The 143,854-nt window shown below is 42.2% G+C and overlaps 6 protein-coding genes and 1 non-coding gene across 13 annotated transcripts; 4 read left to right on the top strand and 3 right to left on the bottom strand.

Annotated features, from left to right (window-relative positions):
- Window positions 1-22,261: 22,261 nt before the first annotated feature.
- On the bottom strand, window positions 22,262-26,549 carry LOC139329179 (keratin, type II cytoskeletal 8-like). Its single transcript, XM_070959363.1, has 9 exons — window positions 26,083-26,549; window positions 24,571-24,779; window positions 24,420-24,480; window positions 24,231-24,326; window positions 23,952-24,116; window positions 23,723-23,848; window positions 23,379-23,599; window positions 23,231-23,283; window positions 22,262-23,113 (listed from the first exon to the last, which is right to left on the bottom strand). The coding sequence occupies exons 1-9, from the start codon at window positions 26,467-26,469 to the stop codon at window positions 22,953-22,955; spliced, it is 1,479 nt and encodes a 492-aa protein (XP_070815464.1). The 5' UTR covers window positions 26,470-26,549; the 3' UTR covers window positions 22,262-22,952.
- A 16,709-nt stretch (window positions 26,550-43,258) lies between these two features.
- LOC139329178 (keratin, type II cytoskeletal 8-like) lies at window positions 43,259-49,573 on the bottom strand. Its single transcript, XM_070959362.1, has 9 exons — window positions 49,063-49,573; window positions 47,326-47,534; window positions 46,473-46,533; window positions 46,246-46,341; window positions 45,964-46,128; window positions 45,470-45,595; window positions 45,156-45,376; window positions 44,980-45,020; window positions 43,259-43,866 (listed from the first exon to the last, which is right to left on the bottom strand). The coding sequence occupies exons 1-9, from the start codon at window positions 49,513-49,515 to the stop codon at window positions 43,577-43,579; spliced, it is 1,662 nt and encodes a 553-aa protein (XP_070815463.1). The 5' UTR covers window positions 49,516-49,573; the 3' UTR covers window positions 43,259-43,576.
- Window positions 49,574-55,154: 5,581 nt separating this feature from the next.
- LOC139329182 (keratin, type I cytoskeletal 18-like) lies at window positions 55,155-59,375 on the top strand. Of its 2 annotated transcripts, none has more exons than XM_070959366.1 (7): window positions 55,155-55,819; window positions 57,285-57,367; window positions 57,727-57,883; window positions 58,003-58,167; window positions 58,263-58,388; window positions 58,647-58,867; window positions 59,072-59,375. In XM_070959366.1, the coding sequence occupies exons 1-7, from the start codon at window positions 55,364-55,366 to the stop codon at window positions 59,109-59,111; spliced, it is 1,248 nt and encodes a 415-aa protein (XP_070815467.1). In that variant the 5' UTR covers window positions 55,155-55,363; the 3' UTR covers window positions 59,112-59,375. The 2 variants fall into 2 exon arrangements, 1 of the variants encoding a protein (XP_070815467.1); XR_011602054.1 differs by having other exon boundaries at window positions 55,290-55,819; window positions 58,647-58,931.
- A 1,045-nt stretch (window positions 59,376-60,420) lies between these two features.
- On the top strand, window positions 60,421-72,369 carry eif4ba (eukaryotic translation initiation factor 4Ba). Of its 4 annotated transcripts, XM_070958431.1 has the most exons (15): window positions 60,451-60,485; window positions 62,525-62,665; window positions 64,074-64,279; window positions 65,079-65,195; window positions 65,369-65,423; window positions 65,545-65,691; window positions 65,942-66,073; window positions 66,211-66,375; window positions 66,564-66,825; window positions 66,915-67,000; window positions 67,318-67,579; window positions 67,760-67,788; window positions 70,228-70,357; window positions 70,830-70,902; window positions 71,201-72,369. In XM_070958431.1, the coding sequence occupies exons 1-15, from the start codon at window positions 60,473-60,475 to the stop codon at window positions 71,276-71,278; spliced, it is 1,896 nt and encodes a 631-aa protein (XP_070814532.1). In that variant the 5' UTR covers window positions 60,451-60,472; the 3' UTR covers window positions 71,279-72,369. The 4 variants fall into 4 exon arrangements, with proteins under 4 accessions (XP_070814534.1, XP_070814532.1, XP_070814533.1 ...); XM_070958433.1 differs by lacking the exon at window positions 70,228-70,357 and having other exon boundaries at window positions 60,421-60,485; XM_070958432.1 differs by lacking the exon at window positions 70,830-70,902.
- Window positions 72,370-74,353: 1,984 nt separating this feature from the next.
- LOC139329173 (tensin-2-like) lies at window positions 74,354-102,950 on the top strand. Of its 2 annotated transcripts, XM_070959351.1 has the most exons (27): window positions 74,354-74,881; window positions 81,579-81,684; window positions 81,858-81,895; window positions 91,781-91,813; window positions 91,913-91,962; window positions 92,132-92,315; window positions 92,595-92,645; window positions 92,737-92,859; window positions 92,950-93,014; window positions 93,463-93,546; window positions 93,639-93,751; window positions 93,868-93,928; window positions 94,217-94,292; window positions 94,800-94,929; window positions 95,545-95,610; window positions 95,724-95,840; window positions 95,924-97,288; window positions 97,422-97,572; window positions 97,668-98,530; window positions 98,714-98,845; window positions 99,806-99,898; window positions 100,099-100,176; window positions 100,366-100,443; window positions 100,635-100,803; window positions 100,925-100,993; window positions 101,295-101,324; window positions 101,517-102,950. In XM_070959351.1, exons 1-27 carry the CDS (start codon window positions 74,759-74,761, stop codon window positions 101,659-101,661), a joined length of 4,593 nt encoding a protein of 1,530 aa, XP_070815452.1. In that variant the 5' UTR covers window positions 74,354-74,758; the 3' UTR covers window positions 101,662-102,950. The 2 variants fall into 2 exon arrangements, with proteins under 2 accessions (XP_070815452.1, XP_070815451.1); XM_070959350.1 differs by lacking the exons at window positions 74,354-74,881; window positions 81,579-81,684; window positions 81,858-81,895; ... (3 more) ...; window positions 92,595-92,645; window positions 101,295-101,324 and having other exon boundaries at window positions 92,743-92,859; window positions 101,517-102,250.
- A 764-nt stretch (window positions 102,951-103,714) lies between these two features.
- On the bottom strand, window positions 103,715-103,786 carry trnaq-uug (transfer RNA glutamine (anticodon UUG)). Its single transcript has one exon. It is a non-coding gene; the product is annotated as a tRNA-Gln (tRNA).
- A 6,824-nt stretch (window positions 103,787-110,610) lies between these two features.
- Window positions 110,611-135,769, top strand: LOC139329180 (vitamin D3 receptor B). Of its 2 annotated transcripts, none has more exons than XM_070959365.1 (10): window positions 110,611-110,657; window positions 111,370-111,443; window positions 122,530-122,677; window positions 123,685-123,815; window positions 125,065-125,261; window positions 125,611-125,710; window positions 126,451-126,631; window positions 128,085-128,236; window positions 129,255-129,371; window positions 129,962-135,769. In XM_070959365.1, exons 3-10 carry the CDS (start codon window positions 122,532-122,534, stop codon window positions 130,213-130,215), a joined length of 1,278 nt encoding a protein of 425 aa, XP_070815466.1. In that variant the 5' UTR covers window positions 110,611-110,657; window positions 111,370-111,443; window positions 122,530-122,531; the 3' UTR covers window positions 130,216-135,769. The 2 variants fall into 2 exon arrangements, with proteins under 2 accessions (XP_070815466.1, XP_070815465.1); XM_070959364.1 differs by lacking the exon at window positions 110,611-110,657 and adding an exon at window positions 110,670-111,076.
- Window positions 135,770-143,854: the final 8,085 nt, after the last annotated feature.

The following is a 143,854-nucleotide window of genomic DNA, read 5'->3' as shown; positions in this document are numbered from 1 at the left end:
GCTCTGTTGCTTCCCCAGCAAGGTTGCTTCATTTGAATATTTCCTTTTGCTAATGCTGGCCGGATCCATGGTAAAAGATATCAAATTAACCTTGCATTTCACTCTCATCCCCCACTGCTCAAGGCTCCATCCCTTTACTAAAATTACAATATTCTGGTTCCAACAATTAACGAGGTGGCAAAGAGCAGCGAAGTCTGTGAGCTCTCCATCTTATTTTAACTTGGCAGCATGGTGACAGCCTTCTTTCTTATTCGCAGGTGCACTGTGGGCAACTGGTGCTGTCAGACAGGCAAATCGGCCCTTTTTTCAAGCATGTCTAATGTTTATGAGTCCGCTACCTGCTGTGGTTGTCACTCACCGTCAGCCATGCAACATTTCTGGTGCGCTTAACCTTGAAAGGAAACAAAGACACATCAAAGGAGCGAGAAACCAAGCGACTTTAGAAATTAAACTGATGCGAAGCAGAAGATGCCTCAGCAGCATATCATTTCTTAAATTACTTTGTGATAATTCATTGCACATATGACAGATTCCAGCCTAATGTCCTCTTCAGATGAGTCTCTAAACAAAGTCAAACTTTGTGATATGTGTTCACTTTATTTTGTCTATTTCACACTAAATATCATCATACAGTGCTGACTTTGAATCCACTCAGCTCAGTCACTTGCAATGCTGCTCTGTGTAAGGTCTGGCACATTTGTACTGGACTGTAGGAGTGTATAATGAATTTATGTCATGTAATTGATCAATTATCCCCTAACCTTTACTTAAATCAATATTGCTAATATTGCCTTCCACTTGCTTGTCCGTTGCTTTTCCATTCTTCTTCTGTGCTAATTATTACATCCCTTATGTGAATCTCTTGCACACATTGAAGATTGCAATATTTTAATGTATTTGAAACTTCTGATCCATCCCTGACAGCTGGTAGTACTGCTGTAGGTATAACACTTTATTTTTAATTCAGCCCACTACGCTCACAGGATGTATTTCTCCTCTCAGCTGTAAGCAATTCAGGAAGCTGCAAATCTACAAATACTCCACGGAATAACCAACCAATAAAGGGACAGTTGGAGGAAATTTATTTTCATGTAGTCCTGCTCTCCAGTCCATCTCATTTCCTATCCAAATAAAACATCCTTGCAGGGTCTCATGTCCAGTATTGTTTGAGAGGGTTTTTTTTTGGCAGTGACAACAAACTCACGTCTACTTTTTGAACAGGGAAAGGATTTAAACTTTGATGCTCAAGCTGCACTGCAATGTCAATTTGGAAAGCAACATGAGTCTACAGGTGGCTACGTCGGTCTGTCAGTTGGATGGATTGTCTTGAAATCAGGATTGTCAGAGGATGAATACCACAGACCTGAATCATCTGACATTTGTGGCTTTCAGATGTCAACATCATCGAACTGAATGGATAGCTACAGTATGAAATGTTTAACAGACCTTCGTGTTCCACTCAAGATGAGTTTCAATACGTTTGGTAATCTGCTGACTTCAGTGCCATCTTCAGGTCAAACATACCTGGTGATTGGAGTGAGTCATATGAGTAAGGGTAGTTCAGTTTTTAATTGCAGATGTAGTTTAATACCAATTTTAATTATGTAATATCAACTATCCACCAAAGCAACCATGTCTCTGTCCCCAGAGCAAAAGCAATCTACTCTTGTGTTTTCAGATGAACCTCCAGCTTAAGAGGTTCAAGGTGTTCAGTCAAATTATATCTAATTGTCAGGCCGGTCAACTCCCTGGTTAAAATCCAATACCAAATCTCATTCAGCCGCATTCTTGAACATCTCCATTTCAATCAGCCAATGAAGCTGCCTCAGTAAGATGTGATAAAACTCATACATTTTAACAAGTGCACCCGGGCTACCTCTCTCCTCAGCTGGCCTGTTCTCAGAACATCGCCTGTCCAGCCCCATCAAGCGGTGAACAGCCAGACAAGGCGGGGTTAATCAGTGTCACTAATGGAGGCTAGGCTGCCTGGAGACATGGCCATTACCACTGGAAGAAGGGATCATGGGGTATGGGATTGTACAGTCAGAAGGAATTTAAATCGGGTATCCTTCATGCTTGAAGGAAGTGCGAACTCTAAGAGAATGAAATGAACAACTTTCACCGGAAAGGCTGTTTGAAGAGAGGTGATTAAACATTTAGCTTGTGTTGGTTGAAAAATTATTTGATATATATTCATATATATATATCTAAAACCCCAGTTTGTAGTCTGAGTGAGTGAAAGTTGTTTTGTTTCTCTGTTTGAAAAATAAATATTTAAAAATCCAAAAGTCATGATGTGATTTTTTTTGTAATCATCTTGCAATAGGCAGCACCATAGCTCAGTGGTTAGCAGCGCAGGGAGCTAACGTGTACAAAGTAATTGTAATTCCAGTACTTTTGATGGTAACTAAAAACATGTCGAAACATACATACATACATACATACATATAAAACACACTTTTTCAAATTAAATAACGCAATTACAACAACTGACATGTAAAATCCTTCTTTTGTCTTGCATGAAACTAGTGAACAACTGCAGCCGATAGCAGACAAAAAGCAGCCGATTTTCTAGATTTATGATCTAATTTCAGCCGACCTTACAGTGCAGGCAATGTTAGCTTGCTCTTCATCATAGTGATTGTAATGTTTCTAATATAAAGAAACTTGGATTATTTATTACATACTGTAACAAAGCTTGCTTAACATATGAATCAATCATCTTAACTTCTTCTATTAAATCCTACTGTGTAACCAAACAAGTGTAGCTTACAGGTAGGTCGTTGCTGCCCTCTGGTGGTTGGGAGTATTAATAACTCTTAATTACTTTGGCGATAACCGGTACAGTAGATAAAGTATGACAATGGAGCCAGAGGGTGATTAGGTTGACTTATCATACGGACTGCTTGACTCCCTCTAAAGTTCAAAAATTGCGACTGCTTCCAGTCTTTTTGCTAAACTAAGCTAATCGCCTCCTGGCTCAGGTTCCACAGTCATGTAACTCGGCGAGAGAGCGAAAAAGCATTAGACCAAAATGTCAAACTGTTCATTTAAGTTACATTTGGATAGGTACTATTAATATTAAGATAAACAGAGGATCACCTTTCCTTCAATGAATCCAGTAATAGTTTATTCTGATTAAAATGTTGCTTCAGTTGAAAAGCTTCAAAATCACAGCGGTACGCTAATAACAGTGAAAAGTGTGAATGATTGTGTAAGGCACTACATTACACTTAAATTCAAGAGCAGACCTGTCAGTAAGGACACACATCCTCCAGCAATTAAAATGTTTTCTTTTTCTCTCAATTATAACACATACTGCTATATTTTGGGTGCCCTTTGTTGCACCTATTAATAAGCCACAGAGATGAATCCCCATGAGCTGTAACGGCCGTAGCGCCATCTGTTGAATATCTGAGCAATATCTCTGGTTGTCATTAATATGCAAAGTGGCAGCGAGTGGACCCAGCAAACCAGTGGTCCACAGCATGCTGCTGCTGTGCAGAAAGTGCAGCATTATCAGCAAATCTAAACCTGTCAGGGCCAAATTACCTTTACCATTGCATGCTGATGTTAGGCAGGGCACAATGATCTGGAACAAAAAAGTGAACCTACACTGGGTCCATAATACTGTCCATATATACATTGGGTGGGTGTAGTTCCTATTATCACATCCACTGAAAGAGTTAATATGATATGATTGATGTTCCTAATTGTGTTAATTTTATATTCAGCCAGCTAAAGGCTGATCTGAGCCCTGTACTGTATCTTGTCAAACTTGGCCTGAGAAAGTGCGAGTAAGCTCGAGTTCAATTACTCCAACCTGTCAGATGCAACTCCTGCCTGTGATATTGACACAAGGGCTGATTAAAATGAATTGACCCATGAAACAGGGACGTCTTCATCTGTCTCCGGCAAGACAGGTTGTGTGGAGAGTGCTGGGACTGTAATTCTACTACTTTTGGCAGTAATTAGAAAGGTAAAGAGTTACTGTTTCAAATTAGATAGCACAATTGCAAGTAATTAAATTCAAATGGCCTTGTTACAGTACTTTCATTGTAATAGCAGACAAACACAGCCAGCTACACTGGAATGTAATGACACTCACAGGGGAGAAGAATTCCAAGACACAGTAGTGACAGCTGGGGTAAACAAATGTCACTAATGGTTAAACTTTCAGCCAGCACAAAAAATGACATTTACCAACATAAACAACCATGTTATGAACAGAGGCATTCCCAACACTGACAAAAAGTAACATCTGCAATCAGGACATAAAACAACAAACTTCACAAACCAGAGACTTACACAAGACTTTAGATACAATAGTGCTATGAATTCATTAGGTTTTTTTTTCACAGGAATTGTTAATAATAAAAGATGAATACACGATGATTAAAACTCAAGACTGAAGTGTTTGAGAGCAGAGCAGCATCACAGGGAAGATTTAATAAGAACAAATGTGAAGTCTCATAGCTGTGAGCTTCTTTCTCACTGCCAGCATTACATTGGGCAACAGTACACCCAGCTGCTACTTTTCAGCTGAGGTTAATTTTGTTGCTGCACATCATTTTCGTTTTTCGATTTTCCAACACTACTTATGGCTAAAGTCAAGTGCACCCACACACACAGTCACAGAACAAGTGCAATTATTTTTACACCTTTTATGAAGTAGAGACCTCAGTGAAAGTTGGCCAGGGGCTGGTGAACTCCTGCTGGACTGGGACAGCCTGTATGACTGATGTTCAGTGGTTGGAGGAGAACAAATGAATTTTCTATATTTGTAGCTGATCACAAAGCAGCATTCAGCCCCCTTAGACACAGTACTTCAGTGCAGCTCAGAGGACCTGTGCACATCGTGTAGGAGAGAGGAACAGTGTGTCAACAGAGAGGCGGTTTGTCTGATCTTTAAATCTGACAATTCTTTTATTATATAATGCTTTGGAGCTGAATAATTATCAGGAAAAAATCTCATTGACATTATTTTGACAGACATGATGTGATGTAAGTGACATTGTGGTGGGAATTATATTTGCTTTTAAAGGCCCAGTGTGTAAGATTTAGGTGGATCTACAGTATGAGCAGAAGTAAAAGATTTGTGAGCATGTTTTCATTAGTGTGTAATCACGTGAAAATAAGAATTGTTGCATTTCTGTCACCTTAAGATGAGCTCTTTATATCTATATAGAGCACAGGTCCTCTTCCAGAGTCTGCCATGTTTCTACAGTAGCCCAAAAAGGACAAACCAGTGACTACAGAGAGCGCCTTTCACACTTTTTACTTTTTTAGTGCCACCATAGGGGAGGGTGAGGTTAGGGGTATTCAGTTGGTTGCAATCTCACCACTAGATGCCACTAAATCCTACACACTGGTCCTTTAATTTTCACTGGAAAAATACAAAAAGTAATGATGATGTGATTTTTGGGGCATCTCTGTAGCAACACTTCATGACATTTTAGCTTCATCAAAAAACTGCAGGATAGCTTAGATTTCTTCTTCTTAGATGAGCGGAAAGCAATGATCTGCTCTCACTATGGGTTTGTTTCAGAGAAAGGGTCAGTTTCACAGACAGCTTGACATAAATTAAATATGAACAATGGTAACTATGCAGCCTTCTATGGACATTACACCATGTCATCTGTACCTACAGAACAATGAAAGTGCTGCAGTGATGGCTGCTGCTGCTGTCATCAGCAGCCGACTTTGCTTCAGATGACGAGGGGAAGAGATTTCTCATTTTACTGAATCTGTGTTCGCTGAGTTCCTACTTCGTTGAATCTCTTCCTTGTGTCTGAAGTTGGATGAACTAAGATGTAATGAAGTGATGCCAGTAAAGGAAGTGAGGAGACTATTAGGGGATTGAGATGTAACCTGCTGTGCCCCAGTTCCATAATTCTATGCAGGTTTTGCATAGTAATGTGTTTTCAGTGATCAAGCAACAAATGAAGTATACAGAGAAAGTAAAGCTGAAAACTAAAAATATCCTTTAAATCCTTGGAGAAACATTTTTGCTCTGTTTGTGAAGTTTCGTATGGCAGTGTTGTGCTCGAGACACAGTTACTATGACCACAGTATGACCACACGAGTGTCTACAGTTTTTATGTTGCATGGAATTAGGACATGAGTCTCCAGGCTTGGTTGTATCACACCTGTCCACTAGGTGTCCTCAGTGTTTTCTCTGACTGTAGATCACCTGACTGTCCTTGTGGTCCTCCTGCTGCACAGCTGCAGAAATGGAAATGAGTGGCTTCACTTTGATTCACTTAGTTGTCTCTGTTTACAACTACAACTTATGGCTGCATCAGAGGTCAAGCTATATCCATCCCCTTACCTGTAAATGTATTCGCCCTGTCCAATAATGATAATGATCCTCCTTCCTGCTGATTTTATTGACCCTCACCCTGACCAGTGATCAAAAAGCAACCCTTTGGCCTATGTGATCTATCTGTTTTTGGGTTGTTCCTTACTGTTGTGTTACATCTGTTGTACGCTGCTGAACTTAATTTTACACTTCGTAACTGGGCCTATAGTTTATCTGAAAAGGTGGATCAGCATGAATAGTCAAGATTTAAGATGCATGTGTGTTAATCTCTCCTCCCCTTCCCCTGTTTTCCCCTATCCATAGTAATCATTCCGCCCTGATAGGTGCCAACACGGCGGCCTGTCGCTGCCTCTTCACGGTCCCCTCCACCGTTGGCACCTCGCTGCCTGTGACACACTATCATTTTCCCCTCCAGCAGTTTTCAATTTAGATTGCTTAAACCAGCATGTTCTTTATAGACAGCAGGGAAGTAAATCTTAAAAACTGCTGTGAAAGCACAGTGACAGTGTTTCCTGTAAAGCTTTTTCGTTTGACCCAGGGTCATGAGCCAGGCTGATCTGATAGAAGTTGACATCCTATTAGTCTTGCATAACCTCACTAACATCACACAGTGTGATTTGGTTTTCTCTCTAGATTTGTCCTCTGCTACAAGATTGTATTTTTTTATTTTTTTTTTAAGAAAAATGTACAGTGCTAACAGTGCAAAGTTTTGGTAGTTTTTTTTTAGGAGCATACATGCATTTGAATAGCATAAAAAGAAGATGATCAGATACCCAGTGCTGGAACACTACAAGCACAATCTAGCAGGGATTTTGGAGGGGAAGTCAAGATCAGATGAAGGCCCAGTTTATCAGGGGAATTATACTATATTTAAAGGTCATGGATCAGCCAGGGATTGAACTCTGCCATGTTGGTGGGAAGCTGTTGAGGGATCACGTTTCTGTCAGAGCAATAAAAGTCTTCAGTTCCAACTTATGAGAATAAAAAAAGGTTGCAGTCATTCTAAAGAATGCATTTTATCCCTCGGGTTGCTTAATTGTGTTTTAGAAGGTGCAAATGAGAGAAGTACAAAAATTGACTTTAAACAACAAAGCATGTAGTTTGCCCATGCCGTCCAGATCACAGAAGCTCCTCTACGGTAAGGCTAGGGAAAGATTGTGGTCATGCTTAAAAACAAAATAACATTAACTCATGGTCTTCAGTGTCAAAGTCCAAACTTTTCTTGACCCATCCATCCACCATGACCTCGTCCCACCTGACATGCTCCTTTGAGCCGTCATAATTACATCTGCCACCAGAGGCTGCTGTCACTTCGATATAAACATGTTGTTTTGGGGCACACGCTGAAAAGACCGATGTCGCCATTCTTCTTAGGACAGTGTTGTGTCTCATGCTGTACCACTGTCTGTCTCAACATGGCCTGAGGTTGTTTTTTCCACTCCAAAAGTAACTGCTTCCAACAGAGCCAATTTCACCAGGCTTTTTTGTGATGCCACACATACAATCTATAGGACTCAAGTTTATCTCCTTCAAATGAGAGAGAGAATCGGTGAAATTCCCTCCTTGCCAGTCGTGTGGAGCGTGTATGAAGTGATGACCAGGGAAGAGATATCTCCCCTCTGTTGCCATAAAAAAAATCTCTACAGGAAAAAAATGAAAACCCAGAACAATTACCCATTCTTCCACTATAGGATATCTATTACCTGATAAGGTCAGCGCTCATTTGTCTCCTTAAACACCCCGTCAGCTGTTGGCGAGCATGGAGGTTGTGCTGTGATCAGACACAGGGAGGAACTGGACAGAGTGCGATCACCAGGGTGCCTTATTGAAGAGTGGGGCTGTTTTCATCAGCGCATGGCAGGAGAAATCCTCCATCACCACGACACACTGGACTCACCTGGGGCTTGACTGTGAAATGGTTTCTTCCAATGACAGCCATCAAGCACACTGAGGAATCTCCTCATATTTTATTGTTCAGTCTTGTTTTGGGGTCATTATACGAGGAAGTAGAATTCCTTCTTTAAATTTAGGCCAAAGCTGTGAAGTTCATCTCTGCTGACAGATCTGTGTGTCACATAAGGAAAACTATCCAGACAATACGGCTGCAAACTTGACGGTGAATGTTGGACTCTACAGAATCCCTAAAAGTTCCCCACTTGGATCGCTCAGAAATAAGAACTGGTGGTGTTTTACAGTTTTTAAAAATTGTAGAATCAGAATTGAGGCTTGCTGTCATGTTTATTCTCAAACTGTCTTGTCTCTCTTTTATTTTTTTTTTTAGTTTATTATTATTATTATTATTTTCTTTTATGTTGACTTTATTTTAAAATATAACCCATCATTAACTGCAGCATAAGGCCTCAAACTGTTGGGGAGATTGACGCAATCGCCAAATTCTACTTTGGCAACAGCACAAAAGCTGTAAGCAAAGAGACACTTAAATTTCTGCACTAAAAAAGTTTTCACACGGTGAATACATCAATAGGGATTTGATGCATGTCTGAATTCTGTAGCTCTTAAAAAAGTAAGATCTCATTAAAAGTTAACAATGCAGTTTTCCTTTACTATTATTTTCTACCCACTCAGTTTCTCATGCATGGTCTGTTACCACTGTTGCTCTAGGTGTCAATAGAGACTTTCATGCAATAGATTGCAAAGTCAAAGACACCAATCAACATCAGCAGCCACCATTGATTTGTCTGATAATGAGCCCAGATAGCCACTTTCCACAGGATCCCAAGGCATAACATATCAATACAAACTGCTTTTAAAAACTTTTCGTTACACAAACTTATATTAGGGAAGTCCTTGATGGTAGTCAAATCTAATGACGGTAAAAATAAAACCTACTGAAAGGCTCAAATTTGATCAGATCTTGAATTGCTGTAGCTATGAATTAATTATAGCTTTATTATGTGCTTGCAAGCCTCGATACAATACATGATATAATATAAGTTAAGAAATGTTTTAGACTTAAAGTTTCACATTTAAAGCTAGAGTAGGTACGACATTTTAGAAAATCGTTTGTTATAATTGTTGGAATTCTCTTTACATCCCAACAGCAATCAGTAATTCAAATGCTCTGATTAAAAAAATAAGAAAAAAAATCCAATATGTGTGGCTGTTTCAGGCCTGTAATAAGCTCATCCAAACATTTCATTCAGCTGAAATGATACAGCTGGATGGTCTACCCGCCTGTCTAACCACATACCTGCCTACCCATGCACTCATTCCACATGACAGGAGTCTTCCACAAGGCTAGCCACATACATAGCAGCTACCTGCATAAAATTTTCCAATGCTAACATGCTAGCTTGACAGCTGTGAGTACTAATAATAGCCATGCTTGTTGTTTGCATTCATTATGATAATGTTAAGTGATGATCAAGGCTAGTGATGCTTTGAGGGATACATGCTGAGACATAATGAACTTCATGATTAAAATTAAACAATCACAGCTGTATGCCTCCATTAAAATCCCTTCTTAAGATCATAACAGATGAAGGAGCTTGAAAAGTCAATGCCAAGTAACATTACAATGATTAAAACAAAAACAATGTAGAATATTACTTACAGTTAATTCTTTTACACCAGAAAAAGGGTAGATGATACAGTGCAGCATCATTAGTAAAAAGATAAGGCATAATTGTGTAAGCTACAGCCAAATACAGTGTCAGGACTATAAAATGCATTTGGCTCATGTCCACCTTAGTGGCAGCAGTGGGGGAGCTTTATCGTTCCCATACAGTTTTGCTTGTGTGCGACCCAATTAAGTGAATTTGTCTTGTTAGTTGGTCCTTGAGCCCACAGAACTGTTGTAGTGCAGTGTGCTGAGGTATCACACTGGGTCTCTGCAGCGCAGTGAGTAAAAGGCTGGACTGTAGCACCACTAAGTCTCAGATAACATTATGGTTAAGAGTCACATTCACAAACTTAGAAGCTGCACTTCACAAGAATAATATGTTAAAATTCAACCATCTTATCAGTTTGTTTGAACAGTTGAGATAGAGTTAGTCCCTCTGATGAAAGTCATTATATTTGCCCTGTTTGCTCATAAGAAATTTTGGATATGTGCCTCTGTAACAGGTCTGACCAGGTCATGTTGTGTACAGTGGTGTGGCAAGCTATACAGCAGCCCTGTTATTTAACGACACAATATGTCCTGAAGTAACTTCACTTCACATTTTCAACAAAACCAGGCAGAATGCAGACCTTCCCCTGAAAAGTCCTAACACAAATAAAAGAAAATTGCAAAATTTTAGTTGATTAATCCTCATACAAATAATCGCAATGAATGTTTTTTTTTCCTGTCCTTTTATGCCACCAGAAAAGAAAAAAAAAAAAACTGTCTCACATGAGCTGAAACAAAAGAAACCTGTCTCTTTTAGACCTTTTTTTTGTTTATTTGCCTCATCCAGCTGACAGAAACACACCTAATTCTCAACATTGCTGACATTAGCCAGGCTTCCATCTATGTGTAGTGCAAATTTAATCAATTACAATGACAAGCAATCTCTTGTGTCACTTATATGGTGAAAGGAGAGGACTTTCTGCTAAACAGTGCAAAACTGAAAGTGCTCCTGAATTATATTGAAGTTGTGATATTTTTTCCACTATTTATCAAAATCCAATTTCCGTACAGTACTGAAGTCAAAAGCTTGCTTGTTTGGATGCTAACATTTGACAATTAATGATAAACACGATGATAATGATAAAGTACAACTGAGACTGCTTGGAATACCAGTACCAGAAGTTTATTTATCCACAAAAACCAAAGCATTGGAAAATTTTGACCTGACAGTGGTGCTGGATAAGAATTAAGAGATGTCCAAAGTACTTATAATTTATCTTGAGGTTTATCATGACTGTTTGCAAGAAATTTCACATCAAGTACCTTTAACTCCATCCACAGAGCCACACGCTAGCACTACTAGCATGGCTAAAAAGCAGGAAGGACCTCAACTGGACACACATTTATTTGGCTCTTTTCTTTCTTTGGTTGCCTTTAGTCTGGTGAGGTAACCACAAAAGCTTTCTGTGTGTGAAGCTGCTCAGTGCAGCGTTCAGTTAACATTATTTGTTCTATCCAGCTGCTGGACATAACATCTGACCAGCCTCACTGACATCTGTACCACCACCCAACTGCAACATCACAAGCACCTTTCCCCCAACAACTCTTCACTCAACCCAATCAATCATTAGCACCCCATCATTATTAAACATTTTGCAGTGTGTGTAAGTTGAAAGGGCATGGGAGGCGTGGAGACACAGGTGAGTGCAGGTCTTATCTAAAGCCTCCAGCTGTGGCCCAGTTACCCATCACTGCCTCTGGTAACAGGAATTTAGTTCACAGAGTTTAAAATTAGCCCGGGCATCTATCATTTCCCACTGGCTGAATAGGTTGGTGTCGGAGCCCTGGCATAGGTAATCTGTCTCCTCACGTCTGTCTGTCCAGCCTATATGCACCATCACTCAAATACAGCGACTTGTCACTGACGACATAGCCAGCGCTCGAGGAGCAGAGAAATATTGCTGTAGGACACATAAGCAAAAACTCGTTTAACGCATACTCTGCTTGAGCGTCAACAATGGCAAAAGAAGCATCACTCTGCATGCACCAAACTGAACCGAAAAGGCAAGAAGAGTGCTTATGCTGTCACTTTTTAAGATGCTGACAAGAAAGAAATGCCCCCAAAAAAACTATATGTTAATACTTAATTTACATTTCTTTTAAAATGCATATGTGAAAATATAATTCCACTGAGTGCAGAAACCATCTGGTGAAGATCATACAAAAATTTCTCTCCACTCTGGTCAACCAGCAATAGCACAGCTGACATCGCTATAAATCTCCCCGTTTAAAAGCTGGAGTGTCTGAACGTTGGACAAGAGCTACAACACATCAGCTGGAGGGCATGGACCAGCAGCGCTAACACGAATCACTCAGCTGTGGTTGACAATGTGGGTTAATATACTGTGATATTACATGCGTACTTCATTTCACAGTACCAATAGACAATGGGAAACACACCTGAGCTCCAAGATTTGTAGATGTGGCCCAAAAGCAATTTCCTTTGAAATCACATCTTTGTCAAAGTGGCTTTTGTTAGATGAAAGCTTTTCTCAATTTCCACTTGATAGCTATAAAATTGTATTCTTCGTCTTCTTTTTTTTTTCCCCCTGATTAACGCAGATGTTTTTTATTCATTTATTTCAGGATGCAGTATAGGAAACCTTGCAGAGTATAATACCAAAAGATTACTGGCAAGGTCAGTATAGGCTGTTATGATGCTGGACTAGTTAACAGTGACCATAATACTGAAGATTGAATGTATTGTGCAAAGACACACGGACACAAACAGCCACCTCAACATAAACAATGAGGAATATAAATCTCTGTCTGGAATGTATTTGTTTTTAATATGACACTAGATATCAAGCTATGAGCACAGACAGTGAATAAAAACAAACACACTATGATTGCTAAAGTCTAAAGTTGAAAAGGGCCAGATGATGAAATCATGTCTGTGATCCATCCACCAAATTATGGAAAGACCCTGCACACCTACGCAGGCTTTTTACCAAACTCTATGTACCAATAAGAATGATACCAATGTGAGAACTGGTCACACCAGAGTTTGTAACAGCAAGATTTTAGACTGAAATCAATGTAATTCAAAAGAAACACTTCAACTCAACTTCAACTGAGTTTTGTCAGACTGAAGAGAACCCAAGAGTCCAAAGTGGAAGGTTTTGCTGTTAGCTGAATGTTGTTGTGTCACTTTGTGGCTGAGCATTAAGGTGTTTCACTTACTGAGAGAGTGAGGCCTTGGCAATATGTGAACAGATATTTTTTAAAACTAATCTTTCCCCCCTTTAAAAAGAAATAAATAAGAAAAAGCACTTTTCTGGTACGTGGCCTACCACTGCTAACCAAACTTCAACTAGCCAGCAGTTGTTTCCGACTCATGCATGTATTGCATTCATGTTTCATGTTGAAAAAAGGAGTTCCCAAGTAGGAAAAATCAGGTGAATGTCAGCTAGAACAACAACAAGCAAAAATTTTGGTAGCTCGAAAAGCAATGTACTGTATCTGCATGTGAATGTAGTAACCTTACAGAAAGCAAGAATGGACACATGTCAAATGAGGTGATGATGTCATTGTTTCTCAAATGCTCTGTATGGACAAAAAACCAAGCTTGAAAAGTCTGCCCTTCAGTGTTTTAAAAGCTGTGTTTTAGTGATCTAAAGTTTGTTTTGCTAATTATTTGTATATGTGAGGTTAGTAAGTAAGTGAAAACATCCACATGAGATTATTTTCCCATTTACAGTTGCTAAATCTATTTAATCTAAATCTCTGTATATCACGATCAATGTTTGTAAATTTTGGTAATCTATATTCATATTTAAGGTATCTGTATTTTGGCTATATATCTTAAGATTGAAGACATTTACTACATTTATTGCTTCAAATTGTGTGGAATATTGATATTGGCACTGAAATCCTTAATTTGAGGTGAGTGGAACTGTAAGTAACCCACTGAAATGTCACATCAGCGTATTCAGAATTTCATTGGCTATTTGAAACATCGATCACCTGCAAAATCGGTTTTGATTGGCTTTGATTGACTCAAATTGTTATTGGCTTCTTTGGTTGTTAGGTTTTATGTGAGAGATCTTGATTGATCAAGTGAGGTGTCATTTGAAAGATGAGACTCCAGAGAGTAACTGGAGACAAGATAATGCCCTTCTGTATACATTTCCGGGAGTTGTGATGGGGAAAACACAGAAGACAAGCGGAAGACGAACTCATCGCCTGCAAATTTGAAATGAGAAAATATCTTTGTGTGGATTATTATCATGTTTTGCGCTTATATTAATAATATATTTCTTAATATTTCTGCTGCAGTGGATTTTTGTCGATGTTACCAGACCATTTTCATGAGAGTGTGTATCACTGTGAGATGTCATTGGTGAGTTGCCTCAAAGTTGCATCATTTTTAAAGACGATTGTTTGTCTGCTGTTGCTGTTTATTGTGCCTCCTGTTGTGATGAAATGTTTGCATCAATTGATTCACAAGAATCTTAGCTCTCTAACGGTGTATAACATGAGTATAAATGTGAACATAGTATTTGTGTCAATAGACGGGAGTCTCCGATGGCCCGTGAGTGGGCTAGCGAACCAGCAATCTATATTAGTCTAGTCACCTCACCACCTGACAGCTACTAAGTGTTAAGTGCTAAGAGTGACACCTGCGGATTCACAAACTTGAGACTAGTGTTGTTTTTGGCGGCCTGTTTTAATTTTAGTCTTAGTCTAGTCTTTGTGTCAAGCTGTCATTTTAGTTTTTATTAGTTTTAGTCACGTTCATACTCTTTTTAGTCTAGTCAAGTTTCAGTCGGCTAAAAGCTGAGCATTTTAGTCTTATTTTAGTCAGGATTATCCGTGACTATTTTCGTCTAGTTTTAGTGGACGAAAACTGATTATATTTTAGTCTAGTTTTAGTCAATGAAAATAGAAGTCTCTTTTTAGTAATGCAATTCTTTTTAACCCAGTCAATATAGTATCTAGTAATATAGACAAAACCAAAATTTTCTTTTAGTCAAACCCATTTCACAATTCAAACAAGGGTGTCTTATTATATTATTGTTACCTTATAGACTCAAGAATACATCCATTCCAGACACGAAGACGCTCTGATTTGAGTTTACAACATATTTATTTTACCAACCAAAGCCGGCTGGCCGGCCATCGGTCCCGTTCTCTGCGTCAGCTGTCGTTAACGTTAACCTACCGCAGCTGCAGCTTCTAAATAATGCCGCGAGTGGGAACTAATGCTGTTACGTCGCCTGCAACTGCGCAGTGCGACCTGATGCAGCCGCTGAAGTGAAACATGGGAAACAGAAATACTGCAGAATAATAATAACAATGTGACTAAACGAGACAAAATAACGAACATTTCGTCTCATCTCGTTTTAGTCAACGAGAATGAAGAGACGTTTTAGTAGAGTTTTTATTTTGTAAACCACATTTACACATGTTTTTATTCGTCAACGATATTGCATTATATATTTAATTATAGTTATCGTCACATGACCTGCATTTACGTTGCATCTCGTCTCGTTTTCGTCACATGATAAAGGTTCGTTGATGACAATATTTAGTCATAATTTTCATTGACGAAAGCAACTATACTTGAGACATCAGTCAGAGAAATCATCAGCTGATGCCAATGATCCTGAACCACTTTCTGTGGCTGTCTGCTGAGGTTGACTCCTCACGAAAAATTTCCTTTGGTCCATTCCTGTTTGTCCATAAAATGGTTAGGTAACTGGCTAGCAACCTCGCTCACTGACTGTGACATGACCTGACCCCTCATGACAATGTTAGGGTGGACCCATAGATGGCAACATTTTCCCAGTAATAGAACTTTGCTCCATTGATTTGCCTGTTCAGTCAGAGAGACGGAAGGTAATTCTGTCATGTTAACCTGGAAATCCATTGTGAAGAAGGGGAATCTTCAACAAATTCAACAATCTCTCTCTAGAATGACTCACACCACCTTCAGCGCCTGCAAACATTTGTTTTCTTTGCCGACAGTTTGCTCATGGTGGAGTGCTGGAACAGTAATCACACACACACAAAAAAGTCATGTTTACTAACTTGAAAGCATATAACACAGCCCCATCATGTGAACGCATGAGTTATCATCACAGTGGATACTTATCAACTCTTACTATAAATATATTAAGAGTCACATATTACTCACTTACTATGTCTTTGTTCTGGAGGTTATCCTAACACACACATACACATGCACGCATGCACGCACAGACACACACACAGACACACACACACACACGCACACACACACACACACACACACACACACACACACACACACACACACACACACACACACACACACACATTACTTTTCTGGAGACTAACCCTAACCTTAATCCAGGTCTTCATCCTAAAATTTAATGATTTACATGATGGGGAGGTTTTGTCCCCACAATGTGGCTGTGTAAATAGGTTTACTATATGTCCCCATAATATGAGTATCATCATAAACACACACACCTCGTCACAACCTGACAAAGACACTAAGTGATTTGACCTGTAACCACTCCACACGCAGCACACTACTCATCAGTGTTCCAAGTCGCGGCTGCTGATATTCACCAGTATCGATCGAGGTGTCGGGGTTTGTGGAAGGTGTAATGTTTATTGATTGCAGTGCTGGGCTCAGGTTAAGGGTAAGGTCAGTCTTTTCAATCGCTGCTGAGGATTTCTTCAGGTCCTGTGGAAGAGTCCCCCCCAATCAATAGCTCATTATTGTGCTTCTTCACGTAGCAGTAAGGGCAAAGAAAACAAAGGTCATTTTCTATGGAACGATCAGCCTCCTAATGAACTTTTCTCCACTGTGTAGTGATTGATATGCTCGTGCTGAGAGGTGTGTTCCCTCAAAACCTGATTATTGAGAAAGCTGACGAATGCTCGGTCAAGTGCCAGGATAATTAGATTTTACACTGATTTTATATTAACATAATCTAAATCTTCAGCTTAGACAGCCTAAAATAAGTAGGATAAATAAGGATAGATAGATCTCACTGAACAAGAGCAAAAGGCACAAAGTTTAAAACGAAATATGGTGACTGAATCATTTTAGCTTGCCGTAAATAGTTGTTTTCAATCTTTTTAACTAATCCTTAAATACTTTGATTAGCTTGTTGCTTGTGCTGCATTCTAACAAACAAACTGCTGTGTTTCTGGCCTGTCTTTTTTATAGATTATTATAAATTACATACATCATAGATATAATAGATATTGTAAAGATTATTATGATATGGTTAAAAGTTTAGGTTCTTGTTGTTTTATCTCGACTTTTGTGTTTGTCCTGGGTTCAGTGAAGGCATGCGCCAGTGAGTGAGCCAGGCAAGACAGATAAACTGGCAAGGGAAGACTGAGCAAGCAGTGCCGATCCAAAGAGGGTTCCTAGTAGTTCAAGAGTGGGTAAGAGGCAGGAGTTGGACCAGGGAGGGTAAAAGCAGAGAAAGAGAAACAAGAGAAACACAAATTAGCTAGAGGTTAATCAAACAAAGCTATTCAGAAGGCCATAACAAGACTGAGTAGCTGAATCTATGATTTGGCATCATGGTGGGGTTGAAGCCTGGTATTTAAAGCAGAGAAGATTAGAGATGATTGGCAGCTGGCTGTCCAACACCTGCACACCTGATCCCACGGCTGCAGTCAGAGCACCGCACCACACACACACACACACACACACACACACACACACACACACACACACACACACACACACACACACACACACACACAGAGGCAGGTTTTCATCACTTGTGGGGGCATTACAAAGACTTAAATTCATTTCCTGGAGACTTACCCTAACCCTAACCCTAAGGCCAGTCGGGTCCACCTGAGGAAGGCCTAAACAAGGCCGAAACGTTGCGGCAAGGACTGATTTGTGTCCAATTTTTTGAAACCCCAACACCTTCCGTTGGAGGACCATAATTTTTAGCGCCCAGGGTTGAGCATGCACTTTATGCCCCCTACTTTGGTGGGGGGCAGACTTCTTTTCTAAACCTAACCCATGACCACTATTTGCCTATTCCTAACCCTAAACCTAACCTAACCTAACCATACCTAACCCGTAACCCTATCCTCAGTCTTCACCCTAAAATGTAATGATTTAAATTGAGGGGACCTGTATTTTGTCTTTTGTCCCCACAATGTGAGTAATGGGGATCATGGGCACACACACACACAGACAGAGAGAGAGAGAGAGAGAGAACTCGTGTTTCGGATAAGACAGAGGGTGTGACAGCATGACTGCAGAAAGTAGCTGTCTTCTGTCCTCATGCAATGTAATGTTCACACACACACACTAATTTGTGCAAGCTATAATTATATGTAATTACTGACATTACACACCATTATTCCTTTTTCTTGAATGCGTATTATGTCTTCTTTTGAAACTGACGACTAGTATTTATGTTTGCTTTTTAATATTTTGTCCTATGGATTTTAGAGAGGTTTTGCTGCAACAGCTGGATGGATACATTCTTTACATTCTAACAATTTGAAGAATTTTGCCTCCAGTCCATACGTGAGGTCAATTTGCAATAAACAGAATCCACTCAGCTGCCTCAGTGCTCTTCTTAATGTCAAATTAACAGTCCAGTGCAATCATTGTGACCCAGAGACAGCAGGTAGCCTCTCTGCTTAGAAAAACACACTGATCCCCAAATAATTAAATCAACCACTTGCTTGCGCTGGATATAATACAAAGATCTTGCATTGTACATAGCAAGCATGGGACAAGATGACTTGCAATAAAAATCAAACACTGGACAGAAAGGTTACCGCAGCTTTGAAGAGGAACAACCTTGCCAGTGTTCACACAATGACATAATTAATCGTTATGTTTTATGAGTGTTCAGCTGACTGGAATTAATGTCAGATAAAATGTTCTGACCTGTAATTGCAGTCTTAAACAGATCAGCATTAGGATTTTAATACAATTACAAATATATTATCTTGTTACATGTTGTTACATGTGTTTTTTGTTAAAAGTGGTTTATATTCCCCACAAAAAGTTATGTTTATGTGTTCTTTATTCTTCAGTGGTTTATTTGTTGTGTGCTTGACAGTTTACACATATCAAGACATTGTTTATGAGGGGTCATATACTTTAATACGTGTTTTTGCTCTACCCGTGGTATTGCTGGTACTTTGCACAGACCATTTCCTTACTTCCCCACTATTTCTTTTAGATCATCCTTTAAATCAGAGAGAGCAGTTTTATGTCCGGCTACAACATGTTGGAGGCTGACTTTTAAGGGGCCAGCACCAAATGTGCTTTTAGTCACTTGACTGTGCGTCTTTCTAGTTCCTTTTGTGCGTGTGTCTTTGTATTAAGAATCTTAATATTGTTGATGATCAGGAAACCGACAGGAAGTCACCAAGGTGAAACAGAATAATTCGGTCTATCAGCTGACTGTTGAAGCTTCAGCTGCTTACTTGTCTTCTGAGTAATTTTGTGTGCTGATACATAGAAACAGTAAGACCAGCGATCCTGTTAAAGGACAAACTGCCTATAAGCCATACTATCAGCTTCTCCTGTATATGTAATGGCCAATGCTTTTCCATGCTCCCTCCTTTGTGCTGTCAAGCACAACATTACAGATATAACTATCCTCAATGACATGTTAATTGCAGCCTCTTCTTCTGCATCAAGGGCTTTTTAATTGTCCAGATCATCATGAGCATCAACAGTTCCTGATAGCTGTTGTACAGAAGAGAACAACAGGTCTGCACCCCTTGAACAAGTGATAATGGATTCAAGTTTGAGCTGAGACTCCTGATTTGTCAGTGAGGATTAATGAGGATTAATGCAGGATTTGTAGCAATAGGAAGAGTAATTTCCTTGTGTCTGTGTGAGGAAGAAAAGATGCATCACCTGTAATCCTTCTAATGATGACGTTACTGGTCTTGAGGGAAAATGAATGGTTACAACTTCAGAGTTTGGAATGTGCCTTGAATGAACATTACAAGTCAACTTTAGTTCCTGTGGGACCAAATTCAACGATTCGTTGCCAGTACTCTCTGCCTCAGGTGAAGATGATGAAAGGATTTTTCTTGTTAATCTGCCAAAAAACATTTTGAGTGCACAAGACGCATTTAAAAATACACCACTGAGCGTGCAGAAAGTATGGCAGTTCAGTCAACTCAATTTTGACCCAGTTGATGCACGTGATAGACGTCTAAGCACAAACGCATGCAGTTCATGAGTTCAATCTGCAAGTGTCATTTGAAAGAACCTCTGCCAATGGTTACTCTATATTTTGGCTGATAGAACGTGGAATAGTGCTTACTCTATGTGTTTTCCCGGCTGTGTTTGTCCACCTCTGTGAGGGGCAGTATCCTGGCACCTCATGGTAACAGTACAATACACTTGGCCTGGCTCTAGATGTACAGGTAAGCCACTGATTTTGTAGTATAATTTTTCTATTTGATATGTGAAGAATTAATATGTGAAGAATCGATATGTGAAGAATCAAGTGTAACACTGTAAGCTAATGGTAAACAATAGTAGTAGCTCTATGAAGTTTGATAAGAGTAGCTCTGTGCAAGCCTGATATGATAGTAGAAATTAATTGCTGTTTGCTTAAGTGAAGGAAGAGAACATGAAAGGTCAAGATGACAGTGCAAAGATAAGAAGGGAGGTTGCTGTGCAGTGATGATAATGAGCTGCAATGACACCATGCAGCCAACATTGTGAGGGCAGGACACCTGGACCATAAATCTTTGGTGCTTTCCATGGCCTTGCAGGTGTTTTAGCCGGTTCTGACCAGTTTCAGACCAGGATGATTGTGACCTAATATAACCCTGCGTGTCCTTACATAACCTTACTGTATTTAATCCATGTTTAACATTTGTTATAATCATGAAAGAACTAAATGGTCTTATAATCACAACTATGATTTACTGTGTGTTAACGAATAATGGTTTGGGATGATTTAATATACTTTGCTATATTTTTAAAGCATTTTCTATGTGATGTGTCCTTATGCTTACATGCAATCATGATAATGAAATGTAATTTGATGATTATTTTTAAAAAACAGAGCCCATGACAATCAAAAACTAATGGTGTATAATTAGAGGAATAGAGAGGAGAAAAGAGGAGATAGCAGCCAAAAAGTACCTAATGGTGTAAAAAAAATAGAAGAGCCTAGAAAAAAAGAAAAGATGCCCCAAGGTCGGGGAATACCTTCAGCAGAACTGTATAAAAGATAGAGCACTGACCATTGCAGGTCAGAGACTTCTTCAGATGTACACCCTGTGTGTTTCTGGATTTCTCTCCCTTTGCTGCCGCGGCAATAAAGTGTTTGCATCTCGGACCCTGACTCCTGCAGATCCTTTTGAGCACTTTTTCTCAGACAGCTGAATTTGACTATTTCTGGACTGTTGTGGATTGCACATCTGGCCTTCAAATTCCACAACAATTTCTCCTACTGGTTTAATACAGTCAGGTGTCTTTGTTTGTTTTTGCAGTTGAACTTTCATTTTTGCTTTATTTTTTTTTTACGTCCGAGCTGACATCTTTGCAAATGTAATTGTCATACCTCACCTGCCCACCAGGGGCTCATTTCTGAAGAATTTGCTATTGATCTTGATCACCAGCTACATGTCCATGCCATCATGCATGTAAGGAAACCCAGCCCACGCTGCTGGATGATGAATGTAAGAGGAGTTTAAAGGGGGTCAGTTGCATTGCAGACATTGGGGCCACTCAGTTTTTTTTCTTCTCTTATGATAAAAGGCACAACAGTAGATTAGAAAGTGATGGAGTGAACTGCTGTAAAGCCCTTCTGGGACTTTAAGGAGTTGCTTGTCAAAATTTGAGCAAGTGAACACAGAGCAGCTGGGTTTTTTTTGTTTTTAACAGAGAATCCTTCATGTAGGCAGAGCCAGAACCTCTTCAGAATTGCAGTAATGTACAACTGAATCTCATCTCTTCGCAGGTTATTGAGGATTTGCATTATTGTGCAACATACTACAGCCACTGCGAGATTTAGACGTTCCCTGTTTTTGTGAGATCTCACTGTGAGTGATAAGATAATGAGTAATAAGTAATTTAAAACCTTAATGAATCATTATTTTGATTTTTTTTTCTAGAAATGGCAAGGTATAGTTGACTCGGAACTGTTGATGCATATCTGGAGCACCGCAAAGCCAAGCAGGAAGTGAGTAGGGGAAACATGGCACAGCACTGCCCCCATGTGAAATCTCAGTAGAAAATTCACCTTTGTTGCTCCAATAAAACCCCAGTAAGCTCCAAGAAAGCTGTGCTGTGTTCTCCTTTTTCACTTTCATTAACACACATCAATAATGAGAGTGGGAAGGAATTTTAGGTCTCAGATTTATTTTATTCAGATGTATTTGATATCATTTGTTGCAACATCAATCACTCATGTTGCTAAGAAGGCTTTTACAAAATAAATCTGGTTTCAGCATAGTTTTATCTTGAATATGAGGAAAGGAAAAACTAAGCAGGAAATCATTTGGCAGAATAGTAAAAATAACAAACCAGTAACCAGTCAGTTTAAAGATGAACTAAAAAAACATTTTCAAGTTTGTAAAATAAATTTCACAAATTCTGATCACTCAGTTGATGGTCAGTGACTTGCTCCCCTTACTAATATCAGCACTCAGTTGTAGGAATGAATCAGCTGAAAGCATCCTGCCCAGTAACAAGATCTCATTTCAGAACACTTTATCTGTGGACTACACTACAAAGAGTGTCTGAGCTGACAAGATAGACTACAGATTTTTAAATGCTTTCCTTGCTTAGTTTTAACACTCCATCATTTATTTTTTTTTTTACCTTTTTTTCTTATGTCTTGGATGTCAGTGCAGAAAGAAAACAAACTTTGCCTTGCTAATTGATCTTGCCCTTGTGTGTTTAAGACCATGTTTACCTTCAGAAATTCAGCTCTCTTGTTGAACATGCTTGGCATATTGCATAGCACCATGACAGGGTACAGGTTCAGATCAAAATCAAGAGTTTCTGAAGGGGAAGAGGGATGGCTCTCCTTTTTAAATGGCTCTCCTGGAACTGATTGCCGATACTGTGGACTTGGAGACAGCTGAAGCTCCATAACCACCATAACCACTGCTTCCACTGAAGCTACTGCTTCCACCGTAGCTACTGCTTCCACCGTAGCTGAATCCCCCGCTGGAGCTGGACTGGAGTGATCCTAAAACAGAAAACAAAAAAACAGGTACGTGTTGTCATTTATCCATCTGTCAGTGTGAGCTGTTGGTTCCGGTATCATTTATAGTGATAATGTTTAAAATCTGAAACTTAATTCTACCTCCAGAGCTCTGCTGCACAATGATTGTTGCGTTGCTTCCTCCACTGGAAATTCTAATGGTGGAATAATGAAGAGTTAATGCTTAATTCAGACTTGAGGCTAATGCTGCGGCCATGAAAACCACATAAAATATTCAAATTTATCCCACCTGGTCTCCTCTCCCTCCAGCAGTTTCCTGTAGGTGGCGATTTCAATGTCCAGGGCAAGCTTGACGTTCATCAGCTCCTGGTATTCGCGCACCTGGCGGGCCATGTCCTGCTTGGCTCTCTGGAGGGCCTCCTCCAGTTCCCTGATGCGGAGCTTGGCATCCTTCACTGCCAGCTCACCGCGCTCCTCAGCCTCTGCGATCTGGGCCTCAAGGCTGACCCTCTGTTGAAAATGATATGCTTGTTATGTACTCAAAATTATGTACACAGATTGTTTAAAAATTCTCTGATACGATAAAGTGTGTCAGGAATAATGCATCGTTCACGAGAAGCTGTTGAAATATACCTGTGCCTTGACAGCCTCAATCTCATTCTGAAGACGTGCGATCATGCGGTTCAGCTCAGCAATCTCAGCCTTGGTTGAGCGCAGGTCCTCCCCGTACTGTCCTGCAGTGCTCTGCATCTCCTCAAACTAATATGAAAAATACAACAAGGTGCATCAAGAACATGATCCAGAAGGTTGGAAGAGGTGTTGCAAGTGTATATAAAACCTTTTTTTTTTGCTTCACACTCACCTTCTGTTTGTACCAGGCCTCTGCTTCAGCCCTGCTGCGGTTGGCGATGTCCTCGTACTGAGCACGCACTTCAGCCACAACAGAGTCCATGTCCAGGCTACGTCTGTTGTCCATTTCCACGATGACAGAGGTGTCCTTGATCTGGCTCTGCAGCTCACGAAGTTCCTACAGGACCAATTATTGTCATACAACAGTTAACTCTTTGTCTTTTTAGCTGATTTACAGATGATTATCAAATTTAACTCTAACTAAATTTAATTAAAGATTACAGATACATACAGCCTCATAGACGGCCCTGAGGAAGTTGATCTCATCCTGAAGAGCATCAGCCCTGGCTTCCAGCTCCACCTTGTGCATGTAGGCAGCATCGACATCCTGGAAAGAAAATAATGTACAAGCAGGAAATTATATAACTGACAACATTCTATTAAACCTCATGATTGAAAAAAAAAGAATCTTCATCTTCACCTTCTTCAGGAGAACAAACTCGTTCTCTGCAGCTGCACGTTTGTTGATTTCATCTTCGTACCTGAACGCAAGGCAATGCTTTAGTCCATTTGCTCCATTTTGAACATCAGGTGTATGCTATAATTAGTGACCATGTGATGCAAAAACTCACTTCTTCTTGAAGTCTTCAACCAAGCCCTGCATGTTCTTCAGCTCTCCCTCCAGCTTGATCTTCTCATTGCCCATGCCATCGAGCTGCCTGCGCAGGTTGGCGATGTAGGCCTCAAACATGGCGTCGATGTTGGAGCGGGTGGTGGTCTGCTCCTGCAGGAGGCTCCATTTGGTCTCCAGCATCTTGTTCTGCTGCTCCAGGAAACGGACCTGTGGAGAAACAAAGTCAGGGAGGATTGTCAGGTGTTGTTTTAAAGAGCATTTTCAATATACAATAGCATCTAAATGTCGCCAGGCTGATTGCTTTTAAGTCCAAGTATGAATCAAAAAATTCTTAGAATATTTAAAGGGAAGGATCAGTGCAAAAGGGATTTGAAGGGTGTGTCACTTTTGTGTCAGGCTTTTAAATGCCGCACCTTTACTACAGGACTGATTAGATAGCTGCATACTGTATCTGAATTGCCCCACCCATGTCACAACAACTGTAACTCATGGCGGTTTATATTTGCTTGCTGTTCCAGCAGTTTTAACACTGAAGGATGAAAAAGGGAACTTCTGAGCAATTCATTTCTTACAACAAATAATATGGTATGTTCCATTCAAATGTTTCACCAACATGTGTAAGTGTTTCTTATGTCTCTACTTTGGCTATGACTCATCCTGCAGGCTCTGTTGAGCTATGAAGGCCACACAGTCAGTCCAGCCATAAAAAAAAAACTAGGTGTGGCAGATAAGCCGCAGAAGACAAAGCAGTGAAGTAACACAGGATGAGTGCTTTGTTTGGGGAGTTTTTATATGGGTGGAAACTTATAATGCATGCAGATGTGTGACTGTGTTATAAAAAAACAAGTGAAAGTTGATGTAGTGCTCTGCACTTAGCATTCTTGTTGCCTATAACAACCAGGTGATAAGAGCAATGTGCCACAGTGACAAACTTTGGACTCCATGGGCATGGCACAGATAGAGCACATCCCTATCTTCTCTGCTAGTGTCCCATGCAAGGTATGGGCATGTCACTGGAATATAATCCCCACCTATGTTTACATAGTGGGCAGAGAGGCTGCCACTGACTCAGGCAGGGCTACAGGCCAGGTGTTAGGTTAGGTAGATTTTGGATGGAAGAATGTGTCATGATCAATGGCTGACCTTAGGTTTTTAGAAGCTTTCCTATTCCCAGAGGCTACAACTCATTGATGGATCGTACATCACAGAGATAAGGTTCATAGCTCTCTTGCTTTGTCTGTTTTGTCATTTTAAAGAACCCGTTATTGTCTAGTGAGCATCTAAAAGTAGATTGCTTTTACTGTACTAGAAGCTTAAGCTTTAACTCTCTAGGCATTTCTTTTAAATGACAGGTTGAAGAACAAAATAAGATGATTCACTTTTGACAGCTGTTAGCAGTAAATGTTGCTCAGGTAGAACATGCAGGTAGTCAATACTACGATTATGAGGCCTACAGTAAATTGCACATAAGAAGAACACCACATAGACTACATAGAGCTCAGGAACCAACCTTGTCGATGAAGGAAGCGAAGCGGTTGTTGAGGGTCTTGATCTGCTCCTTCTCCTGGGTGCGGACAGCCTGGATGGTGGGGTCAATTTCCAGGTTCAGGGGGGCCAGCAGGCTCTTGTTGACTTGGACAGCTGTGATCGGTGCAATGAACTGGCCGGCTGACTGGCCAGAAGACATGCCATAGGCAAGAGAACCACCACTGAGTGAAGATGCACCAAAACCAAAACCAGCACTGCTAGCACTGGAGCTATAGCCAGCGCCATAGCCAGCGCCATAGCCAGCGCCGTAGCCACCAATGCTGGTTCTTGTTACGGTGGTGCTGCTGCTTGGTCCAGCAAAGGACCTCCTGGTGCTGTAGTTTGAGACTGACTGTGCCTTCCTGATCATGTTTGCAGTTGTTGAGGTTGTAAAGCCTGAGCAGAGGAGAACTGAAGATGTGCAGGTATCAAAAGGAGAGCCAAGTCCCTCTGAGTGTCTGACTGTAGACAGTGCCTGCTTTTATGGCTGTGCTGAGCGAGGGGGAGGGTCCTCCTGAGCCACAACCTGTCCTTTCACTTCTGCTGTCCAGCCTCGCCTCCGCCTCAGCCTACACGCCTCCGGCTCAGAATGCAGGAGTGACTGATCCTGTAAAACAGGTAGGGAGAGATTGCCTGATGATAAGTGGTGACACACCCTGCACTCGGCCAGGTGGCGGGGGGGGCTATTTGCTGCACTCAAATAGTTTCACAGAAAGCTCGGACATAAATCATGCTCATACACAATATTTCAGTATTTAGACCATTTGTATGATCCATATGAAATATGCAAAACTTAGACCACTTAGACAACTTCTTAATGAACAGTTTTCAGTGTCTGTAATTCCTTTTGAAGGAGGTGTTCCTGAAGCGTGACAAAGTTTAGTCCTTCTTTGGTACATTCAAGTTTTCCTGTTCTTAGTTTAAGTCAGTAAGTTGCAGTTGCAGTTACACATGTTGAACTGTCAGTGTCAGTGCATAGATTTTAACACCATTCAAAGAAATCAGCCACAATTTCATATGTTTGAAATTCTCATTCACTCCACACTCTTTTCTCCTTACACTCGTGATTTATCCTACTATGGGGATGCGTAATTAACTTAACTTAATTCCTCCAACAGCAACAGATCAAATGTAAACAAAATAAGTTTACATCACACAGATGAGTTTCCTTATTCTCCTTTTTTATGTAACAACAGAAAATAATACTAAAATGAACTAATGCTGTACACTGTGATACAAGAGCAAATTAGAATGACTTAAAAACTATATTAAAAATACAAAATCACTTAAGACGTATACAATGCCAACACTGAAGTAACGTGTAATTTCTCAAGAGGCAAAAATAAACTCCATCTCCAAAGTCGACACGTCTCCTAAGTATAAGGTGTATAACTTAATTAAGCAGTGTTCAGTCTGCACAGACATTTATACACAGCAGTCCTTACTAGAGGCTAATGTGTGGGTACAGCTATGCAGACAAACACATGATCAATGGTGAGAAGTTAGGAAACACTTTGACTCAAATCATCCACGCTGATATCAGTGCAGATATCTGTATCGGCCTTGTCCACAACTGTCAAGTGTCAGTCAGGTTGTGTATTCATTAAACTTCCTAATAGCTTACAAAGTAATTAAAGTTGGTTACACCTCAGCCCAACTACAACATTAAAATGATGCTTACATGTCACATGGTATGCAACATAATAATCCAGGAATATAATAATTAGAGTAAGCTACTGTAAGAGGCCATTCTGTATAAAGAGTACTTTTGATACCTACATGTTGCTGCTAATGATGCTTATGTACTTTTTTCTTTTTGAATGACGGTGTCTTTTACTCATATAGCGATTATTTTGTTATGTTTGACATATTTAAGAGATGCTGAAGACCAGCGCTGCAGGGAGAAACCAAATCATCTGTGTATGTTCAGTGATTATTATTATTGTTATTAAGGTGACCAGAAACACCAGTCTGTTCTACAAGTATCTAGCTGCCTGAACAAGTCATGCGCATGCAAGTTGAATCATAATGGACACAGTAACCCACCCTGCTGAACCCCTTTAATGACATGAAAGAGTGAGACAGAGTATCACCCCATCTAACCTGTCTCATGGGCAGAACAATAGACACGAATCTTGAGATCCTGAGTAGATAATAATGCTTGCTTCAAGCCAACTATATTATGCTGTAGCAATACTACAGTTCAGTGCACTCAGAGGTTTTCTGCTACAGCCTTACATGGTCGGATGTGATCGGTAGATTGTGAATAAGTTTTGCTAACATTAGAAAACTTTAGTTAAATTGCTATTTAATACCAAGTGAGCTGTCTTTGTGGTTCTGCTTAGCTTGACATTTTATCAAAAAGCTGAACAGAAGTTTTGCTTTCACCATTATCCCATAATTGTCCTTTGTAGCTGCAGCAGTCATTGTTGAGCAAAAGCTCCAAACCAGGACCAGCACACTGCTCAACTGGCTAGCTCACTGATCAAGCCAATTTAAAGTCAAATATAATGTATTATATTAATATTAACAAAATGCATGTCCACACGTGAAAGGGTGCTTCAAACAGTCCTCTACTGGCTGCAGAAATGGGTCAAAACACGATAAAATATCACAAATCAGATTGAGTGGAGCTCCCTCATGCTGATGTCAATAAAACACCAACATCACAACATGCTGAGAAAGCAAAACTACCCGGAATGAACTTACACTCACTTGACACATATATGCATTTACTACATGCCCGATCAGCTGTAAATGAAAGATCTGTTTTTTCCCTCACAATTATTTTTCAGACATGCATGTATTAGACTATTCAGCACCTGCTTGTCATTGTAGAATAAAAAATATGCATTCACTTCTATACATTTAGACTGTTTTGCTCTGTCTTGCATATTGAACTAAATTCTAGCCATTTTAAAGAACATGCATAGTAGTATTCTAGTCAACATAAGAGAATCAAGCACACAAACAAAGGGCTAAACTACAAGCTTAAAGCATTATTAAAAGTGATTCAACCAGATGCCCTAGGCAGAGTTACGCTCATTAAAGTCTTGTGACAACATAGCAAAAAAAAAAAGTATTTAATGCTGCCAGACAGTTGCCAAACAAAATTACATGCTCCAGGCTTACAGCATGCTGTGCTTTGTTTTGTTTTACTGGAGCATCCTTATTCCGGTGAAAACAATCTTACACCTCAGCGCTGCGCTTTACAGATTACAGGTGGTTGTTGTCTCACTTGATATGTTTCACCACACCCAGTTGTTCCATATTCAAACACTACCGCACTTGTTTCTTCCCTTTGCACCTTTGGTGTAGGTGAGGCCTGCATTCTTTTTCATTCTTCCCCAACTTTTCACATGCACATGCCTTTAATTTCTACCATGGTGTGGAACTTTACTCTAAAGCTCAAATCTCTGCTGTCCTGCAGCTATTTGGAGATAATTTATGTACTAGTTGTGCTTCTTACTAACTTTGAACCCATGCACAGGACTCAGAATTGAGAACTGTGTGGCATTTTGCTTAATAATAACCACTCATCCACACACACACACACACACACACACACACACACACACACACACACACACACACACACCCAACACCTGTATTTCTCTGCTTTCTCATGCAGATTTTGGCATCAACACTCTTTGCACACATTTGAGTGTCACGTGATGCCAGTAAATCACAACTTCGTGGTAGCAATGGGTCCGAGCACTTTCACTATTGAGAAGTTTGATAAAAAATCTGGTACAGCATGAGAGCATTAAAGTTTCATTTGAGCACCAAAGATGGGAATCCAGAGAAAAATTAGTGGCTGACATAACCTGAAGAAAAGGTATTCATCGGTCAGAGTTGTTAAGAGCTTTGTCTGTGCTTGTCTTCAACGTCAATGGCTGTCATAAATAAACTCAAGCCTGGTCAAGTCTGGAAGCAACTCAACGTGCAAAGCCTCCTTCACTAAGTTAAAGATTGTGTTACCAGACTTGTGAGGTGAAGGTGTGTGTGTTTTTGCATGGGTTTATGAATCTTGAGTAATAATTTTAAATGTGGCCTTGTGTCAGGGTCAGTAAGGGCAGTGTGAGGGTCATTAGTTCATGCACTGTGGAACAATGCTGCAGCCATCTGTTAATGTGTTTGCATTATTTCTAATGGGAATGTGAATAGTCAAGACACTCGTCTCAGTCATTTGCCTCACACACACACACACACACACACACACACACACACACACACACACACACACACACACACACACACACAGAAATAAAGGAAAGCATTATCTTCTGTGAATCAAATAAAAAAAGCCAGTCAAGAACTTGAAAATAATTTATTATTGTGCTGATTAAGTTAGCTTGTTGAAAGTGAAGACAAGCTGCAGAGCAATCTTTTATGCATGGTGCAAAGATCAGTAGTCCAGCACAGCATAAACCTTTGTTTAAATCCACATTTGCTTGCCTCTATATTTCTGTTTTCACTTGATTCTTCAAGCTGATGTACTGATACTAGTGAGAAGTAAAGCACTAGCAGCCTTCAAGAACTCCAAGAATGCCTTTAAAAGGAAAGTCAGAGAAAGTGTCACCACCCCCAGCCCCACCTCACCCACCTCTTACATTCCCCAGTCTTTGCTCTCCTGCTGCTCACTCTGATTGGCTTTGTATGGCCTGAGTAACAAAATCATATCAGAACATAGTTTCAGTAACTATTCTCACAGAGTATTAATTAAAGGTGTCAGTAGAGCTGAAAGCCTGATAGCTTGATCAAGTGCAGGGTGAATGTGTGATGCCTGCACCAACACTTTGTACCAAACAAACAGAAGAATTGGTTTGTTTCATTAAAATGTTTCACCAGAGGCATCAAGCAGCGTCAGTGAAAGCCATGTTGAACCTGTGAATGGATCAGCAATGTCTGCTGTGTATATTTTAGGACTAGTATGCATTATGTAATTTAAAGCAACACTTAGCATTCCTTTGATCTTAGTGTCAAAGTATAGAAACAAATCAAAGGAGCCTTGAGGAGTTCATTTTAAAAGTCATGTCAGGTCAACAGTCGCAGCACTTTTTAGCACCTCCATGTTATATTCATGTGACATTAGCTGTTACAAACAAAAAGTGTTGCAGCAGTCAAGTTTCATGCCATTTACAGCAAAACACATTTTTAAGATGTAAAGGTGAATTGACTGACATACGTAAATCTGCCATCCAAGTCTTTCCACACCTACAGTACTGATAGTACACACTGTCACTGTTGTCATCCACCTCTACTGACTGCAAATCATGCACATCACTATAAATCCACTTAATTGTAGGATGCTGGAAATACACGACTGTCCAGTAAGGAATGTGTGCTGCAAAATATGTCTCTAAACTTCCTGGATAGTTTTTAGGAATGCAGTGCACTTGAGGGATTTTGTATCAGCACAAATTATTCTTTGTATTTTCTTAAAAAATGAAACGTTGGCTTCTCTCCAGTCTTTGGAAGCAGTCATTGTAGTAAAAGTGGAGAATGAAGAGAATGAAGGCGTTGTTTTATGGTTGTCTATTCACACCCAAAGGCCGCTGGTAGAGATTTCACTTACAAAACAGGCATATCCACTTGTCAAGTGTTAAAAGGGTTCCTGTCTCTGGCAATGGGCACTGTGGTCATAACTTTCCTTTGCTATTTTAACAGCTTTGCCTTTGGACACTGAAACATGTTGAGCAGCTCCAGCCTGCCGTGTGTTTTTTTAAATGCAATTACTCAGTGAACACACTTAACATAACTTCCTCTTTAGATGTTAATGCAGCAATTGATAACTCAGGACTGGCCACTGATCATTATCCACGGCTATTTCTATTATGTACAGTACTACATATCTGCCCGCCATTGTACATTTCCTGAGAACACGGGTTTTGCAAATGCTCTTAGATTGTTGATCCAGTCACTGTCATATCTGATGTGCATTGCCTCCGGGTGGAGCACATTCTTGCCAGAATGAGCCACAGGTTGTGAAAGTCTGACTGTCATGAACCTTGGCAAACAACATGAGACTCTCACTTACTCATTAAAACCAGAGAGAAACGTGGGAAGCCTGTAAATAATATGACTGATCTTAGTATAACTTGATGTCATGCCAAAAAGGTCACACCAGAGTCTTTTACACTATGTTTACTGACAGAGAAATTAAGGCCTTCACCAACCAGTTGAATTTCGATGTGCTCTTTAGCCCAACTCCCTTCATGCTTTCATGGTCACTGAACTTTACAGTGACATATTTTACATTTCAGCATGTAGCTCTTCAACCATCAGGTGTAAAAACATCCTTTTGAAAATTCCCACAGAAACATAAAATTAACTCAAGTGCATAACCATGTGTATTAGTATAGTTAGCATTGAGGTGAATGAAAAACTACTTCCTACTTCCTGTAATTATAAGAAAAGTTTAATTAAAAGCACATGATCCCTTGATTACTAACGGAATGTAAAGACTTCAGTGGAGCAAGAGTGCAGAGTGACTGGTTAGACTGGTATCTGTGGGGCTTTGCCAGTGAGGAGAGACATTTATTGTGTGACTGTGGTTCAATAGTTCACATATGTACTAAATTATCTATGGCATTCTTCCACTGAAAGCATAATTTGAGGATAGAGAGTATCATGTCTCAGTTGCATGAACACTTTAACTCATGGTGACAGTGGGACTCGGATCTGGACAACCCGTTCTCACTCCACACTTATCACATACTGATGCTCGGTCATGAACCCTCGGCGTCACTTCTTAAGGCACTGGGTACCCCTAAAGTGTCATTTTTCAATGTGCTGGGGATTCAGATAACCAGTCAGTCAGTTCTCACTCCCAACATGTAAAATGGCCGAGTATTAACAGCAAGAAAAGGGGTGGCTGAATGAGTCAAGCACAGGACTTTTACCCAAGAGACAGGGATTTGTGTCCCATGAGAAACCACAAGTTAAGTCACATTTCCTTTGTAAGAGAAGTAAAGTAATATATGCAAATAACATACATAACTAATGCACTTATTTTAAGCGAAACCGTTTCTTGTCTTTTCTGAAACTTAACCAACTAGTTTTGGTGCCTAAAGCTAACCAAAGTGTGACCATTTCTCAACATTGCCATGTTTTTTAGTGTTCTCAGCAAGCTTTATTTTGAAAGTCTGACTTTGCACTGCAACAAAGTTCAGAGGCTCAGAAGGCCTGTCAGATCTGAATGCATAATCAAACTATTCATTGACCATATGAAGAATAATGAACAAACACAATAGAGAAAAATCTGAAGCCTTTGGACACACAACCACACCTCACCGTGCTTGTCTTGGCGGCCTCATAAAGTTTTGGGTGTGTTCATCATGAGGGAGTGTCGTTGGATTGGATTTTAATCTGGGCCTCAGTCTCAGTCACCACCTGCTGAAGGTACACACCTTTACAACAGAGCAGCCGCCAGTCATGCGTGGAACTGTCTTCTGGAGGCCAAGCAAAGGGAATGTGGTTAACCTGCAATGAATGTGTAGAATAAAAAGCTTAGTGAACACAACAATGAGCATGGCATGAACGCCTCTCAGCAAATGTCTCCCTAACAAGCTCAGCAGCATTGTCGAGTTGCCAGCATTTACTGTTTTAACACAGAGTTGCAAAGTCAACAACTTGTTGGCAAGCTAACATGTTTCCAAGCACATTCACACTGTTTACATAAAAAGTCAGCGTAAGATATTACTTTCCAAATCTGGACTTTAACACCTTGCTTAAAGCACACACACACACACACACACACACACACACACACACACACACACACACACACACACACACACACACTGCCTTACTATGATTATGGGAGTAAGTCATTCATGGGAGCTCTGGCACAAACTGCAGTCTGACTGGATGATTCACTCTCAGATGGGGAAGTGTGTGTAAATTGTCTAGCCAAGTAAAAACTTAGCAACAGAAGTAAACATTTGCTTTCGTGAGCGGCGTATGACAACATCTGCTATTGCATGAGGTCACACACAGTATCTGCGTGTTTTTGCCTAAACAGTTGTGCTACATTAATCATCGTTTTGCCTATGATGTGATGACGCATGAAAGATTAAAAAATAATCAAGGTCAGTTCCACAGATCTGCTAAAAAATGCCAGCAAGCAGCTTTGTTTGCATCAATAACACCAGACTATTTGCTTGTCAGTTTTTAGCCATGATAGCAGTGTGGCACTTGCCCAGAGAGAAAGCGCTCATAAACTATTGGATGGATTGCCATGATGTGTTTAGCGATATTCAAGGTGAAGACTGGCACAACAACTCCCTCAAAACACAGTATTCATTTAGCATTTTGATTTTTATAGATCAGTCTAATTTCCATTCTTTCAGCCTGTTAACCAGCCTGACATCAGCGTCTTACACTGGACAGTTCATGAGCTGTAGTGCTGGGCCTGACACACAGGTAACCTGTCTAAGCAGGTCTGTTCTGCCTGCAGTTTACACATTCTTAGGAAGACTGCGACCCACCCAGTCAGTCAGAGGCTCAGTGCTATCACTGCCCTCATAGTGACTCAATGCAACTTACTTTTTTGTTATGCACTTCCGAGCAGTTACTGCCATACGCTCTTTTCTTACACTGACACTTAGAGAATCTTCCCAAAAATCCAGTCATAAAGGGTGTTGTTACTCAGTAGATGTTCACTCAAAACAGTCATGGGTTGAAGGCCCCTATAGAACGTCAAACCAGTTTGGTATTGCAACTGGACCTCCCTTTTATAAGATCTCACAGAGCTATAGACACGACAAGATGATTTGTGGCTCATTATGATATGGTTTAAATTTTATTTGTGAATATTTCCACTTCACATTTTCAGTCCTTCACTGAAACAATGCTGTCTAAGGTACTTTGTAATGAGTGTTATATTACAGTATTTATGCTGATGTTTGCATTCAAGCATGCAGTTTGATGAAACAGAACTATCTGATACTCCTTAGACAGTGGGGTAACTCATCACTGTTTCCTGTTGTCATGACAAAATGCTCTTTCCACAATCCACTGTGACATATGTGTAGCCACCTCATGTTATTGTTGCTGCAGTGCCTAGCAACCTCTGTCTTATCATTACATACTCATCACCTCTATAAGGCCTTTCATTGTGTTGCCTGAGTCTGTGCGTGCGTTCATGTGAGAATCTGTGGGAAGTTGCGCAATAGAGATTGTTTGCTTTTGTAAATATGGTGTAAAAGTTGCAATAAAATCAGAAAAACATAGAAAATTGCAGCTTTTAACAAGAGACTACTTGGCACATGCTGGCATACTTACCATCTTCACTTCACACCTCCCCACCGTCTTCAACTGTTTTTCTTAAGGCCTTTGGCTTGAACATGGAGTTGTTGTGGTAGACATGGGCTGGGTTTATGCCACAATGAAAAAATGTAAACCAAGGGCAAAGTCCTGCAAGCTTCCCCTTAGAGGGAAATTCCCTTCATGATAAGAAAATTTTGGATAGATGGTAAAAATGTAATGTTTTTGGCCACCAAAGGGTGGCACCAGATGAAAGATAGTGGGTATAGGCAGAGGTGCACACAGGCACAGATGTGTGAGAAAAATTTAAAATGCATTATGTCAATTTCAGACCGTGCCTTTGCATGCCAAGCAGCAACTGACATGGGTCTGGGTTAAAGAATGGGCAATGCTGTGAATGGGGACACTTTGAGTAGGCACTGTCAATAGTTAGTCACTGGGAAGCTGTTACAATCCTGCACATGGCGGTTATGCAACACTTACGGATGACGACTGCTATAAAACTCAACAGAAGGAGAAGACAGCCGTCATTAGTCATCAATACACATATCTTGTCTACACAATTGGCCCAATGACATAACATGTTGTGAGAGATGTCCAAAAAGTAAAATATGACGTTGTGCCACCTACAAAAAAAACATGAAACTGAGCCTGAGCACGAGCAGAAGAAAAGACATTTCTCTGAAAAATGGTTCCAAAATATGCTGTAGCTTTAAGATAATGATGAGTGCACCAAAATGTGTTGCAAGATATGTCGTTTGCATCCACATCCAGTAGACAAAGTGGGTATGTTTTATACAGACTCAAAGAATTTCTGTCATCCATTATTTGATGAAAACAAAAACCGTGAAGAGGACATCACAAAAACCACCTTGCAACTTGACGGACACTCCACAGAGAGAATGGATGCACTTAAAGCAAGCAGGAAAAGGCCTGGCAGCATCCTCTGAGTATGACTTGGTCCATATTGTAAATACAGGCAAACCATATTGTTAATTAACATCAACAAGCTGGTTAAATTGTCCCTGCCGCTGCCTTTTAGCAGTGCAGCATGTGAGGGGAGATTCTCACATCTCAACATAATAAAAACCAAGTCCAGATCTCATCTGTCACTCGTCTCTCAGCCCTGATAAACATCAATGGCCACAGAGATATTTGACCCAAAGCCAGCTGTTGGCCCGTGGATGGAGACAGATAATCTGAGGCTCGATGTAGGATTGGAAAGTGCATCTAAAAACGTCTAAAAACCTTATGCGCACCCCTGTCTACAGGCAGAAATGACAACATGCTCATCCATAGAAACATCAGTTTAGGGAGCTGCCATCAACGTGGACCTTGGTTATATCACATTTTCGGAAAGATTTCTGTTCTTGGTGTTGGGAAAGTGACTCAAAATTTAACATTAAACATTCTATACTATTACTACTGCTATTATATTATTATTAAAGATCACCCTAAAATGGAAAGCCTTGCATGGAAAAACAGTCACTTTGGTTCAAACTTGAAAGCATTTAGCCATTCATGATCCGAAGAATTTAGCTTGACACACCCGTGCATTCTTTCAAGCGAGAGTTATGTGTGGGAGATGCAAATAAGTAGAGAGTGTCCACACCCACAAGCATTACCATCAGAGTTTAACATCAGTGATTAAGTTGCAGGACAGCCCCACACCTCTCATATCTCACCATGAATGTTGTGCCGACAGATCAGAAAATTAAGCAAAACCCATGCAGCCTCACGCACACCTTTCATGGCATGTTCAGCCTATAATACTCAATAATTAGACAAACAATAAACACACATTCTGCTCCATGCAGAATTCTTAACAGGCAAGTTTTAAAAGACAAAGATTAATCAACAAGAAGCATTAACTCAGCAATACAAGAAAACATGCTATCTCCATGGGAATACGCGCGGAATTAGGAGGGAAAACTTGTGATCTTTTGTTGCGAACAACAGCTTTTCTTTTATGATGAATTATTAGGACAGAACAAACAGGGTTGTGCAAGGTTGCCACTGTGCTGTTATCATGTTTGTGGAGTAGAGGGACTTTTGATCTAGCTGCTTGTGATTGGCATACTGTTTAGTTGTGATAAGTAACTCTGGTATTCAACTCTGCTTGAATGGCATCTACCATAGAGCTACACACCCAGATGCTACCTTCAGGGCAGGGCAGCTTAGTTCTGCAAGATCATAGCTTAGATACTCGGTTGAAACCAAAGTGGTCCAGCTGACAGGTCGATCCAGATGTTGGGGGCCCCAGAGTTATGCAGTAATTTACCCAAAAGTGTCTTTCCACTCCCACTGTCAAGAGATGACTGGCTGTGTTGACAACAACTTGTCAATCAGTTTCAGTATGCAGGGACAGGTGATAGCATCCCTAAACCAGCCTGCTTCTCTGGAAACCAAACATGAAATGTTTAGAATGGCTGACAGGGGTGCAACTGTGTATGTGTGAATTACATACTCTGAGGGTTTGACGTTTATATCTTCATTGTTCAAATAACATTTACTAACCAATATGTACATGCATGGTGGAAATATGTTAGAAAGCAAGAATCTAATGGTGCCGCTGCCGACCTCACCCTGCTACCTCCTGCCCTCCAAGCATTGCATAAGCATCCTGTCACCTGCAAGTTCCCGTAAAGCACTGGACAGACAGCCCATGGCAGTGTCATCATGATGGAGTGCATGGGCCCAGGTTTTCTGCTTGTCAGTAGGTTTTGGTTATTACAAGCAAGTTGAGGCAGCTCATTTGATGTGCCCTAAGCCAATGCACCTGAACAATGTGGCAGTCTGTTCAAGCTTTAAAAATGTTTTACATGACATGTCCCGTCTGTGTTGCAAATGCTTTCACAAATTTGCTTTGCCTTGTCTGGGTTTCAGAAGCTTGGGGCCTGTTTTGGACAATGTAATCTTACACAGAGCATTATAGGAAAAAAAAAAAAAAAAAAACAAACAAACCAATAATTAATAAGGGATACAATATATACTGATGAGAATGGCAAGTTCTTGAAATCAGCTTTTGTGATAAGTACTTTTGAAGGCAGTGATGATTAGAGTGTTTCGTATATGTGGACTTTACTGGTCACAGTGCAGATCAGTGTAAGCATGCACAATTGAGACAAGAGTGGGTGATGTAGGTATTAACAGATGGCTCCTGCTCTAGATGGAGGTTTTCATTTCACAGACTGCAGAGAGACTGTCTCAAAGGATACTTCCTCACGCCAGGGCTCCACAAGTTTGAATTTTATCTGCATTTGACCTTTGATATGATGTTTCAAACGAGTGTTACAGTTCAACAAAAACTGCTGATCACGTGAACAGAAATGTGTTCGGTGGAAATGTGCTAGGTGACGCAGCAGGTAGTGCGCATCCCTCACAGCAAGAGGGTCGCAGGTTCGATTCCCGGGTTGGGCCTTTCTGTGTGGAGTTTGCATGTTCTTCCCGTGCATGCGTGGGTTCTCTCCGGGCACTCAGGCTTCCTCCCACAGACCAAAAACATGCTCATTAGGTTGATTGGTGATTCTAAATTGCCCCTAGGTGTGAGTGTGAATGGTTGTGTGTATGTGCCCTGCGATCGGCTGGCGACCGGTCCAGGGTGTACCCCGCCTCTCGCCTGTTGACAGCTGAGATAGGCTCCAGCCCCCCCATGACCCTGAAAGGGATAAGCGGCATAGAAAATGGATGGATGGATGGAAATGTGCTATCTGAAAATAAGACCAGAGACTTCCTCTTAGACAAGGCTGCTCATGCTGAGGCCTGCAGGATCTGGCATGACGCAAGGTTAAATCTGGTATAAAGAAAATTTGAATATAAATCACTGTTTATGGTGTATTATTATTTGTGAGGTGAAAAGGTTCTTTAAATATGTAGGATTCCAGATTATTAATCATTGTAATTATTTCTCATCATCCTTTCAAGGGAAAAACTTTGGGCACCTCTGCTCTTAGGTGTGAAAGACATGATTTGAAAGATTGTTCCAATGCAATTATCCTGCAGCCCAGCCTGACTTCCTCAGAAGGCAATAGCAGCTGTTTTTAGCTGCTGTTTTGCATATTTCGTTTTACCCACGAGAAGAGTGGCACACCTCAACCTGGCATCCAGAAAGTTAGGCACTCAGATTTTGATCTTCTGTCAGTAATCTCCTCCCAGGGCCTACAGAGGAATTCAGACCTGTTAATCAAGCAGAGAGAAGAGCTTTTTCCTTTTTTTAATGGTTTAAAAACACCTGTCAGTCCTGCACTCTTTATATCAAGTCCTGTACAGACAAATCTTGGATGAAGCAAATTGACATGGTGATTAATTGTGTAGCAGATGGTGTATTGAGACTGTTAAAGCTGACAGTTTACATATCAAATCATGAGCCCCTGGAGTTCATATCAAACACTAATCATTTTTTAGTCATCATGTGTTTTTTATTGGCATCTATCAGAAGAAAATCAGTCCCTGCCTGAGAGCAGATTTCACATTTGGTACTTTGCCATTGAGCACAATATTAAGTTAAACCACCTTGCTGTTTCAAAGTTTGTGTCAGATATTTAATACATCTCTGAGGCAAAAGTTGATCTTTGATGGACCCATTGCCAACTCAGGTGCATAGTACTCATCAGGTCTTCCTGGAATTATACTCACTGTGTGGTGTTGGCTGGCTCCTGTATTACAGATGTAACATAAGCTGCCATGCAGGCCTTCACTGCCATGCTGCATGAAAAATCTAAAGCAATGTTACCAAAAGAACTATATCAAACAAATATTCTGTTTAAAAGCCTTTAAAGTTAGTATTGGCATACAGTTGGGCGATGACCGGAATGCGCTCCGATAAAGATAACCTATATCAAGGTCAAAGGATTACACAAGCATTTCTTTTTAAAGTGTAATGCTGAAACATTTGCCTGCAGGCTTTCGAATGAAGCAGTGAGAAAAGTGCTCATTTGGTTTTCTTTTCTCACTGAGGTGTCAATGTATTTGCTCCTGGTCGTAACACACAGGTGTAGACAGAGGCATATTGTATAGATTACATAACACAAAGGTAAAACTGGTACCTGTGACTACACGTCAGGCTGTTAACCCCAGGTTACGCTGAGGAATGGGAGTTGGTGTGTGCTGCACATCAATCAATCACTGTCATCCTGCCAAGTTCTTTCAAGCTTTTCATTTCACTCTTGCCACTGTGGCCTCGCCCCATTCCTCGCACTCACATATCCGGAAAATCTGTTGTGTTTTGTTGCAGTGTTTATTTGTTAGGACTTATTTTCGACTGTGGTCTTGCTACCCTGACAAAGGTTTTACTCAGGGGTGTAACTATTGAAACAGGAGACATGGAAGCATGGGAAATCCTACCTGCTACTACAAGAGCAGTACACATTAGTTCAGCAGCACAGCAGAGAAGAGGAGCTGCATGATCCTGGTTCAGTGTGTCATCTGCAGAGTTGTAGCACCATGATTGGACAACTGGTAGTAACTGAATAAATGTTTTTCAGGAATGAATGTATGAATTCATTTCAATCAATGAAATGCAGCAGCTGGTTTGCATCTACTGTAAGCAGCAGGCCTGCTGGCAGAACCAGCAGCAGCTGCAGAAGTCATCCTGTGTTAGAGTACACTAAGCTGAGGTGTAGCAGAGGCTGTCAGACCAGATTCCTCTTCAGGACAAACAATCAGGTCAGCTCCCAAAAGACACTCAGACGTTAAGCCTCAATCATTAAGATGGTTAGACAAGACCAAGTAAAAATAGAGCCTGATTAAATGAGTTGTGTTATAACAGGGAAAGGTGCATTTTACCGCAGAGCATACACCTCATGCCAAACAATGCATTCTGAAACTCAGAGCTGATGAGTTATTGTTTGTATTGAAGATGGTTAGCTGTAACAAGGCACTAATCACAGCTGTGCATTTGTAACCTTCAACCAAAACATGATTAGAGAGAAAGCATGTGCACTGTAAATCAGCTGTCCATGTGGAGTCTCTCACAGTGCAAATATGATTGTGCATATTTGCACTCAGGCAAATAGAAAAACACAAGCAAATGAAGAAAACATCTTGCAGAATCTTTTAAAAACAACACTCTACAATATGAGAAAACAAGCAAATACAGAAACACACTGTCACCAAAAACAACCCACCACAAGTACTGACATCGTCCTTCAGGGGTGTAGACAAATGAGGAAATGATGAATGAAGTTTTTTGTTATTGTTGTTGTATCATCACGAGTGCATGATTCAGATACCACTGCAGATATTTGCTTTTTAGTGATGCCCACTGCTGATAATCGAGCAACTTTTGCTGATTACTAGCTTCTTGATTCAATTAATATCTGAATTATGCAATCAGGATGTTAAAATGACACTAAATTGTTTCCATTAAGTGAATTGAACTGTTTTGTAACTCATTGCCTTTGTCTTCTGAACAACTTGCTGGTTGTTTCTGTACTTGCAGCAAGTTGTATTTTATTGTTTTCTGTTTTTGCAGTGCATTTCTGTTGTAGGTTGTTGTGCAAGTGCACATGCTGCACATGTGTGTAATTGCTGAAGATGTTTATCTAAATTTTACATTTGCTTGCATTGTGTCTATTTGCATGTTTTCTTAAGTGGCAGTGCATTGAGCTCCCAGGGCCACCACATAACAGACAGATTAGAGACTAGTATTAATCCCCTCATCTGTCAGAAAGCTATTATTTCCCACAGTGTAGAATCAATTATTATTGTCATTTCAGGTCAGCTGTTACAGCTGCTGTTGCGATAATGTTTGTGTGTACAAAGGGCATGTCTCCGCGGTGATATCATCTCTTAGTGAAGTTAAATGATCAAGCCTTCACACCTGAAAATGTCCCAGTGTATGTCAGCAGCGGTCCTTCTTTTCTGAGCCACGAACAATGGGTGGGATTGTGGGATTTGTGCAGCTTTCAGTCTTTAACTTCATGAGAAGTTGTATAGCCTTGGGCATGGCACCACCACCCGTAATTCATGTACAAACCTGTTCATCTGGCAATGAAAAGGCTTCTTAAGTAACACTTATTGAAAGAAAAACAGCCCGCTCCCCTGATAAATCACATATGTTACTCCAGCAGACTTATAGAGTTACAGACTTAGGCTAGTTTGTTTTTAACTGTGTTGTGTAAACTTTAAATGTCTGGAAGATGACATTTGCTTACATTTTGTAGGAATTCATAACCTTCAGTCCTTTTTTGTTAAAGATAATCAGCACGTATCCAGACTGAGGCAGGCTGGGACATGTCAGGGGTTCAACAGAAATGTGTGGATTGACATTTTTCTGTCATTGAAGTTTCATTTGTTCAACTCTTAAAAGTATAACTTGTTGTTGTTGTTGTTGTTGTGTTTGCGCGTGTGTGTGATGTGTGCCGATGTATTACTCACGTTACTCACATAAATCTGTCTAGACAGGCACTTTGGGATTTGCCTTACTTGTGGTGACAAAATACAGGTCACCATAATGTAAATCATTAAAATTTAGGGTGGAGTCTGAGGTTAGGGTTAGGTTAAGGTAAGAGTAAGAGTTAATTTTCCAAAATAAATGCTAAATAACTGAATGTGTAACTACATAAAAAGAAAAAAGAAAAAAAAAAAGCTTATATGGACCCTTACAAACTACCGAAAAAGAGAACACCACACAAAACACTTTTTGAAGAAGATTTATTGCCAAGCAAAGAGGTATTGCCAACAGTAGTACACCGAAAAAGATTTACTTAAGCAGAAGAAGACTGTTGCAACTGGTTGTCTTCTTACTTAACTGTTTAGGTACAGCAGGTTTGGTCTAAGAAGATCAGCATGGCAATGGCTCATTTTTCCCAAACTGCTCCTATCAGCTGTTTGCTATAGGTTGATGTGCAGTGCTTTGGTCAAACAACCAGATGGAGCAGCAGGGGAAAACACATACAATAGTGCCACCTGCTGTTGAAGTGTGGTGCAGGTATCACTGAACCACGGGCAGTGACTTTGACTGCAGTTGACAGTAAAGAACTTATTAACCTACAAGAGTTTTCAGAAAGTTGAACACAGACCCGTCCACCTCTTCATAAAGGACATCTGAAGGAAAGCTGTGCTTACACCTCTGACAGTAGAAACACAGCCATTATTAGGTGAAGGCACCTTGGTGAATGAATCATTTAAGAACTGAGTAATAGAGCAGAGAGTGTGTGCTTTTTCAAGACCAAAATCCTAAATCTGACAAAACAGGGAACGAAGCATCACTCCTCAGGAACAGCTTCAGCCTCCACCTGCTCCTGCTCCTTCTTCTCCACAGCAGCTGGCTCCTCGATTGCTGCCTGCTCTTCCACCTCCTCCTCCTTCTCCTCTTCCTCCTTCTTCTCCTCTGTCTTGATCACCACAGTTTCCGTCTTAGTGACGGTGGTGCTCTTCACCGCTGCTCCCTCTGGGGCGGCGAAAGAGCCGCTGCTGGCCTTGACTCCACCAAAGGAGCAGCTGACGTAGGATGGGGTGCGGGAGCTCTCCAGGCCATAGGCATTGTAGTTCATCGCTGTATAGTCAGAGGTAAAAGGTGCTCATTAACACAGCAGTGGAAAAAGAATTGATATGTGGACACTTTGTATCTACAAAGGCTTTGAGTGAGTTTTGTCTTTTTTGAGATCTCTTGTCTGGAACTTGAACTGATGTCCCGCCTGGACACAGTGAATGCAGGATGTCTGGACACATGTGCTTAAAATTTCCATGGATGGATCAGACATGCAGAATGATTCTTTCCCAGCAGATGTATTATAAAAGAAGACATAAGGTGTGATGTTGAAGAACTTGTGGCCAAATAAAGAAGACGGGGTTGACTAGCACTTTTCTAGTTCTATATCTGTAGCTCTTCTGTGCAAGTATGTATAGTAAATATGTATAGTTTTGTATTACTGACATTACCTTAGTTTCATTTTTTACACTTGAAATTATTGTATAGCATGTAAATATACTGTATGGGGGGGGGTCTTAAGTGGGACAACAGTTGCCAAACTTTGTTACAGTATTTTACAGTTTAGACAATGTGAGATTTCATCAGACTCTGGTGCAGCAGTTCAGTGGAGCTTCCAAGCTCAATATCAATATCTGCTGTCTCTCTTTCTTGGAGGTGAGATTTTATTTTTAATCAATGGAGAGCTGAAAAACACTAAAAGCTTTTCCAGGTTACACTTACTGAGGTGACTCTCCTCACCTGTGATGGCACCATTACCATCTTACTAACATTGGGTTTGTCACATAAACAGGTTTATCGAAGGCGTCTGACCAGAGAGAATATTTGTTTGATTTCTTTTTGACACTAGGATGCAATTTTGACATCTTTAGGGGCATGTATTTGGTGTTTTGGGCACAGTTTTAATATTTGTGTCACCTGTTCTCAAAACCAGGGCTGTGTTTCCAACCAGGCATCAAAACAGTGGAGAAAAACTACAGCTTTCCCTGACTGCAGTGTGTCTCTGTTAACAGGATGTTAATGCTGCATTCGTTGCATGTTTTGACATTTATTCTTTTGCTGCCCTGAGACGCTGAACAGGACTTATCCTGCTTTTGGAAAATTTTCGAAACTGTAACATGGTGAAAATCAGCAGTGAAATACTTTAAATGTTTGCACCAAAGTCAAACATGAACTTACAAGTCTGTTTGGATACAGTGGTCTTGATTCCAGCTGCTAACCTGTAAAGAAAAAAAGAAAAAAGACAGAAGCAAGCAGACTATGGTGAGATATACAGAACAAGATTCCTTCAGAGAAAACATTTCTCATCACTTCCACAGGGTGATGCACAAGGGCCTCTCACATTAACATCTTACCTGTCCTCCTCTCCTTCCAGCAGCTTCCTGTAGGTGGCAATCTCAATGTCCAGAGCCAGCTTCACGTTCATCAGTTCCTGGTACTGGCGGACTTGCATGGCCATATCCTGCTTGGCTCTCTGGAGAGCTTCCTCCAGGTCTCTGATGCGGAGTTTAGCGTCCTTCACCGCCAGCTCTCCTCGTTCCTCAGCCTCTGCAATTTGAGCTTCCAAGCTGTTCCGCTGAGAGTAGAGGAGGAAAAGCAGAGTGATGTGCTGTGCAAGACAAACTATTACAGTAAGACATGTCTAAATATTCAAATCTGGAACTCTCACCTGTGATTTAGCCATGTCAATTTCAGACTGGAGCCTCATTATCCTGCGGTTCATGTCAGCGATCTCAGCCTTGGTTGACTTCAGGTCGTCACCATATCTGCCTGCTGACTGCTGCATCTCTGCATACTGGTGCACATGGGGACAAGTCAGACTGACACATGGAAAGGCAACGTGGTAATCCAGGTATGTTTGTTGTCTTAAGTCTGGGGTCAGACCAGGTGTTTTTGGTACATTCTAAATTGACATGAATGGAAGCAGAAGCATTCTGGTTGCAACATACGGTGCAATCAGAAGACGGCACTTTTTAGAAAAAAGCAATTTAAGTAAAGAAGGGTATGGTAAGAGGAGTTGCATCCTACACCCTCGGCCATGTACACCTAGTCAAAATATTTACTGTTCAAGGAAGAAAACAAGGACTATTTTTCGGTTTTAAATGCACAATAAAATTAATTCACCTGGAGAGGCTGACCTCTCTGATGAAGGGGTAATCTCACCTTTGTCTGGTACCATGACTCGGCCTCAGCTCTGCTACGGTTGGCAATGTCTTCATACTGGGCGCGCACTTCCGCAACGATAGCATCCATGTCAAGGTTGCGGCTGTTGTCCATCTCCACCACAACAGATGTGTCCTTGATCTGGCCCTGCAGCTCTTGGATTTCCTATAATACATGAAAATAAGCAGAGAAGAAATGAAAAATGCCCTTTGTTTTAAGATGACATATAGCTACATCAATTATTTGTCCATGTGCCCCTGATAAGTAAAATAAAGTTATTACTGCTTCAAAGATCTGCCTCAAGAACTCAATCTCATCAGAGAGCCCGTCCAGTTTGGCTTCCAGCTCCACTTTGACCATGTAGGCTGCATCAGTGTCCTACACAGAGAAAATTCATTGTTGCATATATCCCAGACCCCGAGGTACAAATTGCCCTGGTGTGGACTCATTTTGTTCAATGGCTAATGACAGTTTCAAGCTCAGTTATATGGTAGAAAATCAAAACAGACCTTCTTTGTGAGGACAAAGTTATTCTCACACTCATTGCGCTTGTTGATCTCATCCTCATACCTGAAAAATAAAAATATGTCCTTTAAATTTGAAACCCACAATTATATTTTTTGTCACTTGGGGGCACCAGAATAAAGCTGTAAGACCAACACTACTATACTGAAGTAGTGTTCATTGTACAAACAATTGTCTATTAACATATGGAGCTACATGAGCATTAATATGGTGATGTGTTTCTGGCCATGTGGTGAACATAAATCCAAGAGTCACTCTGCTTTATCTCTGTTCTGGCCTATAGCAGCAGCCAAAACTTTTTCCCTCGGAGGGCCAAAAGTGACACTTAATGGTGGGCCATGGGCCAAAAGCAACACCTGCTGTGTTGCGTTGTAACTGTACAAGGATCCCAAGTTCCCTTAATTGACTGACTTCCTGTGCAAAGTGTCACACTGCCTGCAGTGCTGAGATATTGAAAATGATTAATACATTTACATCCACGAGCCTCCACCTTGAGCGGACCTGGTTTGTACTAACTGCTGAGGGAATTATCTGGCTCTTAAGCTGCTAAATTCTCTTCTATATTCACCAGCTAGTTGCTGGTTGCTTGTTGGGGGTTGTCATATGGTGCGAGGCAAGTGGTGTACAGTGGGTTTTTTCAGTGAAAATGACACTTCTCTATTGAGCTATTGAGCTGAGCTGAAAGACGCCAAAATGGTTTGTAGAGCTGAGGGAAACTGCAGACTCTTTGTGACTACGTTAATGTATGAATAGGAATTTGATGCATAGTTAATATGAAACAATAATTGTAGATATTTTAAGATATTACTGAAGGCTTAAATCCTGTACTTCACTCACTTGTTTTTGAAGTCCTCAACCAGGCCTGTCATGTGATGCAGGTCGGACTCTAGCTTGGCTTTTTCATGTCCCAGGTTGTCTAGCTGCTTACGCAAGTTGGCGATGTAGGCTTCGAACATGGCGTCAGTGTTGGAGCGAGACGTGGTCTGTTCCTGCAGAAGTTTCCATTTGGTCTCAAGCATTTTGTTCTGCTGTTCCAGGAAACGTACCTGCAGACAGAGAAGGAAATGGCAGTGAGTGGATTGATGGTGAAGGCTGAGTTTCAGACTTGATGCATGGATATCAGTAGGTTGATGAATAAAAGAATGAGAACATGGTGCTGCACAATCATCCAACTCATTGTTTCCTCAATCGATACATAACTCTATGATGCATGGAGAGGGTGGTCAGTGAGACATGGCAAAGAATGCATGTAAAGAGAAGGTGGGAGTGACTCAAAAAACATGAATGGATTCACTCTGTTTGCTGATGGACAAAGAAACGCACCACAATCGACTGAGAGAAAAATGACTAATTGAACTTCTCCCACCTCCAACTGACTCCAAATGTCACATCAATTACTCCTGACTCGATTCTAACCCATAGTGCCGTGTTTCGACACAAAGAGGCACTGTTTCCCGATTGGGACACAGTTTACCCATTTACAACTTTTCTATTCAGCGTCCCGACCCTGGGCGGGGTCCTGCTGCACTCAGCAAACAGGATGAGACACACAGTTCTGCGTGTGTGTGCCATATCATGATGGTATGTAGAGGAGGGGGAGAGAGCTTTGTTTTACGATCTGAAGGATTAACGTCACTATGATTGATTTACAGTTTCACTCCAGGGTGCCTCCATAAACGAGAGGGTTACAATGAGTGATAGCTAAAGAAACTGGTCGGTATCAGGTGGAGAAGAGTGCAAGCTTCTGTGTGATAAGATAGTTGTATCAGATGTTTCAGTCATAATACTGATTGTGGATGCATAACACTGATTTACACTACAGCTAAGAAAATGGCTTCCTTAATTATTATACAGCCTCATAAATGGGGTATTGTTCAGACTACTGTCTATTTTTTACTACAGTGATCTACCCATTCAGTGTTTAACGAGCTTGTCTTATGCAAACGTTTCCCCGGCCACTCCCATAATAACAAGATTTTGCAGAACAAGAATGCAAAAAGACACCTGTCATTCTGTCTACTTTCATTACCGCTAAGTCTCTGTCTTGCAGAATTGCTCACACTGGTGTGCAACCCTTCAAGCAAAATTGTTCTGCTCTTTATCCCAGCCCTGTACAGTATGTACTCTGTGTCCAGGTTGATCATCTTTATCTGAGAGCTAGGATTTCACCTGAGGGTGAAAACATGTGTGCAAGCTAAGCCATCACACAAAACAACCTGTATCCACCAAATCACAGTGCCTGGAGTTTAGCAGACTGCATATTGTTATATATACAGATTCCACAGGGATTGTCTCAACGATGACCTCTTTCACCTTGAGCTATTTTGGCTTGCAGTATACTAATTTCCTCTGAGGCTCCTGAGTTATTTGCCTACCCAGTGTGGAATTTAATAGCTTTATTCCAACAGTCATAGTAACCAACAGAACATCAGGAACAAAAACCTATAAAGCAGCGTACTGTGTGTACAGGTTGTTGCTCCTGCTGCAATTTTCCCCATGTAGCTTTTAGGGCTTAAAGGACAAAGTGTCCTGCTCAGACGATGGTGTTTGTATCTGAGTCTCAAGCTGACTGACCTTGTCAATGAAGGAAGCAAAGCGGTTGTTCAGGGTCTTGATCTGCTCCTTCTCCTGGGTGCGGACCACCTGGATGGTGGGGTCAATCTCCAGGTTCAGGGGGGCCAGCAGGCTCTTGTTCACAGTCACCGCAGTGATGGGGGTCACCACCTCATTGGCCATGCCACCTCCCATACCTCCACCGAAGCCCACATAGCCAAACTCTACTCCACCTCCTCCTCGTCCAGACCCCCCAGCAACATACCCACCGACCACCTTAAACCCCCCAGCACCCACAGCTGCACCACTGCTGCCCACTCCCCCATAAGAGCTGCGGACAGCGTAGTTCTGCCTGCCGCTACCCACACCACGGCCACCATAGCCAGAGAAGGAGCGGCTGCTGAAGCCCTGGGATGGGCCCCTGGAAGACGACACAGAAGAGAAGGTGGTGGTCTTCATGGCTCTCACAGACATGGTCACAGAGGGTGTCTGTAGCAGTGATGTGGTGCAAGAGGAGAGATTGTGTAGAGGGAAGGAGAGTCAGGCAGATAGACCCTCCCTGGTCCCCGGTGCTATTTATCAGAGCAGGGGTGGGACCCTGCTGAGGTGCTATTGGCTGGTGTCCTCAGCAGGGGAGTGAAGGATCGGGGGGAGAAGATGAGGGAATGTCAGGAAAGAAAATCGCATCGTGTTACACATTTACAGCACACAAAGTGTGCTGCTGGAGAGAGCACAGGAATTACATAATAGTCAGTGTGCCAGTTTCTATAAAACTACTGCAGAAACACTGGGAGACTCTTTGAGTCTTATCCACCTTCTAGGCTTTTTTGAAATAGCATTTTCCATTCTTGAAACATTACATTGCTTTACATCATCGTGACAAACACTCCCAGTCCATCTGCATTTAAAAATTACTACTATAAAATTCTACTACTATTCTAATTATACGCAAACATGCATGCATGCATGCACACATACACACACATACCCACACCCACAACCACACCCACACACACACACACACACACACACACACACACATGCAACACCAGAATATGAAGTCAAACCTTGGGTATAATGAACAGGCACATAATTTTATGACCTCCTTTTCTACTTTACAACAGTTCTCACGGACACGACATATTGCAAAGTAAATTGCAGTTGCTGAGTGTGAGTGTCTCATAATTGTGGGAGAACCAGATTCACCCACTGCATATGTTCCACTGTTTATATGAGTGTTATTGGATAGCGAAAGGGTTCTTGAGCAGATATGTTGCAACAAATCTTACACAAAACACTTAAAAAAGAAAAAATGGTTGAGAAAGCAAAAAAAGGTAAGTAGACTTTTACAAGTTGAACCATCTCAAACTTCAAAGTAAAAGCCTGTGTTTAAAGTCTGCACATTGCACAATTATAAGGTGCAGCATGCTGCATATGTCCATTATCAGCTACGATCAGTGGACCAAACCAGGCAATGCACACACTCACACACACACACACACACACACACACACACACACACACACACACACACACACACACACACACACAAGGATTATTGATGTTCATTCCTTCCATATCAGCCAGGTGAGGAGCAAACAAACTTTGTCTTTTTCTTTTACTCTGAACCCCACCTAAGTCTTAAATAGCTTTCCTCACCCATAAATCCACTGATAAATAAACACCCATAAAAACACTGAGACTGCACATCATAGATAGATAGATAGATAGATAGATAGATAGATAGATAGATAGATAGATAGATAGATAGATAGATAGATAGATAGATAGATAGATAGATAGATAGATAGATAGAGTATGTGGATTGATGTTTCCATGGTTGCACATCTTCAAGATGAAAACACATTTCTGGTAAAACCTTATCATTTTGTGACAGTTTTATTTAAAACACAAACCTCAAGCATCGTTTCACACTGTGGAAACCATGATTCGCTTGTCACTCTGCAGATTTATGACTCATAATCTTTTCTCGTTTCGATGACTGTTGCCTAATTTGCACCAGAATAAGCCTCTTGCTCCCCCCGCCGACATTTTCACCACACCCCTATTCTTTTGTTTGCAAGGTTTTATATGGTTATGAAAAAAAAACTTCACCTATTTACCAGCTAATGAAAAGAGCCAATTCCCAGGGTACTGTGGTGTGTGGAAACCAACTGTGAATAGGCAAAGGGGGCACGTGTTGTGGAAAGTACATGTTAACAATCTGAAAGAGACTTTCAGGCTTTACACCAATCAAAAAAAATGCATGTTTTGCTTGGCTTGTTTCAAACAGTGACGTGACTCTTCACAATGGAGCTGTTGTGCTAAACTTGGAAGCAACCATATATGTACAAGTCAAGCAGTGCTTGTTGTTTCATTAACTCAGCCTTTCCGACAAATACACCAACTGATGGACAACAGAGCTGTATTTATTTCACAATGGCTTGCCTTTCTTCTTTCTGCAGATAATTCCTCATTCCTTCTGCATGAGAAAAGAACAAAGCTAACCAGCTGACCTTACGTCTCTTAAGAGGCCGGTGATGCTTTGGTTTGTATGAGGCTGCTATATGACACATCAAGCCTGGAATGTGCTGAGAGAGACACGTACATGCTATGAGGCAGAGAGGAGGGGTGGAGAGACGATGAGCAAGTGGGGGGTATGAGAAGACAATTAGCAAAGACAAGAAACAAACCTATGTCACAATGACTGAATGGGTTGTGATCCATGATGGTCTGCATTAATCTTAAGCAGGCTGAACGGTAAAGCAACCGTGATGACATCACCCCAGCATGCATGGTTATAATGAACTTGATGCATGCAGTGCTTTATACACAGTATACACAATTCAAAAGCACACTCAAGTTAAAGCCTAAAATGAAGGGACAAGCAGAAAAAAGAATAGAACAAGGAAATGCAGAAACAACTTCTAAAGTTCAACAAGTCTGTCTGTAAGAATATACATCTACGAGGAGATGGTGTTGGATTCAGCTGTGGCGTTAAACTTGGACTTTGTGGTCTTCAGGAGGACCCTGCCAAGCCCTCAAAACTATCAGTAAAATCAGTTGTAAAACTCACTTCCTGCTTCGCCCTGTGATGCCTGTGCAAACAGCCGACAGCACAGACAGACACTGAGGCATGTTAAAGCATTAAACAATGGTAACGCACATGAACTCACGGGCACAAGTCGGGGAGAAACGTACAGAATGTGCAGTGAAGACCCCCACACTCATCTCTCGCTGCCATATGTGTTTGCTGTGAGGCTCATGCCACCTAGTGACCGAAGGGTGGAAGTATGTTTTCAGCCAGGAAACTGCACAGGAGGAGCGGCATGGCATGATGTGGCCAAATGGTTTCATCACTGTTCCTCACTGATCACGAGGTGGTCTGCTTCATGAAACTTGATCCATATGAGAGGATGCTGCTGATGATTCACATTAGCAACATGCCTCTAGGGATGGCAGTGCTAGTTTGTCCGTCCACCACTTCAGTCCAGATGAAAATATCTAATATCTAATAGTCCCCATGGATGAAACTTGCTGATTTTGGTGATGTTACCTCTATTGCCACCATGAATGCGACAGTTGTGATTCAGAGTGAAATATCATGTCACAAGTCGGCTGCATTTCTGCGGAATTTGCTACTGATATTCCCAGATGATCAATCAGGCTCACTTGTAGTTTGCTAATTAGCAAATGTTGGCATGCTAACAGGCTAAACTAAGATGGTGACCATGGTAAGCATATCTAGTAAACATTAACATGTTAGCATCGCCACTGTGAGCCTGTTGTTAGCATTCAGTCTATCATGTAGTGATAGAAACAGTTTTACTTCCTCAGATGAAACTAATCATTTATGTGCACATGAGAAATGGCAGTAGGTGACTCTGCAACAGTTCTAACTCACTGCTCCTTTAATGTCTTCCTGTGAAATGTCTCTGTGCTAGAAATGGACATGACATCCCACAGAGAAAATGTCTCTTAGTCGACACATTTCACTGATGTCTGATGTGTGACCCCTACATTTTGCCAATGGTCCTGGCCTTCAAACTGGAATATACCATCGATATACATTAGATAAATAGAGAAAAGTCTCTTTTGGTGCTTTTTGAGCATGTTGAGTGAGTCATTGGGGGAGTGATCATGAGAGGAAGGGAGGATGTAAGGGACTGAGTGTGCAAGACTATCAGAGTCACATGCATGTCGGCATTCCTTCTTGCATCTGTCAGGGTCTGCACAATCATATGCATATGCATATATGCAAATACATGTGTTGGACTTTGTATATAAGCATGTGAGAGTGTTCCTTCTGCACACAAGCTGGGAGATGGGAAACTGAAGAGAAAGAGGGAGGGAAGTGAAGTTCATTCAAGGCCACGCTAGGCTGAGAGTGGTAATAAGCTGACAGTCGTCCAAGATTTGTGAAGCACATGAACTGCTGTGGTAGTTTCCAGATTCCTGATGTGCGTTACTATGACTCACACACTCCAGCTTCTCCAGCTTTTCATTTTCCTGTCTTATCTGGGAAAGAGGTGTGCAAATCAGGTCCAGATTATACTGAATGAGGAGAGCTAAAATCTGTGGAGTTATCATTCACCAAAAAATAAACTCTTCATATGAACACGTGGAGTAAGCAGGTGTTAAAAATCTCTTCATTTAAAAGGTGTTGGCCATAAATATGCTATATACCATGGATTTGTTGGCTAAAACTCTTCATTAAGGCATTTCCCTTTTTCTATTTGTCAATTTCTTGGGTGTTTTGGGTCCTGAAAGACGAAGCAAACTGTTGCCAACTCACATTCAAACAAACAAGACAGGAGAGACGCTGTCATGAGGTATGAGTCATGCTAATTGAATTCATCGTTCCTCTTTATATATGCCTGTCCACATCGCAGGCCAGACTCATCAGTGCTTGCTTTGTATTTGCTTTTTGCTACTCTGTATATGTATATACTGTCTTTCTCCCTCTTATTGCTGAATATTTTTAAAAGAGATTTCTAAGTAAATGCTCAGCGAGGGGCCAGTGTGAAGTGTGAGAAACACTGAAACTTGATCAACCATGAAGGTGAGGTAAGATCAGGAAAGAAAAGAACTAGGCTGTACAACACTCAGGAGGGTGTCTGAGCCTTTGGCAGTCTCCCCTGAGGGAGGCTCATTTAGTTTTGTTATCCACTTCTCTGGGGCCCAGCGTGAATCTCCTGTTTGACCACAGCCTTAGCCTCAGTTAAACCTATATGAACCTTTCCAAAGTCAACACTGTGTATTGGAGTTTGGTGAAAAACAAATCGCCTGCAGTACATGGTGAATGAGGGCAGCTTTTCTTTTCTTTTCATTGTATTTTGAACAGAGTGCTATTGGCTTACTTTCCTGCTTTATGCATCCCATCTGTTCTCAGGTCTTCTGGGTATATTTAAAGCTTAGGTGTCATTTTCCTTTTACAGTATGGCAGGCTTCACTGTTGATGCTGCTCACTCTATTGACTGCGTTGAAATGCTATTGTAATTGTAACTGTATTTATCAGTAAATCCGTTCAGTTTTAGTAATAGCTGTCTGAATGCACCTACCCTGATAAACAACTCGTCATGCTGAAGATATTTTATCCTCATTAATTTTGCACTTTAGGAGTATAAACCAGTACCAAGCTGTGCCCTCCCTCTTTCTCTGTTTTAGTTCAACTAAAAGAATTTGTGCTGCAGCTGCTATCTCACTTTCAGTTTAGTCTAGATAGGAAGGTTGGCAATATTTGTTTATTTTGGGGTCTGGCTAACCACAAACTTAGAAACTATGCAGCAAATGGTAGACATTAAGCCTTTTATGGGCAAACCAAAGGAATTTGGTTGCATGCTTAAAAACTAAGCCTCATTTTGAAAAGAATATTCTACCCTTTAAGTTTTAGTCTGGGTTCCATTCCAGCTTTTTCTATTGAAGTGTGTACTGCTGTCTTCCCCTTCTTGTGAACTGTGGTTTATGTGATCTCTGTAGCTCAGTTAAATGAATGAATTTGCTCTGGCTGATCAAATCTGAATGTTTTTCACAACAGAAAAATGCCTCACACATTTCCTTGGAGACCAAAGATATACTGTCAGTTTAAAAGGGGAACATGCGGGTGAATAAGAGCCTCAGAGAGCAGGGAGGGGGAGCAGGAAAGGAGGACTGTGGCGATGCTGAAGTGGGCAGGGTCTGAGAGACCAGCTGTGATTGAGGGAGAAGTAGGAGTATAAGTTCTCCACTTCCCGCTGCCAGCGTCACTTTCTAAGCCGGCCAGCAGTGAGTCTCCACATCTCATTTTTCATCTCGTTCTCTGTCGAACTTAAACTTCTCCAAAATGAGCTACAGAAGATCCAACATGCAGCAGATACCTTCTTCCCACATGTCCATGACCCGATCCATACCCCAGCAGCGTGCCATCAGCATTTATGGTGGTGCTGGTGGACAGGGTGCTCGCATATCCGCCATCTCCACATCTTCTCTCCGGTCTAGTGCCCCAATGACCTCTTCTTCCTCTGCCTTCAAGCTGAGCAGTGGAATGGGCTCTGGTGTTGGTGGTGCCGGTGCATCTGTGGCAACTGGCGGTGGTATCACTTCTGGGATCATTGGCAACGAGAGGGGAGCCATGCAGAACCTGAACGACCGCCTGGCCAACTACCTGGAAACGGTGAGGAACCTGGAACAGGCCAACAAGGAGCTGGAGATGAAGATCATGGAGGCTATGGAGAAGGCAGGGCCTGACATGAGAGACTACAGCAAGTATGAACCCATCATAGATGACCTACGCAGGCAGGTAAGCATGACAATGAACAACGACCATTAAAATGAGCAGGTGGAAGTTGAGTATGAAATGTTGTCTAAATCTGGGAAGCTGTGGTTGTTGGTTGATACAACTGGGAGAGACAGACAGGGATCTGAGTGTTTAAATGCTTTAGAAATGCTTGATGTGGCCTCTAATATGAGAATCACTGAGGGCGCGTGATGGCACTCATCATCACAGACAGTGTTTCAAATGTAAACGTACTTGTGGCAGTAGGTTTTATGAGTGAATTCATTATTTATCTAATGCCTCATGTTAAAATTTAGATCATGCTGAGATGTGCAGCCTTTCCTTTGTAGGTTATCAAATTTCTTGCAAGAGAATGAAGGGTGTGGTTCCTAAGCTCCAACCCTCCCCCACAAAACTCTTTCGTGCCACAAAGTGGCCATTACTTCCCTTGATGAATCACCAACACGCGGGTAGCATCATGAGAGACGGACTGAAAAGCTCTCAAACAGCCTTCACCAGACAAAAGCGTTTCCAAATGGTCCTGCTTGCAAATTTTCTACAAGCATGCTGTGCTGTAGGAGGGCCTCAATGTGAAACAGATGTGTGGTAGTAATGACACACACACACACAAAGGATCTTGGACTGCCAGCGTGACTGTGTGTGTGTGTGTGTGTGTGTGTGTGTGTGTGTGTGTGTGTGTGTGTGTGTGTGTGTGTGTGTGTGTGTGTGTGTGTGTGTGTGTGTGTGCGCGCGTGCGCGGGGACACGCACATAGCTACGTGTGAGTGCACTGCTTGTATAACAATCAGCTCCAGTCAGCAGAGTCGCAGAGTCAAATGTCACATTCTTCTGCAGACTCCAGATCTTCAATGTCACATAATGACACATTGATCTTTTTCTCGACACATAAAGGGGACAAGTATGTCCCCTTTCCTCTGAGATGGGATGTCACAGAGACACTAGAAAGTATAAACTCACAAGCACACTCATGCACCAAGAATTTTCCAACCCCTGCACACATGAACACATACAGCGATACATACAAAGAAAATGGCAGAGGGAGACAGCAGCTGGGCGAACATTGGGGAGAAGAAAAACTCTCTGTATGACTTAGTGAGACAGGAAACACATTTTTCCAACAATGCTAAAACAATCCAGACTCTTGTTTTGGCACGGGAACATCCCCTTTTCCTGTCGTTCAGTCTGTGGTTCCTCTTTTCACTGAATGTTACTATGGATTCAACTATGTTGTGGTACTAGTGTGTAATCTGACTCTGAGGTTTCTATTGTTACATAAGGGAAACAGTGATTCAAATCACATGTTTAATTCTGTAGCTGTGGCAAACATTGATATCTCATCACACATAATGATGGGAGCAGACTACAACTGTGCACTTTCTATCCAGCAAAATTAGGGGGGTAAAATTATTTTGTGACACCCACCGGTCAAAGAAACCACATTCTGTCATAAATTCTTTTTTTCTGTCCAGATCTTTGATAAGATTGCGGAGAACGCTCGTTTTGTGCTCCAGATCGACAATGCCCGTCTTGCTGCTGATGACTTCAAAGTAAAGTATGTTGTTTTAAATTCAATCTCAGAGTTGTTTCTGTTGTTTTATCTGTAAATCTTATATGAATGAGGCACATCTAAGCTCACTGTCCACATCCTGTACAAAGACGGACATGCTTTTGGTGTCAAAGGTTATTTATTAGCTTTGCAAAAGGAAGCCATAGCAGAGTTTGAGCATGTGGTCTAATATCTACAACATCTGCTGGAATAGGATTTCAACAATAGCACATTTGTATCTTAAACACTTCTTTGAACCTTTAGAGTTGCTGTTTCAAAGCTTTATGCTTCATAGCACTGTATATATATACTGTATAACAGCTGATTGTGTGCATAATAAAGTTTGTGTCTGTGCACTCCTGCAGGTTCGACAATGAGGTGGCAATCCGTCAGTCTGTGGAGGCCGACATTGCTGGGCTGAAGAAAGTCATAGATGACACCAACATGACCAGGATGAACATTGAGAGTGAGATCGAAACCGTGAGGGAGGAACTTGCCTTCCTAAAGAAGAACCATGAGAATGTGAGTTTACAGCACATCCACATGAATCACCACACTTCATCACCTTGGAGCAGTGGCTCACAGGTCACATGACGTGATGAACATTTTTGTTCATTTCTCTCTTTCTGTTGCTCCTATAGGAGGTGATGGAGCTGAGGAATCAGATCTCTCAGTCAGGCGTGCAAGTGGACGTTGATGCTCCCAAAGGTCAGGACCTGTCCCAGATCATGGAGGATGTGAGGGCTAACTATGAGAAGATTGCCATGAAGAATGCAGATGACCTCAAACGATGGCATGAAAATCAGGTGATGTAATCTTATCAAGGATAATCATTTAGAAATACACTTAAAAGAAGTAGCTGGTTTGCTGGCTAACACCCTTTCTCCGTCTTCCCTATCAGATTGCAGAGGTGCAGGTGCAGGTATCACAGAACACAGAGGCTCTCCAGGGAGCCCAGACAGAGGTCGGTGACTTATCCAGACAGATACAGACCCTGGAAATTGAACTTGCATCCCAGCAGAGCTTAGTAAGTATGCATACCCCATGTGTTTCATATTCTGTTCTCAATAATTTTCATTTTATTCGAAACATAAAATAAGCAAATCCATTCTGACCATTAACACTCACATCAACAATGTTTGTCAAATGGTTTTGTAAAGCAGCAAATATTTCCCAAATAGTTTTTTCACAAATGTTGGAACTTTCCCATGTTCTCCAAAATTAGACCTGGCCTAAAAAAAAACTTTGGCATACTTTTGATTCCTCCTTGTCAATCCTTTATCAGAAAGCCTCCTTAGAGGACACATTACGCAACACAGAGCTACGAAACAACATGGAAATGGAAAAGTACAACGGCATCATTATCCGACTGGAGGAGGAGCTGACCAAATTGCGTGCAAACATTCAGCAACAGACCCAAGATTATGAGGCCCTGCTCAACATGAAGATGAAACTGGAGGCCGAGATTTCCACTTACAAGGGTCTTCTGGATGGTGGAGACTACAAGTAAGAATTATAGAGAGGTGGAGGAGAAAAAACAGATCGAAGCAAGGTGATGATGATGGTGGAGGTGAATACTAAAATCACTTGTTATCATGGTTTGCATGGTCCAGCACAAGTACATCATGAAGTGAGGCAGTAGTTCCAGTCAGTTAACATGATATGCGAATATTTTGAAAGTCAAAAATGTTTCATTTGTGTTTTGTACAGGCTCCAGGATGCACTGGATGAGCTGGCAGCCACAATCTAATTCGGAACAAAGACTCTGGACCATCCCAACAATGAAACCAGAGCAACCCACAACTATTCATTATGAAAAAATTCCATGCTCGTCCAATCAACTAAAGCCTGTTTTGAACCAAGACTGCATACTGTGTAAACCATAAATGATTTAAGCAATTCTGAATAAAGGCCTCAGACCACACCACAGTGAAACAGGGCTATTTCAAAAGCAACTGTCAACTGAACTCACAGCAAAATGAAAATGAATAAAACCACTTATTGACCAACACTCACTGTTCTTGTGCACTTGTTATTGTTACATAACCTAAGAATGTGCATGTTTTGTGATAAGTTGTCATATGAATTGCACTTTCACAGCCCTTGTAGTTTGAAAAACAAAGCTTAAAGGAAATACATGGTTTTAATATGATTCCATCAATTCTGCTGAAGAAAGAGTCCCCCCCCCCCCCCCAAAAAAAAGAAATAGCTGACAAAAAACATTTCACAGATTGTTTAAAGCTGCCTTAACTGATATTTAGCCACAAGGGGCAGAAGAACTTTACAACCAACCTGGAGATACACAGTCCTGAAAACGTATCACTTTATTCATCTGTTGTTAACATTTTTAATCCTGTTCTTATCCAAAAAATGCTTCACTTTTTTATATCTACTGCAATGCATTCATTTGACAGCAGTCACTAGTTTCCAGATAAAGATTATGCATAGAAGCATAGAACCTTACAAAATGTGATGCATCGTTAACAATGCAACAGTAGGCATATAGAAAGTTGCCGAATTTGTCAACTCTATGTAACTGCAACACTAAGCTGCTCACACATCAATGCATTAGTCCAATATAATTTATGATGATATAACAGTTTGAAAGGGTGTCTTTAAAATAATTAATTAACAAATATGCATCAATATGCACATATCCATGTCTGGGCCGAGCCTTTGAGGATTTTAGGTGTAGAATCATCACTGTTCTATCATCACTGACAGATCTCAATTGTTCAAGCAGGACCCGTAAATGAGAGCTCGAACAAGGGTACTCTTAACATGATGAATTAGATTGGACAGTGTTGATTTCAAACTTTTGCCATGAACTCATGGAGATCCCAGAGAAAGATATTTATCTCCTTAAAGTTTAGCACCAAACATGATCAAAGGATTCAGTGAGTGCTATGACAGAGAAATAAACGAAGAACCGTCAGAGTTAGAGACAGCGTTATTTCAGTGACAGATATGACAGAAACTTCGTGAAAAGGAAACGTCATTACAGTGAAGCAGATGCGGGAATAGGACTGGCCACATGAACGCCGATGCGCGCTCCCGATAATAAACCTCTGACGCCTACATCCGGGAACTACTACGAACTCGCTCTCCAACATGGCGGCGTCAGGTGAGGTTTATGAGGGTAAACGATCTGGGTCGGTTGGTGGGAATTTTAGCGGCTTCTACCTCCATATATTCAATCACAAGAAGTTGTAGGGTTATTAATGCCTCGAGTTATTGATTCGCGTCGTTGTCCGGCACGTACAAATGGGTTTGTCGGTTATTTCGGCCCGGCAAAAAAACGCAACTGCTTGAGGAAGGCGAATGAACGAAGCAACGACTTGCACAATCTGATTTTTTTTTTTTCCCACAGAGCACACGCGGTCTTTTCCTATGGGAATTGTTATTGGGATGTTTGGGTTGTCCACTTTTGAGTTTATATTGTATTACATGTGCTGGAAATTCTGTGTCACGTTATGAAATGTTTCTAACTGCGTGCAGACCTGGCACATTGTATGCCCGTAGCGGGGCTCGCCGTGGCGCTCAGAGCAGATAAGCATCGGGCGCAAGCGCGTTTCGCGGAGGAGGGGTTGGGCCGAGAAGTCCGGGCAGACCGAGGAGTCTCCCCACGTGTGCAGCCTGGCTCCCTGGTGTCGGTGTTTGATGAAACGGGGCAGCTGGGCCTGTTGGGTCGCATCCTAAACACTTCCCTGGCAGCTTCACAACTTTGAGCCGTCCCACTGCCCCGGTGATGGCGCACTTGGATCCTGGCGCTGCGACGTTCGCTAGGCCCTAAAACCTAGCCAGCTAAGCAGGGATACTTCCCCCGTCAGCAGTCCTTTGCTGACTAAGCCCGCATCGGCATAAAGACAAAAGCGACCTGCGTAGATAGCAAGCAAACAAGCTGCGTGTTCAGCCTCACAGTGAACTGCTGGTCCTCGTAGCTGTTATGCTATTGTAGCTTTAGCAGAAGTCTGTACGGGCAAAAGTTAACCTTACGGAGGTCCTAGCGTGCTAATGTCACCATAGTGCGGGGCGCAAGGAAAGTTAGCGAATAGACAGTGTTTGATGTTTTTGGTTTTAGAGGGTACAAGCAGTCAAAGCCAGCTAGTTAGGCCCATGAATATTACGCTTAACACACAGTGGGCCGTATCTGCTGAGAAAGAGATGTACACCGTCGGTGTTGCTCTGTATGTGTGTAGGTTTTGTAACAACGTGTGTAAAGAATGTCCTGACAGCTGGGATTTTCACAATAAAGCTCACAGCCAGCTTTGTCGCTCCCCTTTTTCTGCCTCAGACCAAAACAAACCAGACCTGCTCTATGAGATGAGCTGTGTGAACCAACTGGCCAAATGTTTTCCATGCAGAGAGACAGTTTGAGGAATGTTCTGCTATGCTTACATGACTCATTGAATATAGGCTCCAGGGTACATTCCTTGAAAATGCAGCGAATGAGCAACCCAGTGGTCTGGGACATAATCATTGTGCTTGAGTCTTGGAGCTGAACTTATAGAGGCATGTCTGTAGTGGCCTGCTGGACAGTGATAGTTGGACAGGCAGGCCACTCCCTGCGTGTTTACTTTCTAACATGAAAATAAGTCAGTGTTTCTGTTATGGCTCACACATTGCAGTCCCCTTATCTGGCTGGGCTGGACAACATCTCGCACTACAAATAGTGTTTGTCTTTGCAGAGATGCAGCTGCCCGCATGAGTGGAAACACACTGTTGTGTTGGTGTTTGAAGAATGGATCTTTAAGTTGCGCAGTATTTCACTGCTGTCATGACTATATTTTGAAACATTTCACTGAGAGTTGTTCAAAATGATTGTTTAAATGTAATACAAGAAGTGAGGCCATACTGACAGAAATGTTTTGTTACTGTAATTATCATATTTTTACATGTCAACTGTAATGTGGTGGTTTTCCCACTCTGTATGTGTGGTTTTCACAGCCATCTCCAGGTTTCAGGGTAACTATCAAATTAAGTCAAATTTTCTATTTCATCACTGTAATTTCCTTATTCCTCAAAAAAAAGGATAATAAATAAAAGGCTGGGGCGCGGATAAAGGTTTTAAGACTTCTTTGACAGACATCCGTATGAGCAACAAATCATGGCCTAGTATATTTCTTCTGTGACTCACACTTTTGTGTTCATCTCCCCTTTTAGCTAAGAAGAAGAATAAGAAGGGGAAGACCCTCACTCTGACTGACTTCCTGGCAGAGGACAGTGGAGGCAGCACCGTGGTCCCCAGCTACCCGGCCAAGTCCACTAGCTGGGCAGATGAGACTGATGACCTGGATGGCGATGGTGAGCACACACTCAAACACACACATTGCCCCCCCCCCCCCCTTTTTTTCTTTCATGAGTTTTTACATCTAAAAGTCAATATTATCTCTCTCTTCCTTGGGTTGCCTTTTATTTCAGTGGGGAGAACTGAAAATGTGTTGGAGAATGCCGTCATACTGGTAGAGCCATGAACATTTGTGGTCTGAAACTTGACTGAATGAAAATGAGCAGCTGTGTTCTTGTTTTATGTGTAAATGTGTTGTGGCAGAGCGGTATTAGTTTTGTTTTTCCAGGTCTTATTAACAGCAAAAGGTCAGACAGGCTAGTGGACCTTGTAGACATGAGTTAACCCCATTTTTCCAGTTAAAATGTGATTGATAAAGTGATGAAATACGTCTGTGTGACAGCATAACTGTGTTTTTAGAACCGCAGTAGCATACTATTAAACAGTTGGGCCCGAAGCCACAGTTTTCTTTCTGATTTGCATGCCATTGCACACATTTGAGCTCCTTATGTCAATTTTGAACTTATAGCTGCACTGTTTTCCAAGTGTTTTGAAAGGAAAAGACTGCAGAGTTGGGATTGTTTTGAGTATCAAATGACTGTTGGACAGTGAGATTCAAAGTTACATGAATCATCAAAACAATCATATCATCAACCACCAGTCAAATACATTAAGTGATTTTTATTTTATTTTTTAATCAGTTATCAGAGCTATTACTCTCTGGATGCAATTTCTTATGTGCTCTTTTGTGGCTTGTACAATGTCATATTCCTTTGTCTACTCGTGTTTTTGTCAGATTAGTGGTGCTGAACCTCTTAATTCTGATTCATGATCATACTGCACATTTTGGATTCTGTGGTTTCCCCCTTGCTAGAGCAACACATCACATGATCACATGTCATCATAACAAGTGTTTTCATAACATTTCTGGAAATTTTCATTCCTGATACTAAAAGCTTTTATTATATTCCAGTCTCTGAAGAAGGGTTTTTGGCCTCTGTCAGAGCTAATACTGATTATTGGCTCCGTCAGTATCTACCTCACAGACCAGTAATACAATAAATGTCAAAATAAATACACTTGTCTCAGAACACTTAAGGGTCTGCTGAACTAAAAGGGCATGTGATATCAAAGGGTTCCCAGTCAGCTGTAACTGTTCTGTTACACTCAGTCATGTTTGAATGGAAATTTGGTATTTGCTGTTTTGTTTCTTGTATGTATTTGGATGTGAATGTGTGTACTAATGCATATATTTTAGCTTAATAGGTCATGTTGTGAAATCTTTGTTGTCATTTTTTTGTCAGAATAGAAGGACTCCAAGAATTGCTAAGTGTCATAGAGGAAATAATCGGCTGTCGTTCGGTAACTGACGGGAAGTTTTCAGTTCGTATTTGTTTGAAATTTTTCCCATTCTCATCTCACCAGTTTCCACCTCGTGGCACACGGAGGAGGATAGCTACCGGGCACCACCCATTGACCGCTCCATCCTGCCCACAGCACCTCGCTCGGCTCGTGAACCCAATATCGACCGGTCCCGACTGCCCCGCAGCCCGCCTTACACGGCCTTCCTGGGCAACCTGCCCTATGATGTCACTGAGGATTCAATCAAAGACTTCTTCCGCGGCTTGGCAGTAGGTGTAACAAGCAAACACACATGGCAGTGTAGGACATGTAGCACATAGCACTTGCTGGTCACGGCTATTGCAGCACTAGGTTGTGCAAAGCAACACTAGCACTGGAACAGAAGGGGCCGCTTCAGTTGCCGTCTTTATGTCGCTTTTTAGGAGCTGTAAACACATCTGTAACTGAAATTTTGGTTTCTTAAGTATTTTAGTCCACACCGACACATTACCCTTGGGTCTTGTAAGTACACACTGGAGGCCCAGTGAGTTTGTTTAGTAATGAAGAACAGGACACACATGTCCACCTTATTTCTGTTTCCCCTCTTTCTATCTGTAGACAGATGTTGAAGTGGGATCCTAATGTTTCTCAACCTGTTTGTGATATTGAGCAGGCATCAAAGGAATACTTTTATATCAGTTTTGTTGTGTAGCCATGGATGTTGGAGAAAATATGTTTTACACATAACATAGCTTCCCAGTGCAGTGCTGTTTCACTAACAGATAATCAGTCTGAGGGTCATAAAACTCTGCAAAAAGCCTTCAGACAACTCATTTCGCACCTTCGCACATCTGGAACGCATATATACGTTTTTCAATGAAGTTCTTGCATGTCTGCCTCTGGCTTGTTCAGTCATAGCAGAGTGGAGCCTGGTTACCTACAACAGTGCTTGTCAGTGGCCTGGCCTAGATGGTTTTTATTTAGGGTTTTCATATGTGCCCTATTTCATTTCTCTTGATCTTATTTGGGTGAATTGTACAGTGCCGCATTCTGTTTCATTTGTTTTTCTGTCACCATCTTCATCTCCAGATCAGTGCAGTGCGTCTGCCTCGAGAGCCCAGTAATCCAGAGAGGCTGAAGGGCTTTGGATATGCTGAATTTGATGATGTGGATTCCCTCCTGAGGGCCCTTAGTCTCAATGAGGAGGTGAGAGGATCGTTTTATTTTTTCATTCCTGCAACTCACCAAACATCAAAGTGTGCGACTCAATTTTGGCCTCACTGCATAAAATGAGATCTTTAGTAGCCAGTTTCTTTGTCTCTTAAAATGTACATGGGAGAATCGCTAACAGTTTGTCCCGTTTCTGTTCATGTCAACAGAACCTGGGAAACCGAAGGATCCGTGTAGACATTGCTGACCAGTCGAATGATAAAGGTATGTGGTCTTTTTTTTGCTATGGCCTTTGCCTTTAAAATCATTTAGCAAATGGAAGTATGTCCCTCAATTTTCATATCCTAGAATTAAACTTAACATCTTCTTTTTCTTCACACCTCAGAGAGAGACAGTGGATCTATGGGAGGCCGAGACAGGGGTGGACGGATGTCAGACATGGGTCCTGACAAGACGGACAGTGACTGGAGGGCTCGACCCAGTGCAGATTCTGACGATGGACCTCAAAGGAGAGATGATGCCTTTGGAGAGAGTGAGTGGTTGTTGGTGCATTAACATCCATATTATTTCACACTGATTTAGCTTCAGGGTTGTGATAATTCCCAACTGTTCAGTTGTAAAACATGCTGAAGTGTTATTTATGTCTTCTACGTTAAAAATCTCAACTTGACTGCAAAAGACGATGTTTCTTGCCTCCAGAATCTATTTGATGTACAATCAGACCAACAGGTCATTAGCAGAGGAGTTCCAATGACGTCATTATTCTATTGCAATTCCTGCAGGATCACGGGACCGTTACGAGTCGGATCGTTACAGAGATGGGCCACGCAGGGACAACGACCGTTATGACGGAGGAAGAGACCGTTATCGGGATCGGTATGACGACAGGGACCGCAGGGACTACGACAGAGGAGGTGTGTTACTCTGCTCTTGTTGGACCCCTGGTTGGGATTGAGATCCATCTTGCTGTATCAGCAGTCATACACAACTCTTTGACTGGCCTGCTGCGACCATGCATACATACCAGTTTTCTCTCCTCCTGGCCTTCTAGGTTATGACTCTCGTGGAGGCGGTGGAGGTCGTCGGGCCTTTGGCAGTGGTTTCCGCCGCGATTATGATGATAGTCGGGGTAGCAGTGATCGTTATGGGGACCGGGATCGCTATGGCGAACGTGAAGACCGGTACGAGAGACGGGATGAGAGACGTGAGGACAGAGGTGAGTTACAGTTGGTTTATTATTTTGATGTGTTTACCACAAATGTAATTAAAATTATGTAAATGAAATGTTGATATTTCACATTCCTCTAGGAATATTTTTAAAGGTCGACTGTTCCAACACCAGCTTCAGATAATCACAGCCACACCACTCCACATTAATATGATCAGTTTCTGTTCTTCCACCAGCTCCTCAGCAGAGACCCAAGTTGAACCTGAAGCCCCGTAGCGTGCCCAAGGAGGAGGAAGGTAGTGGCAGCAGTGGAAGTTCCCAAGCTGCTCCTCCGAGCTCAGGCAGTAGGGCCTCATCCATCTTTGGTGCAGCCAAGCCGGTTGACACCGCAGCCAAGGAGAGGGAGGTGGAGGAGAGGCTGAAGAAACAGGAAGAGAGGCTGCAGAGGCAGCTGGAAGAGGACAAAGGCCGGGCACCTGACAGAAAGATGAGAGACAGGTCAGGGGTTGACATGGATGGTCAATACGCTCAGAGTTTTTTCATGGAGTATGCAGGCCTGTTTAAGCTATTTTTCCTGCTGTTTTCAGGGATCCAAGCTGGCGCAATGAGGAATCTCACACTGAACGTTCTCGTACAGGAAGTGAGTCTTCACAGCACGGAAGCACCTCAAGAGGTGAGACACGTCGGTATTTCATTCTGATAGAGCTTGCCTTCAGGGATGTGGTCACTCCGTGTAAACTTGAAGAGACAAGGCTATGCTTTTGAGTGACTGTTTTTCTTCCAGTTTTTGTGTCTTTCTTTCTAAATAAAACCAGTTTTCATCACAGGCCTATGTTGTATCAGTTGCATCACAGTCATTCAACCCTGTAAACCATCAAAGTTTCAGTCTGTAGTTGGAACTGAAAGCAAAGTTCCTTCCTTTCTCTTACTTCCATCTTCAGCCCCAGTAAGTAAGAAAGAAACAACATGCTCCTCTCTTCATCCGCTTAGGGTCTCGGTGTCGAGATAGCGAGCGCTCTGGGGAGAATGAGGTTTTCAGTGGGAGAGAAGGTGACTCCTCTTCCCCTGGGGCCTCCCCACAGCCCACCTCTACCGGCTCTGCCAAGGAGCCACTGAAGGTGATGCCTGCACCTCCTCCCAAGGAGAACGCCTGGGCCAAGAGAAGTGCAGCCAGCACAGGCTCTAGCGATGGTGATGGACGACCTCCAGTCTCTCCTGTCTCCCCAAGCGGTTCGGGTCCTCCCAAGCTCAGGTGAGAACACAAATGAGACTCTCTGTATGTCAGGAAGCCTCTCAGGAACACAGCTCGGAAACATTTCCAATGATTCAACAAACCCATTTTTTTGCACCTAGATTTAGCTTGTAGCAGAGTTGAACTTTCATGTTGTTGTGTTGTATACCTCTCCCTGACTGCTTGTGCTTTCTCTTTTAGCTCTGCAGATGTAATCGGATCTGGAAAAGGTAAGGCCTACTGATGAGTGCAAGACACAAACCAAATCTCAGTGTAGACTGAGTGAAATTAGACATTGTCAGCGTGACTGTCGCACACACCTATTAAAGAAGACTGAAAGAGGAAGAAATTTATATAAACAAAAAACACTTGCGTATATCTTCAAAATATGTAATTCATGGAGAGTTTGAATTTGAACAAAACTCAAAAGGTCAACGGCCACATTAGCAACTCTGTGAGCCTTTAAAGGTCATTACACACAGGACAGGTACACTGGTAGATGGATGAAAATGAAACAACTGTTGTTTTTCATGCTTACCACGTGAGGCAGACATGCAAATATTGGTGATTGTGGGAAAGTTATCTTTATCAACACAGTTTTTAGCTGTACAGTGGCAGTCGGCTTTGGCTGTTCTTTGGCTCATCATTGCCTTTAGCTAAAAGCTAATGTTAGCATGTTAAACATCAGAATTAATGTCAAAGGATAGCCGATGAGAATTGTGTCTCTAGTTTTAGAGGTCCTGTGTTGGAGGAGTGATGTCTTGTCAGGTCACAACAAAGTCATTAGGATTCATCTTGTGGCTTCTATGTACTGTGTTTATGGCTGTCCTTCCAGTCATTTTTGAGAAAGCCAACTTTGGACCTTGGAAATGTTTGACTGGCACTGCCAACTCTAAAGCTTCGATGCTAGTCTGGCTGAATGGTTCTGTACTCAACCTGTGTCAGTTGTTTCTGAAAGTGTCAGTTTTGAAACATCTGACAGCCTTTGTGAAATTGCATTTTAGTGTCCTTGTTCTCTAAGGCCATTTACACACACTCAGGATGCACTCATCTGATTCGAGTGTCGGAAAAAAAATAAATGAAAAACTTTCTCCTGAAAAGGTCGACCACAGAAACTAAGTAAATCATATTGTCAAACTATAGAGAAAATAAAGGGAAATAAAAATAAAACAGCTGACCCAAACAGCTGGATGAAGTATCATGACAATGGGGCCAATCTAGCCAATTAAATTTTCTGTCTACTTCTACTAAAACAATAAACCAGAGCAAAATAGCATACAACAGTAAACCGAACAAGATATTCAGTCCCAACACGCCTAGTGCATGATGGGAACCACGGACCATTGTCAGCAATGCAACACAAGGTATGCACGCCTGTCCTGGAGATACTGACTGTGTCTCTGCCTCTCCGCTATCTCCCCAGGGAATTTCCTACTGTTGTCAGCTGTGTTTATGTCCCTCCGGTGATAATGTAGTTCTGGTCTAACTGTGTTGTGTTATGTAGAAGAGAGCAACAACATCACACGACTACAGTAACACCAAGTCAGCAGCAGAGCTGGTAGCTGGCGATGCTAACGCTATTTTGGCTCAGTACTCTGGAGGTCTGGTGTTTATCTTTGGTTCGATTATAACAGTTGCAGCGGGGACTATTCTGCCACCATTTAATAAATACCAATTCAGTACATTTAAATCTAGGTATGTCAGACTGTTACAATGGCAGGAAAGCAATGCAGAAGTCAAACTTGATCCCAGTCTCTTCCACACAGTGAGGCACCGAGCTTATTAATTAAACTCTGGTATGGAATCGGTACGCTGTATCAGCACATGTCCAAATTCAAGTGTCTGAATTGGATTTGAATTTTAATTAAGTGGATCGGTGCATCTCTAGCACACCTTTTTACGATCACTTGCCCTGAAATGTTCTTGTGTGATCCAGCAAAGGCGACTTTGGTTTGTGTGAAAACAGGGGTGTGGGGTTTTCAGCTCATTCAGTAAAAAAAGAAAGGTCAATCTTTACAATACAGACAGGAAGTCAGTTGCTTGTTGTCCATATATGTTGTTATTGCATTAGTTTCATTAGAGAATTCCAGTGTTTTCAGTTGAGATGAGCTCACTTAGTTGAGGAGGTGTGAGAGCAGCTGTTATCCTTACTTTTCACACGCTTCACATCTGCGTCATGATGGACATATTCGGCAAAGTGAGAACGTGTCTGAGAGGCACAGGTCATGAGCTCACCGTCCTGCAGTTATTACAAGGGGAGCACAAAAATATGTTTCACATTAGTCTGCATGTAAAAAAATACAAATGAATCTCAGGTTCAGACTCAAACAATCTGGTCAAAAAAATGTTGAATGCGTGCGTTACCTGCAGAGCTGTGTGAGAGTAGAAATGCTTCTTTTTGCCTTTTTTTTTTTTTTTTGCTTTTTTTTTACTTTTTGGAAACTTTTGTGGCACAACTTTCAAACCAGTGTCAAATTTAAATGAAGTGAGTTGTAATGTACAAGCTTGCATTCAAGCAGTTGTGCACCTCTCATTTGGCCCTCCATCAGTGACTAACACGTTTTGAATCCAACCCAGTGGCTTTTTAGGCTGCAGTGTGTTGAGAGTGTAGTCTACTGTATAAAGTCCACCAGCCTCCCTTCACTCTACTGTCTGGCTTCTCCTTTAAGATGAGAACAAGGCTGAAGGTGTGCGTCGGGACCGGGGGCCCCCACGGGCAAGAATGGGGCCTGCAGGGCCTGGAGCAGGGCGGGGCCGAGGAGAGGGGCCCAACAGAGACCGAAGAAAGGAGGCAGACAGGTCAGCCATCCAAAGCTAGCAACTCCAAATTTCTTAATGAGGCAGGGAGGACATTTACTGGGCATTTGTAGAGACTGGCCTTTGCTCAGTTACACAACGGATGACATGCTCATTGTTGTGTTGTGGACACAAGAAACACAAGGACACCAGGACTTCTGGTGTGTACGTTTAATGTTTTACCTTTTCTACGCCAAATTGTTACAGACCCCTTGATGTAGCACAGGAAATGACCAACGCCAGTGCTAAAATATCTAACGGTACAAAATCAATTACAGCAGAAATTCGGGACATTTCTGAATCTTACTTGATGTTTTTCTCCTGAAAGTGAGGACTGAGCACGGTGTGAACTGGGTGCCAAGCAGCTTGCAGATTTTGAAAAGGAGCAGAATTTGTGCTGCTTTAGTCTGACAGCAACTCTCCACTGCTGAGCTCTGCTGATAGATTTTAACCTTTGTGTTAATTCTGATTGTAGAAAGGATAACAGAAGAGACCGAGACTCCAGACCAACCCCAGAGCCAAAGAAATTTGAAGAAACCCCAACCCCTGTAAGTCCCTCACTGCCAAGGTTTAGTCAGACATTGATGTCACAAAATAACTCTTCATTAAAGGGGTTCCCGAAAGCCTTCAGTTATTTTACCAGAGCTCCCCCCGTACATTATAGGTTTAGTTTTAAAAACCTCCTCCTTTAAAAAAAAAAAAAAAAATGGATAAACAGGCCGTCATCAGTCCGAATAATTGTTCTTTGTGTAATTTCATGCTCCTTGAGACATCTTTCCTCTTGCATACGCATTTGTTAAGCATTCAAAGGTACTGTACTGATCCAGGGTCTGTTTTGTGTTGCAGAAGTTCAGCTCAGCCAGTAAGTACGCCGCTTTGCTAATGGATGGAGACCAAGGAGACGACGCAGAGGACGTAGAATAGAGAGAAATTAACGAGACGAGGCCTGAAAGCGCAAGACGAGGAGAAAACGAGGAACGCAGAAAAAAAAAAAATCTCACATAGCTTATGAAAAAACTCCATACATGGAAGAGGCTCCTGGGAGGACATCACCCCCTCCCTTCTTTCCTCCTGCAAACCTGTCCTTTACTTTAAAACACCCACCCATCCTCCCTCCCCTGCCCCACCTTCAAGACTATTCAGGTTCTAAAGAATAGTCACATACTGGACTTGTTTTTAAATGGGAAAAAGGTGTAGCTGACATATGGCAAAGTGATGGATAACATTGAATTAATTGTAATAAATAAATGGAAAAGTGGGGAAAAAATGAATTTGTATATTTGTGGGTCACAGGTGGTAGGTTGGATTATATGACAAGATGTAGTTTAGTGAGTGGAACCTCTTTTTTTTTTTTTTTTTTTAAATCAACTTTTGACTGACTGTCTTGCATAATTCCTAGATTAAATACATAGCTATTGATTATTATAAGCCCCTTTATTCATCAGTAAGTAATTTGGTATTGTACTATTATTTTAAATCAATCTTCCATCAAGTTTATTGGGAAATGAGTCAAGAAAATCCTGTCTTCCAATACTAAGTCATGAATGCAGAGACTGGTTACTCATTCAAAAACATCTGACAGTCGTATGTGCAGCGATCCACAAACAACTGAATTCTTTTTAAAAGGACTCACACAGTATTGCAAGAGGACTGTGTGATACATAGATCACGTTACTGCAGGAGTGACATGTATGTGGAGACTGAAAGAAAAACAGCCGCCACACGATTCTCAGTCAGAGAATCAGTCGAGTGCCATCGCCATCACCCCGTCATTGTACAGATGTTTCTCTGTTTCAAACCTTCTGATGAAATAATCAAATCAATTAAAGGCTCAAAATGCTCGTGTGCAGTCGTCCTAGAGATTCTCCACAGGAGCTGAAATCACTCACTCCTCCTGAAGTGAGGAACACAAATGTTTGAGGAAAGTCTGGAGTTGCCTTCAGTCGAGTGTGAGGTTTTCCATGAGCATACGTGAACCTGTCTTCCAATTTGCAATAAATTGGGGTCATTATATACATTGAAATAGCATGTGTTTATTGTGTATGCATAACTGAAGGCATTCAAGGGTTAAAGAAAACACCCGAAAAGCAGAACTGTCGGGCAGCTCCTCTTTGTTGCCTGCTTTAACCTGAGCAGACCCTACGGGCTTTAGTGGCGGCGTAAATGAACCGTGTCTGTCACAGGATGGCAGGTTGCATCATCAAATGAACACTTTAATGTGCGACAAGGTATTTTTCCTCCGCCCACTGTTCTCCTGGTGTGGTCTGTGAGCCAGATCTCTTCCACTGTGTTTCTTCAGTCTTAACCCCCTGCTGAGAGCTGGACTCTAGGTGGCAGCTGGTTAGCATCCTGCTGAGCTTCACATCACACACACAGACACACACACACTCACACAGCAACCAGTTTGCTGCAAGGCCGGACTCCTCGAGTCCACTCAGCCGCTCTCTTCACTGGACCTCAGCAAACAAACTGGTCATGTGTTTGTTAACAGTGTATTGTCTGTGGAAGTGGCCACTGTGGGAGCATGAAGTGAAAGAAAGATGCAGACTCTCAGTGAAGTTCTGCAGAGATCTTTATTGTGATGCTGCAAAGTGTGTGTCCAATCGTGGAATAACTAAGCACGTCACAAGAGAACTATAATCAAGCTCACCTTTGAAGTTCTAGTACTTGAATATTTTCATTTTATGCTATCTTATTGTGCTAGTGTCAGAGTATTTTTACGTTGTAGTATTGCAGTTTGTACTTAAGTAAAGATTTGAATACTTCTTCCCCCTCTGTCAGTGGAAAGAGGCCAACATCTTGAAGTTTAAACTTGTGTGTGCACCCTGAACCCACCCACCACCCCTGTTGCCATGTGAATCAGCAGCTGGTCCACACAGGAGGGTCCCTCCTTCCTCAAAGCCACAACATGAGCAGGGTTTGCGTCACTCAGGTCCCTCAGTGATGTATCAAGTGGGATTTCCCATGATCGTGTTCTCATTCATACGTGCACACAGTCAGTCGTGGTCAACTGCACCTCGTCTGCTTATGGAGCTGTAATACGGCTGTCTCTGAAGTCGCTACAGTTGGTCGCTGTGCGCTTATTGATGATGGTGTGTCGCCTGATTTAACCTCACAGCCATGGATTTGTCTCCCTTTAAACCAAAGAGCGCTTTGTATGCAGCATAACCCGGGGGCCTAAAACATGGTTTTAGAAAGAGCTTATTGTGGGAGATTTTCCCCTCACAACCCCCCGAAAACCTCCAGCTTAAAGCAGTATTTTGTCTGGAGAACCCAGTTTGAGGAAATACAGTTACGTGTGTGTGTGTGTGTGTGTGTGTGTGTGTGTGTGTGTGTGTGTGTGTGTGTGTTTGAGAGAGAGAGCTGTAGTCTGTAGTCTGAAGGAATTTAATAAGGGGAGATGTTAAGATTTAAGCACAGAGCCTGTCATTGTTTTCATTGCATTGGAGAGAGCAACTGAGGGAATCAGGAGAGGACACTGGTGTCCTATGTCCTATGAAACACGGTGGTGGAGTTCATCACATTTAGCCTTTTTACATCCAAGGGAGATGCAGAGATATGAACAATTGCTCCAGTTGCTGCCTAAAAAAAAACAGGCAAGCAGATAGTTCAATGTCCTCACTTCCTCTCAACAAGCTGCGAGGAGGGAGAAGTGGGATCAAGCCCATGGTATTTTCTCATGTGCAAAGTTACAGGGTGTGAAAGAAGCTCTATCTAATCACTCCCCCATGAGGAAGAAGAGAGCGCGAGGGGCTGAAGTGAAGCCAAAGGAAAGGGGAAGGGCCTGACATCAACAAGCCAAACAGCTGCCCCCTTCTCCCCCATGGAGAGACAGCAAGAGCAGCCTGATGGAGCAAGAGAGAAGGGAAGACTAGAGGGTCTGTGAGTGTGAGAGGGTGGCGTACGACGCATTTGAGGGGCTGTAGAGGCGAAGAGAAGGAGGTATTGGCAAGTGGAAAGGGGGAAGGGAAGAGAGAGGTGGTGAGTGTATGCTTGCATGCTTTGAGGGTGAGGATAGCCAGGGAGCACGGGGACAGGGAAGAGTGTAAGAGGAGAGTGGAGGGGGAGAGAGGGTCTGTGCTTGGTGACACTTCTTGGAGGGGAGAAAGAGGGGCTGTAAGAGGAGAGGGGAAAGGAGTCAAAAAAAAAAAAGTCATCTGGGGTGGATTTCAAGGCAGGACAAGTTGTCAGAGCGGAAGGCAGAGGTGTGAGGAGTCACTGGGGAAGAGGGAGCATGTTGGAGAAGAAGACACAAGCTGTGGCAGAAACATAAGGAGGCCCTTCAAAACATGAAGCGCTGAGAGGAGGAAAAGAAGAGGGACCCTCTGGAGTGGAGCATTTCTCTGGAAGGAAGAAAAGTCAAGGATTTTAAACGGACGAGGAACAGAGGCGTCTGCTGGAAGCATGGGGTGCATTCACAGCACAAGCACTGGCAGCATGAAGAAACATGGACCTGATACTGACACAGGAGGAATCCCCATAGAGGCAGACCCCGAGGTACACCCTGAAATCCTTCAACTTGCCCAGGTAAGTGAACAACTTCTCCTTAGGGAGCTGTAAACATTCTGGGCAGAAATGTCTCGCTTATGATCATGAGACCTTCAGACGCATTTTGAGTTTGAGGTCAAACAGAGCAAAGGATCAGCTGTTTCAGCCATAGATAATGCTCAGTGATTGTCCTTTGAGCAAGGAGAGGAGAAAGCTTAACTTTGTTTAATTGTCACACACTAAACTCACCACATACTAACCATGGACACCAACCAAAGGAATCCAAAGAATTGCCACTGTGTTTCCAAATTACATGAAACCCTGGCCTCCAAAGCAGCTCTCTTTCTCCCTCTTAGGAAATATTTTCCTCTGCATTAAGCAGAACATCTCATGCCGCACATGCTTTCAGACTGAAGGGTGAGCTTGAGTTTTGCACCTAACAGACATGAATTACATGTATGAGTGATGTTTGCAGACTTGAGCCACTGTTAAGTTTGATTTTAATGGCCATATAAATTTGTCACTCCTTCTGTGTACAAAGGAACAGGGGACAAAAACAAACAGACAGCAGTGGACGATCCACTTGTTAATCATGTCCCTCAGGGTGTCAAGGTTCAAGAGGAAGTGGTATAAGTTACCGTCCGGTTCCGACCCGCCGTCTGCCTGTCTGCCGACTCTATTTAGGAGCACGTATGGATTTAGGTGCAAGTCACACTGCTGCACACGTAAAGCCTCTGGAGGACTTTTATAGAGACTAAAATAAAAAGTGTCGGTTGGTTTAGCACCAAGGCCACACACCAGAATGTGTGCGCTCTCATATGTCATATGAGTAAATCACACTCGGGCATGCCCAGTGTCAGAGGACAAAGCCATGCCACTGTATTTTGTCCAGTCGTCACTTTTCTTCTGCTCATAAATGAACCCTAAATGTTCGGATATTTATGCAATAAGTGTGTGTAATTTGACACAGTGCTGCGAGGTGCTGCGCAGTGAAGTGCTGGAACAAAAACAATACTCGGATCCCATGTGGCTTCAAGTCCCCTGAATCCCCTGAATCCCCTGAATCCCTGATTGTGTGGGTCTGTCTGAATTGCTTTGTGTACGTGTGTGTGTCTGTGTGTGTGTGAGAGGGAGAGAGAGAGAGAAAGAGAGACCATGCCAAATTATGATAACATAGTCCCAGCTGAATGGGTGGACTGCAGTGCAGTGGAGAGGAATGAAATATGTCATACACACACACAAACAGTCCAGGAGTTCTTTATATTGTTTGTAATGTCTCTCTCTCTCTCTCTCTCTCTCTCTCTCCTCTCTCTCTCTCTCTCTCTCTCTCTCTCTCTCTCTCTCTCTCTCTCTCTCTCTCTCTCTCTCTCTCTCTCTCTCTCTCTCTCTCTCTCTCACACACACACACACACACACACACACACACACACACACACACACACACACTCATCCCACACCTCATTTCTCACATTCACCTATATTCAGACCCCAACTCATGACTGTTTAGATGTGACAATCAACCCTGCCAATCTAGAAGATACCCTGGCAATCCCCCACCACCTGCTCCCGTCCCTTCCTCCTGTCTCGTGTGTGTGTGTGTGTGTGTGTGTGTGTGTGTGTGTGTGTGTGTGTGTGTGTGTGTGTGTGTGTGTGTGTGTGTGTGTGTGTGTGTGTGTGTGTGTGTGTGTGTGAGGTTGTGGCTCCTGCTCTACAGCATGTCATCACCAGTGAGGTGTCACTGGAAAAAACTCACGCAGGCCGAGGTATTTAATGCCATGGGGGTGTGTTACTGTACTCATATACAGTGTGTGTGTGTGTGTGTGTGCGTGCGTGCGTGCGTGCGTGCGTGCGTGTTGCAGCTGTATGTATGTCTCATAAAAGGCATGTTTCAGTGCATTCAGACACATGACAGAAAAGTTGCCACTGTTGCAGTCACATGATATTTCATGAGCCCTCTTCCAAATGTATGAAACAATGATTTAATGGGACATTCACCTTTAGATCATTTTCCTACAGTTTCTTTGTCAGCATAGCTGAGCTGTGTTGGAATAACACCCTGAAAATGCTACTGCCGCTGTCTTCACACAGTAATAAAACGCTGGTGCAGCCACAGTCATAAAGGAATCCATTATGGTGTCTGACCCTCTCCATGTTAGAAGTGGAAGTGCTTCGGGCTCTCTGCAGTGGTCAGAGATGCTTGGAGAATGACACAGACTTTGGCTGCAAAAATCCAGCTGGGGTGGGGTTCTTTAATGCTGCAATGCAATGCTGCAACACTGCTGATAGTCATGGGAGCCTCTGGAGACTCGGTGGCCACTCAACCAGTCCCTTTTTTCACGGTATCAAAAGTGCATCAAGGACACAGCGTCACAAACACCTATACAGACCAAATTCAGTCCAAATCCAAAAAGCTGCCTTTGAAGAGCTGCAAACATTATAGAACATTATAAAAACACCATCACACTTTGCATTCTCTATGACAGCATCGATTTTCAGATGTCTAATTGGACTATGTGGCACATTCTCTTCGTGTTCTTCATGTTCTCCCGCTACTCCCCCACCTCCACTCTTCATTAATGGACTGAGAAATGAAGGGAAAGCACAACAACTAAATAAGTGTAAGGTGAAGCACCAGAACAAGTGCAACACAGGTCAGCATTCATTAGGCCACAGAAAAAGAAAGTTATGATGGTGCATGAAAAACACTTTCCTCTCTGTACATGTCCATGCCCCAGTCTAAAATGTTCGATGTTATCTCATATAGTAGAAATTTCTGCCCACATCTTGAGGCTTAACTGCAGTATTGCAATTTGTCCACCAGGTGGTAGCCTTGACTCACCATGCAGTCTTTGTTTGAACTACAAACTGACACACAGGCATCAACAAATGTGACTGTGGTGAGGTTTCAGCGTGGAACTGATGATGGTGTTCATCCAAGCTGAGATGTTTGTCTCTTGAAAGAACAAAAAGACACTCAGTCTGTAACCTGGCCAGTGTCTGCTTTGGTGGCCTTCAGTTTGCTCTTTCTGTAATGCACCAATTCATTTATGTCAGTTTACTGTGTTTGATTGACATTTAAATATTAGAGTTGCTTGAATGTTGTGTCTCTATAAAAGCCACATTTTTAGTCATTTAGTCACACATTTAGTCACAAACATGAGTAAAAGCATGGAAAAACATTCTAGCTTGATATCAATAATCATATATTTATATATCAATGTTATATGTAGCCTTTAAGAAATATTCTAGAAGTATGAATCGTGTCAGATTTTTTCATTAAAAAGAAAAAAAAACCATCTATTTCTTTATGTAGAAAGGCAGTGATAGAAGTTTCCTTTACTGTGAGTCCTCAGCGCCAGGGCTGAAAACTCTTTTCATCCTTCAGGTGATCTCAGGTCAGGTTTCTGAGGGGACACATTTATAACTCGGTGGGCCATTACACAAGTCCAATTGATTCAAGCATCAAAATTCATGAGTTATATAATAACATTTCAAATGTAAATGGCCTGAGGGGATGATGATCCTCCTCTCCCCTCATATGCCCTCTTTGCTAGGTTCATTGTCTGTCTTCCCAAATCCCCCCATACACACACACACACACACACACACACACACACACACACACACACGGGCACACATGTGGAGACCCAGATTCAACATATTCAGCAGATGTCGCATTTTATCGCAGCTTCCATTCATCATAACAACAGAGGACATATGTCAATAGTCCAATGTTACTCTGCTGCTTTGATCATAAGATCAATACATAATGCAGGATAATGTGTCTCATCCGTGCATGTGAGCTTCACATCAGTCCAGGTCAGTGACCAAAATAAACACTATTTTTCCACCGTAGAGGGTTTTCTTGCTAGATGTGACACGGCAGTGACATGACTAAAAAAATGAATGTGCTGGTGGATTTATTGTGTAACTGAAACCTTTCATACAACAATTTTCATACAACAATCTCATTAGTATGTTCATGTGCATATGAGTTCTCTTCGCCTTTGGACAGAGCCAGGCTACCTTCCTCTGCTCCTAGTCTCAGTGCTTCATGCTAACCATCTCCTGGCTGTTCATAAGAGTGGCATTGATCCTCTCATCTGACTCCAAGCAAGGAAGCGATTAAGTGCATTTCCCAAAATTTCAAACAAAACCGTTAAAGCTCTGTCGTGTTGACTGTAGAGTTAGTGAAATTTTGCTTTGCATGGGCTATGACCAATGACGTGCTTTAATAGGTGTTTTAAGTGTTAAATGATGAACCTTTCAGACTTTTATAGAGATTGGATATTAATGAATAAAAGCATGAAGAGTTTTTAACAAAGCAAGTCGCTGTCGACTGGTTCTGCGGATTTGCTTTGTTCAGGGTTGCGAAGTTTAGTCAGAACCAATCAACTGCATTTATGTTCACATTATGTAAGCACACAGAGCTCAAGGTAGGGCTACATGAAATATTAATGATACATTTCTGGTCATAAAGGATTTAGACTGCACACACTCCACTTCATAGTCATGGCTGTTTTTCATACACAGCAGTTAATAGAATGAGTGAGCTTCCTCTCACAAGTCAAGATGGAGGGAGAGGTGGGACTCTGCTGTCGGACAGCCAATAAATTAGTGTTTGTGAGAGCGTGAGCGCTTGTACACCTTCGCCTCCTACAGTTAAGTTCAGTGTCCCTCCTGTCTGGAAAAACCCAGGCGTCGGAAAGCGTAAAAAACATCCAGCGGGGAGAAATGTTTTTTCAAGACCAGAGAAATGCATCGAGCCATTTAACAAGAAAAAAACAGCAGTGTGTGCAGGTACGCTGTTTCCCACCCTCCACCTCCCCCATGGCCTCACACACACACACACACACACACACACACACACACACAAACATCCCTGCGAATGTTTCCAGGCCCCTCCTCGGTCCCTGCTCAAGGAAAGATTTAATGGTTTAATGTGCTTCACATGCTGTCAGAAGACCTTGCTTTGGGAGGGCATTACTGTAACATTATATAAACATTGTCCTATTTCTCTTCACTGGGATGTTGAGTATTGGTTTATAAAAAGAAAAATCCATGGATTATGACTCAGGGTACAACATTTATTTTCCTTCAAGGCATATACCCTTACTGGGACTGACTCTCTCTCTCTCTCTCTCTCTCTCTCTCTCTCTCTCTCTCTCTCTCTCTCTCTCTCTCTCTCTCTCTCTCTCTCTCTCTCTCTCTCTCTCTCTCTGTGTGTGTGTGTGTGTGTGCGCGCACACGCGCAAAAAGATGCATGTTTTGTTTTGTTTTTTTCTCCAGGTTTGGAGCTTTATTATCATATCCACTTGATGGTTTACATTTATGCTGTTATTGAGTATGATTTAGTTTATTTGGGGTATTGTTAGTGTATTAAACCTTTCAGCCAATAATGTAGCACCAGTAGAGACTTCAGCTCGACATTCTGAGCTCAAGGGTGAACAGTTGTACTGGGTCTGTCTGTTTCAGATTTACCTTCATTTCTGTCTTTGCTTTGCCCACAGAAGCTCTTGTTTGCACAGCTGCTGTAATAGTTCAGTGTGGTAACACCTTGCAGTGTTGAAAGGAAACTTATCACAAGCCTGTCATCAAACAGGAGAGACCCCAGCTACTTCAGCCGCATTTAAAGAGAGATTAAATGTTAAATATCAGACAGTCACAGTATTTGCTTAATAGTTTTGGTTACAAACCTGGTTTAGGTTGGATGTTCAGTTTCTTTGTGGGGATGTGGCAAAAGATTTGTCTTTAAGGTATATATCACTACAATACATTACATTTTGTTGCCCTGTTATAGTATTTTTTGAAACAATGTTCTATGTTTATTGTATTGGCATGAGGAGAGGCCTGTGGATTAAACAGGTCAACAGAAAACTCTGAGGGACAGCGATGCTTGTTAGCATTCAGTGACAATGCTAACATGCTGATGCGTGTCAGTTTCAAGTGTTAGTATGCTAACATTAGCTAGCAGTAAACACAAAATACACCTAAGGCTAAGGAATGTCCACTAGTTTTTGAGACATTTCGGGGTGGACAGTGTTGGACAAATAGCAGTGTTCACAGACTATAAAGACCATAAAACAATACAGGTGGGCAGCTGGACGGACACAGCAGGAGACCTGAAGCGAATCAACAGCATCACAAAGGACACCATGAAACAATGAACATCAGGTCTATCTATTCAATTACACTTACCTGTGACCATGCAACACATCAGAGGGGAGTGGCAGCACAGAAATCTGCTTATTTTTCATCATTTTAGCTGCCCGACAGACTGAGACAGAATGAGGACAAGTTAAAAGACGAGACAACAGGATGCCTTGAAACACAGTGTGATATGACAGATATTTTTAGTGGAGGAAGTTGAATGTACAGCAGGTAGGGCATCAGTGCTCATGCTGGTGTGTCACTGAACAAGCACATCTGTACTATCAGCAGACATGCAGGAGACAGTGACCATCCAGAGCCTCAGAGTGAACAAAACTGACAAAAATGCCTGGAGATGCATCGGGAAAATCGCTCAAACTGAACATGTCAAAGCCACATGCTCAGTATGAGGCACATGCTATCATCAGGGCATTCACACGGCTTCAGTCTTTTCCAAAAGCGCACAGTTGATGCATGATTTTGTGAACGTTTTCCTTCAAGCAGCAGCATTTTGTCGTCTTCTCTTTGCTAATTCTATTTATTTGTTGTGAGATTGATCAGAATTGACTCCCCCGTGTCTCTGCAGCTCGCCAAAGCAGGGAGCCACGCCTTCACGGAGAAGAGCTTCAAGAGGAAGCGAGTGTGCGACGTGTGCAGGCTGAACATCAACAACCCTGGGGCTTTCTGCAAGGGTGAGTCCACGTCTCAGTCAGGTCAGGCAGCAGAGCCAGAGACACAACTGACCAGCGTGAATACACACCTCGACCTGACAGAGATGAGCTCACCCTCACTGCCCTTTCTCTGTCTCCCTCAAAGCTGACTGTCAGAGTAAATCATGTGCCTTTTCTCTCCTCTCTGTGTGCAGAGTGCAAGGCTGCAGTTCACAAGACATGTGAAGCCAAGGTAAGCCATACATGTCCTCACCAAATTCATCACAGATCACTCGCTTTGCCCTCCTCCTGTCCTGAGCAAATTGTGCTCCTGTGTCAGTGCTCCCAATGCTAATATGGTGTGAGTCTTAAGTGGAGTAAGCCATGTGCACTGACCTAAATGTGTGGTTAAGGAAGGCCTCCGCCCTGAACTGCAAGCAGCCAGGTTGCCATGAGTAATTCAGTCATGCGGTAACATAGCAGGAGCTCCTGAGAGTCCTCAAGCACCCAGGAAGTCTCTGTGGTGGTTCAAAGAGAGTCTCTAATACGGCTTGATATTAAGAAGCATTTGTGCTTATTAAAGAATCATAATTTACACTAAATCATAATTTATATCTATGTGAAGTGGCCTCTGGCTGATCAGAGGGGGGCAGTAGTGAGCTGTGAGCTGTCAGGAGTAGACAGCACAGGAAGCAGCACAGCTCAGGGAGATGGCACCATGCAGAGCAGCTCCTGAACAGATTATTTCCACTTGTTTTAGGATTTGTCACTGAGGACATCTCTAAGTAGATCTTTCTTTTCATTTCACTTCTCTGTCCAATGATCATTCTGTCTTCGTAGCCATACTGCATTGTGCTTTTCACCTTTGAGATTCCAAACTGTTCACCTAATGTATGAGGTGGGTGAAAGAAATCATATTTTCATACAGCGCCCAGTGATTAATAAGCAATAATATAATCATCAGCATGTTGATGGAAAATGGATGGAAATGGAAATATAAACTACAATGAAAGATATTAAAGACAAATGAAGTTTGCTGCTACAGTGGGGCTCAGTTGCAGAATATTCTCATGCATTGCATCAGTGGTAAATGTGTTCAGAATCAAAGAGAAACAGCAACTTGTGACCATTTTGTGCTGCCATTAAACAATCATGCAGGGTCAGAGTCATCATGGAGGGAGAGGACTCCACAGCTTATGTCAAAACCATTGGCAGCAGCCGCATCTGCTCTCATGTGACCCCGCTCACAGCAGCTCAGTATCACACACCACAGAGCGAGCTCGTGACCTTGCTGTAACTGTGTAGTGCCTCACTGTCCAACAGCACAAACACACAAACTGTCACACAGAGGGACCCATCATCTTTATTTCTCAGCTCAAATCCGGTGGGATTTATAAGAGGGGGTGCTTCCTGCCTCCTCCTCCTCTTCCACACACGCACACACACACACACACACACACACACACACACACACACACACACACACACACACACACACACACACACACTCGCACACACACACACACACACACACACACACTCGCACACACACACACACACACACACACACACACACTGTAATGGTGTACAACTGGGCTCTACCAGCTGTTGTGCCTTAGCAGCATGCATTAAAAGAGGATTATTATTTTTATCATACTCGTCCCCCTGGTCTCCACGGAGATAGTCAAAAACAACTCTTGGTGGCTGTAGGAGAGGCAGGCACCGTGGACGAGAGTGGACATCGTCACACGGGATGATGATCAATCTGGATAGGAGAAGTCTGGATGGGTAAATATAGAAAATAACAAGAGTGCCATAGATGCCAGCCAGTGAGTGATCTGTGGGGGGACACAAATAAGTGAGAGGCAGCTGGAGAGGCAGACTGTGTGTGTGTGTGTGTGTGTGTGTGTGTGTGTGTGTGTGTGTGTGTGTGTGTGTGTGTGTGTGTGTGTGTGTGTTTGTGTGTGTGTGTGTGTGCTTCATATGTCAACAAATTTCTTCTTTCGTTTTTACTTCTTTCATGTCTTGCGTCTCACTGTCATCATCTTCTTTTTTTTTTTTTTTACCTTAAATCTTAGATTTCTCCTTTTCCTGATGTTTTATAGTCTCGGTCTCTCAAGCCTTAAATGCTTTCATCAGTGTGTTATGTCATCTTCATACCTACTGTCACCACTAAACTTTTTTTTTTCTTACATCCTCTGTGCATCTTCTATTTGTCTGTCTCACAACTGTATTTCTGCATCTCTATGCTGCTGCCACTTTATTCTGCCTCTCGTCATCTCTCGCCCTCGGCCTCAGGCCACCAGAGAGGTCAATGGACATGAGCACCATGTGACTTTGCAGGGCTGCCCGGTGTCTGTTTGTGGCGTATCGATGTGTGTGAGTGCACGTGCAAAGGGAAAGTATTTGCTTTACTGTCTCTGCGCGTATGGCACAGGCAGAGCTAGAGGGAAAGGCTATGCTGCATGTGCTGCTGGCACAGTAAGAGTGTGTGTGTATGTATTATCGTGAGAGAGGGAGGGAGGGAGGTAAAGGGAGTTGGTGAGAGAGAGAGTGAGCAGAGAGCTTGTATGCGAGGGAGAGAGAGGTAGTGTTTCCCACTCTTCAGACAGGACTGCTCGGAGGCAGAGGGAAAGACTGAAGCTGCTTGTTGAGAGGTAAAACACACTCTGCACTGCATTTACTGAGGAAAGCTTTGTTTTCTCATATACTCACCACATCACTTTTGACCTTTCATTTACTTCATATATTTCTCCTCTCTGTTAAGTAGAAATCTGCCAGCCTTAAAGCCTCTTCGCAGTGTTTGCTCTGACAATGCAGCATGTGATTGTGCATATTATTCAATTAAAGCTGTAGCCAAAGAGCTCTTGCACAACCCAAAAGAGGATTTCATTTACTGTGATTAAGGCAAGTGCAGAGAATGAAGCAGAGACTCCTGCTGTGACCTACAAAAAGTACACAGATTTTAATATTTAATACCAGAGAATTCATAATATTTACTTTTTAATGAGATAGCAGGTTTGCAGATGGTGGAAACTGTACAGCTCCTCTATATGCTACTATACATGCCTGTAAATGTGGAATTTTGCCAAAGTTGTAGCCAAGCGGTGCCAGACTGTTTGTGGGATAGATTATATGTGTATGTCTTTGTCGGCATGTGTGTGTGTGTGTGTGTGCGTGTGTGTGTGTGTGTGTGTGTGTGTGTGTGTGTGTGTGTGAGTGTGTGTGTGTGTGTGTGTGTGTGCATACACCAGTGCCCATCTACTGTGGCTGTACATACAGCTTTTCTTACTTTTAATCAAGATTTATATAACTTGTATCTATCTACTTCAACACTGCGCATACATGTCTGTGTTGTATGATGTGCATAGACAATCATGGGGCACCTGACAGAGACAAATGTTAACCCAGACCCAGTCAGCTGTCCTTTTATCATCTGATGGATCCTAATGTTGCATAGTGAAACACAGATGATCACAGTCTCAGCTCTTACACAACAGCTGTTCTGCTAATGTCCCATGCTGATTTATGAATTGATATGGCATTTACGATGCTATATGGACTAAGTGCTTGTGTAATAAGCAAGTGTTGTACATAATAGTTTGGTGCATTAGTCCTAATTAGTGCCAGTGGAGCTGGAACACATCAACAAAGTTGCCTGCGAAATTGTCATTTTTCATTTACATAAATATATGACATAAACAATCTTGATACAAATCCAGAATAAGTAATGGTGGAACTGTTTCTGAAACACCTCAAACTTTGGCATTTTTGTCCTGACGTTTCTAGATACTTATCATGTGACACATATGCCAATATTGAATATACCTCCAATATGCAAATTTTGATTTATCAATTTAGCTTCGACCAGATTTTTTAAATATTGGGTATCTTGCGCAATATGGCAACAAGTGTCATGTTTTTCAGCCTTTCCCGTTGTTTGTGTCCCACCACAGGAGACCGGGTGGACATGCTGTCCTGTGCTAGCTCTGTGTGTCATTGCACATCAATGCGAAGGTAGAAACAGCTAAGTCGATAGAGATGGAGAACTCAGCAGGAAGGTGCTTGAGGTGGATGTTGTTGATGGAAAGTCCTGTCAGATGAACATCTGTTTAATTTGATCAATGTACTGACATATTGATGTCACATTGTTGTTGCTATTTATAACCATCACCAGCATGATGCACTGTGTACAAAGAATTATCATGGTTAATTCAATTTTACTGCTTTACTTGTCTCATCAATAATAAAATATTATAGGGACAATGCACACACGCACAGTGCTTATATTTACCCATTGCCTTTCATTTCCTGAGAGCATAAGCCAAATGATATGTGCACAGTAAGCCTTGTTTACTATTCTTCTACTAATCATACAGATCCTTTTCCCCCCATAAAGTCTTTATAACAACTTGCTTTGAGGGCATCATTTCTAATACATTTCTTTTGATAGCCTTGTGCTGGATGGATATAGACATTATATCGTGATAAATATATGTGTTACTCTTTATATTATTGGATGCTGGCAAAGCATCCATGAATGTGTGTTGCCATGATCCAGTCACATGAGACACAGAGTTGCAGTACAGATTGATTGCCAGACCTCTTGAAAATGTCATTGCCGCCTCCAGAAAGGCAAGTGGATTTGTGAGATGACTGATGAACAAATAGACAAAATGGGCCTCTAAGTGTTCTGAGGGAGGCATGGTCTAAAATAAAGAGCTCTATCAAAATAGCGCAGTGAAATCTCCACGCTCCGTGTCAGTGGTCAGCATGTTCAGCTGTTGACATCTCTCTCCCATCCAGTGCTCGCTCTCTCTTTCTCTGTCCCTCTCCTCTTTCATCCTTCCCGTCTTCCTGATGCCTTTCCCCCCCCTCTAAGCTCTGTCTCTATCTGCTCTCCCTGGAGAGTTTGTTTTTTGCTTTAAGCCCTCATTCGTGCTTCCTCTTGTTCCCTTCTTTTCTGGGCCTGTTACACAGTGACTTGCCCCGGCTATGCGTGATGCTTATCAAGGTGTCCTTTATCACAGATGTTGTTTATTCAGGGGGAGCACATACTTGTATCTCACGGCAGGGATGGTTGTGGTTATCCTGTCCCCGGGCACTGTAAGCAGAGACACACAGAGTGTGAGGTAGCGGGAGAGGGGAGTGGCAGACTCTAGAGGGTAGGAAATAGAGAAAAGAGGGATCAAAGATGAGATAAAACGGAAGAAAAGGCTAATAATAATAATGAGAGGAGAAAGAGAGGGAAAGCCATACTTTCATGTGAAGCCTCCTAAATCACAGCCACTCCTAATTTTGCCCTCTGGTACCCTGAGTGAAACAGCAAAAAAAAAAAAGAAAGAAAGAAAGAGCCTCAGAGTTTTATTTAGCTTTCAGTGCTCTGGGCTTTCGTGTCGTTTTGTGAGACTATGGAACTTGGAATGAGCTGTGGTTATTTTGCTTTGCCAGTTTCAAATGGGAAAGCTTACTCACTTCTCCCTCTCCAGAGTGTGATGTCAGCTCTGAGTCGACTGTCAGAATGAAACTCGCTCCTCCTGGATGGCGCACCGACGCCCGTGTCTCAAGCACTCACATTTATCTCCCGCTTCCCTGTAACTGACTCAGCTGCTCCCCCAGATCTCTGTGTTGGATTTCCTCCCTGGAATACGAGTGATGATTCAAGATGTGGCAGTGACAGCTTTTAAGGTTCCAGCCAAAGTCACTCTGTTGTGGAGAAGATTAGCAGCCAGGAAGATACTGGCTGTCTGAGAGAAGATCCACTGTTACGCTCTAAAGGTTTCATGTAGATTAATGCTGATTAACGTCATTTTTTTAGTTCATTAGATAGGATGAAAATCTCAGAAAGTAGTGGAAAATTCTGTTTCCTCTGGTCCAGGACGATGGTTTTGGGAAATACATGTATGTGCTTGATACCCCTCTCATATTGACAGATCTCAATATGATGCTTAAGCTTATCCCAAAATCAACCTGCCAGTAACCTTTAACAGCGAAAACATGCCGGGTGAGCTTTGGAGGAGCTGAAAGGAGGACTCTTTAAACTTTAGACAAAGTCAAGCTGGTTGTTTCCTTGTTTCCAGTCTCTGTGCTAAGCTAAGCCAACTGGCTGCTGACAGCAGCTTCATGTATCCAACCCTCAGGAAGTGACAGCTGACCGGCTGCCTGCTCTGTTTCATGGTTCACTTTGCCTTTGTTGCTAGTTTCAGCTTGTCATTTATCTGTTATTCTTTGGACTTTGGACTGCTGGTTGGACAAAACAAATGGGTTAAATAAATGGCTTGACATTGCACATGTATTTGTGTCCCTGCTGAGAGTAACATGTAACTTTTTTTTTGGCTCTCGGGGGCAGCACAAACAAACTGTAAACACAACATTGACACAGCAACACATTATAAGTTGATGTGATGAGCTTGTTAGCAAACAGTTACTTCAGTCACATATTCAGCAGTGACAGAGCAACGTTTATGATTCGGCCAGAGTTGTGCTTATAGCCACATAATGAATGTAAATCAAACATTCACTCTGTTTTAGGTCCGTTTTCATCTAACTCCAGAGGGAAATGTCTTGCTCTCTAGCTGCTCTGTGCTCCATTATGTTAAAAAATGATGCTGTGAGAGCAGTGACAGTGAACCAAACCTTTAAAGTTCAGGCCAGATAGCAAAACAATGAGCTGATGCTCCATAAAGCCAAGAGGAGCTTCAGATTCAAAGGATAATTCTCTGCAGGTTTGTCACTATGAGCGACCTCTTTCACATTTTCACACTTTTGACATTGACAGTGATATCTTGTCATCTAACTCTGGGCAAGAACATGACGAAGCATATTCCCCAGAAGCCAGCGATAACACTGAAGAGCAGCACATTCTCACATTTGAGAAGCTGGGATGAGGGGATGTTTGGCATTTTTGCTTGATAAATAAATGAAAAGTGTTACTTGATGAACAAGGCAAACGGAACCAGTACACAGCTCAGGCATCCAGTCAGTCAGTCCCTGAGGGTGGGGTCGAGTGCTGTCGTTGGCACCTCAGTAAATGCTAGCTGATGAAGAGGACAAACTGAACCAGATGGCTCAGCTCCCGGTGGCTCCAGCGTACAGTCCACATGCATTAATGAAGACCCCGAGGCTGGCAGAGCTACCAAAGACACGTGTATGCACTCTGTGTGTGTGTGTGTGTGTGTGTGTGTGTGTGTGTGTGTGTGTGTGTGTGTGTGTGTGTGTGTGTGTGTGTGTGTGTGTGTGTGTGTGTGTGTGTGTGTGTGTGTGTGTGTGTGAACGTAGGTCGATCAGCACTGACATCCTGTCACAAATTGCTTCCTGTTGACTCTGGTGTCTTCCTCCTCTGCCTTTATGTTGCATGTGTGTGCGCTCTGCCTCTAGGTTCAGCCCTTGTCTTCTTTTGTGTGCATGTGTGTGTTTAGGCATGGGTACACATGTGTATATTGTGTCTGTCTCCAACTGTTCCTTCCTGGAGCCGGCCACTTTATCCACTTAACCACTATTATTAAACCTATTAAGAGGGTTCTACCCTATGGCTGAAACTCCCAGTTCTTTCATTTCCTACTGTCAGTCTTACAACCCCGATTCCAGAAAAGTTGGGTCACTGTGTAAACTGTAAATTAAAACAAAATGCAATCATCTCTAAACAATCTGCGTTTACCGACAGCGGTTTTATGAAGTGTTCCTGAGTCCATGTATTAATATCCTTTATACAATCATGTGTTCACAAAGTGGTGAACCTCTCTCCATCCTCGATACATCCAATCATGATACTATCACCTGTTACCAATGAGCCTGTTTACCTGTGGAATGTTCCAAACATGGAAGCATTCCACATCTTTCCCAGTCTTTAGCTGCTCCTGTCCCAACGTGTTTGAAACTTCCAAATGAGTATGAATCAAAAAGGTCTCCATACATTTATGCACTGGAAAGAACTGATTTTATCTGTGCTGTGGTGAGATGTGAAAGGAAGGCAAAGAAGTCCAGATGTGGATATTACGGTCCAGGATTTTGACAGATAATATCAAGATAACAGAGTGTTAGTATGTTGGCTGTCAGTCCAATAGCAGCCTCCTTCACTCCTCCTTTTACTCATTCCTCCCTGGAATCACGCCTGTGTGTGTTGTGCTCTATTTCTCTAGAGAATAATCAGCTGCCAATTTTTGTTACAAGTCAATCAAGTCATCAGTATTGTATATCTGTACTATCATTATCCCTCTCTGAGAAGCTGCTTGAGGATCATGATACAGGAGCTGCAGCAGCCCCTCACAATGGTAAACTGAACTGATCAGTCACAGTTTCAATGTCATTTCAGCAATATTATGTCGCTGTCGCCGATACGATAGCATGATATGCCAACAACACACACAGCAATTCTGCAGCCACTGAACAAAGATAAAAACAAGTCAACGTGACTGCTAGTGGAAATCAAACACCCATACAATTACATTTCTGTGGGTCCAAAACCTGCTTGACAATCAATTTTAGTGAGCATTAATTGCATTTATTTTTGTCAAAATTAGAGCAGGGTTGGTTTAGAAATTAGTCCTTAAAACCAACATCTACCTGGAAGTTACTACATCAATCTTAAATATTGACTTGTTCTGTCAATGTTAAACTTCCAGTTAGTGCTGCTCTTATTCCTGACGTTGTTTCAGTTGTAGATCACTGTGACTGTCAGGCATTTGACTTTTTAACCTGTTGCTTGACACCTGTCAGCACTGGCCAGCCCTCAGCCACAGAGGGCAGGTCAGCTGTCAATCAATCTCATGGAATAGCTCACAGGTCAAAAGCTGACAGGATGTCACCTGCCGAGGTTTGCAGTCAGAGCTTACAGTTATGCTTTAATACTGAACGCTTGACTCCATTTCTTACTGTGTGTGCTTCATTTTCCATTTGTTAGCCAATGTTATTAGTGCATTTCTTTTTTTATTTCTTACCTTGTTGTTTTCAATCATGAGACTATCAAATGAGACAGAAAAATAGCACAGGTCCTGACATACCAGTTTCTACCAGCTCACTTCGGGGTCAACTGTTATCCTCATAGTGAGTCCAGAGTGGAGGAATGTACAGAAACCTGCACATGTGTGTTTGTATTGTGGCTGTACCCTGTTTGAATGACCTCAGCTTGCCTCACTCTCTTTTTCTGTCCGTGTACGTGTGTTTGTGGTTTTGGCAAGTGACTGCTGGCCAGCTGAGTACGACGACTGCACGCCACATGTAGAGTCTTCCTCCAGTGAACTTTATCCGTCTGTCTCCTCTCCTCCTTCTTTACGAGACATAAAACCCCCACAATCAATCATTTTTATTGAGTACCTCTTACTATGCTGAGCACTTCTGCTTATTCAACTGCTGGGTCAGCACAATAAACACCAGTCAGTTACACAGTATGCAAGAGAAAAATGTCCTCAAGTTCTTTACATATCTGTAAACATGCGTGCAGATGCTCGAAGTAAAGTCTGTCTTTATGTGTATGCATCTGTTGTTGTTGTTGTTATTGTTGTTGTTGTGTGTATGTATGGTGTATGGTGTGTGTGTGTGTGTGTGTGTGTGTGTGTAGGTGTGTGTGTGCGTGTGTGCGTGTGTGTGTGTGTGTGTGCACGCGCGCACACGCACACGCACTGACATCACGAGTGCTTCATGTGGAACAGCCAAATCTGTGCTGACGGCCTCTTCTTCAAAACAGCTGCTGCAGATGACGGAGGGAAAGTGAGAGTGAATCTTACCACCCTCTCCATCAGTTCTTCATCCCTCCCTCCTCATCCCCTCATCCCTCCATCCCTTCATCTGCAGTGATGGAGCAGCACCAAGAGCACTAAGCCAAACACATGACTTGGCATGTGCTGGTTCATTCCATCGTTGTGTGTGTGTGTGTGTGTGTGTGTGTGTGTGTGTGTGAGAGAGAGAGAGAGAGAGAGAGAGAGAGAGAGAGAGAGGGAGAGAGAGAGAGAGAGAGAGAGAGAGAGAGAAAAGGAAGAAAGAAAGAGAGTGGGGGAGGTGGAGAGACAGCGTACCTGCACACACTGGTGTTTTTTTGTTGTTAAATGGCTTGATGCATTTCTCCCCTCTGGATTTTGTGTGTGTGTGTGCACATGGTTATGTGAATGCTGCAAAAACCAAACATGTGCTCATTTTCTTTCAGGTGACTCCCACCTGTACCTCAACACCAGACCTGGTGAGTGTGTTTACATGTACTTGTAGTTTTAGCTTAATATTATGTGATTGGTGCAATCAATGAGTGCAGCTGAGTGACTCTTTCCTAATTGTTTCTCAGAACGGCTCCACTAAATCTATACCACAGAAAAAGAGAGGCTCCATACCAAGGTACCAATAAGCCTAATTCACACATCAATCAACAGAAAATTATATTTGACTAATTAAATGGACACACAAAAATAGAATGTACAGTAAAATAAACAAAATGGGATTTAAGCTTTGAGCGCCTGATGGCTGTTTTGGCTGCATGAAAACAATGAATTCTCACAATATCCAGGGGAACAAGTGAGAAGCAAGTGATGGAGCATGTGATGGAGCGTCACTATGACTTTGATCTCACTTACATCACCGAGAGGATCATCTCTGTTTTCTTCCTGCCGGACCTGGAGGAGGAGCGGTACCGCAGAAACCTGCAGGAAGTGGCTGCCATGCTCAAATCCAAGCACCAAGACAAGTTCTTGGTTAGTCATGACACTGAAAAACCAAAAAAATGAAACCAATGTGGTAATGTGTCTCCTAAAAGGTCTGAATAACAGTGAAAGGTTTGTTTTATTAAAACAAATGAAGAAGGTTTTATTTGCATAGTTGTGTAACAATGCAGAAAGGTTCATTCCTTCTCTGTGATTGATAAAGACGATTAATTGCCATTTCCTGTCCCCTCTGAATGTATTTGCTATGTATTTGATCAGTTTGTGGTTGATGAACTGTGACATCTTCTTATATGTATCTGTCTTTTCCAGCTACTGAATCTATCAGAGAAGAGACATGACATCTCCAGACTTAACCCAAAGGCATGAGTATTTACATCTTCTCAAACTTGATGGACAGTTTGGCACATTAGAAAACCAGACTTCGAAACATCGTTTCTCCTCTGCGGTTCAGGTGCAAGACTACGGCTGGCCAGATCTTCACGCCCCACCCCTGGACAGGATTTGTGCTGTTTGTAAAGCCATGGAGACCTGGCTGACTTCTGACCCCCACAATGTAGTGGTCCTCCACTGCAAGGTAAGCTTAATCTGAATCCACATCTGCTGGCTTTGCTGTGAAAAACAAAAAACAGCTTTTTCACAGTTACTTTCATCTGCGGTCTGACAGGGTAACAAAGGGAAGACAGGGGTCATCGTGGCAGCCTACATGCACTACAGCAAGATATCAGCTGGGTAATCTGCACCATTATTAATCTAACAAGGCACTCCATACACCAACAAGATCAATGATCTGTGCTGAATTCACACCTGCCATCAAGGCTGCATTTCACTCAAGAAAAACTGGATCCCTGCATGCATCACCAGGGTGACACATTTAAAGATATTCAGTTTACTAAGACTACAATGAAAAACAAATGTACTTAAAGGTTTAACCAACTGTCAAGTTTGATGACAATTCATTTTGTGTTTGATCAATTGTCTGATCATTCGTTTCAGTTCTAGATCACTGTCCAAAGTGCATTCATACCTTAAATTTTGTTGTAGAACAGCTTAGATTGGTAACTAAAGTCACCAAAAACAGCCTCATTACCTCCTGAAGAATCACCAGAGCTCCTTTTATTTTAGGTTGCGCTGATCTGTACTAAAGCGTTTATTAACACACTACTGGTTGTGTCCACAGAGCGGACCAGGCTCTCACCACACTAGCAATGAGAAAGTTCTGTGAAGACAAAGTCTCCTCCTCTCTACAGCCCTCTCAGAACAGGTGGAACACTCTCTTTGTATTTCTTCCTTGGCCGTAGATCGCTGCTTGTGCTGCTGCTCTCATCACATCATTTCCTCGCCTCTCTTCTTCAGGTACATCTACTACTTTGGCGGTTTGCTGTCTGGTACCATCAAAATGAACAGCAGTCCTCTGTTCCTCCACCAGGTCCTCATTCCATCGCTGCCAAACTTCCAGGCGGGAGGAGGTCAGTTTTACACCAATTCGTTTTTGATAATATCTTACTGTTTTGTCATGGTGATTCTTATCTTTGAATAGTGAACAGTGAATTTTTTATTGTTTTTCTTCTCAACGTATCTGCAGGTTTCTACCCTTTCCTGAAAATCTACCAGTCTCTACAGTTGGTCTACACCTCAGGCGTCTAGTAAGTGCATGGCCAGTTGTCCAGTTGTACCACTGTGTGTGCAGACAGATGCTTTTCCTCTCCCCGTCCAACTGACAGATGTTGTCTATACTGGCCACCGCCTGTGTTTAGTTGTAGGCTGGTCTGTGCTTATGTTGAAGTTAATGTTGTTTATCACTGTTCTACCCATTTGAGACATGTTTTGACTGGTTTTATGTATGTTATGAGCTGTTGTGGCTGTTTTTTTCATTCTGTGTGTGTGTGTGTGTGTGTGTGTGTGTGTGTGTGTGTGTGTGTGTGTGTGTCCAGTGATCCCCAGAGCTCCAGGGCAAGGAAGCTGTGTGTAACTATGGAGCCAGCGCTATTATTAAAGGGGGACATTATGGTGAGAAATTGTTTATTTTGAACTGCATGTCACTAACTGGAAGCTTTACTATGATTTACATTCTTTGTGTACTCGTCCCTCAGTTGTTTTCATACCTAACTCCTTCCAGTCCTGCTTACTAAACCGCTGTTTTTTGTCTCTTGATGTACTTGATCATTCTGCCTTTAAAAAGTGCTAAATTATTTTTAAATCACTTTAAGCTGCAAATCCTCTGTCGACTGTGAACACGCATGCTTAATTATTGCCTTGCTCTTTCTTGCATGTCTCTTTGAGAGGGTGAAAAAAACATTCAAAGCCCTTAGCGACAAAAGCAGACACATAGGTACTTCATTTATCTCAGAGAACAATTGACTGCCACAGCAGCAACACGCACCAAAGACACACAATCCAACAAAACAGCGCAGTAAAAGAAAGCAAATTCAGATCTGATTTACTATTGCGCCACATTTGTCTGCTAAATCATCAACATTTTGAGACAGTCCATGCGAAATGATCTTTCTCCTGCAGGTGAAGTGTTACCACCGGCGGAGTCGAGCAGCGGAGAGGGAGGTGGTGTTCAGAGTCCAATTCCACACCTGCACTGTTCACGGAGCCCAGCTGTGGTTTGGCAAGACTGAACTGGACCTGGCCTGCACAGGTATATGAACAGAGGCTCAATGGTTTCTTAGGAAATGCATGGAATAGTACGTAGGAGTATTACTCCTCGTGTCTAAGGAAAAGCATAGTACCACATCACTGCTGGGAGGTTGTTTAGACTATACTACACTAAAATTGAATATATTGTAATTGTAAACATATGAATGAATGAATGGAAACGTCCCGCAGTAGATTTCTGTTGCTCCTTCAAAGTAGTTTACATGGTCGTGTAATTCAAGAGTCTCTCATCTTTCAGACCACTGTGGTGTTTTTGTGTATTTTGAGACAAATATCAAATGGCAGTGTCAGTTTAGATGAAACAGAAACACTTGTGCGTGGCTCAGTGAGCAGCGGTCTCATGACAGTTACTCTAAGTGCGACATGCTGACGCAGGCATACAATGTATAAATAATATTACCCACACTCATGCATGAAAGTAAAAAGAAAATTCATTCCAGATGCATTTCTTTGAAGTGTTATGCTCTGATTCCATTATTATACATGTTTCCACTTCACAGATCACTCCTTCTTGTGACTGCTTTTTTTTGTCAGTCTCTGTTGTTACAGAGACGGTCTGGGTATTTCAGTCCTTGCCTTTGTGCTTGCCTTTCTGTAGATGACAGGTTCCCTCCAGATGCTACGGTTGAGTTTATCTTCTCCAATGGACCAGAAAAAATGAAAGGTGAATATTATTAACTGGCTGTCTGTCACGGTATCCTTTGGTGCATGTTGTGCACCTAATCTCTTTCCTTTTACATTTTCATATATATCATATCAAAATGTCTGCTTTCCAAGGTCAGGAATACCGTAAGAACGACGCCTCCATCAAAGTGGACTACAACACCTCAGACCCAGTGGTCAGGTGGGATTCTTATGAGAATTTTAACCTGCACCACCAAGACAGCATGGAAAGTAAGGAATGTACACAATCGCAAGTATAAAACCTAAGCTTTATGTTAGGGGCATCACCACACACTCCCTTTTGTTTCTATCAGATATCTCTCATACGAGGGGCCCTCTGGACGGCAGCCTGTACGCCCAGGTGAGGAAGCGTCGTGGGCCGGGCTCCACTGCCTCAGCAGCATCACCCAACGGGTGCCTCACTAGCAGCCCAACAGTCAAGCCTCAAACTCCCAGCCAGCCCCAGCCTCTCAACTACACCTCTGACTCGGGCCGCTCCTCAGTTCCCTCTGATCAACTAGAAGACACCTCTTCGTCCATAAAAACTGCCAGTCCAGATGGAGTAAAGGAGAAAACAAGAGGGAAAGAAAGGGACAGAGAGACTGCTATTTTAGATGACGGAGACCCGTCAAGTCCTGGGGCTCTGAGGCGAGAACACTCATGTTGTGGTCGAGCAGGTACAAAGTGTGCCGATGTGATGGGATGGGAGAGGGGACAAGAGCCCTGCCTTTCTAACAGTCATTGTCTTGGCCGTTGCAGCAGCATTAAAAAACATCCAAAAAGCCAAACTCTGCCGGCTTTACCATCCAAATCTGTGTCTCCACCTCCTCATTCAACTCACATGGAACTCTGCCATCGACACAGTGCCCATCCTTTACCAGAGTTACCATGGGAACGTCCACCCCCACCTCCACCCCTGCCCTGTCTCCTCAGGCCTTGCTACCCTTACTCCACCCCTGAACGCACGCACCCACACAGCCACACCCTCCCAGCCTCAAACAGACTCTGCACTGGGGAAGAGTGTCACCTCTTCCATTATTCCAGCCACAACCCAGCCACTCATCTCTCCCATCAATCGCTGCCCTCCAGCCCTTACAGGGAAATGTTCTTCAGCTCTCAAACACCATCCTCTGGCTGCTCCTGTCGGGACTGCTCCAGTCGGCAAGAGCACCAATCAGCCTCAGTTAGAACGTTCCACCCACTGCACCCCGACCAATCAGAAAACCCACACTGGTCCCAAGGAGCAGGGGTGCAACGAACAAGAGAGGCACCTCCACTGTGGGAAAGTGAAAATCCATGGGAGATAGCAAGAGAGGCAGAAATCTGGCAGTGCAAATCAGCCATGCCGGCATTTCGCATCTGCCACTCCGCTTTGGATCAGGGTCCAAACCCAGAGCATCCTAGATATGCCATCGGACCTCACCAGGGCTACCCCAGCCCCCAGTCTCTGATGGATGTGCGGGATGGAGCCAGCAGTGGGTACCACACTCCTCCACAGCCCTGCCACTCCTGCCCCTGCTCTCCTTATCAGTCATCCCCAGCAGAGAGCCATGAAAGCCGGGGTTACGCCTCAGGGTATCACTCTGGATCTGCCTCGCCTCTGCCCGCCAGTAGTCCCTCTCCTGGGAGAGGCAGGCTGCCCGAGACCCCCTCTGCATCTAGAACTGAGCATCACAAAGGTGAATGATGGATGCAGTGAGGATTGTTTTTTTCTTTTTACACTTCTGAATGTTGGTTACTTCTTGTATCACTTTTCTTTCTTATTTCCTTGTAATGCCCTCATCTTATCTTGTTTTGTCTCATTTCTCAAAGCGGAAAAGGCTGTGGCTAACGTAGAGGATGACATATCCCAGAGTTCAGAGGGTAAATCGGACACCAATGGCCAGTCCAGCACCCCTGGACTGGACTCTGATCACGATTACACAATCATTGGTGGCAGCAGTCCCACACACACAGAAGACAGGTTGGTAAAACGTTCCTTTTTGACTCTTAATGCTGAAAATAAAATATATCCATGTCTGTAGATAATTATCTTATTTTTACAATATTTTTCCTTAGTGTAACTGCTGATAGCGCTACTCAAAACCAAGAAACCTCTACACAGCTGGAGTCCAACACAAATAGTGGCAAAACTATCACACCAGTACCAAGAGAAACTCAAAGCCAAAGTTCCAACATGTCCATAAACTCCACACAACCATCAAGTGAGAGCTTGAGCTCTGATGGTAGACTTGGGGCTGCCAAGATCACAGGGAGTGCAGGGGGATCTAACCAATTACACAGTTCAAGCTATGCCACGGTCATCATCACTCCAGTCCAAGTGCAGCTGAATGGCTCTGCCCTCCCTGGTGACTCCCCTTCTGACAGCAGCAAAGGTGCATCCATGAACCCTTCTGCCAGTCTAAGTTCTAGCCCTTCCACCACTTCCCCAAATTCCCCTATTGGCTCCCCAGACCTCCAGTCTTCTCCCCAGCGATGCACATCAGCCACAGACGCAGCAGGACAAAGACTGACTCCGGACAGAGACAGCTTAGCCGACACCAAACCACCATCACCTGTGCCCGACGGATATCACACACCAACCTTCCCTTTAGCGTCCTATTACTATCCATTGCTAAATGTCCCTCATGTGCCATACACTGGGTACACTGCAATCACCATCCCCGCTATCCAGCCACCACTCCCCGAGAAGAAACGCCTCTCAACCACACCAGGGTCCCTGAATGGGCACAACTCTCTGCTCCGGGCCTCCTCAGCCCCTTCCCCCACGCACCACGTTACTTTCTCCACCGCTGTGGCAGAGCAGAGACGGGGATCTGCACAACACAGCGGTAGGGAGGAGACAGACATCAGGGTCAATGCAAAGTTTGTCCAGGACAGCTCCAAGTACTGGTACAAACCAGGCATCTCCAGAGACCAAGGTGAGGGTTATAATGAGGGATATGTAGTGTTTGTATTTGTCATTAGCAAACAATCCACACTTCTTCGACCATTAATGATCAGATGATACAGCATTGTGAAACTTGATACATCATAGCAGAAACAGCAGCATGTTGTCATTTTACAGTACACCCCTTTCTCTAATGTGTCTTCTATACTTGTAGCCATAGCTGTTTTGAAGGACAAGGAACCAGGAACCTTCCTGATCAGAGACAGTAACTCCTTCCAGGGGGCCTATGGCCTGGCCCTCAAGGTGGCCACCCCACCTCCTAATGCCAACATTATTGGCAGCAAAGGTATCCATCATGAATGTGTTGTTGATATAAATGAACTGGCTACCAGCTGGCCTTTCTTTGACATTTCATGGGAGGAAAAGCACAGGTGTGAATAATAAATTTAACGATGAGTTCTTCAGTTTCGGGGTCCTGGTGATGTGCATGCCGGCTCGCTGTTCCACTGTCACGGCTTACTAAGACACTTGAATAGAACAGTTAATGTTATTAGTAACACCTGTGCTTTCCGTGCTATGACAAGTCAAGATGTCTGCTGTGAAAAGGGTTTATGGTGGGTGTTTTTCTTGGCACCAGCCAGGTCACATCTCTCTCCCACTTAACAAACTATGCACACGTTTGATGGCAGTATTATCTGCTTCAGCAGCTGATTAATTACATGATTTCCACTCATCCACTAAGCCTATTTTAACAACCAAAATGACTGCTGATTGGTTTGGGGGGGGAAATGCCACCAAATAAGTGTACAAAATCACATTTACATTTTTGTTGCTATAATGAAGAAAAAAAGAATCCATAAACATTTCATACTTGAGCTGAAATTATGTATATATTTTAGTTGACAACAATTGCATCACTTATTATTTACTTTAAGCGTTAATGCAGAATTAAACACTGGTACCAAATGTAAGGCACAGGTACCAAAAAGAACACCAATGCTTATGGTTTCCTGTGTGTGTCTGTTTTTGCTGCCAGAACAATAAATGCTGATCATAGACCATAAGTTTCTATGAATTTCTGATTCACTGTTCATGCATGAGATGAAAAACACAGATGAGGCACAGTTGTGATGATGAAGAAAGGAAGTGACGTTATGGTTCATGACAGGTTTATAGGAATCAGAGTCTCATATTTTTGGTATTTTTCTTCATCCTCACAGAATATGCTCCGCAGCACGACAGTCTGACTTATTTTTCACCCTCCTCTCCCTCCCTTCTCACCCTCCTCTCCTCTCCTCTTCCGCAGGGGATCCTCTGGAACAGCTGGTGAGACACTTCCTCATCGAGACGGGGCCACGGGGAGTGAAGATCAAGGGCTGTCAGAACGAGTCCTACTTCGGTCAGTTATGTGGGCGACACAACTGTCACGATATGTTTCACATATTTAGTTATGTACAAGATACTGAAACGCATTGCCTTAACCTGTTAACTTAGAGAAAGGGTGTGATCTCTTTCCCAGTCCCCTATTTTCTTTCTTTTAATGCCATCTAATCTGCCCTGATCTTAATCTGTGTTGCCTTTTTTCTTTTTCTGTCTCAGGAAGTTTATCTGCTCTGGTGTACCAACATTCAATTACCCCCATCTCTCTGCCATGTGCCCTTCGCGTCCCAGAAAAAGGTCAAACCAGTATCACCACATTTAAATGTCATGATTTTTATTCTCAAATGAAATATCTGCATTTTTAACAAAGACAGATTCAATATGTGAGAGCAACTAAACATGTCAAGGGTTATTACCACAGTCACAGGCTGGATTCTCAATAATTTAAACAGTACTGTTATGTAACTGAAGACTATGATGTTTCAGACCTGGTTGGGGAGCTTCAGGAGATTCAGAGTGCAACAAACACCAGCACAGCGGCTGACCTCCTTAAACAAGGAGCAGGTAACACATGAGCTTGTTTTGTTTTTGGTGATTCTGTTGTTACATGACCTTCCGTGGAGGACCACTCACATGCACTGCAATACTCACCTTTGACCAGTGGAGGCTGCTCAAGCCTCATATTTTCAACACGCTGAGCCAAAGGAGTACACGTTTATGTTAATCTATGTTTTCACATCTCTCTCACAAACAAGCTTGCAACGTGCTCTACCTGAACTCTGTGGAAACCGAATCGTTGACGGGGCCCGAGGCTGTTTCCAAGGCAACCAAGTGTACTTTGGCTCTGAATCCACGCCCGGCGGCCACAGTGGTCCACTTCAAAGTGTCCACTCAGGGCATCACTCTAACCGACAGCAAAAGAAGGTACATCTAAGACACAGCAATCTTACTTCCTAGCAACTTTTTTGATTCAGTGAATGTAACAAACTTTCCAGAAGCTAATGCCAAAGACAAATGAGTCATAATGTTGTCTGTGTCCACACAGGCTGTTCTTCAGGAGACACTACCCCATCAACAGTGTGACTTTCAGCAGTCTCGACCCCCAAGACCAGAGGTTAGAAACAGATATTGAAAGTATGATTTAAATAAAATCTACGTATGCTCGTACATGTTACTGCTGTTTATCTTTAGTGAAGGCAGTAACATCTGTGTGCTTGCTGCTGCTACATGTATTGGCTTATATTTTAGAAATATAAGATCTCTGTGATTTGTACGTGTGCTTTTTTACTGTAAGAGGTGAAAGCAGATTGCTAATCAGTGCCTTGTATGTATAAAACAGTCTCCATGTCTTGTTATTCATGTTTTCCTACATTTTGTCTCTGTGTCTCTACTGTATCTGTATACCCGTGCTTCAGGTGGACTAATTCTGATAGCACGTCAAGCAAGTAAGTGCTTGAGTCATCGTGTGTTTTTCTTTGCCAGTGATATTACCGACTGCTAAAATGTGCTACTTTGCATGGCAACAAATTGCAATCAGATTTGGCACCCTGACTTTAACAGACACAATCTGGTTTCTTTCAGTCAAATAGAATTTGCTGCTCTGTCTCTTGACCTCTCGTGTGTCCTTTTTGCCGCAGGATGTTTGGCTTCGTAGCGAGGCGTACAGGCAGTGCTACAGAGAACGTGTGTCACCTGTTTGCAGAGATGGACCCCGAGCAGCCAGCTGTGGCCATTGTCAACTTCATCAACAAAGTCATGCTGGGACCACAGCTACACAGATGAGAGAGCAGGGGAATGTGAAAACTGTGGACTGTGGGGGATCTGGGGGAGATGTTAATATGATTTTGACATGTGTTTTAATGAAATGTGTGTGTGTGTGTGTGTATCTACATTTCTGCTTGCATTTGTACAGGTTGCACCACTGTGCTTCTGACAGATCAGTGCTCCACAGTACAAAGTATTGTATATATGTGAGTTTCCAACAGTTAGAGGGGAATAGTTCAATATGCCAAAGACTGACCTAACTTTGGTAACCTTTACCGAATGAGATTGGGGGAAAAAAAGTTTTTTGTTTTGTTTGTTCTTTTGCTGTTGATAAAGTCATTTTGTCATCTTGTTTCAAACAGTTCACATAATGTGCTACAAACTTCACAGACTGCGTGAGTGACAATCGGATGGTTCAGGTCTTCAGCAATGTAGGAGAATGTAAGAGTCATGTTTTCAGGTGTAAAGTGGCATAATTACTATTTCAGTCCTTATGGAATGTGAGGAAGTGATTAGATGAAAGAAAGAGGTCGTGTATTTTGATTATTTAAGATGAACGTCTCTGGTGACATTTTAACTTTGTAATAATCAGCATTTTGTTCCCATTACAAATACACCATTAACGTGTGTCTTTGTTGAAGTGATAACCACAGTTGTTGTAGCCTATTATGCTAAACAGAAAACACAGAGACAATTTAACTCTAATTAGCTACGAATTACATAAGCAATTAGAAGGGAAGTCTCCCTTTAAAACAGATTTAACATACGAATTGAAAAGATCATGGACAGAGCATACATGGACGACTTGTCTACGGCTAACAAATAATATAAAGCCTTACTTTGGGAAGTTAAATAATGCTATGGACTCAAAGGACGTCCTCATATGAGAAAATGTACAACGTCTGCAATGTTGGTAATGACATCATTAAAAAGAGCCAGTGCAGATTAGCATTAGCCATATCAGAGATTAGTCTTGGCCCTGGTAGTGTCTGTTTAACTAACCAATATCATCCATTACAACAAATAATGTGTAGGTTATGTTTCAGAGGAGTTTCATTTAAAGCCAAAGACTTTTTTATTGTGTAAAATATTTTGAATGTTTGATTTTTTTTTTAATCAATACATTTTTATTGTTTGATATTTGTGTGTTTTCTATGAACTACAGTATTTAGATGACTTAAGCACAATTGTTATTTTTTCATAAAGGATTTTTATGTAAGAGAAGTAATATATTTTAGTCCTCTGAGGTGACAAGAAGAATGGTATATGTCATAGCTGACAGGAAGTTTCAGTAATAAAATTAAATCAAACACAAGTATATGCTTCATCATTTAAAGGCTTCTTGTGAAATCCATTTTGAAATACGACATCTTATTACTTATTTGCAGACCGAATCATATAGTTTGTTGTTAGTTGCCAAGAGCAGGAAAATGTGGTTAAATCTGATTAAATTTAGTGCAACACTTTGCTTCGTGTATGATTTTCCACATATTTTCAGCTTTTGCATTTACCATTCACCTTTAAACATCACGATTCATGACATAAGCATTCATCCTTTCTTCTTTTTTGAGGTTTTACGCATCCTTAATATTGCATAACTACCTCCTGAATACACTCATCCTTAATGTCTTTTTTAAAAAGTCATGGAAGTAGTTCACTAGATCTTCTGACCTCCGCACTGTCTCCACACTCTAATATACTTACACACTGGCCTTTATCCGGCATGTTTTCTGTAACTGTGTGAGCATCACTTGTCTCTGCATTTTAGGAGGATATGCTGCTCTGCATATTTTCAAACGGTTTTCAACATCAAAAAGCCATTGTCTCTTTATTTACTTGAGCTCTTCTTATCTCATCCTCCAAACACTTCCTCTCCTAAATCTGCTGTGGTACATATCCACTGTGCCTCTTTTCTCAATGAAACACATTAGCCTCTTTCCCCATAATTTACTACATATAACTCATAGATACAATTCTTCTGTCCCCCATTAGTAAGTGTTTCAACATGATTTAACATCCTCCCCTGGTGCAGTTCCACCTGTTTTGGTTACAATTACAGGTTAAAAGGATGAGGTCCCACCGAGATTTGAACTCGGATCGCTGGATTCAAAGTCCAGAGTGCTAACCATTACACCATGGGACCAACTCCATAAAGCCTGGACACAAAAACGTATTTCTAGTGAAACACCACGATGTTGTTGGGCTGATTTCTTATTACATTTGTGAATGTCATATTACTTCTCCGTTTGCCTGACCATAACGGTACGGTATTAGAATGGTTCGACTCTTATTCTGAATAAGTACTAGCCCATATTTCGCCATTACTGGTTAGCTAACTAAAGCTAACATAGCTAACTCTGATAGGCTACCGAAACTCGCTGTGTGATGACAAAACTGCGTCGGAGTATCATATCACAGACTGCTTGTTATTAATACAGGCACCCACCTTTAGGTGCAGACCCCTACCACGTTTGTCTAACCGAGTATGTGTTATCAATTAACATTACTGATGCTACACAGTCACGCCAACTACTCGCGACTGTGGTCTGCTAGCTAGCGTCTTATCCGATTGTGGTTTGTCAAAATAAAAGCTTTGTTTTCAAAATAAAAGTTTACATTACATAAAATGTGTCAAACTAAGGCCATTATTTCTATATGAGTTCAAAGACTAAAACTTATCGTTCAGCCAAATGTTTTGTGGTTTCTTTTTTCTTTCAGCAAGCTGTATACAATTGTGAGCGTCCTCATGCTGAAGGCTGGGGAATAACCCTTTATCTTGTTTTGAACGATTGCATAATTATTAGAAGAGAAAACATAGCTGCCTTTGAAAAATGGCAAGAGTCTCATGATCACTCATGATGAGAACATCAGTACATCTGAATCAGAATAAGAAAGGCTTCAACAATAAGGTGCTTTTAAGTTACTCCTACTGGCCCAATGAGGATGCTAAGTAGCAAAGGGTAAAAGGTTGTTTTTGCTGGTGTGAAAGAGGTTACTTTGAGCATTACACTCAACCAAAACACACAGATTATTATTAGGTCTTCCAAAGAACCTAATGATTAACCAGTTACAGAAGTGTTTTTCCAGCCCAGCTGTTTCACAGGTTCTCTGTCCAACTCTACTCTCGGCACTTAATCCAGTTGACTGGGTTGTCACTTATATAATATAATATAATATAATATAATATAATATAATATAATATAATATAATATAATATAATATAATGAGATCTTCATACTTTTTAATGTTTTGCCTTTGATTCTGAGAAACCATAAAAGCCCCACTTTGGTGTGATTGCTTGGAACTACCTCAGCTGGCTGCATAGAAGTGCATTTCATGGCAGACACTTAGGAATTCATGGTTCACTTCCCCTTTACAATTTTACAATGCAACAAAATAAGATTTAGCACTGTGGTGATGCTGAAGCCAAGGGACCCATGTGCAATAATCTGGTATAGTAATGGTTGATCAGTGGCCATGCTGTCCCACGTCCTACCAGAGGAGGGAACTAGAGGGACTTTACAGACCACGGATGTCTTCTGGTGTAGTCAGATCTCCATATTGCAGCACCCTGCAAGCCTCTTGCGGAAAACAGTGGGACCACAGTATGAGGTTTCAAATTTTTCTGTCTGGGAATGAAAGATCACAGTCTGCCCCACCGCATCACTAAATTTGAGAACTGGCTCACGTAGCAACTGTAATACCTGTTTCTAATAAGTCCTGTTATTTTTGTGCTGTATGAAGTCTAAGAACTGCAGGAGTCCAGGAACAGCTTCCACCCCCTAATGGCTATCTTCTGAGGAATTATAAAAAGAAAAATAACCTTTGATCTCTTAAGTAAATATTTGAAGGAGATAAAGGAATTCCAACAATGCTCAAGACTGTTTGAGTTAAAACTCACGAGCACACGAGGTACTAATACTGAACCATTAGTCACACATTAAAACTACTTCTGTAAATATGTTTATCATTTACTTTACAACTGCTAAAATAATCAAGCTTCTCACATACTTGCTTTTAGAAAAGTTTAAATAAATAATTTGAATTGATATATTATTGTTGCCTTGAAAAGAAAAGCCTGTTTTGATAGACTTCATTACTACACTTATTATTTTGCTGATTTTAATGTTATTAAGCCTTACATCAAGAGTGAAAATAAAGTACATTCATGCACAGTTTTGAGGTTCTTGTACTTGAATATTGAAATTTTGAGAAGCTTGCTTTACTTCACTTTTTTTCAGACTACGATAAACTCCAGTGCCTTTAAATGCTGCATGTTAAACTTAATTAACTGACTGGATCAGCTACAGCATTAAAATAAAATACAGTGCGATAGTACCTTACACTTTAGAACAGTACAGGACAGTGGAAAGCAGAAGAAAGCTGTTATAAAAACTACTGAACAGTCTAAAACCATACATACAGAAAAAAGGGTGATATATTGCACATGGTACAAAAAGTACAACGGAGGCAGCAAAGGCAGGATGTGAGTGGTCTGATGGCATTGAGGACGACGCTGTCCTGAACCTGTTGGCTCTGGATATAATACTCTGGTAATGTTTTCCAGAGGGTAAAATACTGCATAGTTTGCGGCTTGGGATGAGTGTGGTCTTGGATGATTCTGTGAGCTTCATTCAAGTGTCTCCTGTGGTAAATGTCCTGGAGGGTTGGTCGTTTATTGCCTGTGAGAAACTATGCCGTTACATCACCTGCTGCACAGCTTTTTAGTCCGGGGTGGTGCAGCTTGGACACCACACAGTGATGCAGCTGCTACAGACACTCTCGGTGCTGCACATGTAGACGGTGGTGAGGAGCTACGGAGCCATGCTGAAATTTACATGTCAACATTACTCAGCCAGAGGAACTTGAAAGTGCTGATTCTCTCCGCTGAAGGAATATTAATGATAGTTGTGGTGTTTCCTTCTTGTCCACAATTATCTCCTTTGCCTAGCTGTCCTGGCACCATATTTAGGGCTCTCACCTCTCCCTTGTATGCAGACTTCATCTGACTGTTCTGTTTAGAAGTAGCTGGTTAGAAATAAGACTTGCCCCATACCCCTACCCTTTTTTTTTTTTTTTTTTTAACCAAAACCTCATATTTTAAGTATTAAAGTTTAGTTGTTTATATTCTGGATTTATATAAGGAGCCAATTATTCTGGTTCAGCTTATTACTGAAAGCCAGAGATGATTTTCTTTCTTCCTTCACAAAAACTCAGTAAGTGATAATGCTGACGGCTGTGGTGTCATTCTCAACTGTGTGCTGTGCCACACAGTTATGTGTGATCACAGAGTACAGGCATGGGCTTGAGCGCCAAGAAAGAGTGGAGGAAGTGCCAATCTTCATCACCAGTGGAAGGCAATGGCATCCTCAGTTGATCTCTGTACTCTATGCAAACTCTCTCGATTTTGCAAGGGGAGGGAATCCACGTGGGTTTGGCCTGCAGCACGAGGCATGCCTTGGTGACAGGTATAAGTGGAACAGGGTGGTAGTCCCTCAGGCTGGATATCCTGGGTCTCATAGGCACAACATGAATGCATGCTGTACTACACTCAAACATTACAGACTGGAGCAGGCAAAGATTGAGTGCATCCACGAAGACTTCTGCCAGCTGATCGGCACATGCTGTCAGACGCTGGCCAGAGATGCTCTCAGGTGCTTTATGCTTTATGCATTCCGGTTCTGCTTCTTATTGTAATTCTCGAAGCATGTCAAGGGTGTGTTTAGCTTGCATGACATTTAACATTGTTTCTAATTTGTTTTTTCGTTGGAGATGAATCAGTTTACTGTTACTGTTCAGAGGTGGCCTGCATCTTTGCCTCTAACCTGGAGGAAGCCTTTATGACCTAGGTCATTAAATATCATCCCCATGTAAATACCATCTCAAGACTGGGTTATACAGTAGGTGAAGACAACTTGCTTTCATATTTGGCAGCCTAGGACATATTCATGAGTTGGTCGTAAAGAGCGCTTCAACAACTTGGGATGCCCAAAAAAGGGGCTCAGTGACTTGCAAAATACTGTGCTGTCTCTGCTATCATTGGTAGTTATCATACATGGCAGAGATGTGGCTGCATATAATCCTGACAGCTGCTGTGTGTTTTGTATTGTGAAGACTTGGTCTGTGGGAATGTACTTAATGCACCTCGAATATTTGTGTTTCTTCTTTAGTGATGTAGATAAATTGTTAAAATGTAAACATCTGTCTGTGTGTGCTTTTCTCTGATTTAAAAAAACAAGCGTTGTAAAATCTGCTAAGAAATTGTGCTACATTTTAGCACAATTTTATGCAACATGATAGCTTTGCTCCATAACAATCTATCTTTCCTCACATGTCTGTTAACCTGCTGCTGTCTATCACTATTTAGTTTTACAATACATGCACAATACTCACACCTGCGGTCTTGTGTAATTTCACCCTGCACAGTGCCCCACTTCAGCAAATTATTCTCTTTATCATTAATGTTTTAGCTCATTTGGTTCACTGTTTTAGTTCCTCTTCATTTAGTTCAGTTCATCTTGTGGCCAGAATAATAATGTCATAATGCACCATAGTGGACCAATGTTTCAAAAAATGCTTCTCCTCTAAACCTGCAGCCACATTACCTCTTGTATACGCATACTAATATGTGTTCAACTGGTGTTTACACGTCCTATACTTTGTGCTAAAAAGGACAACCTAAAGTCAAATCTGTCTGTCCTTAAGGCATGTGCCGGTATGTGCTCTGCTATGCAAGTTATTTATGTCTCTGCAACAGTGCCACGAATACTAATTCCCATAGTTTTAGTGGGTCGAGTGCTTCTGATTTATGATTTCCACTCTCCTGGTTTCCAGAAAGCAAGCCAGCTCACTGTGAAGGGCCGGAGCATCTGAGGACACAAAATGGCTGGGCCAGGATACATGTCTGACATGGGTGTTGTGGAGCCAAATAAATCCTCGTTAGCTGAACGGCTTGATCCAGTGCTAGTGCCAGACTTGGAGACCGCCCAAGCCACAGGACAAGGATCAACTCTCTGTGAGCATGAACCTAACACCCACACATTTTACTACTGGTTACTGCACATGAATCAACAGTTAACAAGTGTCTGACACATGTCAAAGGTGCTGGAGGGCTCGGGATATGCTGATTCTGAGGTTAAGACAGAATACAAAATTGGGCATAATTACAGCAAGACTGAAGTCAGCGTTGAACTTTGCACATCCGTGCTTGAGTTTTATGGTGTGGCCTTAATTGCTGAGTGGCTTGTACTCTGTAACCACACAGCGGGTACAAAATGTATAACTGTCTAATGTGGAGTGGACTGGAATATTTAGGGAACGTTTGTTGTGAAAATTCTTGTTGTGGATGCAAGGCGGTGCAGGCAGGGGATTTAGAAAGCTGACAAGCAGTGTACAACACACTGTGGATCTAGCACTGTGCTGACTGTTAGATCAATGCAGGGGATAAATGGAGGGCTTGTGAGAGTGCAAAACACCTGATACACATTTGATAAACAGGAGAGCTTGTTCACACATTTTGTAAATTGTGGCAGGCACAATAAACTATGGTTTCAGCTTACATCTTTTTGGTTATTGCTAAAATCTGTTTTTGACATTGACTTGTTATTTTCCATTTCTTTCTTCTTCTTTTTTTTTTTTTTTTTTTTTTTTTTTCAAATTTAAAGACCAACATAAAGATCATTCCTGCGTAACACAAACAGATTAGATAAGAGAGGGAATAGAAATAGCGCAGTAGTAAAATTCTTTGTAAAAGAAAAAATGTATTCGGAAAACCTATTATTTCATACAAAAACACATGGCCCTGTAAAACTGTAAATAATATGTACTGCTTGAAAGGCAGCTTCTGTTAAATCACAAGAAATGTTCAATCATTTGCACAGCCGAGATCTGTATTCACCTTACACCCTGCGCAGGTCAGCCTCGTGTTTTCAGGCTGCAGCAGGAATGAAGAACGATTAGTTGGAAGAGGATATACGGGACCGGATGAGGCCCTCCTCTCTCTTTCCTTCTCCCCTCCGTATCTGTCGCCTTTACCGTGTTTACATTGTAGACACACCCCTGACCTTCACCCAGGCCCCCTCCTCTGTCCCCCACACACGCACACACACACACACGGCACCACTTACACCACATACCAGAGCTCCTATGTGCACACAACCGTGAATGAACAAATGTCATCTAAATAAATAATTGGCTCAAAAATGATTTTAACTTGGTGAAGAACAGAAAATATTTGCCCAGTGTTATCCTGTAGTGGAGTTGTTTAATCGCCTATTTTTAGCACGACCACCTCTCATGCATTGCAAATGTATGGCAAGATCGCCATGCAGCGGAATTGCCTCCCAGCCTACCACGGTACTGCAGAGTAGACACACCCCTCCGACACACACGCCTCACTGGCCACATTTGCAAAGTGTCAAAGAAATAATGAAGGAAAATGGTTAAAATGAAATAGTTTGGACCAGACAGACCCCGTCTTATTAATCCAGCTGCGTGATATCGATGGTGGCGGTGTTGTGACTGATGTAAAATTTAAATGTGGGGCTCAAAGCCTGTAGCTGCAACACAAAGACACTTGGGTGTAAGAGGGAAACACGAGCTCAACACCTATCGCGACACCGCGTCCTATCTAATGTCAGACTCAGCGCGGTTATCCCCACCCCGAGTGCCCGCTGATTCACAGATCAGAAGCGAAACGATGTTGCTTTAAACCTCACGCGGTCAAAGTTGTTTACCTCTTCGTTACCTCTGACGTCACGACACACCCCTGTTTGAGAGGGCGGCTCCACGCCTTATGGGCATCAAAATCGACCAAACAGAGCAGGACTATGCCGAAATATCACCAATCACAACACGGGAGACAAGCCAAGCCCACCTGTGATTGGTCACCGGAGGGGCTGGGGGGGAAATCCCTCTTTCCCGTAGAGTTCCTGAAGAGGGGGCGGTGCATAACAAAAAGTAATGGCCATCTATTTGGGTCCTGAAGAAGGAGGGGTATTTCTCGTCGGACTACCGTAGGTGTGATCCAGTTTTCTTCATGTTAGCGCGTACGTTTGCCCGTCAGTGATACCCAGTCGCGCCCCCGCCGTTTTTGCCGTTGGATGTTCGTTTGCCGCGGTCGCAAAACGGTTAATACGCTGGCTGAACTTGGTGCCGCGTTTTAGGGTTAAAGCAGCCAGCTAGCCACGCTAACGCTAGCTGCTACCAGCGCCGCGGTGTGAGCCAGCGTCTGGAAGGGCGGACGAGTTTGACGTTTTCTCCCCAAGTCTCCTCACATTTCTGAGTTTAGTACAACGCGGTGCTCTCTCCTTAAAGCTAACCCACCCGGTCAACATGGAGGGGACGCTCTCTGCGCGAGCATGAAGACGACGGTAAACGGCGAGTAAAGAGGATTAAAAGCAATTCAGTCTTGATGGGGAAAAGTTGAGCTGAGGTATGAAACTCGCATGCACAGCAGGAATGCAAAAGTCGGGACTTGTGTTATTGTAATTCTTCTTGCCCAAGACCACATAAGAAACAGGTTTAGTGTATTTGAAGCGTGTTGTTAAGCCGATGTGCTTACCCATGTTTCTCACCGTACTGCTGATGATACTGATGATGATGATGATTACCCTTGAGTGTGTTGAAATTAGTTCACTGTTACATAAACAGCGCAACTGCAGGTCAGGTAGAAGTCAGACCCCCTCAGTGACTTGAGACATGCCATTTTGCTTTTCTATTGAACAGGATTAACAACTTGGGATAAACCGAAGAAAGGTTTCAAGTTTTACCTGTTGTACAAGGGCATGCTAAGACCTCAGGTGAGAACTATGTCTTTTGCTTCCAGTTATACCAGATGATGATGTTCATATGTGATGTAACCCTGAGTAGTGTTGCTTTTAAGTTTTTGCAGGGATTGTTGCAGAATCATGATTTCACAGCTGTGGTCCTGTCGTTATTAGAAATACATTCTGTATGCAAAGTCTCATCATACATGTGGAGGAAAAAACCTTTCAGAAATAAGGTACTAAGTCTTATCAATACTGCGATTGATAAGACTGTAGCACCAATATTTTGAATCAACAACATTTGCCGTTTCTGAATCAGAAATATCAGCACTTCTAAAAACTTTGGTTAACCCAGTGTGACCTGTCACGATGTGACCTGTATCAACAACACTGGTGAAACTAATGGCTGTAAACTTGTCTGCACAGGTTGTGTGATGAGATCTGCAGGACTGAATAGTAATTTGTCACTACAGTCATTTAGGTACTGGACATTTTTCTGTCCAAATGAGAGAATTATATCTACCGTTACAGAGTGAAAATTCCCCCATAAATGATCAATTTTACCTGCTGCCTAATTTGTCACCCTTAATAACACAGTGTGATATAAACTCAGATGTTAGCTGTGCTGATAAACACATCATAAAATAGTGATAAGCCACAGTGATTGCAGAATTCATCCCTCCTGTCTTGTAACAGTTACACTTTATCTGTGTGAGGTCATGCATGACTCGAATTCGCTGTCACTAGGTAGAATTATTTCTATTTCTCCACATATATTATTTTTACACCTTTTACACCTTCTCAATTCGTAGTCATGGAGAACTGAGGTGCTGGCTGATGATGACATCATCACTACAGAAGTGTCTTGTCTTTCTCAGGTCTGAAATTTAAACAGCTTCCAGCTCCTCTTCTCTCCCTGCTGTTTGTCACTTAAAAGAAAACCTGAAGGGACCAAATACAGCTAACAGCAAGGGATATATGCTCCTGCTTATTTTCCCAGTGAGCCTCGTGCTCTAACTCTCACACCTATCCATTTCTGTTTACGAAACGACTTGACTCTTGAAAAATAGCTGCTAGGACGTTGTTTTTACATTGGCCTGTTTCAGTCTCATCGACTTTGCAAACTTGAGATCAACGGTCACATATGTTCTGAATTTATAGGATGTGGAAATTTACAAGAGAACGTGTGTTATTTGGGACAGTACGGGAGACTTGACCCAGATGAGGACCAAGTATGTTTCAGCTTTTCAGTCAGTTTTCAGTTAATTTGCCAGCAGGACTGAACACATACTTGCAACAAGAAACTCCAAAATGGGCTCGGTTTGTGTCTTCACTGACTGTAACAGCAGCAGGTTTGTCATGGAGCTGTGTGCTCTTGTAATGGTACAGTCTGTTAGGTCTCGTGTACAGTGAAATACCCCGCCCCTCCCCCCTTTCGTGACAACAGTAATTGGTCGCTTCCTCTCACATGTAACCCTATAGAAAGAAAGAGGCTGCTGTACTAACTGTATAGACCCACTTGTATATGCACTCTGTGCATACATGCTGTTTGCCACATATGTGCAGTTGCCTTTGAGACTAATGAAGTGTTAACTTCCCCCTAATGTCTTTGGGTCCTCAATTACCTCCTGTAGTTGATGGTTTCTAGGCCAAACGCATCTCACAGGTAATATTTGTTGTATGTGGGGCGCAAGTCAAGCAGAAAGAATTCTTCTTGGAAAGTAAAATGTATGTCACAATTTCATATCTAGGCCAGTGGATGTACAGTATATCCAGATTTCCTTTTTAAGTAATTTCAGTGTATAACTGGGTTACGGATGAAATTTTAGTAGAGTTGTGTATATATATTTATTTTTCAAAAGTTGACTTTTTATTAGAAATTCAAATGCTGGTCATTTCCTATATTTTACCCTTTTAAGAGAAGTATTTCCTGAAAGAGAGAGAGCATTTTATGGAGGTTATATAACTTTGACTTGTGGGCTAAGTGCATTCGCACCCACCTCACCCACATGTCTGTTGTCTGTCCAGTTCTGTCCAGTTGGCTTTCCGCGTGCACGACTCTGTGTGCTTGAGAATGTGCATTCTCTGTCAAATTCAGCATAGACATTAGCAGGACTTTTGGTGTGTGTTTGAGTGGGCCTCTCCCTGCCTCGTCTCTTTCCCCTCTCCAGAGTCCAGCAAGAGGCCCAGCATAAGGGGGCAGGCTGCCGTCACTGCCTCTCTCCCCTTGCAGGCCAGCACTGGGGCCTGAGTGGGGGTGGTGGTGGTGGGGGTGGTGGGGGATGTAGAGACCATAGGGTTGGACACAGGACATGGGACCCCCCACCCCTTCCACCCCAGTTTAGCCCATCCTGTGTGGGGCACAGGTCACCTTGTCATGTGCTATTACTGCTGCTGTAACATGCTCCCTGTGATCGTAGGAAAAGAGCATGAGATAGACCCATGGAGGCTGTGGGAGGGAGAATGAGAGAGGCAAAGCGAAGGGACAGGACTGGACTAGTCTGCGCGGCCAGTTGTTTAGCTGCATTACAGACTCAGTTTGTCTACTTTGTTGTTGCAAGGTCCACATTGTCTTTTTGTCCATTGTTCTCTTTCCACTATCTGTTCTCACCATGTATTGTTTTTTTTCTGCCTAAGGAAATTTCTAAACACCAACCAGATTTGAATTAAACTTCCTCTGTCACAAATCCCAGATGATGTTTTCTTTTAATGGCACTTGTTTCCTTCACTCCCACCTTCCTCCTCCTTTGAAATTCCCCTTTTTCACCCTCTTTTCTGCAACTATTGTGGGCCTAGATGTACTGCAATGCGTGAAACGCAAGCCCATGTCTTTCCATTGTAGACCCAGCTCTCTCTGCAGCCCAGGTCATTTCAGATCTGATTTGTTTTATGTCTCTTCTGTACTCGTAGTGACCCAGCCCGAGGTATGCAGTAAAACACATCGCCTTATGTTTTCTCCCTTCTCCACAACTTCTCTCTCTCTCTCTCTCTCTCTCTCTCTCTCTCTCTCTCTCTCTCTCTCTCTCTCTCTCTCTCTTTCCTCCTTTAAATCTTTCTCCCACTCTCTTTTTTCCCTTTAAGAGAAACTTTTGGCAGCATGGAACAATTTCAGAACCATTTGTGGGATTGCGTCATGTGATGTGGACAGAGGATGCTCATTGGACTGTCAGAGGGCCTCTTTCTCCCACTCAGGCGTTCCACAGCGATCCCTCTCTTTCTTCCAGTGCTGTTATAGGTCTGGATGTGATTCCGACTCTGACTCTTATGTGTTGGGATGTGGTCTGTAAGCTCATTGCTGACATTCTTGGGACGTGATGCCAGAGGTTTTTTATTTCCCGCTTTCCCCTCTCTCTTCTGCACGTCTGTGCACAGTTAAAATAATCCCTCCTTGAAATGCTGTGTGGATCCTCCTCTTTACCCACTTTGTTATATCTTGTCCTAAATCAACATTTCATTTCAACGCCCAGGCACTAATGGCACCACTTAATTAGGTTTGTTCATCAGTGGGCGTTGGTGCAGGGTGAGTTTTTACAATCACTTGATATTGACTTTGATGAAAGTTAATCTAACATCTGGGCCGCGGTCCAAATCTTTTTCACAGCTGAGGTCTCAATTATGTCTTTTCTCTAAGTAGCAGGGCACCTGACAAGGAAAACCAATGGCCACTTTCCTGTTTGGTAATCGCATACTTAGACAATGGTGCACCTTGAAATGAAATGGCGAGTAGAACAGAAGGGAATAAGCTACCTTATGAGTGGTATTGGACTCCTGCCATGGTCCACCTTGGCACTTATCCCTGCATGAATATCTCACAGCAGCTCAGACTCACTGTAGATACAGTAACTGCAGCAGGGATACACAGATACACGACGACACTCATTGTACAACATCATCTGCAGGAGGTGTTACAATTTCTCTTATTAGCGCTTAACAAGTATCTACTCTCTGTTCCTCAGGTTCACACCATCTGTAATCAAGACTTAATTTTGCATTGATTGACATCTAGTGTCAACTAATTAGCAGGTGCAAGTTAGAGGAATCCACTTGGGACACTTGGATGCAGATGGTGCAAACTATTAACGCTGATAAACGTGACGCAGGATGTGTCATGCTCTGAGGACATTATGCAGAAATTGGCCGTATATTCCTTCAACTCTGCCAGAGTTAAGAATTTGCCAGGTGTTCATTAATAAATATTTAATCACTGGACTTTTTATGCAGTGCAGGTGAGGCTCAGGTTATTAGTAAGATATTCTTTTACATGACAAGACGAGTGGTTTTTCTGACATGTTTATCTTAATTCAGTCCAGACCACCAAGAGCGCCAGACCGTTTATCTTTGGAATTGACGACCTATTGACCGTTGAGCGTTATGGCTTCTGCAGACAGTGTCATGTCTTTAAATTCAACGTGGGACCACTTTGACCGTCAGTCTCTGGATTATGAGACACATGCGTGCCATTTCAGCCATGATGTGAATAAATCAAAGGAGGAAAAGATGAGTCACTGCACCACTGCATGCTAAGTAGCACTTGTTCTCCCTCCGCTAGTTTCTTGAGTAAAAACAAGGGGAAACTCCCTTTCCTCTCCACCAAAATTGGGGTAATGTCTTTATTTTGCAGCTTTCACCACCCAGTTAAAATGATAAGTTAGCGTCAGTCTGCGGTGCTGTGCATAATTACAGCAGGCCTCATCTCTTGCTCATCGGCCACTGCAGCTGTGTCGCTTCCAGTACACTTCCATTACACATTGCTTTTCCTTCTTTTTATCACTTGATCACTTTCTCAGAGAGAGTCCATCAATTTTTTCTTACCTAAGGGTTATTCAGTTGCAGAGTGAAGAGTGCAATCAGTGCAAAATGTGCTTATTTTACATATGAGATCAATTCTTCATTCAGTCTTCTATCTGCAAAGAATTGCTGTATTTTCTATACTTTTACTAGAGTTGAAACAATTTGTCAAGGAAGTAATCACCATGTTAACCGAGTATATAAATCATTATTTGCAGCCCTTGTTATTGCACTTCTGGACGTTGTCTGACCCCCCTTACAAATCCCGAAAAACTGAATAACTGTCCCGGTCTTCTGTGTTGTTGCTCATTGGTTGAGCAGGGGGCGTGGTGGTTGACAGATGTTGACAGATGACAGATGATACCAATTTGTGCCTTAAAATAAATGATAATAACAAACAACAAAAGTCTTTAAGATTAAATATATCCATACCAGTCGATCTCATACATACATACAGTTTAGTTTGCCACCCGACAGATCATACTATAAATGTGATTCCAACATGAATAGCCAATTGCCCCCCCCCCCCCCCATAGTTCTCAAAGTGAGAAGCTGTCACAGAGATGAGACGTTTATTTATATTTAGCCAGTAATTGAAGTGGCTTATGACTGTGTATTTATAGCCAGCTTTTTAAATCACAAAAACTCCAAATCACAGGCTGTTTGTGTTGATGGCGTCTCTCTGGGCCACTGCCGTGTGTCTGCTCCTCATCACTATTTCTCTCTCGTACCCACAGCAGCCAGCAGTACATGGTTTGTGACACAGAACGTCACTGTGACAAAGAGGTCACCCCTTCCCTGCTCGCTGTATCTATGTATATATCTCTCTGTTGTTACTCCATCTCTCCAGCGTCTCCTCATTTCCTCTCCTCCTTGTCCTGTTTCTCTCATGCATCCCTCTCTCCCTCCTACACTGCTGTCACTGCTGTGTCTCGTGGGCTGGCGTTTCCTCTCTCTCACTGCAAACAGCAAACGTCCATTCAGAGAGCAGCGGATGAAAACTTATCTGAAATATCTGCTAAGTGAGGCGTAATGGACACATAAGCAGAACATGCCTACCGTTGTGAAACAACGTGAAACCTGCATTTTTGTTGTTCTTGCTGAGTATGCAATGGTTCAATGATGTAAAACGCTATCAAGGCACTCGCGCACGCTGTTACCACTGCTTTGAGGGGGAGAGAGCATAAGCCAGCGTAGCAGCCATCCTGCTCAGATATAAGGTGTTCGTGTTCAAGAGATTTGTCTCATTCAGCTGGTGTAAGCTTATTCTGACCCACGCTAGTCATGTGGCTGAGATGAGCTACCTTAATTACCCTCAGTAGCTCTCCGCTTCACATGGAATACGTGCAACTTTCACGGTCATTCGCAGACTGTGATCGTGATCTCTTATCCTTGTATTCCTTTTAAAAACCTGGATGAAAAGAGCCTTTTTACAAAGATCTGTCACAATCCATTGCATCTCCTAATGTGTCAGCTCCTGTTAAAGTTAATTTAATGTTTCAAGATTGCAGTCATGATAAACATCATCACATGCACTTAATCTCTGCACTGCTCTCTCTCTCTCTCTCTCTCTCTCTCTCTCTCTCTCTCTCTCTCTCTCTCTCTCTCTTTATGTCACTCTTTTACTGAGTAATCAGAAAGTTGTTACCTTGCAACACAGCTGGATTCACAAGATCATGCAATGTGAGAAGCCACCGTGGTTGAGACGGCTGCGAGAGAAGCTACTGTAAAGTGGGGAAAAAATGGCGTCTCCTGACGTGGTTAGTGTAGATGTTGCTATAGCATCAGTTGTATCAGAACCTGAGAGTAAAGAAGAGCAAAAAATGCCACTGAAGGCTTCTCTCGATATTTTCACTCTTGGCGAGGGTTTCGCTCTGCCACTGCGTCATATGGTATGCGTCATATCTGATTGGTTGAAGTTAGCTAGTAATAGACAGTAATAGATAGATGGTTCATCCAATTATTACCTGCTAAATATTTTTTGAAAGTTCCCACCTCTTTCCAAACAGTTTCCGAGGACAGTTTCCCAGATGGCCCTGTGTAACAAACCATCTGGCGCCTCAGGTTAGGAAAGTTGGCCATTTTGTTTAAACATTAATAACATTACAAGAAATTCCCAACCCAAGTCCGAATATTGTTGCCAGTCAAAAGCAGTGCTTGTTTGCTGTGTGAATAAATGCTGTGTACGTCATTGCTGTCTGAGAGTTTGTGTTTGACCAGTCAGTGATGTTCAGTACTGTAAAATACACATTGATAGTTTTTGAACCATAGGAAAGTACCACCTTGAGATCAGGGACCCCCAGTAGGAAACAATTATTGAATTTAAAAGATGATATACTTTTAGGGCTGCACGGTAGTGCAGCAGGTAGTGCGCGTGCCTCACAGCAAGAAGGTTGCCGGTTCAATCCCCGGGTCAGGCGGGGCCTTTCTGTGTGAAGTTTGCATGTTCTTCCTGTGCATGCGTGGGTTCTCCCCGGGTACTCTGGCTTCCTCCCACAGACCAAAAACATGCTCATTAGGTTAATTGATGACTCTAAAATTGTCCGTAGGTGTGAATGTTTGTTTGTCCTTACATGTTGCCCTGCAATCAGCTGGCGACCGGTTCAGGCTGTACCCCGCCTCTCGCCCATTGTAGCTGGGATAGGCTCCAGCCCCCCGCAACCCCGAAAGGGCTAGGTGGTATAGATAATGGATGGATATACTTTTAATGTTAGACTACAAACTTGCTCATGAGCAGTTACGGACTAATGTGTGGCTTGAAGGTCATATGGCACCAAAAATAGCTTTTGCCTTGTTTCTCCCAGTTTGAGTGAGTTTCTAATTAATCATGATCATTTTTTTCCAGCACAGTATTCTTTTATCCAGAAGTTTGGTTTTGTCATGCTTTCAGCAAGTTGTGAAATACTATTTTCTTCTTTTGTTGTTACCATATTTCAGAGTAGGTGATTTAAAACAATAGTTTGTTTGTTATAATTGCTAATATTACAGGTTTCCTTCCTTTTTAACATATGGAAGCTGGTGGAAGTTTCTTGCTTTGCTTTAGACGTTGGCTTGACTGAAATATAATAGACTGAAGACACATCCTGATAAATGCTTAACATGTTAACAGTTAGTTGTTCTTAACATCATATTTCTGCCAAATATACACTGCTTCTGTTTGCAGGGAGCAACAAATTTGTTTACCGCCTGAGAAAGTTTTAGTTCCAACACGCGGGACTTGATCAACAGTTGTTTGCTCCAAAAGTTTCTGGATGTGGATGTTAAACTAATACAGTCTGTGGCAAAGCATAATGTCCCCTCTGCTGTAATGCGCTATTCAAAACACATGGCAGTGATTGTGGAATTGGTAAAATAGTTACAATCCACAAGCACGCTCGCTTTATATGCTTCTTATCAATGTTGTAATTATGCATATTGGCTTCTATTAGCTAGCCATCAGGTGAAAGAATCCATTCTTGATTTCCTGTCATAGAGCAGTATTCAAGCCTGTAAGCTAATCAGAAATCACAGCGTTACGCTTTTATCCTTCAGGCTTTATGCCAGTATAACGCATGAGACTTGAGTAGTGTTTTGCATTATTACTGCAATGTTAGATTTGATTGATACTGCCAAACGCTGCACGCACAATATGTATATCACTCAAGAGTGAGACATTCAGTAGATGCCCAAAACTGAAGACTTGTTTCCAGGCTTTGCGTGCCTGAGACTGGAATGAGTACAGATCTGGTCTAATAACCTTCTGCATTATTTAGCGCCCCCTCAATACTGCTGTGCATTTAGTGTAATGGGCTGTCAAGGCTGAATGCAATCACAGAGGACAGACTTCACTGATCAGTTGATGACAGTCGTGAGGTCAATCTGTGTTTTTCCTGTTGGCTCACAGTGGCTGTGTATACATGCACATTATATTCAATTTTTTTTTCCTTAGTCCAAAAAGACTATTCCAATGAAGCTGTTTAGACTTACACTTAGACTGTATATTCCACTAATATTCACATTTTCGTGCAGCCATGCATACTCTGATCCCTCTTTCATTCGTTCAACCACCTTCTTGAAAAGGTCAGTGTTGTGATATTTGCACATATCCACAAACCTGTTGATATCTATGCATTTCATCATGTTTAGAAGTAAGCGTGGCTCTTCTTCTGACCAGAAGTGTGGGCTTTTGTGTTGTGCATGCATCTTTAGGCCAGCCTTTCAAACTGTTGGCTTGGCAATGCACAGAGCTCACTAAACACGCAAGAGGCCGTGTGCGGCAAACTGTGTAAAAACCAGACTGAGATGCATATTCTGAATGTGCTGTATACATGTCCAAAGACTGCTCTTACACAGATCACATCAGCATATCCCACGTCTTTATCAGAAAACGCTGCATTCAGAATAAGGCCTAATTCGGAAAATCCAACAGGAATATGATGTTTGCATGGCCTGTATCAAATTTGGAATAACGGTGGAATATTGGCATGCATGTAAATGTAGTCCGTGAGGAATGATTGTAAAGGTCTGCAGGCATTAGTTTGCTTTCATGCAGTAGAACAGATCTTATGCTTCACAAAGAGCTCTGCCCTTTATACCGGCCAGTATTGTGGAATGTTACGTTGCATGATAGCAATTAAAATGTTGTAGCTGTAGTGGTAGACCTGCAGAGTTACTCACATTATTTAGGTTAGGTAGAGTGTGAGTGTGACCTGTGCTCATTCGTATTGCATCACCTGGATGGCAGGTTTTATCGTATTGTAAATAGCCAGCGGGCCTTATCTTGATGTGTCCACAGATAAACCCTATTGTAGCACTGTCATGGAGGCATGGAATTTGTTTAATGTGATTGACAATCAGTGCAGCTCTCATAGCCTGGTATGTCATCCTGAAGGACCTTTGACTCAACATGTGTGCTTTACCTCTGCATAAGGGACGTGTGAGAGGGCGGGGTTTTTTTTTTACTCGTATAATGTGAGAAATCACTGCTCTGCTTTGAGTTTCCTTTATATCAACAGGAGCTCAGTGATGAAGCCAGGATGTGTTTTCTCATCAGCCCACGAGTTTCTCTGCGGTTTGTTTGTTTGTTTGTTGTATCAGAGTTCAGTCCAACCTTTCTTCTGTGTATATTTGCTGTCACTTGCTACCACTGCCTGTTGTGTACATATTTACTGCTGTGCTCTACTGTAACAAACATTGCATCAGATGTTCCTGGTTCAAGCATGTGGCGCTGTGATACAAGACCTCAACATACAGCAGAAGCTTGAGTCGCTGCTGTCCATGATGCGTGCAATGACTGGATCCTCTGTTTTCCCTTTTTTCTTTTGACCCTTTGTTTCAGTAAGCACTACATTGTCCTCCTAATAGAAGTGGTGAGGAACAGAATTTGGTTTAAAGGCACATTGTTCACGGTCAACGTTGAATTGAATCTAAAAACAAAAGAAATAAGAATACAATTGATGCATTTACAGGAGAACTGTATATGAGAGTTTTAGTGGGACCAGAGTTTTTTAATTAGACATGAGTGATGGAGTAATCTGTCAAAACATTTAAATTATTCAGCTGGGCTCCTACCTCATTGGCTGTTGATTTGTGAGTTTGTTGAGGGTTGTATTGGTTTGGTTACACTGTCCTCCATCAGCCCTCCATCTCCTTCCATCACTTGCTTTGCTTTCATGCCGCAGTGGGAGCAAAGGAAGGAATAAGAAAGGAGCTTTGTGAAAAGGACAGTGATTGTTTGTTTATGAGGATGCTAGCCTTGTGGTGACATGCCTTTTTTTTCCGTCCCTCTCACGAGGCCGTTAAGTGAAATAGATACTCTGAGCACTAAGTAATCAAATGTAACCCAGATCCAGCGTTTTGGAGTGGAACAAGGGTTTTTCCACTTGATTCATATGGCTGTCATTCCTTGCACCAGGACAAAAACACTGGAGTTGACTTCACCTTCAGAGCGTAGACTGGGGACTTGGATTTGTCCTGCAGGAAGGGACACTGTTTGATTAATATGGGGACAGGTGGAAAGACATTTGTATCATTTTGTGCTGGGTTTTTACAACAACGTTGGAAGAAAAAAACACAGATGACAGATGAAACGTCACTTTTATTGTCACATATCTTGTGAAGTGCAACACTGAGCAGATTATAACTTGAGAAAAATAATCTTAAATTTACTTCAGATGTCAGAAGTTGGCAGACTGATTCGTGTTTTTTTTCCCCTGTTTTTTCCTTTTGTGCTGATTGGTGGCAAAGTTATTGAGCAAGTGAACAGTTTGTATAACCAGGAGCTGATTTCATCTGTCTTTTTTTTCCCCCTCCCTCTTATTTTTCGGTCTCCTTTTGCCCTCTCTTCGTCTAGTAATGGAGTCCACGGTTGTGAGTACGTCCACTCTGGCCCCTGAGGAGTTTGATAGGAACGTGCCGCGGATCTGCGGCGTGTGCGGCGACAAAGCCACCGGCTTCCACTTCAATGCCATGACCTGCGAGGGCTGCAAGGGTTTCTTCAGGTACACAAGTGCATATGCGACGTCACCGACATGCTGTTAAGCAGGCACAAACCGACATATCACACACTAATTAGGCCTCGTAGCAGAATAATAGATCATAATCACCCTGCTGAAAACAAAAACACGCACATTCGCCAAGTTGGCACACGTACGCATTAGTGTACAAACACAGGTGTGAACTTGCATACATAAAGGCCACCCCCACACACACTCACACATTAAATGTAATTACCACCCACAGTTACATAAGGACACACATCAAACCACAGACATCACTGGAGTTCACACTAATGCCCTGCAGCAAGCAGAGAATACAAATGAACTTAACCTTATACTTAATGCCTCAGCTGCTGCCTACTCATTGATACCCACAAGTTTCCAACTGATCGAAAGACAAAGCTAGAGCGCGTCATGAGCTTGTGAGCTTCAGCATGTGTGTTTGATGTATCCTCCCGTTTGTGCGGTTCCTCTCAGCCATGTTGATATTTAAAGGGAGAGGATTAAAAAGAGAGATGTTTTGATAATCTACTTCCTCGTCTCAGCTGGCCCTTGTTTGAACTCTCACCAGGCATGCCTTCCTGTATGGTTTTGCTCACATCTGTGTATAATTGTTCATACATGAATATCCACCACTGACTAAATCATCTTTCTTTGCGTCACCGTTTGGCACGGCTCGTCCTTTACCCCTGGATTCCTTGGCACTCATCCATATTTATGCTGTTTCACTCCCAGGCTCCAAGGGCAAAAATATTTGTCCAGTTCTACCATGATTATTTGTGCAAAACACTTTCAAAGTTGCCACAGAGCAATACTAATATATGTATGTATATTAGTTTTATATATATATAAAATTACTGTACACAGAGCTCCATTATCCATTATTATTAGTTACACTGCACATATTCACACACACGGAGCCTCAACTAAATTCTTGATAATGTCTTCCGTTTGTAAACTGATATAACTGTGTATTCTAGCTGACTGTAAAATATATGGAATTCTTTCAGACGCAGCATGAAGCGCAAGGCCACCTTCACGTGTCCCTTTAACGGCAGTTGCACCATCACCAAGGACAACAGGCGCCACTGCCAGGCATGCCGGCTCAAACGCTGTGTGGACATTGGCATGATGAAAGAGTGTAAGTATGACAGCTGACCCATATGTCTTCAGGACAGTGCTCCAACCTTAAACTGTGAGAATTACTGCATGTATTTAAATAGGTGAGTTATTACAGGTTAAGCCCAGTGTGGCTCCTTGGTACTTACAGTAAATGATTCTATTGATGAGTATGAAATGCAGGGTTGTATAATTGGGTGAAAGGTTTCTGTGACAAGAGTTTTTGTGGTTACTCAACACTGTTGATTATGGATCAAACCTGCGCCCTGGACAACCATCCCACATAAACAAATAAGAATAAATGAAAAAGTAGGTTATAAAAATCGTATATAATTACTATATCTAATTAAAAAAAACTACTGTATATGAATGAACCTGCTTTTCTTTCTTTTCTTTTGGTTGGATAATAAAGATTTACACAACTGCTGTTTGCAGTTTTGGGGACCTACTGTCCCTCTTGTATATATTATCTAATATTTGGGCTGGGGTCAAGTATCTCCAGGTCTTTGCCCCCATTAGAGTGTTTACATATTCTATTTGAGCTAGTGGAGCCTCCCCACATTGTATACAGTAAGTATACCCCATCTGAAGTTTCAACACCCGCTGTTATGTACAATCTAGCGAGGCGTCTTCTTTCCACACAGTCGTGTTTGTTTTCATGGTCTGTAAATAGTAGGTACATTTTTTTTCTTGGTTTCTCCTGATATCCGGATATTGTCCACTGGCCTCTTTTAAGCAAAGGCCTCTCACTTCCAGCTGAATGTTCTCTTGTTTCTGGGAATACTGCAAAAGTGGTGGCACCGACTCTGTGATTTACTGTATGTGAACAGGTGCCAGTGGCGTTGCAAAAACAGCAGCATGTTGTTGAGACCCAGCTCTCTCTCTGTCTCCCTCTCTCTCTCGGTCTCTGTGAGCTAATTCAGTGGTTAGAACAACAAGGAGCGAATAGAACAAAGACAATGCATTCAGTTGTTCGGTGCAGCGGGGGTCTCCATATGGACTCGTCCCCTCCCATTCTCTTCCTCTAGAGAATAACAACCCCCCCACCACCACCACTCCACCCAGCACTACATTGACATAGCTGTCATAACAATGTAAAACATAAGCATATACTGAAAAGCTGTAATTTGCTCTGCCAGTGGTGTACTGGTGTGCTTATTCAAAAACCGTGTTTTCCAAGCATGCTTTTTCCTAAACTTTATCTTTCCTCTGTGTTTGTGTATTTAATTCTAACACTCTCACTCTTTGTCCTTTTACACTTGCACCCACAGTCATTCTAACAGATGAGGAAGTGCAGAGGAAGAAGGACCTGATTCAACGGAGGAAGGACGAGGAGGCACAGCGCGAAGCGGAGAGGGAGGCGCGGCGGCCCCGGCTCACTGATGAACAGAGCCAGGTCATCGCCACGCTGGTGGAGGCGCACCACAAAACATACGACGACTCCTATTCTGACTTCTGCCGCTTCAGGGTTTGTTAATTAATTGTTTTTGTAAAAATCTCACAGCCAAGGGTCCTTTCCACCTGTAAAACTGTGTTGAATTTCCCCGGCTCCTCAGTCCTTCCACACATCCAGACTGCAGTGCTGTTCAAGAAATCTGCATGATCCGTATTTTAAGGAGAATTAGAATTATGAACACTAGTTGGTCAGCTGTATGTCAATGAAGATTGTGAAAGATTTTTGCTGCAGAAATGTAAAATATTCCAAGATCACCAATCATTTCCCTCAACTGACTTATCATTCTGGTTTTTATTTCTGGAGACTGGACTTCTTTAAAAGTCCTGCGGGGTCTTGATATGTGCCCTTTTCTCCTGTCCAGCCTCCTGTGCGCGAGGGCCCAGTGACGCGTAGTGCTAGCAGAGCTGCCTCTCTCCACTCACTCTCTGATGCCTCCTCTGACTCCTTCAGTCACTCTCCAGGTAAGAGACACACACTGTGGAGACTTCACCTAAAATCAAGAGGAAACGACTAGTTTGTCCTGTGCTAGTTTGCCACCCCTGAAATTATCCAGAAACAAATCTTATCCAGGAACAAAGAAGAACAAAGTGTGTCCCCTCACTGGAATTGATGTATTCAAGAATAATAACCTAGCTTTCAATAGAAAGTGAAACATTTCACACATTTGACACGTATTTTGAGAAAAGTAATGTCTTAAGAGTCAATACTTGACTTAGGACAGGTATTTTTCCAGTTCAGCTAGACACACATTGGCTAATGCAAGCTGTTATGCTGCTTTACTGAGAATCCAGTGAAAATTCAGTGAATAACCTGCTCTCCCCCTCAGACACCTGACTTCTACTTGTAAACATCAGTTCTTAAATGCATCCGTCACTCACAGAGTGGGACAGCGAGGGACGCAGTCACGTGGCTCACTGCCAACACTCAGCAGAGATGCATGACTCAAAACAACCCCGACTAGTTGTTCATGCTTCACATGTTGTCGTAGCTGTCATCTCACACGTGCTGACCTGACCCATGCATTTTCAGATGATCCTATCCATCAACAAGCCCGCTCTATTCCACCATTTCTCTTGGTTCTCTCAGGACAGGCTGTGTTGTTGTCGTGCTTTGGTGTATGACCACTTTTCTCTCCTTCCTTCTCCACTTTCTTCTTTCTCTCCTCCTCTCTGCTCCGCTGTCTTCATCTCACTCACTGCAGAGTCAGTAGACACCAAAATGAACTTCAACAATTTGCTGATGATGTACCACGAGCAGGGCAGTAGCCCTGACTCCAGCGAGGAGGAGGGCTCAAGCTTCTCCATGCTGCCCCACCTGGCTGACCTGGTCTCCTATAGCATCCAGAAGGTCATCGGCTTTGCCAAGATGATCCCTGGGTTCAGGTGTGTGTGTGTGTGTGTGTGTGTGTGTGTGTGTGTGTGTGTGTGTGTGTGTGTGTGTGTGTGTGTGTGTGTGTGTGTGTGTGTGTGTGAAAAAGATTGGCCCACTAATTCACAATGACCAATATGAGATGGCCAGAAAACGTGTGTTAGCAGAAATGATTGCTTTACAATAATCCCAACATGCTGCCAGTTGGGTCCTGGCCTGTGCTGTTCTGCATAGCACTGTGACCTCGAGATAGAGGAGAGGACATGTATTTTATGAGCTTCGAGGTCAGAGGACTTTCTGTTTATCTGATTTTCCTTGATGAGCTTCTGTTTGGATATATTAGAATAGACTGCTGAAATACAGGCTTTGCCTAAACAAAGATGTACAGATGCGTGTGTGTTTTTTTTTATTTGCACGTCTCTGAGTGACTTTTTACCTGAATGTGTGGTGAAGACTTTGAACACCTACTTGTTTTCCTGCCTGATGAGTCGATATTGTGCCACAGTGATGGCTGTGGTCTAAAGGCCATAGATTACTGATGACTGTATATTGCAGATAACTGACACGTTGTGGAAAACCTTTTATGTGGAGTTGTTCCTTTACTGGACCAGGTTATACATTTGCCACAGTCATGTCATTAGTGTGAAGTTCAGCCATTTAAGTATGTTAGTGGGTGATTGCCTAAACTTAGACGAAGGCAATCTTCTTGTACTGAGCAGTCACCTGTCAGACTGTCATGTGCAACCTTGACCTTGAAAATAGATGAGAATAAATAGATGTGCCTGTAGAAGACAGAAGAAAGGCAGAATTACAATGGCTGTCTTTTTCATTGTTTCCTCCTCACCTTCCACACATGGCAACTGTTGCCTTTTAGCGTGTTTGCCTCACAGTGCGTTGACAGGCTCAGTGTCTCAGGGGTCACCCCAAAGTCGAGGCTAAAACGAGTCGAGGCCTGTATTTTCTGAAATTTGCCGTTCCCACTGGCAGCGAGTGATGGACGTGGTTGGATTACCTTTGGAATGTTTGTCCACTTATGATCTGCTGCCTAAGCCCTGAATAACACCGCGGACCTGCTCCAAAGATCTGCAGGTTGTAGCTCATGTCTCCTGCTAGTTCAGTAGCTTCCTTTGCTAAACATTTAAAGGCATTTCATGCATTACTACATACTGTGATTTGACTTGTGTTGTTGTGTCAAATGAGTTTTCCATGCACTGGCACCAATCACAGCATATGTCTAAAAATATACAGACAATACTTTGTTCAGCGAAATCATTTAAACACAGGTCTAAACACACAGATCGGGCTGGTTCTTGGCTTGAATCTTTACTGGTTTACCTGTTGCTGTATTAGTTACCTGTCAAATTAAATATAGCCAACACTCCACGATTAAGATCATTTGAAGACTATTAGTTTAATAATTAACTGTTTGTGGTTCACTGACTTAGTAGGTGATGTCTTTCGTTGCAGGGAGCTGACAGCAGAGGACCAGATTGCTCTGCTCAAGTCCAGTGCCATTGAGGTGATCATGCTGCGCTCAAATCAGAGCTTCAACCTGGAAGACATGTCCTGGAGCTGTGGTGGGCCTGACTTTAAATACCAGATCAGTGATGTCACCAAAGGTGAGTCTAAACACTGCCGTGTGCACAGTTTGATTGCTGTGAGGACAAACTGGTGTTGAGGGCCATGTGCATGAATGCTCAAAGAAGAAAAGGCTCATGTTACACATTAACACTTCTTGGAAGCTTTAAAGGAAGCAGCCCGGTGTTAAGGAGGTGACTGGATCATTAGTGTGGAAGTATAGATAAGGTTACCAGCAGCAGCCTGAGCACACACCCATAGGAAAATGATGCTAACGCACGTCTTTCTTCAAAACCAGTCTTACATATCCGCAGAAGGCCCTGTGGGCATGGCTTTCATTTGCCTTTCAAACAAGACCCCTCTCTCTGGGATCAACCAAAGAATGTCACTCCTGACCTGCTCACCACACAAAACAGCCACTTTCTGGAGCAGGAGGAGCAGCTTTGTTGTGCTTCTCTTAAGACATCACTGAATAGTTGACATGATCACGACTGCAATAGTAACGTGTTTTCTCATGCGGTAATCAACAATATTTTAGTTCAGTATGAATAAAAAAGTTTTACTCTCCCACATTTCACATCCATCCTGCCTCTTGTTTCACAGTGGCAGTTTCTTCTGAAGGGTTTCTAAAGGTGATCCATGCTAAAGGAACGATGTCATCGGTGCAATACACAACCCCAGCCATAAAATGAGGAAATGGCAATACAGATGATAATGATCAATCATGATAATCAATGAAAGCTTTTGATCAGCATTTGTATGACTTACATCTACATAAAAGGCCCCCCCCCCAGAGAAATGCTATATACACTCATCCAAATTCAGATTCCCTGATTAAAAGAAATTGTCAGCCGCGAGAACTCTTCGTTAAAATAAACCTGCGAACGTACAGCACGCACGAAAAAAAAAAAGTCTCCAGAGACGACTCCAACAGGCAAAATGAAAAATTCATAGGTTAGAGGGATGGTAACATCCCCCAGAGGGCCTTTCTCCTGTGATGTAGTGTGTAGCTGCTTCTGTGCGCAGCGCAGACCGTAATGATGTGTGCTTCCTCTGCAGCGGGCCACACTCTGGAGCTGCTGGAGCCGCTGGTGAAGTTCCAGGTGGGCTTGAAGAAGCTGAACCTGCGAGAGGAGGAACATGTGCTGCTGATGGCCATCTGCTTGCTTTCTCCAGGTAAGGCAGGTCTGACTGTGTGGAGGAAGGAATATATAGAGGGTCATCATGAATTGTTCATGAGTGATTTGCTTCTTTTTCTTTTGTTCATTATAGCTTTTATTGTGGCCAAAAACAATCAGCGTAAACATTGTGATTAGAGATCGTCTTTAGCATTGTCATCTGCCGCTCAACATGAATTACAATGAAGCTACTTGAAGGGTTTGTTGAGCATTAGCCCTCTTCTGCATACGCATTCATGTATGTGATATGCGGTTGCACAACATAGTGCATGTATTATGCATGTACAGTATAGTTATGCAAGCAAGCGTGTGAGTGGATATTTGCATTCCTTTGTGTATGAGAGGCACCTCATAAACAATGCATATTTGTGCTCACCCCGGTCTAAAATTAGCGAGCTACCTGACAAGATCGGTAGAAATGCAAACACAAGATCATATTTTATGTTCGTTTACAGATCTAGTTTATTTTCTAGTGTTATTTCCACAATAAAGACAAACTTTGTAACCCTCGGTTTTCTAATAGTGTTTTAACTTGAACAGTTAATTCCTCTCGCCATTTCGCTTGTGTAACAACCATAAATATGTTAGACCGCCCAGGTGTTCAGGATCACGCACGGATTGAAGCTCTCCAAGACCGACTGTCAGAGACCCTGCAGGCCTACATCCAGCTTCACCACCCAGGAGGACGGCTGCTGTACGCCAAGATGATCCAGAAGCTGGCCGACCTGCGCAGCCTCAATGAGGAGCACTCCAAACAGTACCGCTCGCTGTCCTTCCAGCCGGAGCACAGCATGCAGCTCACCCCGCTGGTGCTAGAGGTGTTCGGCAGCGAGGTCTCCTAGAGGCCGCCTCTGAGCCTCAGTGGCGGAGACGAGGGTCCTGCGTGTCAAAATGGCGGGAGAGAGCTGAGGATGTGCTGGATGGACTAAATGGAGGTGTGGGGTATGAAGCGAGCGGAAGAGAGAAAGTCGTGTTTGAGTGTGTGTGTGTGTGTGTGTCTGCGTGTGTGGTTTCATGTGTGTCTTGTCTAAAGATGTCTATCTTGGCATAAAGGCCAAGGTTGAATGGAGAGCAAGCAGATGCTAAGAGAGACAGTACATAAGGAAACTTTATATAATACAAATTAAACTATACATACAACTTCTGCCTATATACAGTGTTTCGTCTGTATTTAAATCAACAAACAGCTGCTTCAAATGCCTGGACATTTTATGTGTGTACGTGACGTGCACACACCAACACAACAAGCATACTCAGTTATTTGTTTAGCCATTCAGTTGAGCTACCTCTTGGTTTTACTGGGGTTGTTTTATATTTACATCACCTATGTGAAACAGTCACTTTTACACAGAACAAGTTAGATACAGTACGGATGACACTTCAGTTCATCGGAGCAACAGCAGTGCCTGCACATTACTTTGACTTTTTGATGTTTCAGAAATCTTTTGTTTTTTTCATCTGCTTCTCTCCAAGGCAGCATATGTATATGACTGTGTACAAATCAAACACACGCCTTTCACCTTTCACCAAAGGTATGGTCAACTACTTTCTCAAAAAGCTTCCAGTACCTAAAAATAACCTTGCTGCTCCACGGCCCGTCTCACGCGTGCAGCCACTCGACATCCCAGCAAGTTGTCTGACTAGCCTCACAGCCCATGAAGGAAAGTGTCATTGTTTAGGTTTAGTGCAGAGTACAGAACATAGTCTGTAATTTTCGTGAGGTTTTGGTAGGACTTTGGGGTGCCTGGTTTTGAGGTGAGAATTAGCCACTAAATGTGTTAGCTACTTTTACACTGCTAACTGTCAATCAAACTAAGCCTGCATTATGGCTTGTTACTCTCTTTTGAAATTGTTTTTCATTATTCTTCTCTTTTGTTTAATTGTTTATTTCCCTGTAAATAGTTAATTACTACCACATGTATCCTAAGCACTGTTATACCACCTTTTACTCAAACCTATGTACTAATATACAGTATCTATATTATCACAGATTTTAAAGGGCTAAGATGCCAAATTTAACTGGAATAGTAAATTGAGGCCAAAGCAAGGGGCCTGTCTTGTTAATATATAGCTGCAAACCGTACTTGGAATAGATATGGATGTAATTTCAATGGATGCTTTTTGTTTTATACGTCAGTTCACCTTTAAAAACAATTCCATGAATTGTTCCTCCTCAGTATACCATGAGCTCGGTGGGCGGAGAGCTTGGGAAGCTGCTTCAGACCTCCACAGATATCACACCCCTTTCATTTGTGACAGGGAAGTGGATTTTCTAGAATGTCTGAGGGCCTGGTTGCGTTGGTGGTGCGCACCTCTACACCCAGGCCCTCCTGTTTGATGATGTATGCTGCGCAGCCCTCTAGTGGCTGAATTGTGTAAATACCAGGTACATACATACTTGCATATGCATATATATATTCACATATATGTATGTGTGTATATATATATGGCTAATGTTTTTCAGAAAAGATATATAAGGCTTTTTTTTTTTCAGAAATATATATGCAAATACAATATTTTTTTTTCTTGATTCATTATCACTACATTCTGAAACACTATGCTCTTTGTTTGACTTTGATCATGTTTTTTTGTTTGGTAAGAATGAGTTAGGATTGTCTTAAACAGGGATTGCATGTGCGTTTGACTCAGTCAAATTCTTCTTTGTTTAATGGTGGGTTGATGTATTTGCCTAATTTCCGGGGCTCATTTTCAGAAAGAGTACAAGCTAAACATACTGTGCTGCTCTCTATAATATAAGCCATATAGATCACCAAGCTAGTCGTACACCTGATACATTACATTGAAATGATGACTCCAGGGCCATGGCTACTCTCATTGTGTAATCCTCCTAAACTCATATGCTATGTATCCATGGCTTTTGGAAGATAAGCTTGTATATGAAAGGAACTCATATGCCTTCTCTCTGCTGTCATCTTTGGCTTATGCTTCATCAGACAGCATCTAATGGCTTATAAACCAAACTACCAAGAGAATTTACATGCCTAGGTTTAGAGGCCAGTGATGTATGGCTTGCTGCATGTGGGATTATGGTGAAAATATATGGCAAGACATGTCTTTTATATCAAGACATTTCCCCAAAGAGGTCAAATTTCTTTCAAGTTCACATGATTTCACTCAAAGGCAACTTGGCTCAAAGGACTTCATTTACAGAGATGATGATTTTTGTCTTCTGTTTGATGCATGGCAGAAGTCATCTATTGAGACTGTTCATGTGATCGGCCGTAAAGGCCTCCTCTGTCAGACCAAGAGCCTCCTTCATCTCAGCAGACCAGGGCTACTCTGTGATCTTAGAGGAAGATGGTGAAAGAGAGCATATGTTTGTTATTGAGCTGAATACGTTCTCACAACTGCTTTCTGAGAAGCGGTGGTGGTTGTCGCTTTAATTTGTTCTGCCCACAGGATGTTTTTTTCTAAAACCTACCATTGAATTTTAAGACCATTCTCTGTCACTGTGGCTTTATTCCAACTCGTCTTCAGTCACTGTGACACTCCGCGAGCTGACAGTCGGGGATGGACATGTATAATCTGCATAGCACAGATAATTCTATAGTTTTGGATGCTTCCATAGTCGTGTCATCATAATGACTTTGGTTTTCTTCACGAAAATCGTCGGGATGAGTTAGTGTATATATATATATATATATATATATATATATATATATATATAAAATTCTGCTAATTTTATATATAAAAATCTCCCTGCTGTGATTGAACTTCAAGGAGCTGAGGCTCGAGTGTCTTTAGGCAGTACCACTCATATGTATAGTATGTCAGTTTGATGAGGGGTATGATGTGCTTGGTTACTGAACACTGACTTTTGAAGTTTTGAAAAGTCGGCATGTTGATTTTCTCTGAATACATACTTCTGTATGTAGGTATGGGTTTGATTTTGTTCTGTTTTGTTTTTTGAGATAGAGATGCAGTGTTGATTTGTGTATGTTTAATACAGTGGGAGGTTTGGTGAACATGTAAGTGCCACGGGGAGAGTTCCCGCCACACAAGAACAGGGTAAAAGAGGAGTTGCTCTTGGGGATTTGAAAACCGAACAGGAAGAGTCTTCAGGATGTATCATCTCACTGCTTATTGAACAAGTAGATTTCGGTCTGTACCGCAGAGCGTCAGGGGAATTCTTACTTTAGGGTTTATGAGAAAATGGAAACTCCCCCTTTAATTCTTTTATGACTGAATATATGATTAAATCTTGTTTTTGGGACCTTTTTCCCATCGGATTCCCCGCCCATCACACTGTACATAACATGCAAATACAGTTGAATCCAACTGCGGTGCATCCCCAGAGCTTCCTGTTTGGTTTTCACCATGGTAGGCTGCTCAGAATCCGTAAGTTTCAAACTCTGCATTGTGGTTGTTCAAATACTGGAACTTGAAAACCATACGTCAATGGAAGTCGACCACAGATTAGATGACTCCATCTTTGGTGAGATTTCCTCAAGATTGGCAACATAACACCGTAACAATGCCTGCAATACACAACTTATGGTACACTATCACCAGCAAGCTTTACAGGATATCATGTTAGTAGACCTTTTTCAAGTCTTTTGTATAACTGTTACCATTACAAATCCTGTCCGTAAAAACATCTATGCTATCATTCATAGAAATCAGTTGGCCATCTCCCATGCAAAGGCTTTCAAGTCTTTCTCTCTCTCTTTTTTCTTTTTTTGTTCCTCCCAGTAGGACAGGGATTGTAATAGAATCAACTTAATGTAGTTCTTACAAAAAGGAGTGTCCACAATGGATGTACACCATAATCTACCTAAAAAACCTACCTCTTTTAGCTCAGATTTTGCTTTAGCATTAAGCATTTGCCTCTGTTTTTACTTTTGTAATATTTGTATTCATGTTGGTATTTATTGCTGTCTAATGAGTCATACTTCAATGATTACCTCAGAGATATCTCACAGATTTGGGAGACTCCAGCTAATGAAGTCATTCATATATATCTTTTTTTCTTTTTTTTTTTGTACATTTCTTTTTCTTCTCAGACTTAGCATTGCCTTTTTTTTTAACGCACAAAAATACCAGGAGTGTTTTTAATATAGTGCCTGCAATCTGACCAACAGGGCTCAGACTAGCAAGGGTTAAGGCTGCATTCCCTCCAGAAATGACATCCTTCTCTGCATCATTGTCCTTTTGCCCTCTGCTTTGGGGTATCTTGGTCATTTTCAGCGACATGTGCAACTCATGTGGTTGCCACATTGCTGATATCCTCCTTATCCATTAGAGTTTTAAAGGGCAAGCTGAAGTGGAGTGAATGCAGCCGCAAAGAAGGAACAACATGAAGACTTTGTGGCAGTAGGAGACGAGAGGTGTGTTTGCTCTCCGTTTGGTACTGTTAGCATGGTCTTTGCTCAATAGTACGCCATCCTTACCTTGTCCCCCTCGTTTGCCATTTCCTCCATACCCTCTCTGTGTCTTCGCCTCTCCTTCTGTCCTAAAGTCTGCCCCCAAACCTTCATCATTCCCTGCTGATGTTTTGTCTAACAAGGGGAATTAGAAGAAGTGAAATCCTCAGTATCCATGCAATGCTGCTTTTTATCTCGAGCGTCACCAAGTCGCGTGTTATTGACACTACGTAATGCAGGCATCGTCCAAAACGTCGGCCCCCAGCGGCGCGACAGGCCTCATTGGAAAAATCGTGTCTTTTGAAACGTACACAACTTCGTGGTGCTTGTCGGGGGGAGGAAAAAAAAATCCTTTCAGATCCTAGTATCATTAACAGAGCAACTACTCACTTTGGTGAATTTAAACCAAGTTTTTTTGTATTCATGTCAAACTGCTTCAGGTAAACACTGAATGAAATAAGAGAGTTTTTATTGATCAGTGAATACAAGGAGGAACAAGTCGCCATGGTCACATCTACCATGAGCTGTGTGCCATAGTATGACCCTTTTTATGCAGGGGAGGGTGTTAATGAAGCTGGCTTCAGATGTTCCCCAGCTTAATCTGAGTGGGAAGGTTGTCTGAGTATGAAATTGGCCTCTTACTTAGTACTCTGTCAGCCACGTGTATTGATCTTTTATAAGGAGTAAATTTGAATTTGGCATTGAATTCTCACCCTGTGTTGTGAACCAAAATCATGCCACATTCAATTAAAATGCCTGAACCAACAAAAGCACTTAATGTAATGTTTGTAACACATGCATACTGATGAATCTACTTGCCATAAACTGCCTGTGTAGGTCAGCATGATATGGCTCCAATTATCAAAAGAAAGTCACTTAAATTCTAATGTAATTGCAATTTATCCTTTGTCTCATTTTTTCAAAGATCTTTTTTCTATTATAAATTGGTGTTTATGTAATGTTATTTTTGTCAGATGTTTTGCAAATCAAAAATAAACAGTTGTACATAGAAGTGGGGTTCTGTGATTTGTTTTTCATCTTTCATTTGCTGTTCATCTTTAAATAATGTCAAAAAGTTTAGTGCACGTTATGGAAATTACTGATAAATTACTGCTTATTGTCTTAGAATATGAACATAACTACTACTGGCAGAAATGAATTTGCATTTTACACAAGAACGTTTCCATGTACACCCACAACATCATTTGTAAGGGATTCATGAAAAGGCAGTCATAGCATGCAGATTCTGTTCTGTGCAGCAGACTGGGTAGAGCCTTGGTAACACTTGGAAACATGTTTCTTATTGGGACTAAGAGTTTGCTCCCTCGAGACTCAACGTGCGTGCACTTATCTTTGTTTTCAAAGAGAAACAAGACAGAACATCATTTATCTCAAAGTAAATTAAATACATAGTGTTTATAAATGTGCTATATATACCTAGTAAAATAAGATACACATACAGTTTAATATTACAAAGAACAAAACAGTAAAAGCAGAAAGTTACAGCAACTGGAGAAACTGTACATACAGATGTTCTGTAACAGCTGACTGAAATGTATATATTGTACTGAGAGGAGCATATATGTTGCTATAGACTACAAACCTCACCACTGTTTCATTCTTAAAAAAGAAGACTACTGTATAGATATTTGTGGTATTGCCTGCTCATCTAATAACACAGTTCTTTCTCAGTATTTTTCGGTGCGCGTCATAACCCGTTTCATGCTATCATGTGGCCACCAGAGGGCACTGTCTCTCATTACATGGGCCTGCACGCCATCATTGACCTAATGACCTCTCTGTTAGACACGGAGGTCAGCCAGAAACAGTTGATATCTTTCAGGTCACACTGGACAAACTCACCGCAGAGTTGTGGTGTGAGTTAGGGAAACACGGGCCACGCGTGCAGCAGCCTTCCATGAAGATATACGTGATATATGTGCAACATGTCGGAAGAGATTTGAGCTCACCTCGGCTCACATCTCTCCGGCTGGTCATGTATGGAGCAAGATTGCACGAGTGGTGAGGTGCAGGAGGAACAAATAAAAGGTTATCAGAGAAATCCAGTCATTGCACGACAGTTAATTGTCAGCCCTGGTATGACGCAGAGGCACTTCTTTTGCCTGCTGATAAGGTTGCGCTCCTGCGGTCTGCTGAGCCGTTGCGTCTGTGCACGAGGTTAGATGAAGGAAAAGAGAGGCTCTGGTTGCAGCAACATCCCTTAGGTGAGGCCTTTCTGGCTGCATTATCTCACAACAGAGCAACGAGAAACTGCTCACCCACTACTTTTCCACAGGGGATGTATTTCTGGCAGCACATGCTTCCGTAGATAATAAGCTTTACTGACAAGTAGCAGTCTCGTCACGTGTCCTTCAGGTGTGTAAAAGTGAGCCAGTGACAGTTTTAGGATGTCCATGTGTGAAATGACTCTGTTACATAGCAGGCCAAATTACATTCATGTCATTCAGAATTTTCAGCAGTCAACATGGCATTGATTTGCACTTTTTTTTTTTTTACATTACATTTATTACAGTATACTGGATTACTTACACAATGAGTCGTTTTAGAAGAAGAAGAAGAAGAAGACTCACTTTATTAATCACACAACACAACACTACATGCATATGCCATGCTTCAGTGAACACAACACTACATGCACATGCTATGCTACGGTGAAATTATTTCTTCTGCATTTAACCCATCCATGGTCCATCCTTCCTCCACGGCAGACCAGGAGCGGTGGGCTGCCAGCCGACAGCGGCGCCCGGGGACCCAGTTCCTTCTTGCCACCATTGGTCAGGTGGTGATCTTCTTGCATGTTTTTAGTGAGGGGTTTTTATGGAGCATACCCCAGGTGAACACGGGGAGAACGTGCAAACTCCACAGAGAAAGGCCCCTTTCCTCAAGACAAAGGGCAGCAGGCATCAAAGGCATGGTGGAGGACACGCCCCCAGTCTGTACATTAAAGTCAGTCTGTACATTCATTCAAATCTCAGTTTCCACTGAGAGAAACCCGTTCCTGTTGGATTATCACTGAGAAAATCAACTTCATCCCTCTAAATGTCCTCTGAAGCTGCACGAATCAATATTTTTATGGTCAGATGACTAATGAGTGATGTGGAAGGGGACGCTAGTAGGGACAAATTCGCAAAACAATTATCACCCAAGCCTGCAGGTCCTCTCAGCTCTGCACAGCATTTTAACACCTTTACAGATCCAGTCTCACTGCCTTCATCGATGTCTTTTTGTTTTGCCTTTAAAACCCAGTGTCTACGACCTGTCCTGTGCCAAACAGCAGACTGACAAGGTAAGCAGCTAGCTGGTGAGCAGAGTGGAGCATTTCACAGCTAAAGAGTCACATATTTCCCTCAGGGGCTGATGGAGAACAAAAGAGAAGCAAAGGAAGAGCAAATATTGGACTTAGATTCTCAGACAGACAGAAACAAGACTTCAAATGAATTAATAATATTGCTCACTGCCTGCTGCCACATACGTAAATATGCAACTGTTGGCTAACACGCTTGACACAGCAACTTTGTAAGGTGATAATGTGTCAGTGTTTGCTTTACAGCTTGTTGTTCCACTCCCGAGTGGCCAAACAATCAATGAATGCAGCATTAAGGTTCCCATTCAATAAATACTTCACTCAAGAATCTGACTCCAGAGAGTAAAATTTAAACACATCAAGGGTGTTGCATTCAAAGCTGCAATTAAAATGTTACACAAATAAAACCTCAGAGTATGACTTCACCTCTGGCTCTTTGTGCTCTCTCTGCACAAAACTGTGCACCCAGCGATCAGGGTCACACCGGGACACTTTCTTGGCATGACACGACTGCGTGTAACTTCGTTAGGTTTTTGGGTGAGGCACACACTGGTCATGGGTACCAGATAAAGACGTGCACACGCACACACACACACACACACACACACACACACACACACACACACACACACACACACACACACAATAGGGTGGTCCGAAGAGGCATTTATTTCTGTCTATGGGGGTATAAATACTAACGGGTGGTGCCCTCGTATTATCAGAGACTGATACTACAGCTCTGAGCAGCACATGCACTCGCTGATAGACCGCTGCCTCTATGAAATGTAACTGTACATTTAGCTGAGAATGGCCCTGTCATGATACAGTGTGTTTTATTTTTGCGCCCCAGCTTGGGGTATGACTGTTCAGTTGGCACATAGCCGCCTGCAGGGGGATGTCAGTTGTGACTTTCCAGTAATAACAAGGGCGTGTTGTTTTCTGTGCGCATATCTCTTGTCCGAGTGTGTGTGAGACAGAGACACAGAGAGAGAGTTTCATTTCAAACTAAACAGCCAGTCACGATGAGAAGACGAAGCAAAAAACAATCCAGTTGAGCCAGTAATGCAAAGTTCATGCTATGCATTGAACGTCTGCGTGTGAGCCTTTGGGGCGAAGAGAGAGGACCCTTTCTTCCCCTCCTTTCTATTGATTCTGTGCCCACTTATCTAGATTGGATGTTGGATGCCCTTTATGTAAGTCATCCAAATATCATTAGGGCTAAAGCCACCATGTGGTTTTAGTTCAGAATGTGAGGAACGCATGCATGGCCCGTGGATGTTTCTCTACTCTCAGGCCCTCCATGGGGCAAAATAACATTGTCTGTTCTCACAGTGCTGAAGGTGGAGACTGACAGAAAATACATACATACAGAACATCAATAAACCTGCGTTTTATGAGAGACTCTGAGGAGGCAGAAGTTCCTCTCACAGCTAACACTAGTGTTGCATGCAAGGACTCGGTGCAGGGGCGGCAGTGCGAATAATATTATTGTTTATTATTACAAAGCTTGGTGATTTACGTGTAACAGGAGGAGCTTCGCATTTTATACATTTTTAAAGCAAAATGTGTTAATTACACTAAGAAAAATACTTCCTCTGAGCTGGACATTGTTCCAAAGAGGAAAGAAAAACATCTTGGCTCTTGTAAATGTCTGTTGTTCTTGTGCCCGTCTTACTTTCCAGGCAAAGGGAAGAGGGCAGAGCTGGAAGAAGCAGTGTGTGTGTGTGTGTGTGTGTGTGTGTGTGTGTGTGTGTGTGTGTGTGTTTGTGTTTAAGGAAGTGTTCTCCTTGGAGAATAATGGCTGCAAAGTAGCATTAACAGCCAAACATTTCCTCCTCTGTGTTTTCCCGTGCCCTATATTTATACTCTCAGTGCAACACACACACACACACACACACACACATACACACACACACACACACACACACACACACACAGTATGCCACTGTGTTTATTCACTTTTGCGCCATCTCAGTCATGCGGTTTCTATACTGGCCCTGATTTCATTATGCATGGAGTTTAGGTGGAAAGTTGGAAGAAGAGCAGATTTTTTCTAAGGTGTGTTTAATAAAAACAGATGTAACTGTGGTTTTCCTTTATAGAAGTATTGAAATTACTGTATGTAGGTGAAATATACAGTATACAGTTAGTCAGAATTATTGATGAACTGTGCCCAGAGCGTACATAACCCCATCTTCCAAAACATATGCTTTTCACTTTGTTTCTTGGATTAGTGTCTTGTCTGAACAATGTTTTTGCTTTATGATGGTTATTTTTAAGTTTTAATTTTAGATCTTTGAGCTAAGCTTATACATCCATCCATCCATTTTCTATACTGCCTATCCCTTTCGGGGTTGCGGGGCGGCTGGAGCCTATCCCAGCGGTCGGCGGGCGAAAGGTGGGGTACACCCTGGATCAGTTGCCAGTCGATTGCAGGGCAATACACAAGACAGACAACCATTCACACTCGCACCTATGAGCAATTTAGAGTCACCAATCAACCTAATGAACATGTTTTTGGTCTGTGGGAGGAAGCGGAGAGAACCCACGCATGCACGGGAAGAACATGCAAACTTCACACAGTAGGGCCTGACCCGGGAATCGAACCGGTGACCTTCCTGCTGTCAGGCACACGCACTACCTGCTGCGCCACCGTGCAGCCCTAAGATTGTCTGAATTTTGCTTATTTGATGTTATACAACTATGACGCTCAATTTTTTTGCGGCTATGCAGACAAACAGGAGCCCTGCCAGCAAAACATCTTCTTACTGTAAAGTCATCTGAAAGGCATGAGGGTTGGACTTATTGTTAGTCAGTGTTATTTTATTGTGTTTTTCAGCTCGTATCCTGGAACCTTATAGTTGCAAACAAAAGGTCACTGGTTTCATTCTAGGTGCTGGGGAAATCTGACAGTGAAAGTGAACAAACTGCTGCCAGTGAGGCCCTCAGTGAGAAATTTAAGGGCTGATATGGTCCACTATGGCAACCCCATTCATAAAAAGTTGGGATGCTGTGTAAACCAGGAATAACAACAAAATGCAATCATTTGCAAACTAGCTGTGTTTACAGTTGTACAAAGTCTTCCTGAGCTCATGTGTTCATCTCCTTCATCCAATCGTGTTCACAAAGTGGTGAACCTCTCTCCATCCTCGCTTGTGAATGACTGAGCCTTTCCAGGATGCCCCTTTCATACCCAATCATGATACTCTCACCTGTTACCAATTAACCTGTTTACCTGTGGAATGTTCCAAACAGGTGTTTTTGGAGCATCCCACAACTTTTCCAGTCTTTAGTCGCTCCTGTCCCAACGTGTGTGAAACGTGTTGCTGCATCAAACTCAGAATTTTATGTTTATTTATGTTTATTTTATTTAAGAAGGGACAATGCACATTAATTAACATGATCACTTAAGTCATGTAAATGTGCCAGATTTAGCCATACAGGCTAATTTTCATCTGCAGTCCCTGGCAGGTTGATGGTATATACATATATATATATGAACAGGCATTAAAATTGCATACAGAAGTACAAAAGAACACAGACATATATAGAAAGCACATAAGCTCAAAGCAAGTACATAACCACAGACAAAAGCACATAAAGCACATAGCAGAAACAGCGAGATTTAAAGACTATAACCTAACCATATAACAAAAACATTAAAAATGCAGTATACAAAAAGGACCTAAAACATAACACAGACCAAAACACACAGCCAAAAGAAGACACACAAATACACAAAGCAAATCATATAAGCAAAAGCCACAGCACACAACCACAGTTAACAAGACAGTGAAAGAACGTACTATACAAGCACCAAATCCTAGCATATATTATGAAAAAATGAGGACATTATCCAGATCATGATGACAGGTTTGATTTTCATTTCAGAATAAGCAGATATTTACAAAAATCACTGAAGCTGATCGAGTCAAACATTAAATATATTGTCTTTGTGCTATTTTCAGTTGAGTATTTGTCCAAAGGGATTGGCAAATGATCACATTCTGTTGTATTTATGTTTGTTTACACAGTCCCAAACCTTTTTGGAATCAAGTTTGTGGACTGGTTGCACCGGACTTAAATGTGTGTGTTTGTGAGAATTAGAAGTAGGACGCTGCTATAAAAAAAAAAAACCTGTATGCACTGCAGAAAATTCCTGGATAAATAATGGTGGAATAAAGGATCTACTCTGATCAGAATAAAATCAACAGCCTAATTAACATTTCAGAGTTTAGTTCAATTCTGCACGAGATAAAATCAAACTCCTGAGCTTGTGGTGACACACACACACGGAGAGGTTTCAGTTGATTCTTCTCACGACATGACTGCAGGTATGGAAATGGATGGACAGAATTGCCTTAATATCAGGAGTTTTCTCAGCATTGTCTTCTGCTGTTTGTTGTTTACTGTCAGTTCACGTTACCCAAGGTTGAAAGTAGTCCCTGCAGTACCAAGATGAGTCTCGCACTCATTTGATGTTTGGAAAAGGAGTGAAAGTTTTCAGTGTTGAATTGTGAAACTGAGAACAAGCTTCTGAAGTCATTAAAAGCATTTAGAGATTGCAGGAAAGTTCACCAGTTTCAAGATCTACATGTTTTCCAAAACAGATTTAACAACAATCTCACCATACAGTCAGTGTCTCAAGCTGGTAAGCTGTCTGACAATAAATACCTGTTATTCCCTGTATACAAACCAAACAGACTGCATCTTAAATGTACAGCAAGAACGAATCACACAGTGTATTATTGTTAGTACTGCAGCGTCCGGGGGTTTTCCTTATCCAAACCACAGGACTGAGGATAGATACTGTCTTATTATTGTAAAGCCCTTTGAGACATTTTTAGCCACAAAGCAGCACAGCTCAAGGGATGGCCACGTCTGTCGGTCCACCTATCTGCTCCTGACTGAAGTCTCTCAGCAGTATCGGATGAATTGCTATGAAATATTTCACTGCATTCCCGTCCCCAGAGGACAAATCTCACTAACTTTGATGTACCACTGATCTTATCTCCAAATATCTAAACATCTACTTGATGGATTGGCACACACTTTTGTACAGGCATCCAAGTTCCCCCCGGCTGAACTGAAATAACTTTGAGCTCCTGACCAATCGTCTAGCACCATCATGAGGTCAAAAAGTTTCTCCAGCACTTTGCTTTATCAATAAATAACTGCAAAACTAAAGACATTCCCATTAGCTTTGGTTCTACTCAGTGTTTTGTGCTACTTAGCAGATGTTAGCATGCTGCTAATGTAACGCAATTTTATTTTCTTAAGTTTTAACTGCCTGTGCTGGTAGTCTGCTTGACATTGATGTGCATTGGAAATGGTGCTGCCTTGATCTTCTCTTTTTCCTGCTCAGCTGGTTCATGTTTTTCTTTCTCCTGTTCTAATTTTATACATTTTATTGTTGTTTTAATAGCTCATTTCACATCTGGCAAAGGCACAGCAGTTGAAAATTACACTTTTGGCTAACACTAGCAGTGATGTTGTTCCGTGTCCCTGATAAAAAATAAAAGCTTGCATCATTACACCTGCTAAGCATTAGAGAAAAGCATTAAAAAGTCCAGACAAGTACAGACAAGATAAATAACAATAAAAGTGACCACAAACAGTGCTGTCCACCACTCCTCTGTGAAATATAAACATGATTGGATGGCTGAAGCCCAAAAATTACCTTGAATATTAAATCCAGCATCATCGTTGGGAACATGCATGCTGATATTAGCACTAACCTCAAAGCATCACCGTACAACCTCATTTTAAAAT

This window comes from Chaetodon trifascialis, chromosome 3, assembly GCF_039877785.1.
Source record: "Chaetodon trifascialis isolate fChaTrf1 chromosome 3, fChaTrf1.hap1, whole genome shotgun sequence".
Lineage (NCBI taxonomy): Eukaryota > Metazoa > Chordata > Actinopteri > Chaetodontiformes > Chaetodontidae > Chaetodon > Chaetodon trifascialis.
Note: the sequence above shows the minus strand (reverse complement) of the source record. Positions and strands in the feature narration are given on the sequence as shown.

Coding starts and splice junctions, on each gene's coding strand:
- eif4ba (XM_070958431.1), top strand. Junction 64,280..65,078: donor ACTTCTTCCGCGGCTTGGCA/GTAGGTGTAACA, acceptor CTTCATCTCCAG/ATCAGTGCAGTGCGTCTGCC. Junction 67,001..67,317: donor GCACGGAAGCACCTCAAGAG/GTGAGACACGTC, acceptor TCATCCGCTTAG/GGTCTCGGTGTCGAGATAGC.
- LOC139329173 (XM_070959351.1), top strand. CDS start 74,759: ATGGGGTGCATTCACAGCACAAGCACTGGCAGCATGAAGAAACATGGA. Junction 74,882..81,578: donor AAATCCTTCAACTTGCCCAG/GTAAGTGAACAA, acceptor GTGTCTCTGCAG/CTCGCCAAAGCAGGGAGCCA. Junction 92,316..92,594: donor AGCACCAAGACAAGTTCTTG/GTTAGTCATGAC, acceptor TGTCTTTTCCAG/CTACTGAATCTATCAGAGAA.
- LOC139329178 (XM_070959362.1), bottom strand. CDS start 49,515: ATGTCTGTGAGAGCCATGAAGACCACCACCTTCTCTTCTGTGTCGTCT. Junction 46,342..46,472: donor ACTTTGTCCTCACAAAGAAG/GTCTGTTTTGAT, acceptor TTCTCTGTGTAG/GACACTGATGCAGCCTACAT. Junction 43,867..44,979: donor CACTGTATCCAAACAGACTT/GTAAGTTCATGT, acceptor CTGACTATACAG/CGATGAACTACAATGCCTAT.
- LOC139329182 (XM_070959366.1), top strand. CDS start 55,364: ATGAGCTACAGAAGATCCAACATGCAGCAGATACCTTCTTCCCACATG. Junction 55,820..57,284: donor TAGATGACCTACGCAGGCAG/GTAAGCATGACA, acceptor TTTTCTGTCCAG/ATCTTTGATAAGATTGCGGA. Junction 58,868..59,071: donor CTGGATGGTGGAGACTACAA/GTAAGAATTATA, acceptor TGTTTTGTACAG/GCTCCAGGATGCACTGGATG.
- LOC139329179 (XM_070959363.1), bottom strand. CDS start 26,469: ATGATCAGGAAGGCACAGTCAGTCTCAAACTACAGCACCAGGAGGTCC. Junction 23,849..23,951: donor AGGCCTGGTACAAACAGAAG/GTGAGTGTGAAG, acceptor TTTTCATATTAG/TTTGAGGAGATGCAGAGCAC. Junction 23,114..23,230: donor TGTGCAGCAGAGCTCTGGAG/GTAGAATTAAGT, acceptor TTTCTGTTTTAG/GATCACTCCAGTCCAGCTCC.
- LOC139329180 (XM_070959365.1), top strand. CDS start 122,532: ATGGAGTCCACGGTTGTGAGTACGTCCACTCTGGCCCCTGAGGAGTTT. Junction 123,816..125,064: donor CATTGGCATGATGAAAGAGT/GTAAGTATGACA, acceptor TTGCACCCACAG/TCATTCTAACAGATGAGGAA. Junction 125,262..125,610: donor CTGACTTCTGCCGCTTCAGG/GTTTGTTAATTA, acceptor TCTCCTGTCCAG/CCTCCTGTGCGCGAGGGCCC.